Source organism: Cyanistes caeruleus, chromosome 2 (genome assembly GCF_971803275.1).
Source record: "Cyanistes caeruleus chromosome 2, bCyaCae1.hap1.1, whole genome shotgun sequence".
Lineage (NCBI taxonomy): Eukaryota > Metazoa > Chordata > Aves > Passeriformes > Paridae > Cyanistes > Cyanistes caeruleus.
In genome coordinates, this window is record NC_141702.1 from 56,195,291 (window position 1) to 56,339,469 (window position 144,179).

General features: G+C 40.6%; 1 long non-coding RNA gene across 2 annotated transcripts; it reads right to left on the bottom strand.

The window, feature by feature from the left end:
• Positions 1-6,175: 6,175 nt before the first annotated feature.
• LOC111925681 (uncharacterized) lies at positions 6,176-105,510 on the bottom strand. 2 transcript variants are annotated; one of them, XR_015283222.1, is made up of 5 exons: positions 105,446-105,510; positions 82,265-82,430; positions 29,981-30,068; positions 7,352-7,412; positions 6,176-6,524 (listed from the first exon to the last, which is right to left on the bottom strand). It is a non-coding gene; the product is annotated as an uncharacterized LOC111925681 (long non-coding RNA). The 2 variants fall into 2 exon arrangements; XR_015283221.1 differs by lacking the exons at positions 82,265-82,430; positions 105,446-105,510 and adding an exon at positions 30,242-30,465.
• Positions 105,511-144,179: the final 38,669 nt, after the last annotated feature.

Here is a 144,179-nt window from a genome sequence, read left to right on the forward strand (position 1 = left end):
GGAGCCGTGCACAGATGTTTCCCCCACTGACAGAGAGGATGAGACCTCACCTTGCCACAGGAAGCTGCACAGGACAGGTCTGTGCCAACACACAGGTCCCATGGAATAGCTGGAGCCAGGTAGTCACACATAAAACCCTTATACACATGTTAGTATTTAGCATGTGGAGGTACCGAGCAATAGCTGGACTTGATACTGTTAGCTAAAGGCTGCTATTTTTGAGTTTGTAGCAGCTGGGTACTATTTAAAAGAGGAGAATAGAGCCAAGCTTGCTGGGGACAGGATTTTAGGCAGCAATTTCTGTGTGCCTGCTCTAATTTTTTGGCATTCAAAAATAGTTATAGTATAAAGGAGTATTCTGGATGCTTCTCTTTCCCTTCTGCTTTCCAGGAACCTCAATGTATGGATGAGTTCCTGTCGAGATTTTATACAAATCATGTTTATTTCTCCCTTGGCCTGTGACTCTTGTGCAAAAGAAAGTTCTTTTATCACTACCTAAAAATAAAGAACACTAGCAAAACGCTCTGATCAAAGTAATTCATTCATCAGCAGAATGATTTTTGCCTGCTGCTACTTTGTATGTGAGAACCATTACCCAAGGAGAGAGACTGTGAATAGAAGTAGTGTTTACATAGTACCAAAGTATAAGGTTGCTCCTTGTGGGTAAAACAGAAGTGAACCCTGATGATACACTAACATGTGCGTGGTAGCCGATGACACATCACTGCTGCCTACATTAGCACAGTAAAGATGCTTTGTTCTCTGATGTCATGAGTTTCAAATCCCAGCTGGGGATTTACTGACTAAGCCACAGTGAGCTGCTGTGACTTCCCTACCAAAAGGAGAAGAGGAATAAAATAGAACAGCTTTCTGCTTTTGATTTCACTTCAGAAATACTGCTAAGTGCTAGGAGTTATTTCCCTGTTGGTACCAAAATATTACTACAGTTCTTGCTGACAAGAGCTACATAGACCCATCAGTGGAGAAAAGGCTCATTAGCCACCTCAGGACAAGACATAATAGCAACTCCTCTGAACTCAGATATATAAAACACAGATTAAATCCTCATTCAAATAAAATTCCTACCACAAATTGGAACTGGTAATTGCTCAGCATTTCTCTTGGTGAGCACAAAAAAGTGTCTCTCAGGACACTTGTTCCCCTGCACAAATACAGACAGAGCAATTTTGATTTTACTGTCTGGTAGCCACTCCTTTAACTCTCATGTTTCTTCAAGTTCTTGTCAGTAAGTGATGGCACAACATATATTGTGCATGGGAGGTGTTAAAATGTACAAGCTTTGTATAACCACTCACAGAGAAAACTACTTTTTCTGCTTGTGAGATGAGAGTGGTGCAAGTGTGTCACCTGTGTCACCAGAGCTGAGGCTAGTGTTCCCACTACAGGAGGTTCTTTATGCTGTGAACTAAAATAGTTGAGGACAGAGGCCTGGACTCTTGCCATCACTTGAGACTTTTTTGAGTGATGATCCCAAAGCATTATGTAATGTTGGAAGCAATATCCTCACAGCATCCCTAGAAAGCAGGGATCATTACTTCATTGTTAAAGTGGAAACTGAGTCACAGAAATATTGTGACTTGCACATGGTCACAGAGGAAGTGGCCCAGAAAAGGAAAAAAAAAGGTGTAACTTCTGACATAAATTCTTCACCTATTCCACTGCATGGTCTCAGGCACATCCTACATACTAACATGACACAGAAGTGCTTATAACTTTGTTTGTGTATGGACAGCAGATGAAAATACCTGAATGGAAAGGATAACTAACTGCTCCTTATTGCTGCTGTCAAGAAGCATGGGCTGAGGTTGTGTGGCACCTGGGTCAGACAGGGTTTGTAGAAGCCTGGCTTTCCTGAGGGGTGTCAAGAGAGTGCGTGCTTTGGAGTGCAGTCTGGCTTTTCCTGCAGAAGCAGTCAGACTCATTCCACAAAAATAGTGTGGAAAAGGGAAAAGTGGGTGCTGGGGGGAGAAAACAGATTAAGCAATCCCAGAGCATGAAAGCATTCAAAAATCATGACTCCTGTGTTCTGTCACATGTCTTTCCTCAGAGTGAGGGACAAGTAGGAGACAAAAATCTCCATCCTGGTCCCCAGGAATGGACAAGTCTAAAAAACCCTCAAAACTAAGATCTGAAACAAGACTAGGCTCTGAAGTGGGAGACTGACAAACCCAGGTGAAAATAAGGACTGGAGGACAGTGTGAGAAAACTAAGGAAAAATAATGAGAAAGAATTTTAAAAGGATTATAATTGACCTAGTGAGTTACTGGTGTCCACTGGATCAACCAGAAAAAGTGAAAAGTAGAAAAGCATTTTCTCATTTTTCACTCTAGAAAAAGCAATGAGAACTTATTTTTATTTAGGGCACAGGAAGAAAGAAGTCTTATTCTGTTGCAGAGATTGTAGCACATCAGATGAGGGGGTTATGAAAGTTCAAACACACACAAAATTTGTCAGCTTCCTCACTGCCCATTTTGGAGCTAAGTGCACACCACACTAGATGTACACACAGGGGTGTTACAGGAAAAGTGCAATGGTCGTGTTTAAAATAGCACCAACCCTTCCTATCTTACCAGCATTGACTAGAGGGAGAGGCACACCCACCCAGGCCTGCTTTGTGCTTCAAATATTTTTACTGGTCTGACTATTTAGATTAGAGATGGAATTTCTTTTCAGCTGGAATTGCCGTGGGAGTGAAAGCCCTCAGGTAGAGGCCACTGTACAAGCATATAAGTATGTCCATAATAATGGCCATTCAACATTCCTTTCAGTTTCCACATGAAGTTAGGCAGAGCAGTATAAGATAACACTGTGGTTCTAACCTACACAAGTGAAGAGATAGCAGTATGGTTTTAAGTTCACCAGGCAGCAGTTAGATTTTCTGGATTTGTCACTACACATGGATGGAAATGGCTGTTTCACCTTCTCTAAAGCTAGGCTTGCTCACAGCAACTGAGGGTATAAACTGTGTCTGACCATACTGTTCCATCAATGTCCAAAGCCAGGCTTAACCCTGCAAGTTGATTCCAACCTGGATATTGAATCTGGCAGTCCTCCCTCTGGTGACTGGACTGTCTCTAGATTACTCCTTTGGCAAAGAAAAGTCAAAACTGATGATCCAATTGCAGTGAATTTAATTCAGTGACACCATTACTTCATAAAGGCTGACCAGTCATTATCAATTTTGTCACTGCTGTCTCAAAGTAGACCTTTGTAAGACCTGCTGAGTGTCACACACGCATTGTATGACCCTGGAGACATGCTCTGGGCTGGGCTGTGCCTGGTCAGACAAGCCCCTGCAGGGCCAGCATGTCACACCCGGGCACAGCCTGCTCAAGGCATCTTGGTGGCAGGAGGAGGATGATGGCAGCTGAAAGACAGAGGCTTGGGCTGTGAGGATCCTGCCTCAGGACAGGGGGAAAGAGGAGCGGTGCAGCACTACAGCTGGGGGCTGCAGGGAGGGCCCTGATGCTGCTGGTGCCAGTGCCAGCATGGGAGGCAGTGGTGGCCTCTTCTCTACATTGTCCTGGCCCTTCTGACATTCCTTTCCCTCACACCCCAAAATGTAACCTCAGCTCCTGAGCACTGTCAGCCTTGCTTTCCAGGTGCTCTTGGCTACAGGGCCATTTGCTGATCCCTGCTCTTCCCAGCTAAGGAGCAGCTCTGGTGGCTGCTGGCCACCTGAATCATAGAATCACAGAATGGTTTGGGATGGAAGGGATCTTAAAGATCATCTCATTCCAACCCTCCTGTCATGGAGTCATGGTCAGTGACACCTTCCACTAGATTGGGTTGCCTAAAGCTTCCAGGATTTAGGCATCCAGAACTTCCCTGGGCAATCTGCTTCAAAGCCTCACTACTCTCACGGTAAGGAAATTTTTCCTGATATCTAATCTAAACCTATCCTCTTTCAGTTTGAGGTCATTCTTCCTTGCTCTATCACTACATGCTTTTGTTAAGCATCCCTCTCCAGCTTTCCTGTGGCTCTCTTAAGTTAATACGTATAAAGTGAATCCCAGGAAGACATGGGAGGAGGCTGGTTTGAGAAGGAGGTTTCCCTAGAGCAAAGGGATTCAGTCCCTACCACACTGACAACTGCCTGGAGCAAGAAAGAATATGGTCCTGCTTGGGGTGCAGTGGAAGCAGGCATCAGGGGATCTCTACAGGTTTATTATTAGTTTATTATTGTATAAGCCACTGTGTGTGGCCTATGGATCTGGCCTGAGCCCAACTAACAGTATTTTGTGTGTGGGATCTGAATTGCACTGTCCAGTGTGCAATCTGCCTCTGGCATCATGCATGGTGGGAAAGGGCTGTTCTTCTCCCCTCTGTACAACACAGTTGTAAGCACATATTTGGTTGAAGGGAATATCTGAATGAGCTGGGCTACCAAACCCAGCAGTGAAACTGTGCCTGCACATTGAAATTAACTGTGTCATTCTGTTTTAAAAATAGGAGAGGGAAAATCAGTCCCTACTTGAACTGGGTCCGGAAAAAATGTATGCATGACACTCTCTGCTGCACAATCTGTCCTGCAAGCTCAGCAGAACCAATTACACACTGCATTTATGGACAGCCAACAGCAGCTTTCCTGACTCCTGCCAGCATGGGGCTTTTTTCCTCGCCACATCTTCTATCTCCAATATAGACACTGGACCAGGAGCAAGACCTCAGCCACAGCCAGCATTTGATCTTGTGTGTAATGATGTCCTGCCTTGAGCATGCATGGAGGACAAGTTTTTCCCTGAGAAGCCAAAAACCAAGGCTGTCCTTGAGGAGCCAGTGGTTGTACTCACACTGTGCAGAAATCATGGAGGCAAGGGAAGGAGAGCGACACAGCTTCTCTGTCCAGCTCTGAAGATGGATGTTAAGGGTGTCCCCATTCCATGCGTGCCTCCTACATTGTCCTGATGGGTTGCAAAGGGAAAAAACACCAATGCCTGAATGAAAAAATATGTCTACATGTCTTTAATTCATTCCCAACCAAACACCCATCTTTTGCTACGGCCAGCAGTACACCCAGTTAAAGGGTTTATTTTTGTGTTAAACTATCTCTCCGTAATTATGGAGTGACTATGAAGTGCAGCTTTTCTGTGTGTATGTTTGAAGAAGTGAGGGATCTGACATTTTCTCCATTTCCTAGTATATCACCTACATTTTCATTTTCCTTTCTGTCCACACATCATTAGCTGCCTCCCTTCTACCAGACAACCAGCTCCATTAAGATAATTTTTTGAAAGAAAAAAGCAAAGATGAAGCTGCTTGTGAAGTACCTTCACAGACACTAAGAGAGGTGTCTGACAAGGCATCATTTGTTACTCTGTCATCTTTCTCATCTGTTAGTCTAGGACACCTTGAAATAAAAATTAATTATATGGAAAATGGTTTAGAACCAGGAATGAACTTTACAAATGTTTACTATCTTGCTGTAAAACAGTTACAGAAATGTTAATTAGAATTCCTATATATCACTACAGAAAAAGAGTCAGGAGTAACTGAATTTCAGAGTGAAAGGACAACCCTGCAGGTTTTCTCCACTCTTCATTCAGTTCCTCCTTCTCTACAGGACACAGTCTTAAGCTGCACCAAGGGAAATTTAGGTTGGATGTTAGTAAAAATATTTTTATGGAAGGAGTGTTAAAGTACTGGAATGGTCTGCCTGGGGAAGTGATGGAGTCACCATCCCTGGATGTGTTGAAAAAAAGATTGGATGCGGCACTCGGTGAGGTATTAGGGCATGGGTTAGACTCAATGATCTTGAAGGTCTCTTCCAACACAATGATTCTGTAATTCTGTGATAGGATGCTGGCTGGAGGGTAAATTCATATTACCAAAACCAGAAATGGAAGCTGTGAAAAAAAACCCACCAAAACCTACAAAATTTAGAGAGGAAAGGACTATTATAAAAAAAAATATCAATAGTTAGCTTGGTACTTACACAACCCTTACACGATAATTTCATCGAAGTCTTTTGCAAAATAAATACCAGTGATGTCTACTTTACATTTATCCAATGTGCTTCATAAAGGTGTCCATTAGGTTTCCTGGGTTATTTTATCCCATGTATTTGCAAAATGTTTAAATGGAGACATTTAGGTTCAAATGCAAGAGCAGTAAAATAGAAAAATAAAGGAATAACAGGAAAAAAACCCCAGAATTTGATTTTAGATCATTTTATAGCAATAAGCTATCATCTTAAATTACAAAGAAAAGCAAAATAGAGGAAGATATGCATATGCTCTGATCTTTATAAGTATTAGTACTACTTTATTACAGTCTTTCATGTGCTTATTTTCGTTTTAGTCTGAACAATTAACTATAAAGTTAAGAAACCTGCATATCACTGATTTGTTTGCTGCTACCAGCTCTGACAGGAGTTTTTGGCACAGGGATCACCTGCAATTTTTTGTTTAAAATGCTGTTGTTTCTTTGTCATGAGTGACTTTATACATCTTGATTCCCAAGTAATTGATTTTCTTAGCAGGAACCACGCAAACTTGTCATACCTGAGGAAAAGAATTGCATTGTTTACAAAACTATTTTTAAAAGAGTAATTTAAATTTAACCTAGTAAAATATCAAGTGTTTTCTTATCTGTCAGCAACGGTATTTTTCTTATCAAGTTATGCAGCCATTCAGAAAACTGAGAAGTAGCACGCTTCTGTGTTATCTGTTATTATGATGACAATTATTTATTAGTGCTGTGGCTACAATATTGTCCCTGGAGGCTTCCTGTAACTGAAGTTATCACTTTCAACACTTTCAACAGCTTAATCACTTGTAGCTCTTTTGATACAAAATTACCTAATTATCTAATTAACTGGGAAGGGATGTAAGTATTTCATATTTCTCTTTGACAAAAACAATACAAATGTCCCTCAGATACACTTCTGTGAAGTAAAGCAGTGGTATAGGATCCCCTGTAAAATCGTACAGTTCTCCAATTACCCTCATCACAGAAAGCCTGAATGGGACAGAGAAACCCATTGCTGGCTCAAGGAGCACTGGTTTTGGGAACATGACTCTGCAGCTCCTCATGCACACACATAAGTTGGAGCAAATGTCACTGAAGTCATCTGGGACCCCAGAGAGCAGCTACAAGGCAACTATTTCCTGTGCTCGTGTCATTCCTGTTAGACAGCTGCAATTTCAGCTCAGGAGAGTTTTCCCAGGCCCTTTTTCCTTGCCAGAAAAGAAAAACAAGGCAAACTATGAAATTGCTGGCTGCCTCTCTACCCCAACTTCTTTATATAACTAATTTTCGGGCTTTTTCAGGCTTTTTGAAGGTGTCTGCCCACAGTCTTTAAGAAGGTAAAAAACCTTTTATCACTTACCAGCAAAATTACAGTTGGACTTGATGATCTTAAAGGTCTTTCCAATATAAGTTATTCTTTCCTGTGAAAATAACACTTCCAATGACACAATTTCAATACAATAGTACACTTATGCTACACACAGTGCCAACTTTACGCAGTGCTTTTGCATCATGGGTTAAAGATGTTTGGAGACTAGCTACTTAAACGTGGGTTAGAAATGTTAAACCTTTTCTGATTATCATTAAATAACATTACTGCAAAAGCTACTCTTTCAGCTAGGATAGGAAATAGCCATGTAGGCAAATATCTTTTTATCTTGTCATTTCATTCATTATTTTCTCTTATAAATATTAATTTATGTTGATTTTGTCTTGGCTCTTTGAATCGGTATTTGCCTGAATGCAAAGTGGATAGAAAATTTGCCAGCTTATAGAAAGGTATTTGCTTTTGTCACAAGATATAGGATATCAGAGAATCAAGCCCTTAAGTCCTGCTTACCAGATAAGAGGAGCCTGGTATTTTTTTCCTTGCTATAGGAAAGCCTGTTTTACCAGCTCTTCATTATCTCTATTTAGCCAAATCGGCAGTTGAAGAGAACAGAGTCAAATTTAAAAAAAGGCAGATACGGGGCAATGGAGACCCTTGAATGTTACTTGCATCTGAAATTAATTTACTCTGGCCACCTGAGAGTGTTTATCCACTTGAAGAGCAGGAAAAACACCATGTCTTACCTAGCCAAGCAAGACTGAAGAACATGGCTCACATGCAAAGGACATGCAGTGAATCTGTTCATTGCTACTTTAGCAGCAGCTGGAGGAATCAGTGGGACTGGGATCCTGATGTGCTGTACAAACACTGAGCAAAGGTACCTTCCACCTGCAAGAGCTAACAGCCTAATGAGGCAAGAGCAACAAAGAAAGGCAGGAGGCTTCACACAAAGGGGGGGTTGTAATAGGTGATTTTTAAAGGTCCCTTCCAACACAAATTATCCTATAAGTCTATGAAAACATAATGTAAGTGTGAGCCTATAGTTTTATTTCAGTCTCAGGGACCACAGACCTGAGTGTTTTTAAGTGTTGGCCTTTCTCCCATGGTCCCACAGATAAATGTAAAGCTGCAGAGAGCTCTGCTCCTGATGTATCACAGCACCACACCACAGATAGTATTATCTGTGCAGCTCTTCTTCAGGACAACAGTGTTCTCTGAAAAGTCCAGTGTCTTAAACATGCAAGCAACACACAGTCCCTTCTACTTCGACATCTTTTATCGGGGCTGCCACCAGAAAAAAGTAGTAGGGTTAGCAATGACACTTAGCCCATGTGTATCTGGGATTCCAAAGGATGAAAAGAGGTCTGAACAACCATGTGGCAGCCAGAGGGGCCTGGCACCTCAGAAAAACAGACAGTAACCATATCCATCAAAGTACAGGTCAATGACCTTTTGCTCAAAGCCCTCTTGAACTTGATACATTTTTAAAATCAGCTGGTGGTTGAACATATGTTGCAAAAACAGCACATCAAAGTGCCACCTTAGATCTTGAGTGTCCATAAACTTTCCATGACAGCAGCAGAGCACACTGGCAATGAACATTAAGTTCCTGCAGAGTTCAGGCCTGACTTTTCTAGTGCTTAGGTCGTACACTATGCTCTGTTTTAGGTAAAACCTACCCAGGTTACAGGGGAGGCACAAAAAAACATTAATGTAAGCATTCATAGTGCAGAAAAAAAAAAAATTGCTTCAGTTCAAGCAGAAGAACAAACAACAGTCACCCAAGGACAAGGGAAAGCACAGTGGGTTCATTTGGCTACCCATCAAGGCCTTAGTGTAATTACACAGTGACATCTTGCTGTGTTATTGTGTCTTCATTAAGATGAGTTTGGGTTTATGGTGTTGGATTTGATACAAATTTGTGGGCATAATAGCATAATTAAATTAAGAAATTAATTTATGTAAATATAAATAGAAGTTTGCTGTATAGTTATTGCTCCTGTTACCAAATTTGGAACTTTGCTATCTTGATCAGCTTTCCTTGCTCCACTCTTTCTCCAAATCTTCTTCTGGGTTTTTTGGTCAAAAAGATAAAACCTCATCCCTTTTGCAGAGCTCTGCATTTAATTGGTGCAAGTCCTCAAAATCTGAGTTCTGCTTTTTTAAAGCACGTGACAAATTGCTATAGACAAAGATGCCGAGATGGCACTAAGCACATGACTGAGGCTTGCTGGGTTTTGATGATGGAGTGTCACATGCTGCCAAGCTGTCTCTAAACAAAATCATTTGTACAGTAATAGCAGCTGAGATGTGAAACACAGATTAGACAATTTGATGTTTTGAGGTATTTTTTTTCTGAAGGTCTGATATGAAAAGAGAAATCTGGAGAAAAAGTAGAATAAAATGTTCATACAATGTTGTTTTTCCCTTTGAATGGGAGGGTAGAATGACTGGGAAATGTTTCAATTCTTCAATACTACAGATGAAATATATAAAAGATCAGAGCAAAAATCAGGATGAGAGTTTTCAGATCCCATTTTTTTTAGAGAAGTTACACAGAAAAACCTTTACTATGAAGGTGTTACAAAGTTTATCTTCTTGCATAAAATGTTTAATTTTATTGTGTTCATATACACAAAGCCTAATTTTGCTACAGAATCTTGCCTATGATGATAAAGTACTGTGTAGGTACTACACGACTACTAGAAGGTCTGGTATCGTACCAATATTACTCTCAAACCTTAAGACTGAGCTGACCTCACTGGAGTGCATATACAGAGATTTCCAGACAATCTTCTTCTCTTCTCTCAAGAAGGAGAATCTTCTATTTCTCCTCTGAATTCATTATAGCATTGTCTATTTGTGAACACTAGGGCTACAAGAAGAACTGGCTGAATGGCAGAGCTCAGAGGTTGTGATCAGCACAGCAGAATCCAGATGGAGGCCTGTAGTCAGCAGTGTGTCCCAGGGGTCAATAGCAGGTCCAGTCTAATCCAACTTGTTTACCAATGACCTGCACAAAGGGATGGAATTTACCCTCAGCAAGTTTGGTGATGATAGGAAACTGGGGCAGTGGCCAATAGAGACCTGAAGACTGTGCTGCTGTTCAGGCTGGAAAACTGGGTGGAGAGAAACTTAATGAGGTTCAACATGGGCAAGTGTAGGATCCTGTACCTTGGGAGGAATAACCCTAAGTACCTGCATCGGCTGGGAGCTGGCTCCTAGAGACCAGCTCTGTGGAGAAGGAGCTGGCAGTCTTGGTGGACCATCAGTTGACCATGAGCCAGCAGTGCCTTGTGGCCAGGAGGGCCAACATTATCCTGGGGTGAATTGGGAAGAGTGTGACCAGCAGGTTGAGGGAAGTGATCCTACCCCTCTACTCAGCCCTAGTGAGGGCACATCTGGAAAGCTCTGTCCAATTCTAGGCTCTTCACTACAAGAAAGAAAAGATGTGACTGTAGAGGGTCTAATGGAAGCCAGGAAGATGATGAGGAATCTGGAGCTTCTCTCTTATGAGGAGATACTGCATGTGAGATATGAGGAGATCCTGGGAGAAGAGGGAACTGAGAGGGGATATCATAAACATATACAAATATCTCAGAAGCAGGTGCCAAGAGAATGGGGCCAGACTCTTTTCAGTGGTGCCCAGCAAGAGGACAAGTTGCAATGGCCATAAACTAAAACACAAGAAGTCTCACCTCAACATGAGAAGAACTTCTGAGGGTGGCAGAGCACTGGAACAGGCTGCCTAGGGAAGTCATGGAATCTCCCTCTTTGGAGACATTCAGAATCCACCTGGACACATTCCTGTGTCACAGCTCTAGGTGACTCTGCCTTGACAGGGGGTAGGAGTAAATGATCTCCAGAGATCCTTTCCAACCCCAGTGATTCTGTGAACTTTCTTCTGAAGTTAAAAATAAATGGCATTGATACCTTCTATTTGCAACACTTGAATTTTGGTCAGAGATATGCCAGCAAGCAAATTTACCTGTAAGTACTTCACATTGCCCTATACATCTACTGGTACCTATATTTGTCCTTATGCAGAGGACAATAAATTAAACACATCTAGGTATATACCTATGTATAGGCTGTATGCCATTTCTACTTGCTAACAGGCTTGTTGTTGAATAAATAAAGCTTCATTTCTTTGACTAGATATTTCATTTTCCCCCACATTTTTACTTCTGTAGTTATTTTTACCCCTGAAAGATTTTTTGAGAAGGGGACTGTTTCCTTGAATTTGCAGTTATCTAGAATATTCCACCTCTAAATGTCTCCAGGCAGACAACCATTAAGGCAAAAGCATAATAGAGCTGCTAAATATTCACAGGACCATAAAGGAGCCCCATGAATCCCAGATGGGAAGGTGTTTGTTCTTAGCAGAAAATTTTGCATACAGGGAGCTAAAGGACAGAAAAGACATGGTACTCCAAGGAACTGTCACCTCGAATCATTGCTCTGGGCCAAGGTAACTCAATCAAGATAACTCAGCTTAAGATGCAGGACAGATCTTCTGAAATTAGCTCTTGAAAGGGAGTCTTCTTTTCTTCCCTTATTGTTACATTAGAGAAGAAGAAAACTTAATCCCTCTACGAAGCAACTTGAAGGGCAAGCTGGTGTATTGAGCTGGCCAGAACATGCTGATCTGATTTGTGGATGTCATCTCTGGGATGACATCAAGACACACTCCCTGCCTTGTGGTCTCAGTGCTAAACTTGCCACAAGCATGGTCAGATCCACCGTCATCTTACTGAGGGCACAAACGACTGTGGGTGTCATCACTGTTTAAAAAGGGTCCCAGAGTAACAGCTGAGAACTATGATTTCCCAAACTGGCAAGTCAGGATGGAGCCTGGGTATGTTATGGGACAATCCAAGGCAATGGATCATAGTCATGGCCAGTCACCAAGGCTTGGTCTGCAAGGACGAGGAAATTCTTTGGTTGAGAGGTGAGATAAAAAAACATCTGACACACTAGCAGAAATATGAAAATGAAAGACAGTCAAGAGACTTGGGTGACCAGCTCAGACAGAAGGCAGGGAGATTAATTTCCCCCCAATTCAAAAATATTTTAATATAGTGTCTTGTTCAGCACTGAGAAATCTGGCATTAGAAAATGTGATGCATAATTTAGAAAAAGAGGAGGAATATAAAAGCATGACAAAAATGCCTCTATTCCACTGAGACTTCTCTTTTCCACGCACCACATTCACAAAGAAAAATGATACAGGGTAGATGTGGCTGAGGACTGTGGTCCCCCTCATCTCTTGAGATCTGCCTACTCTGGGACATATGATACCCTCTGTGTTTAACACCCACTGTTCATAACACATGAGAGGAGGGTGACCATGTCATCATGGGTGCATCTTCTAAAATTAACTGATTTGCAGCTGGACTGTCTCTTTCACAGTTTGCACCAGCCTTTAAATGGAATATTAGCAGCTTGTTCTCCTCAGGTTACTGTCATGCCCCATTTCCTTGGGATTTTTTCAAAGCAGTGACCAGCCCTCATGCAGACATTCTCAGCAGAGTTAACCACTGGATTCTGGATAGCAGCAAACATTGTAGCCCAGCTGTAATTTTTTTTTTTTTTTTTTCAAAGCAGAGGTCTCTGAAGTGAAAAACCAAGTGAAAAGTTGAAAAAAAGTTGAAAAAAATACTAAGTTGAATGGAGAAACTATGAAGAATACATCACAGGAAAAGGAAAAAATAAGCAATTTGAGATTCATCAGGGGAGAGTGACAAGCAAAAACAGAGAAAAGGGGGAAACCTAAAATTATGGGAGTGATATAATGGGAGAAGGGACCATCAGTATATGCAGCCACAAGAATATAGTAAGGCCAATACTATTCACACTCACAGGAGCATGAAATTATAATCACCACAATTCAAGTAGGATCTTTATAAGCCCTGGACCAAAGACATTTCCTGTGGAACCATGCAGACCACTGCTGACCTGTAGGAGAGATATGCTCCTGTCTTTCCCCTCAAACGCTGTTGCCTGGGGAACCATAGCAGGGTAATACTGTGATGGGGGAGTCTGCACTTAGAGATGATCCTACTGATTATAAACTCCATGAGGGAATGTGGCAGGCCAAGCAAACCCTGAAGGTCTGGTCTAGGACTGCAAGTGCAACTGCAGGTTCATGCAGGGTGAGCAGAGGGCTGGGGAACAAGATGAAGAGATTGTATCTACAAAATTATTTATTATGCTCTGAAGCTATAAACAAACATGTGAGAGGTGTACATTCCAAGCTGAAGTGCATTCAACATTATTGTTAGCAATAATGATTAAAATAATTCTTTGTACTTCCAATATAAGTGCAAATCTCAGGGAGAAAAATCCTGAAAACGTGAGAATATTATAATGAATTTAGCTTAAAACAAACCCTGTGAAGTAGGCACCCTTATCTGCACATTACAGAGGAGGAAATGTTGGCATGGGCAGATTGCAGTTTGCCCAGGGCCAAGCAGGAAACACAGGGAACAGATGAATAAAGTCCCAAGCTCTTTAATGCCAGCCCTCTGCCTCAGTCACAAAATCATTTTTCCTTTCCCTCATTTGATAAATTGCAGAAGAACTAAGTCAGGCAAATCCATGATTAGGGGTTTGAAAATAACCTTCATGGCATCTCCCAGCCCAGGGTATTCAGAACCACATGGGAACAGAGGTCTGGTAAAAGAACTTTTCTCTGCTTTCCATGCAGGCCAGGAGTGCAGATCAGCTAGTAGACTTAAGCATCAAATTGTGTGGTCTTTATTGCCACATCTAGTATCAAGACTTTGAAAGAGATACTGGAGCAGACCCAGAACTTCTTTAGATTTACTTTATATTACTTATAATATATTATTTAGTTCTCTCTCAGGACCAACACACATTTAATTATACCAGGGAGATTGTGCTGCTTTGCACAAGAGACCCAGTGAGCCTTGCCACAGAACACATGGTCGAGAAGAAATTGTGGCTTGAAGAAATTGTTGGGAGGCTGGATAAGGTCCAGGATCCTTTTCACCAAGGCAGGACTCAAACATTGCTCATCCTAATAAGTGAATGCTTTCAGCATTAAGCAATTTATCAACAGGTGTAATTAGTCACCATCTTCCCTATTTAGCTTTCAGCCTAATCTGACAGTCATTTCCAGAAAATTCTTATCAGCTCAGATCTCATAGGCAAGAAGGGGCAGGAAAGATTTATCCTGCTTGTGACAGCACTTCAGCATGGCCTGAGGTGGGCACCCAGCTGTAAGCCCTGCAGAAACCAGACCTTCATCAGCTCTGTTCAGCCCCCCAGCAGACACTCAGGGCAGCCTGTCACGGTTCTTGGAGCAGAGCACAGCTAAGCGAGCCTGGGAGTCATCGCGGTGCAGATGTTTGCCCTGACTACTCTGTCTGCTGGCAGCATTAGCCCAGCAAGCCTTCACAGCTTCAGGTTTCTGCACTGGTATTTCTGCACAGCACTGTGGTGTGACAGCTACAGGTGCAAACCCATCTGAAGGAGGGTTGGAGACGTTTTACCCAGCACAGTGTTACATGTAGAGTACTCATGGAGACACAAGCAGTATCAGTGATGGAAGCATAAATGTTTAGAGCTTTCATGCATTTATTTCCAACACCAAGAGAAGCCAACAGACAGATTCTGCAGATGTTATTTCAGATTTAACAGTCAACAGTGCCTGTCTGATATCTAAGTCTTGTGGATCTAACCTGCAGCTTTTCAGACTACTGCCTGAGCCATATCAGAGATGGGCGACCCTGTATTGTACCTGTTTATGTCTCTTGTCCACTTCTTACCTAAACAAATAATTTCATATATGTTCTTCATTTAAAACTGTGATCCAGTAATGTCTTATTTGTATGCCTCTCCACCTATTGTGTCTTGCAGCATCTTCAAGTTTGGTGCACTCAGTAGTGTTAAGTTTATGACTGGACTCAAAGATTTTGAAGATCTTTTCCAACCTAAATGATTCTATGACTCTATGGTATAATTTTTACAACTTGCTAATAACTAGGCAGAATAATCTTGGTCATTGTAGCATGTGTTAATCCCAGGGTAGCCATACTTGGTGTAAATCCTATTCTGATTTAGCACCATTGCTGACTGCTTGCTGTATCACTCCCATCAGCCAGTTTTGTCATCCACTTTTTGATGCTATTGACAAGCAGTGTTCTTTCAGCATCTTGCTGAGCTATTGATATGCTTCTGTATCCATCATCCATTTTACCTAAAATAAAGATAAATTGCTTATGCTGGATTTCCCATGTCCTCAATGCTTTTCACTGAAAAAGACTGCTAACCTTGTTTGGCAAAGACTCAAATCCAGGACCCAGACCCCTTGATCTCTAAGGACAGCAGGCCACATTTGATTCTTATGAAATACCACTGAGGCTGGTGACATCCCTCTGAGGAGGAACTTGTCACAATAATTTTGCTTTTTCACACCTGTTGTAATTAGAATTTTCCTTGCCAGGAGAGAACATTTTCCCCACATCCAACCTAGATAGAAAGCAGAGAATTTAGAGGCAAAACAAAGAGGTTTCTGTGAAGAGTCACTCTGCCACACCATAGCAGCACCAGAGATATCTCCCTGCCTGCCCCAGGCAGTGCTACAGAATGGCCCATGTGTCACACCAGCCCTGGGGAGCAGTCAACAGAGACATATGACACGCCAAAGGTACAGCTCTCAGCACACAGAGGCATGTGCTGGTATCACAAAGCCAGGACACAGGGTCTCACATGAACTACTGTGGCCTCACATCAGCTGATGGCATCTCTGATCAACAGAGCTGCTATCTTTAATCCTTCCTCCTTTGGGATCATCTTTTAACCATGTGACTGCCATCCTCAGCATCCCGAGCAGAAAGGCACGTCTGCAGCTGTCACTTGCCTAACTACTTCTTCTTTCTCCAGCAGCTTCTCAGGTATCTTCCCACGACATCAGGAAAATAATTTCATTTATGCCATTACTAGTTATCCCATCTGAAGTGAGAATATTCATCATTCCTGATCTTACTTAAATTATTGCCAGTTTCTAATCTAATCATTGTCACTGAATATCTTACAGATGGCAGAAAAGAGAGCAGAGAAGTTATCAAATCCATGAGGAATGTTAAGATGGAAGACTTTGACCTGAGAGGAAAAGGACTTGCCCAGAACGGTCCATGTTAGGAACAACCAAAGTCTGAAAGTCTTTTGAGGAATAATGCTTTACTCTTTAAACTGTACATGGTAGCTCCTTGGATTACTTGCTGAATTAAATACCAGCCATTGTAGACATATTGGGCTGGGTCATAAGATAACAAGCCCAGGCCCATTTGACCCACTTTGTGAAAGGACTGTGCTGGGTGTCTCTTGTAGCACAGACAAGGGTGATGAATTGGCACCCTGACTGCTGTGACAGTGGCTCCAGGGAACACCATTCCTCATCTCCATGGCCCAGCCACGGATCTGCACAGGGAAGCCAGGCAGGAGCTGTCTCCCACTGGTTGTGATGGATGTAAGGGCTGTGCACTGACTGCTGTGGCAAACAAAGCAGAATAAGAAAAATTATCTCAAGGATTAAGCCAGTAGACTTGCACAGGTGTTGGCCCCTCTGAGCTGAAACAAGAGCAGGAAGGACACCTTGTGTGGCCAGATCTGAGAGGATTTGTTGCCATACTGTATGTCCTTGGGGCCTCCTTCCCTTCACCAGGTCTGTGCCATCAGACTGCCACACTGCAGCACCCAGGTAAAGGCTGGCTTCCTGCAGTTCCCCATCACTGAGCTGCAGAGAGGACTTTTGCCAGTACTGAGGACAGTGTCTGCCTGCCAGCAGGTTCTCCTGTACCAGTGAGTCATTCCTGAGTCACTTGTCCTCTTGCCAGGAAGAGCCAGTCTTCTCCCAGGGAATACAGAAACTTTTCTGGCTGGTAGAAAGAGACCAGCTGAAAAGGTGAGACATCACTGTGCATTGGTCCCAGCACGGTTTCCCAGGTATTAAACAGTCAGCACATAGCAACAGTATGGAGACAGGTTTAAATTAGCTGCTCAAATTTCCCCTGTTGATTTTATTTCCTTTTTGGATTCTGAGAAGGAAGTTCTCCATGACTAACTTGAGGAGAAGTGCTGGGGGAAGATGAGAGGCAGCTGTTGCCAGCTCCAAGGACTTCTGGTGCCAGATCCAAGTGTTTGTGCCACACAGCATTAATAATGCCCTCTAAGAAGTCTCAGAGGAACGAACCTCCAGAATAATGAAGAGTTTAACCCAAGTTTTTGTTAGCCTCCTTCAACTGGATTTGTAAAACTTTAGATCACTCTCTGTGAACTTTCCGGCTAAAATTCACATTTGCAAAGGCCATTGACTTTATAGAATAAAACCTTTCCTCTTTCTCTGTTAGATGATGAATTTTCCAGGATAGGCCAAAAGTGTCCCTCATTATGCTTGAAGGATCCATTCCGGAGTGACTGGCCCAGGAAGGCATTGCTTAGAGGTCACTAGTCCAGGTGACAACACAAAGCCTCTTGTCTTGCTTTCATCAAAACACCCAAAAATGACCCTTTTAAAGGTGAACCTACTCTAAATTGACTGCAGTGGGATGGGTACATTTAGGAGCATTTACTTGCCCTTTATTCAGAGAATAACAGTGAGATCTTCAGAACATACCTGTTTGCCTTTTGTGTTGACTCCTTTCTGACAGAGACATTTAAATGTGCCCTTAATTACCCTTCTGTAGGCCTTTTTGATTCAAAATCTTTCCAAGATGGAATACATATGAGGAGTGCATCCTGCTTTCTGCTCTACTAGGTGATCAAAATATAAGGTAATGCCAAAGAATACAAAATCTAGCAATTGCTCCAGAGGAGCTGAGAAGTTGTTCTTGAGCAAGCAAAGATGATGTAAAACCCACTAATTTGAGAATCTTAAAAAAAAAATAAAGGTGTCATGAGAAGCAGAACCCCACTAATGTACTTCTTCTCCAAGGAAGCTATGAGGAGGTTAACAAACCTGTGTAGGATTTTCACCTGGTCAGTGGTTATTCATTTGCCTGGAAGATGCCCTCCTATCTGCAGAAGAAATTCCTTTGAACTTCTCATTTCCAGCACAAGAAATGATGGCATGAAGAGAAGGCCAGGCCCAGATATCAGCTGCCATTCAGGTGGTTAAGGAGCTGAGCAGGGGTTTCAGCTCAGAGCCCCATCCTGAGAGCTGTGTAACTCTCTACTTTCAGAGAGCCTCAGAGGTCAGGAGCTGTTTAATACAGAATGTAAAGATACAATATCTAATGTAAAGACGTACACCTTTACTAATAACTTAAGTCACGCGGTTCTAGGCAACTCCACTGTTACCCAAGTTGTGCTTTTTCTGAAATGTCACACAGTAACACTCTTCAGATTTCCAAGTCCCCACTTCTCTCATTACACTGGCTCCAAGATAATGATAAATATATCAGCTGATCATCCTGCACTGGCTTCTTTGCTTCAGATTGGAGAACTGTCACCAAGTCATGGAATTGCCATGAAAGCAACAGCTGAATACACACAAGCAGTGAACTTATAGCAGTTACAAACTCTAAACCCTAACAATAATAGGAAGTCAGGAACCTTACTTGGTGAAGAAAATTGCATTCTAAAGCCTATCAACTCAATATTTTATCAAGTTAGAAATAGGTTCATACTAATTAATTCTCCCATTTGAAATTGTTACTCTCAAAAGCAACACCATCTGATTTTCAAATGACACATGGAAAATTTGATGACAATCATAAGGTGTCTGATGAAAAAGTACAGGCACTGGTGAGGTAAATAAAGTTTTGAAGTTATAGTGACAAGGTAAAGAGATATAAAGAAATAAAAGATTTTATTTCTTGAGCAGCAGCTCACACCTGTCAGCTGGGAGGAAAAAGGAAAAGAAGAATATCTGTACAGTTAAGTCCTACATAAATGTGATAAGGATCACACATAAGCTCTCAGACTCAATTTTTTTCAGTAGTCACCTACAACAACAGGTGCTGTGACTACTCATGAGTCTGCACAACTCAATGAGTGCTAATTCCAGGTTCTGCCTATCCATGAGGCTGACACAAATCAAGATCCAATCCATTCCAGCCCTGTCCACTGCAGGGGGACTTTACTGAATGCTTTGCACTAGGAAATGTAGGCTTTGTCTTAGAATCCTGTTCTACCTCCCAGCCTCAAGGAATTCACCTCAGTTTGAGCACCATGCAAGGGGAGCACTGGCTTTGTCTCTCAGGCTCTTGAATCTACTTGCTTATTGCTTCACATGCAGTGGGAGAATACTCTTTCATATGTTGTCTTGGGATGGGGATTAGTAAAAGCCTCAAGAGGCAGAGCAGCATTTCAGAGGGGTTATCCAGGCAGAGACAATGCCCTGAAACAGCTCAGAAAGTGCACTGTTACCTTGGTTTGGGGGTGACAGCAGGGATGGCCTGGAACATTTGTCATGTCATCCCCATAGGTGTCCTTCCCACCCACTATTAAATTCCAGTGTTGCTCTTGATGTTTGTCCAGCTAAACAAGCCCTACCTCATCTGGAAGTAAACCACTCCCAATAGATTTCTCCAGGAAGGCTTTTCCTTAAGTTCTTGAGTATTTTAAAAGCCTATAAATAGGTCAAAACAATGAGACAGAGAAGCAATGACCTCTTTTCAGTATCCCACTAACTTTATTCTCATCCATTGCCTATTTGGCCTGGTAATGAGGTCGGGTGTACAGTTATTTTAAATTTGTTACATGATGTATTCCACCTTTCTGGGATACCACAGCAGGTGTCAATAAGATAAGAATCGTCCTTTTATATTTCCATTACACAGGACAGGACATTGTCTCCCGGCGGCATCACTAGCAATGCAGTAAAGTGCTCATCAGAGCATTTTGGAAAGCAAAATAAAGCTGTGGCCCATCAGTGCTGTCCTTTGAAGTGTGGGACTGCAGCCTTTTGGCTGACATCCCTTTCCTGGCCGACTCACTTTGTGCATGACTGCAGTAGAACGCTGCAGTCCCACGGGACTTGTTTATCACTCCTGAGTAAACTTTCACCCTTCAACATGGGAAAATGGATTCACCATGATAGAAGGCTGGGACATTCTGCATGCTTAAAATCATAAGGCTTTTTAAATAATTTTTTAATCTTTTTTCTTTCAGTCAAATGACAAAGAAAAAAATCATGTTAAGCTATGATTATAAAACATGCCTTTGATGACTTGTGCGTTTGCCTTGTAGTACCTCCAAGTCAAATATTGTTTAAATCCCCATTAGCTCACCAAGATATATGGAAGAGACAGGGTTCAGGAGGCTGGCAGGGAATTAACTGCATTAGCTGCAAAATAACTGCCATAATAACCACAGCACCAGCAATGATGCACATGGATGAAGGCACCTGCCAGGAGATGCAGCTTCTGTGTGCCATGGGTTTCTTTAAGGCCAGCACAGCCTGGCCAGCTCAGACCCTTTGGTCTCCAACTGCAGGGACACCTGCAGCCTCCTGCCCCTGTGCCAGGTGACCTCTCAGGCCTTGCAGCAGAAGGGAAGGAGCGACAGACCTCAAGGCATTTCAGGGAGGCCACATGAGGGAGCGGGAGAGAGGAGTTTAATTACTTAGTCTTGCTGCCAGATGGATTTCAAATGTAGCTGCATCATATTATGACTTCAGAGGACAAACTGATCCAACATTTGGAATGACTTATGAAGTAATGTCTTCTGAATGTATTTGCTGTGCTAGGTCTGAAAAACAGCTTGTCCTGGAATTCCTTACCTCCTCCAGTGCAGGCAGGTGGCCTGAGAGAGATGATAGTACATTTTTTTTCTAGCTCTTGCACTTGTTTTTCCAATGAAAGCTGTGACTATCCATATACAAGTCAAATGACACTGGCATTGTACTGAAGTGGCACCAGTGGTGAATCAGAGACCTTTTCAAACCACTTCAGTTTTAAGGGGAAAAGAAAGAGTGGCTCTAACTGAAGGTACAAAATTAATAATAGATGAAAAATGAAAACTGAAGAATCTAACACGAAAAAAACTCCTGTGTGTGTATATATATATATGTAATGATTTATGCCCATTTTGATGCAGACCTCTGCCTACAGAAAACAACAAAAGGTTAAAGTTATAAAAGGTGTAATGTAAAGTAAAAGTCAAATATAATTTAAAGTCCCAGTCCTCCTGCAGTGCCACCCACAAGGTGGTATACCTTGAGTTATAGATTACAGTGAGAAACATGAAGCAAAACTTTGGGTGATTCTTTAAATAAGCAATTATAATAATGTGAGATAGGATTTCATGAGGAATCTTTATTCAAACAGACACAAAAAATAATCTGTCATTATTCCAAATGACATAGTTTTAAAATAATTATGACTAAGAGAAGAAAAAGCTAAAACACTTTGGTATTTGATGTGTAAGTTGAGAAGAATCCTGTAAAATGGTGTGTGTGTGTATGTGCATGTAATCCCAGATAGATGCATGGACTTTGTATCACCCAGGCATTCCAAGCACCATGTACTGCTCTGGAATCAGGAATGTACACTACATTCAGAGGTGCTATAAAAAGAAAGTAGCACAAGGTAAATAAATACTGAATTTTTTATGAGTGAACTCTTGTGAACCAGTATAATATGGGAGCATGAGAGTAACTCATAAAAGGAGGGCAAAAGCCAAAGAACAGATGAGGATGAGAAAACGATATGATGAGTGCAGCAGAGAAAAAAAAAGTAAAAACAAGCACATCTTTTGTTTGAGATACATTCAGGAGAACATTCACTGAAGCCATGAATCTATCTTAGGATTCAGGAAACTAAATTCTTGGATTACAGTTATTCCCATTACCTGTCTCTGGAGTTACAGCCTCACTAAATTTACTGAAATTATATTATTATTGTGTTCCAGATATGCTTTGGAAACACTTGGCTACAGTGCAGAGCAGCAGAAACTGATTTATTTGTATCCAATACTGTAACTACATTACAGCCAGTACTCTGTGCTTGCATTCAGCCTCTGTAGGTAAAGATTTTACAGCAGAGTAAGAGGATGATTGCAAAAATCATGGTCTGCAGGCGTGGCCTTGGAAAGTTCTCCACAGGCACAGCTTCAGATGAGAGAAACTAGGGGTGCAAATGAAGTGAATATTACAGTCAGTTTCTAATTAAAACAGGCTCATATTAAAGACAAAAAGCCATGTTCTACAGCAGGAATTCTGACAGGCCATATCTACTGGTCAAGCAGGTGTTCAAGTACAATCAAAACTGTTATAATATCATGGAACATAAAGAGGGGAAGGACTCCAAAAAGTCACTTTTATCCAGAGATCAACCTGCACCATCCTGAGGTGTCCCAGTTGTTCATGGAGCATCCAGAGACAAAGTCAGCAGTCTTTCATGGTTGTGAGCTAAGCTGGAGCTGCACTATCCCAGGACTTAGCCATGTACCACAACTGTGTACAGGTGAACAAGGAAGGCTGTGCAATGACACACGACAGGTGTGGCAGCTGAGCTGTCACCTGCAGAGAGAAGTTTGCTGGTGTTGAGCTGAGCATGGGGAAGCTGTAAAAAACTGTTCTATCCACTTGGGAAAAGTGGAAATCCCCTGGTGTCGGCAACCTTAAATAATACATGCTCTTTTTACTGTGTTTAAAGAGCATATGAACAATTATTATTATCGATGGTGACATTATATTCCTGAGTAATTTTTTTATGCCTAGTATGAATCATACCTGCATCTGAACTGATGAGCCTGTAGGAAGTTTTATAAAGCTGTTGTATCATCAAGATAATTAAAACAATGTGTGTTCCTCTCCAATATAGAATTTCAGGTCATTGTTAAACAGTGTGGCATAATCATAAACTGAACATCTGTGTAAAGCGTTGCTGTTCTATCAGAATGTCTGTTATAGCCTGTTTATTAAAGCAATAAAAGTGTAATTTACACTACCTTTAACCAACCAGCTCAAAAAATAAAATATTTCTGGGAAATGATTTTCAATATTTAGAGAATCTGGCAAGTTTCTGATATTTACAGAATCTAACACAACCATGCCCAATCCTTTGAAAATTAATCATGTCAGCAAAAGCAGTGAGATGGATGATGGAGATTGCTGATGCTTTTAAGCACCGAAGTGGACGCATCCCATTTTTGCACCCTCTCCAATAACAGCAGCCACGATGGGCCTGCTGACTGTTTTTGCAGCTTGTGAGCAGAGCACCCCCAGCCCCAGCACAAACACACTCCAGCAGCCTCCTGCCCCCTGCCACTTCCACCCACTGTGCTTCCCAGCTGCTCTCAGCCACAGAGAGCACGGACCCAGCTCCAGTTTCCCCCCAGTGACACCGGAATGCCTGGGTGTAGCTTACGGAGAAGTGCGCCAAAGACGGTTCCTGTGCTACCAGACGGTTCCCATTTCAGAGGGCTCCTCCGCTCAGCTCTCTGCTGCAAAAGCTGCAGCCAAACTTCCCTCTATGCCCCTGGGTACCAGCAGCAGGAAAATCTTCAGCCCTGGCTTCCCTGAGTTTCTTTCAGCATTTTTGTTAGTGGACCTCATTTTGTGCACAACATTTTTGTGAGTATCCTCCAGTACACAGTAGGATGGATAGAATCTGCCCTATGGCTTTATTTCTTCTGGAGTGATCTGATGGCAATGCTGAGACCCCAGAGACCAGCTGGCAGGCTCCAAGTTAAGGGTCTTCTCAAATCTCACCTGCCAGGGGCCTGGCAATAGACTGGTGCAGACCCAGGTAATGCCACTCCAAGTTGTGGCTCTGTCACTTGCCGTGACAGCATTTTCTGCACATGTATACACAGACTTCTAAAAAGTAAATAAACAGGAGATACAGGAATCTGAGAAGTGAGTGGCTATAAACTGATTGGCAACTCTCATCTCCATTTGGTGTAGAGAAAGGGAGGAAAAGAGCGAACAGAGAATAAGACGTCGTATTTCAGTACAAAAAACAATAAGGATAGCATTTCCAATCCAAATAAACAGTTGAGAGGAAGCATTTCAGAGCAGCAAAGCAAAGGCAAAGTCCTCCACAAGGAAAGTGGGGTTGCATAAACAGAGAGGGCCAGGCTACGCCACCCTGAGCTGCTGAAACTGTCACTTCTTGTATCAGACAGGAGTAAATATCAACACAGCATGGGAACAATATCACAGTGCTGCTAACCCTCTTAAAACCAAAGCTCATGGGCAATCTCTAGCCAGCCACTGGTTCTTGTCTTGCTCAGTAATACTCAAGGCAGCAGCTCTCTATTTTTATTTTCCCCAACAAAAGCTGAATTGAGGGCCTTGCAAAGCACAAGCATAATGACCTGCTCAGTGTTCCTGCCACAATTACTGCCTGACTGGTTAAATCTTGGGTAGGTTACCACAATACTGTAAACATGACACTGCAGCAACCCCCAGCCCTTCAACCCCCTGCACACTGTGGCCTTAGGAGGTCACCCAGGCCATCACATCCAGAGCCAGTGAAGCTGATTCTCCACTGGGACAGCTCTGCTCGGGTGCCAAGCTGCCCGGAGACTGTCCTGGCTGACCCTGGAGGGATTGCTGGCAGCGCCACACACAAGTGGGCAGTCTGCCTGTACCCTCGGGGACATCTCTGGGAGCCTGGCACCACGCCCTGCAGATAGCTGGTGCTGGCTGCTCCGGGTGTTGGCACAAGGCAAACCCCAAAATGCAAAGTGGAAAAGGTCACTCGGAGAGAGCTTTCTGCTCCACAGCTTTTGCAAGGGTTTAGTAGCATTTGGTGAGTATCAGTCGGGTTTTTTTAAATATTATTTGTTGCAAATGTTAAAAGGAGGCTGTTTACAGCATCTGGTATGTCTTTCATTACTCTGCATGATTTTGGCTCAGTTAGTACTGTAAGCCTGGATTTTTACAGTTCCGCAAATTATTTTCAGCCCTGCGCTTTCTCTCCTGGTCTTACTCATCCCAGTGACAGCAATCCACATCACTGCTGTGGGCTGCTTTTTAGGAAGTGGGCACATGATGACACACTAGGAAAATAAAGAGCCAAACCTCATTTGGGAGACACTCCACTTACTCCCCATTTAGCATCACGTCATGCCATCATGATCAATCTTTGCACAAAGGGGATGGATGACAAGCAGAAGATGAAGGTGGGGACCGAAAAGGAGACGCCAGTTTCTGCAAGGAAGACGGGAAAATCGACGTTTTCTGCTTTTATTCTGACAATACGCTTCCCTGAAGGTCAGAGAAACGAGCCCGTTTGGGAAAAACTGGGTGACCTTGTAGCAATCGCACCTCCTGGTGCTCCGTCAGGCTGCTCTGAGCGCTGTCTCGTCCCCGGACAGCTGGCTGGGGCCGGCTTTGCTGCCGGCATCCCTGGGGAGCGGCGGTGGCCGGGCCGCTGCTGCTGCCGGCGGCTCCCGGGGGCTGCGGGCGCTTTGCTCCTGCCCCCTGGCGGCGGCTGCCGGGACTGCGCCCCCGCCCCGGGGCTGCGCATCCTCAGCGGAGCCTCCTCCCCTCCTCCTGCGGACGGCCGCCGGCCGCAAGCATTCTTGTGATAGTGTTATTTATTCCAGATACCATAGGATGGATGATAGGATCGCAGAGGGGCGTGGGTTGGAAGGGACAGGAAAGGTCACCAAGTTCACTAGACCACGTTTCTCAGAGATCCATCAAACCCACCCTTAGGCGCTTCCAGGGTTCCATATTCACAAATTCTCTGGACAATCTGTTTCAGTAGTTCACCACCCTCATAGAATTTTTTTTTTCCCCCTAATATCTGATCTAAACCTTCTCTTTCAGTCTGAAACCATTCCCTTTTGTCCTGTCACTACATACCCTTGTAAAGAGCCCTTGTCCATCTTTCTTTTAGGCTTCATTCAGGTACTGGAAGGCCACAATTAACTCATCCCAAAGATTTCTCTTTTCCAGGCTGAACAAACCCAGTTCTCTCAGCCTTTCCTCATAGGAGAGCTGCTCCATCCCTCTAATCAAATTAGTGGCTTTTCTCTGGACCCAATCCAACATGTCAGGGTCCTTCCAATATTGGAGATCCCAGAGATGCAAGACTCCTCTACCCCGAATAAAAATGCAAGGAAAGGAAGGAAAGAAGAAGATAGAAATTATTTGACACATCCAGAATGAAAACCAAAGATTTCCTGTGAAGTTAAAAATACAATTCAGTGAAAAGATGGGGCAATTTGCCTTGTTGGGGCCCTAAAGAAAGGGAAGTGGAGGTCAGGTGGATATGGGACATGAAGCAAGAAAAATCCAAATCCAGCACTGTTGCAGAACAGGCACTGGCACCAGAGAGGTTCCTCAATGCCTTTTGCCACAATTCCTATTCCAGTAACACAGTGATATCAGCAGTTCTCAGTGGTCAGGACCAGGAAACCCCCTGGCACAGTAAGGCACTGTATTATTTTTCAAAATGCCCTAAAGCAACCCCAGCAAGAAGTTCAGTCTTTAGGCTGGGTGTTCCATAACCTCATTCTCCAGTGCTCTCCTTCTGAAATACCAAAATGCAAACACTAAACAGGAATACAGTCATTAAGAGCAGACTGTTGCAATTCTGCATTCCCCTCTTTTGAGGTGCTTAAAGGGATTATCATCAAATGTTCATGTCAAATATTAATTATTTCAATCAACAATGAGCATATTCAGACTGTAATAGCAAATGGTCAAATGGAATTTTAGAAAAAGAGATAGGGTAGGAAAAATGTCTTGATAAAGCATTCTTTCATTCTGTTTTCTGTCCAAAAGACAGGTCTCTCCTCAAAGTCACCATAAATGGTAATAAATACCAGAGGTGATACCTTAATCTCTCCTTGCTAAAACTCACAATTAAAACATTAAGGAAAAATAGCATCTAAGTGAGGGCTTTTTTTGGAAGCTTCCAAGCAATTGGAAAGTTAGTATTCAAGTTATGTGAGTTAATTTGGAAATAAATTCTCAAACAAATGCTGGTATGCTTACGCTGCTGCTTAGAGTAGAGAGGATACGTGCCCTGTGTGGAATGTCTCTGTCCCACCATGCTCACCCTGGGTGGTGTTGGGAAGACTGGCTAGGGCTTCCCATTCATCAAGTCAATATGCTAAAGAGGCTTGGTCTCAATATATGCATTGAAGAACTGTTGCCTTCATGACCTAATGGCTAAATATTGGTGAGATGCACTTGGACTCCAAATAAGCAGCTGCATGAGGGTAAACACAATTTGCAGGTGATTCAAATCTGTTATAGCCAGGCTGTGTGGTCTTAAGTCATGGAGATTTGGAAGCTCTTTCCATGGTGGGGTTATTGAAAATTACTGTATACCTCTGATTTAAAAGCCTTAGGGTATATTCAGTCAGTGATTAACTGAAGCAATTCGATGTTGCTGTAATTAAACAATATACTTCATCTTCACGCTGTATTTTTTTTTTTCTGGGGGGCTAAATCAGCAATAGATCTGTAATCTGCTGACTAATTCCATTTACCCATGCCCTACAACTTCTGGCAAAGAATAAAACCTTGAGGCAACTGAAAAAGAAAATACAGTAAAATATGGAAATAACTGTAGCCATTAAAAGGTATTTTTGTGTCTTAGTCTTTTGGGAAACAAGCTATCATAGCTAATATCTTCCACTCAAAATAATGGCAATTCTGTTTTTATTAAGGAGAATAAACTTGCTGATATTCCAGTTCCTTTCCATTTCTAGAAAACAGAACAGATTTCTGCTCCTAATTATTTTTCAAGTCTAAAAGGGGAAGCCAGTGTTTTGAAATAAGCTGAGCAGTCAATCTGGTTACATATTTTGCAACAGCTGACCTGCAGCCTACTCCTCATCTATTTCCACTTACATCTTGTACCATTTTGGAGTTTCATAGCCTGTGACATCCTCCCTGTCCTAGTTCATCACTGCATCTCAGGTCTAGACTCTGTCCAAAGCCCCAGGGCCATGCCTGTCTGCCTCAATTCAAATGGATGCTGGCGTAATCCAAGAGCTGAAGCATGCTGAGATTTGAAGCTCTCTTGTAAATTCATCCGGAGGGGCACAATGAGGCAGACCAGTGTAAGAACAAGGTTACACTCCTAGCCACAAGGAGGACAAAACAAAAAATGGAAAATATCCAAACAAAGACAGGGGAAAGCAGAACATGCCAGTACTGGTAGGCACATTTCTACCATCAGGGATCATATATGTTTGTTTCCTGAGGCATGCATATTAGAAGGAGATTTTGTGGTAATATTTTTATGAGTGGATTAAAGGTGGAAAATACCTTTTTTTTTTCCATTGAAACAACATCACTCTGAAGTGATACAGTGCTACAGCACATGGTTCAACTCATAGAGGAGTATTAATAAAAGCAGGCATTATTTATGTGTAGAAATAAAAGCTGTGGGTTTCTCCCTTTCACCCTTCCCCACACTGACACTGCCAAGTCTTTGCACTGTTCGGTCTCATCTTTTAGCCTTGTAAGTAAGCTCGGGGATGAAAAGTGTGCCTTTGTTCCCTGAAGTATCAAAAGAGCTGTGATGTTCCTTTCTCATGCCAATCATTACAGCAGTCATTAAGTCAGCACAATGGGTGCCTGGCTTTCATGTCCTTAGGGCTGATGGCACACATACAAAAAATGACTGTTATTGTTATTTTTACTATTTTTAGGCATGCTTTGTTAAGACTACAACAAGCTTATGAAAAGAGCAGAAATTCAGTTGGTGGCCTTTCAGAGGAATCTCCCTCAAAGCCCCATGTGAGGCAAATTGGGTGAGGAAAAAGCACCAGGTGAGGGTCATCAGCAGGGAAGGAAGAAGCCAGACCAGAACTGGGCCTCAGTTTCCCTGGGATTTGTCCTACACTGGGACCCTGATGGCTTTAGAGGGACTAGAATGAAGCACCCAGGCATCAGCTAGTTGATCTGAGAGCCAGCTATGCGGCACACTTGTTACTAAATTCTGCCAAGGAAAAGAAGACCTAGCAGATGCAGCTTTCTTTTAAATATATTTAGTTGGTGTTGCAAATAAAAAGAAAATATCTTGGTAATACAAGATTATCAAAACAATGTGACTCATTCTCAGGTGTGTTGTGAAAGCCAGGGCAGAATTCTACTGGGCTTTTCCATAGTGGCAAGCCAAAATTTTATCTCAACTGGATTTTTATTTAATCTGTTTTAATTGTTAGCTGTGGGGGCTTTTTTGTTTGTTTTGTTTCGGTTTTTTGTTTGTTTGTTTTTTGGGGCTTGCTGTGTGTATGAAGTAAAGTGTGAATCCAGAACTTTCAAGGTGTTCTGCAGTGTGTTAAGTTTGAAACCAAATGCTTGTGATTATTCATATCAGTAACATAGAAAGCCTCAGATCTAACCAATATAGTAGCAGTAATAACAATTAGGGTGTCAACTTTCTGTCACGTCGTTTCATCTTTATCTTATTTTATCACTGGAGAAATTGTGATCCGGAGTAGCTAAAAGATGCCAACAGGTACAAAAGAAATCAATAGGGAGCAGAAAAGAGTTGTTTCAAGTGTCAGTCTGAAAGAGAAGATTTTTATGTGTCCCTCCTAACTCAGAATATTTTGTGATTTATGAAGCACTGAGAATGCTTCCCCATAAACAACAATTACAAAAAATCAGCTTGTGAAAACCAAGACGTTGGAAAATTCAAATGACTTAGACCCAAGTACCAATACCCTCTAGTACCCACATGTACATGATTGCACTTGATACAATACCTTGAATGATCGCATAATTTAGTTTCCAAAAGCCTGACATTGCAAATCCTCTGTTGTGATATCACAGGACATCCAATCTCTGTAATCCCTATGGGAAAACAAACAATGAAAATCAGATATTCAAATACACCTTCAGAAAATCAAGCCTCTAAGTGAAGGCCAACAGAAGTATGAGAAAAAGCAAGACAGAGCAGGAGTTTGCCTAGACATACATTACTGGAAAAGCTAAAGTATCTAAAAAGCCTTTTTCATGGTCCTTACCGAAGGTTTGGCACAGGCCTGGTGAATTCTGGTTTTTTAATAAACCTCAAAGCTTGCTGTTATAGGAGCCCGTGTGTGTGTGGTCATTTCCACAGAAGTTTAGAAATCCAAGCAGATTGGATGAATTGAGGAAAGTTATTTGTTCTTTGTGTTAATCATTAAGTGCTACCATATCAAACTGAGGTACCCAGACATCTGTGATCAAAAAAGTAATTTGACCAACAATTTTTTCACCTTCCCTCATCTGCCAGACAGTTCTAGACAGAACTTTCTACTTCAAAACAGTATTTCTGTATTATACTCTACTTTGTACAGGTTTGTACCAAAGTATTCATTGGCTGAACATAATAGAACCCTGATGCCTGCCAAGCATAACCTCATTGATTGGAAATGAAAGCAGCACTCAGCTCTCACTGACTGTTAACTCATAAATCCGTTGACACGAGGCAGGAACACTGATCAACAATTAAATGTCTTGAATTTGCAAATGCTTATCTTTACATCGTATAAATTATCTGGAAATGGTAAAGTAACATTGATTTAGTACAAGAAAGCTGATTTACTGATGATTTCTTTGAAAAAATTACCTATGCTGTACATTGTAAAGCACAACACTGTAACATGTGATTGGCAGCTCTTTCAGAAGGGATTGCAGAAAGAAAACAAAAACCAGCATAGGCCATATTTCTGTAAGCACTGGTGTCATTTCACAGAAACATTGCCAGAACAGGTAAATTTCACAGACTCAGTGCTAGGTTCTCATCATTATATTTCCTCATGCAATTACGTTAATTTCCCCCACTATCCAGTAAAAAATAAAGCAGAAAAACAAACAAAAAAAATAAAGAAACTAAAAACCCCAACAAAACAAAAGCAAAACAATGACAACAACAACACTTGGAAAAAACCCATCCAAACAAATACAACCCCCCTCCCACATACACAAAAAAACCCCAAACCACTTTGACAGCGTATTCCTTATTCTTTTGACCTGCCACACCTGGCCATGGCCTAAGGAAGATGCCACCAAGATAGACAGCACCCTTGCTGGACCTTGCTGTGTCTTCCTAAGAGAAATTGCATCTTAGTGTTACCCAATCCTCTCATAACCTTATGTAAGTCCTTTTCTGTCCAGCCACTTGACACAGTGCAGACACACAGCAACACAAAAGAAAATGCTTTGAGTCTTAAATGTCTCAGAGAGGAGATAAAGAAATAGTTAATAATTTTTTGGCCATGGGTGGCTGCTGTGCAGTCAGCAGCAGCCAATTCTAGGACAACAGACTTCTGGTGAATAGTAGCTGGTGACTTCTTTGGGTTTTTTTAACATACCAGATCACACAAAATAGATAAGTCTTGCATAAGAGATGAATTAAGAATTAGTTGCCCCAGCATTTATTCAGAGTTTTCATGTTTGGCTATTTCCATGACAATGCAAAGTTTTAGGGCTTTGCTGTCTGCAAAGCAACCAGTAATCACTTCAGGCAGGTGCACAGAGGGCATTTGCTCCTGAGCAAGGACTTTCAGACCCAGGGGTGCTCACAGAGACTGCTCTAGAGCTGGCTTTGGTAGAGGTTTCAGGAAAAAGTCAATCACAGAGCAACAGAATCACACAGGATCAGTTAGGTTGGAAAAGATCTTTGAGATCACTGAGTCCAACCTATGAATTAATACCACCATGTCAAACAGACCATGGCACTGAGTGCCACATCCAGTCTTTTCTTAGACACCTCCAGGGACAGTGGCTCCACCCCTCCCCTGAGCAGCCCATTCCAGTGCAATCACTTCTTCTGTGAAGAACTTCTTCCTAATGCCCAGACTAAACCTCCCCTGGCACAGCTTAGGACCTGTGCCCTTGTATAATCAAATCTTCTGCCTGTGAGGACATTCCTCATAAACTACTCCACTCCACACCAGCAGGATCTATTCTGGCTCAGGGTCTCATTCTTCTCCCTGATTGTCTCAAACCATATGAAACAGACAAGAAAAGTCAGGATTTGTGTTCCATGTAGCCCAATTTCACCCACTGATTGATGGAGCAGATAGACTCTGTAACCTCAGTATGTGAACACAGACCCCCCAAACACGTGTTCTTAGAGAGCTGGTGCAGTGAAATCGTGCTGTGGTCCCTGCTTTGCAGGCTGCACAGAGAAACTGAAGGCCAGGTCTCCAAGGGTATGGAGTCACCTAACCTTCATTGATTTCCTTTGAGTCACAGAGGAAGCTGTTGCTAAAAGAGAGGCTCCAGAACCCAGGTTAGGATCTTAATCACTGTCATTTTGCAGTTAATCCAATTATCCTTCCAATTTATACAGTACTTCTCAGTCAATTGCATACAGTGGAACATTAGAATGCAATACCGGGAGCACAGCAGCCAATTACCAGGACATATCCACATTCATGGAGACCAATCAAGCTATTAAAATGCTTTTTTTGAAACAGGAGAATGCCCTAGAAAAGTCTGTGCTGTAATTTCCATGCACTGTCAGAACAAATCAATCAAGAGTAGCAGCTCAGGATCCTGGTCTACCACAAGGAATGAGGGAATAAACAGTAGTCCCTCTTCACTAATCAGCCACCCCTCCACAGGAAGCTGGCAATGCAAGCAGGACACCTAAGGGCAGTCTGTAAAAAGATTATTTACTGTTAATGAAATTTTGTAATCTCTAAGGTAAGAAAGTGTTCTTCAGACAAAGTTTCTGGAGCTAAATCCCTTGCTTCCATTTGGAACCCATTAAGCAAAGGACTAATCCAGTGGGAATAGCTGCTTATATAAAATCAAAACAGACTCGTCTCCCTGGGACAGATTTTGTAAGCCAGACATGTATTTTCCATGGGTTTATGTGATTTAATGAGGCATGCTGGCACTAACCAAGGGGTTTTGATGCAGGGTGTATCTGGTCCAAATTCTTCTCACAGAAGTGGTTCTTGATCTGTCATGTCTATTCTTAAATTCAGAGGTCCCTGGGAGAATGGCTTTGTTCAACACGGATATAAATAGCATGGAAATTAAACCCTTCCTCTTATAAAATATTTTACAGGTTGAGGGACTCACATTGATTTTTGGATCTGTGGTGTCAGACCTGCTTTGAGATGCTGCTTAAGCATCACTCTTTACCAATTAGCAGTATGTTCAATAAAAGGTACAATTTATAAGCTGACAGGCAGCATTGATTTGGTGATACCATGAAAATAATTATAGAATTCAATTAGTCTCAACATTGGTTAAAAAAAGAGAGTACAGACAAATAGACCAGGGTCAATACAACATGCATGTAGGAGAGGTTTCCCTTGAGTTTTCTCAAGAAAAAACCCCACATTACTACAGAAAGTAATCCCTGTTGTCTTTGAGCTAAACTAAATGCAAATTTAATTATGGGCATGAAGGCTGTAATGCAGAATTTTGATATTTTTACTGGGAGCAATGTTTAATGTCCCAGTAAAACTACAATAACATGCAGAGCCATTCATCTCCAGGCCTCTGAGACAAAAATATTCCAGACACAGCCAAAGTTGTTACCTGGTGAACAACCAGGAAGACAAAAGCTGGATGTGTTCCAGTCACTTCCAAATGTGTGTTGTGTGTAAAGCTGGTAGTCATAACACTATTTTCAGTTTCCATCCAGAAAGGTAATAAGGTGACAGAGAAATCCAAAGATGTCATCCGTGGTCTTGTCAGACCCAGCAAGGGCTGCAGAGAGGACTGACCAAGGGGGTAGTGAATTTGAATTGTGAGGATAAGAGAGGATGTATTTGCCTCAGGTCCCCCCCACACAGCAGCACTCAAACTTCATGGTGCACAGCAAAACTGGCACTTGAACCAGAGGTCCAGGCTCTCTTTGTGCAATTTATATGCAGGGTGACATGCAGCCCCAGGACAAGCACAGCTGCTCTTTGGCAAGACCATGTGACAAGATGTACAAGCAACTACAAAAATTTTAAGCGGCTATAGAGAAGAAAATATCTTTTTACAAGACACTTAACTGCAATTTTCATAAAAACTTAGAAGCTTGCAACAGTTGCACTTTGACTTTAAAACCTGTTAGCTCTGTCCCAGGCTCTTTCTAGAAGGGATATTGTAGTTACAGCTCAGACAAGTCTTTTTGCCCAGAGGAAACACCATCAGCAAAATGTTTCCCCAACAACTGCACCAAATCATCCTGCAAGAACTAGACTGTGCATCCTTTCCCTTGCCACTGGCACACAAATTAACAGAGCAACCCAGGGAACAGGAGGGATTTATTTTGTAGCTGTTAGAACTTGCCTCTCACATGAACAAGATAATCTCACAAGATTTACTCCTACGATGGAATATTCCAGTCATTCCATGGATTTCAGGATTAGTCATATTTTAGATACAATTTTTGTAGCTGTTTTGAAATGTCAGGAAGGTGAGCTTTCAAAATTAACTGCTTATTGGGATGTCTCTGAAAGATTTTAACTCAGATAATACTTTCCCATGCTTTTGCACAAAAAAACCCACCAAAACTCACCAACAAAAAAAAAAGTGCAACTGAATGGCCTGTTTTCTGAGAAGTGTCCTTAGAAAAGTGCTGGGATGGGGCAAATCCACTTTGAATTTTACAATTCATTTTAACATTTTACTAAACATCCCCATGGAAAAATCTAGTGTGTGCTTAACAAATAGTGTATGTTACAGATAATATTTTCTATTTCTTTGTTCCTTCCAATCATAAGGGCCCCTTTGCAGGAGAGTGTTGCGTACTTTGATTTCCTGTCAGTCCATGGAGGAATGGCTTTTCCTTTCACCTCCAAGAACTTTGTGTTCATATCCTGAGTATTGTCTGAAGCAACATAAGGCCTGAGTGATTTTCTATTGATGTACATGTTCCTTGTATCAAGTGAACAAAACCCACCATAATGACTGAAACAACAGGCCTCATAATTTTTCTTAAACAGCAGGAAGCAACCAAACCAGGTGATCCATCTAAAAATTTGACTGAAGCTGCCACAGCCTTCTAGTTATCTGGCATTTCCATCAAACATGAGAAACCAAGCTGCTTGATTCTCACCTTAACAGGTCTTAAAGCAAAAGAGTTTCATTGTCCTCCTTGGGTATGAAGCAAATGTCACACAGTACATGTCCCAAGTGAAGTTAAAGGGGGAAAGGAAGCAGAAAAAAAGCAGAGAAAGAATTTAAAACCCTCAAAAAACTGCTTTAAACTAACGTATTTATTTTGTTGTTTTTTTTGTTTTGTTTTGGTTTGGTTTTTTTTAATGAATAAGTAGGTTTTTAAATGACAGCTGCTGAAAATATCTAGAGAGACTTAGTTCTCTGTATTAACAAAAGAACCTGTCATTAGATGGAGAGACTTGACCAGGAGGGTTTCCTCCTGCAACTGTTTGTGTAAGGACCCATGTTGAGGAGTCATGCCCCTGTGTTCAGGGAGAGGTTTTGATTTTATTCAAGTGATTCATGACATTACAGTACTATGTTCTCTTTGGATGTTTGATGTTTACGGTGATGTCATTTTTCATGTTTTGAAGCGTTGTGACTTTTTCTCTTCCTTCTACCTGCCTGTTTTTGAGGTAGTCATCAGACAAGGCAAACATTCTTCTAAAGGAGTACTCTGAGTTCTCATAAAAAATATACTCTAATTGTCCAGGCACTTGCACAGCCCAGCCCTGTTTATAATAACCTCAGGAGCAACCTCTGTGCCAGAAATAGTTTACTAGGGAAACTGGAAGTGTTTAAGTCACTCTGTAACTTGCCCAAGGTCAATGTAAATGTTTCACCTGGGCAAACAACGAGGGAGGACATGCCGTTACAAACCTTGAACAAGAGATGCCAGAGCAAAAGCTGAACCAACACAGAACAGCCTGTCAGACTCCAAAGATTTCGAAAACTGAGTATTTAGGAACAAACCCTAGATTCAAGAGAGTCAGATCCCACTGACTGAACACATCTCCTTCTTTACATCCCATTTTGAAGCTCCAGCTTTGCATTGCTCTTACCACACAGCACCACTGTCTCCTGCAGCAGCACCTGTGGTGCCAGGCTTTGGGAGCACTGTGAGCCAGGGCTGTGACAGAGAAGTCCAGGTGCACAGGACAAGCTGCAGTGCAAGCTGCAATGAAACTGGGAAAACAGGTCACCCTGGAGGATGCATTCTCTGTTCTCACAGCTTTTCCCCATCTTGGCACATTCTACTTTGGCCTCACCAGCATGTCTGATGCTCTCAGAGATATCAGAATTTCAGCATTTTAGAGGACTGGTCCAGTTCAAATATCCATACTATTGAAACCAGCACATTAATCCAAAACAATCCTCCAGTTCCATGAAAGCACAGATTGAAAACAATCCTCTTCATCCATTTTCACAATCACATTTGCTTCAGAAAGCCTGTTCTCAGTTTGAAATTTGAAACATGGGTAAGCTTGTTACAAACGTTGGCTCTGATTAAAAGAAAAGCTTTATTTTGGGTCTCTTTAGATTAGGAGAAGCAAATTTTCCTTCTCTTACTTTACATCTCTAACTCATTGCATCTTTCTCTAACTTTGACAATGCCAATATTGATTTGTGATGCTGTTTTGGCAGTGGTGAAATGGCTTATGCTAACAAAAATACTCATTCATATTTTATTCCTAAGAATTCCAACCAACCTTTTGTCTTCAGCCAAGGCAAGCAAATGGACAAACATATTCAGGCTTCAGTTTTCAAGCACTTTATTCACTTCACTTAAAATTAGCTGTGCTTCACTTTTCTGAAAACATTTGTACCCTTTGTTTCTGGCAGAAGCTTCCTTTTGGATCATTGTAGTAGAACATTAGATATAATTCAAGAATATCCTTGCAAAACTCAATGACATTTCCTCCCTCTATGACCTCTTCTAGATCATCTCCACCTTTGCTGATTTTTTTTCCAGTGTATACTGAGGAAAAAGAAAAGTAATTCTTGTAGAAATGGCCACATCTACTCAGCATTGTGGGTTAGCCACTCTCACAGGCATAGATTTAGTACTCAGGGTCTGTAAAAAGTTCTAAAACCAGAGCCAAAGACATTGTCAAAGAAGTTATTTACACATCAGCCCAACTTTTCTGCACAATTAGCTTTAGCCAGCTGCGTGTGCCTCTTTTTACAAGCATGCCACATGCTTCCTACAGTGAAAGTAAGAGAGTGATGTTGGACCCCTAGGCTTCAAATGTTATGTGTGCTTTGTGTCCAAGTATTGTCTGTCTAACAATGGAGCTATTGCACGGAAGCAGCGGAGCAGCTGCTTCTTTCCCCCCAGTCTTTGTAGAACAAAGCACCAGGCTCCTCAGGAGTCAACTTTGTTGTTCTGCTCTTGTATAACTGAGCTGTCATCCGGCCACAGGCGCCAGTGGCCACAGCCCCCCTTACGGGAGCAAGCAGTTCAAAAGCAGGGCTGGGTTTATGCAGTTTAATTTGATGTGTCAAGCATCTTTATTACAAGCATTCCTGCAATGTTTGCTGTTAACACTCAGAAAGAACATCTATCAAATCTAGCCAGGACACGGGGAGGGGCAGAGGACAACTTGGGCAGCAATTCTAACTTGCTCTGACAGAAACTGCAATTTTCAGGGCCAGCATGCAAATTTAGCAAGAAAATGATTTTGCATGATGTAATATTCATCTCTCCTGACCTTCAGATGGGATTTAAAAACAATAGTGTTTGCCAATGGCAATCCAGTCTTCGCCACTTCTCTATATCCTTGAATGTCACTTCCAAGGAGAGAAAAAAAATCGTTTTGTAGACAAGAAATTTATGGCCAAACTAGTCAGGTCAGATGTGAGTTATGGTATGACACACCATCTCACTCAGTAAATGCTCAGTAGAAATCCTTCTGACTGAGATATAGCATATATCACATGCCACAAAGCTGTAAATATTGCTGTACTCACTGATCTCAGCATAGGAAGAGACACCCCTCATCGACAGGTTCTTCAAGGATTCACAACAAAATGAAAAATCTGGAACCACAACCATAACCAGTTGCTGACAGTTAGACCAAACCCTTCTGGGAACTTGCCAGTGTTTTCTTCTGCCATGTCTGCTACACACACACCATGGCAATAAAGGATTCAGAAATACTCCTGATTAAATCCGAGGAAGATTAACTACATCATAATAACAATATGTGGATGGACAGAATGATTTAAAAAGCAGTCTGTTCATTCCTGTTTCTCACAATACCTGCATGCATTTTGATTCACAGTTTAAACTTCCCATCTCCAGCTAATCCTTTCAGAAATAAAACTGACATACTGGGCAATAATAGCCCTCATATAAATGGAAAAGCTTTTCTTTGCCGTGAACCCAATGACTACTTCATCTTTCAAGTCTCCACTCCAAACACGTTTCTTACAGCAAATCCTCTGCCACTAACATTTGTGCATGAGCTGTCCATCATAACCACTGACAAGAAAGAAATGAAAACAAGCTGTTTGCTTGCACAGGAGCAAGAATGGTCTTGTGGTTACGATACTTTTCCTGTGACTGAAGACATACAGATTCTCATCTTTATGCAGAGAGCCATGATTTCTGTGTGAGCCTGTACTATTTACTTCATCTTTTGCCTTGATTCTCCTTCTCCTAATGAAAATATTATGACACCAGGGCTTTCGAACCACCCCAGGAAACTGTCAGTATTTACTTCATTTTGATAGTGAAAAGGACATTGATCAGGTTTAGTTGCAGATATGAGTAATCTGCAGCAACTTTCTTAACCAAATTTTCCCTAAACTCTGTATCTGTGCTAAGGGTGTTGGGCAAGCAAACACCAGCTGAGCAAGAAGACCAAGCCTTGTTATGGTAAGTAGATAGGCACCACCCAAGGAAAGTAGCCCAAGGCCATGGGCAACTGGATAGAAAACAAAGAGAATTCCTTTTTCATAAATGAGCTCCTCCCCGGCAGCACACAAACACGCCTAAACTAGCTCTCTGCACTTCAAAAAAACCCCGCCCAGACCTTCCAGTCTTTTCTACCTAGCAACAGGGTCCTTTACAGGCATTGCATGCTCTTATCCAAGCATATATGCTGCTGTGCTGTGTGATAATTCTCTCACTTTCCTTCAAAAGTGTAAGGCAAAAATCCCTAGTGAGCATCTTAAAGGATAAACCTTGTACATTGTTATTCCTCCCTCTAATGGCACACTTTTCCCAGAGAACTGACTAATCAGTTGCTTAATAAAAGGTGTCCTTCCCAGTACCAAGTGGAAAACAAGGTGCTCTCCAATTAGCAAGTTCTTGGAATCCTTTCCAGCAAATATGCTTTGCCCAGCCTGATGGTGCTCCACAAAACGGTGCAACTTCGAGAAAGTGTGCTTGCCAATGTTAAAAGAAAAGGAAAGCTGGTTCAGGCTCTTTACCCCCAGTTCTTACACACTTTATTTCAAACAGTGCTGTTTCCCTTTCTGCTCCATGCGCTCCCCTGGCCATTACCCCTGTGCACGACTGGAAGCACTTAACCTGACCCCACATTATTCACTAAAAGGTAAGCAAAACACTCTTCAGAGAGCTGCTCTGTCTGCTTATCGTAGCACCAATCTCACCCACCATATTTTTAATCACTCTGATGTCTGCACCCGTGTGCTGCATGCCCTTGGGCTCATGAACCTTATCATAATGTCGATCTGTATAGAGCCATGCACACTCTCTGTCTATAAATAACAGAAGTAATTATTACTAGTAAATAATATATACTAGCTCATCTAAAATGAATCATGTTCTCCCATCACCCTGGAGAATGAATAAAATAGGCAAAGTTACAAGGCATCACTTTAAAATACTTCTTATATAATTATTATGAAATTGCATTAGACTATGACTCATTCCTGCAAATGCAAGGTTCATTGAGGGTAATTAAAATAAGTCACTATCTCTTCAATGCAGTGACTCAGAGGCTGCTGCTCCATAGAGGAGTGCAGTGAAGTCAGAGAGAAGCTCCTCTACTCCCACCAAAAAAGCAATTGCAGCTTATTAATCCGGTGAGTAGGTTCAGTCTGCTCTTCCCTTTAGTCCATTTAGCCACCAGGTTTGGATTTTTTACATATCCAAGAAGTTAAACTGACTACATATTAACTAAGTGTCTTTCTGGAGCTGTAGGGAAAAAGGGGCCTAAACACAACTGTGATATAACCAAATGCCCCTTCCCTAAATAGCTGTAGGATTTTAAAGAAATGGTGTTGCCTGTGTGTAATGTGTAACAACATAGCAGTCATCTGATCAAACTAACAGCTTGCCAAGAGAAATCTGCCATCCTTAGTGAGCATGTATGGACCACTTCTTGACAGAAGTCAAGCTGCAGCTGAGATCATCCTCTGTGGGGGGAATTACAGCAAGACAAGAGATGTCGGACACCGCACCCATGTATATCTGCACCACGGCTGACAAGAGTTTATATTGTCAAATCTTCTTTAAAAATGCATGCCTTAGCTGAGTCACATCAGAATAAGTAATACAGGTTGGGAATTTTGTCACCAAAATATAAAGCTACTGAATAGAAATGAGTGTAAAAAACCAGGAGAATTTAGCTGCACTTCTCTCCCACACTCCAGCACTAGTGACAGCTCATAAGTAGCTCTTTGTTTATCTCTGTGATGGTTTTCCACACTCTACAGTTGGTGTTCTGTATTTTCTAGTATGATTTGCTTTGCTAAATGCATTTTATTTTTCATAAGTATATCCTTTTCATGAGCTTTTTAGTTCTTTTGATGTGGGAAAAGCCAGACATCAAATACATTTCTCATTTATATTCTTAACAGTATGTCCTATCAGCAGATGTCTGTCCACATGATCAGAATTAACTTAGGGAAAAGAGTATGCTTTCAATATTTAAATTAAATCAATATAAGAATCAAAAATCTACCAGTGCTGAGAAATGTATTTCTTGGGAGTACATGATTAAACCAATAGCAGGTTAAAGAGTGTTTTCTCATTATAAAACCCTTCGCAATAACATTGATCATAACTGTAGTAATCCATGACAGTTCAATATTAATTACCAGCTTATTTTGCTTAAAACTTACCAGCCCTTCTAAAGCTTGAAAAAGTGTTGTGCAATATCACTAATGGAACACATGCAGAGTTGAACCAGTTTATGAGCCTAAGTAGAATGAATTTGTTAAGAAAGCTGTCAGATACACTGAAGGAAGTGGAGAGTTCAAGCTGTCCAAGTCGGGTTAAGTATAAACAGTGCTTTAAAAACTTTCCTTCTCTTTTGGGCCTTGCAGGCACATTCCAAATATTGAGCAGTTTCTTCATCACTTTCTCTGTACCAAGGGGGATGCTAACAAACCATCTTGACAAGACCCATTTAAGTATAACACCTTATATTGTCCATTTTCAAAGAAATTTAACGGCTATTTATATATATATATATATATATATATACACACATATATATATATATACATATTCCCATATAACTATTATATATCTATTATCTATATAACATATATATTTATATATGTCATATATGTATTTATATATATTTATATATATATATAAATATATATTTATATATATATTTTCTCATTAAACTGCCTCTACGCCAACCCATGAGCTTGCCCATCTTACTTTCTCTCCCTCACTTCTTAAGAAGAACAAGTGAGAAAAGAATTGTGCAGGGAGAGGTGTCTGGCATCCAGACAAGGTCAAGTCACCACACCACAATAATATTCACTAAATTTAATCTGCTGCACCTTGATATGACTGATCTTTCAGTTCAGATAGGAAGAACTGGAAGGTGTATTGTAGCTCATCATTGAATCTGCCTGTTCTTCAGGCCTCATCTGCACATCTTCTTGTCCTTATGATTCAGGACTTCATGTGATAAAAGCTATAGGCTCACCCCATTAATTAGGTGTTGCACCAATCTGTCACACAGAAACGTCACATTATTTTTTTGCCTGATCACTTTGCACAGTGGCTGTCTTGTATAAAATAAATTTATCTTGTATAAAATGAATTTTCATTCCAAAGCAGTGAGTCATGGATGTGCAGCAGCACTCTAAAATAATCAGCATGACAAATAATCAGCCCCAGTGAATAAAATCCTTAGGCAGAAAGGTGGTAATTTTGTGACACAGAAGTACAGCAGGTCACCCTAAAATCCTTAATTGACATGTTCTGTCAATTGCAATAATACTAATCAGTGTTCTGGCAACTGTATCAAATGTTTCCTTCATATAAAACGTCCCTCTCTTTGTTTCTCAGAAATCTTTGAAGAGCTTAACTAGACAGAGCAAGGAAGCTTACTAAAATATTGTTCTGTCCCCCCTTTTCACAGGCACGTTCTCAAGCACTGTGGAAAAAAATCAGTATTTTTCACTCAAATTATTTCTTAATAAAAAATAAATGAAAATTATATCAGTCACTCATATGCAGGAAACCCTTGAACTCTGCTCTGTATTTCTAAAAGAAATAGCTCAAATTCCAAATTCTTTGGCTTCCTGAAATATGCTGGACTTCACTCCCCTTATTAGTGTCCATCCTATAATGCCTCCTTTGTTTCATCAGCAGAATTTCATTAGTGTGAAAAAAGAAGCACCAAAGTCATTATTGCAGGACCTGGAAAAAATGCATATGAATAATGTATGCTTGTGCATTAAAGAACTGTAGGAGATTGTTTTTATTATAACCATTATCTTGTCCTTCACACTCCTTCTTTCCTATTTATGTTTTTGATTTGTCTTAATATAAACTCCTAAAGTTAGACACCGTGTCCCTATAATATCTAGGGCCCTAAAGGGTGGCACTAGGACATCAATAACTAAAATGTTATGGCTTACAATGCTCATCCAAAAGACTTGGAAGCAAACCAGCGTAGGTACAAAATTAGTTAGGGTAGACATACATAAAAAGCAATTTCCTTTTATCAATACATCACTTTTATTGAACAAAACTGGGCATTCAGCTGTCTGAATTGCGTCTAATGATGGCGTTTAGTGCCGTTCTTCATGTTAACCAGTGCTACAGTGAACATCAGAGCACGTTGATCCTTTTCCATATATCAGCTTCCAAGACAAAGCTTTTTGCTTCCACTGGCAAAAGCATGCTCACAGCCAGATCCTGATCATATCACTACAGATGCAGTTTATGGAAGAGCATATCCTTTGAATCTCTTGTTGTAGTACTCCAGGATAAACTGAAACCAAATATTCAAGTTATTCTTGCTTACATATGCTTTATTTTATCCAGTGTATTTAATACAATGAGTTAAAGGAGGAAATAACCCATCCCCCATGTGAGTTTGTATCCATTGAGATAGTTTTTGATAGAATCCCACCCATGTTCATATAGCTTGGCCAATGTTTTAACTGTGTAATTTTGAAAAGTTGGTTTGATTTACAGTGTAAAATCCCAGACACTGCCATGCCTCAGAAGCTTTGGAAGGCATTCACAAACTCAGTGGCCCATTTATTTAAAAGTTGTTCTTTACATTGTTTCTGTGCCACATAAAACATTTGCAGCTGTATTTTCAAATAGTGCAAGGAATGTCTGAAAAACAGACATATTGCACTAAGACATGTAATTAATTCTGTCACCGAGGAACACATGCCCAGGCCTGTGTAAGGATGAGATTGATTACCATTTCCCTCTTTTTCTTGGTCACTTTTTGTGTCACTTTTATTCTTAATAATCAAAAAATTTAAAAGTGGACAACAAGTACTTTCTAAGATAGGTAATTGTTTTGGCACAAGGATGTTTGGGTAGGTTGGGACCCTTCAGCTTGAGGAAGAGACAACTCATGACAACAAACGACAATGACAACATGACATTGTTACACGTGCCTTGGAGAGAGCGAAGGGACATCAGGATTTCAGGCACTCAGTAAAAATCAAGGGCCCATAAAATGAAGATGGTGGGGGCAAGGTAAAGCAAGGTAAAATGAGAGCTGGTTCTTTGTGCAGCAGGTGCTAGAACTATGAAAGTCACTGCCCAAAGACATCAGAGTACAGATCATCCAAGTTCTCCAGGAAACTGGGTGTGTACATAGAAAAAAAATTATTCTGGAAGCTGTATCAAAGAAATTTATATTGTTATTGCTGTTCCCGAAGTACTTACTTATGTCCAGGGTTGCAGAAAAGATGAAGGACTAGATGGATTTCTTCGTAACAGTTTTATTGTTTTTATGTCAGATATATTCTTGGGACTGGACTTTCTAGGAATTGAGAAAAATATTCCAGTGCCATTAGCAGACTGTGAGAGTCCTTAGAAATGCTTCTGAAGCTGCTCACCAGCTTTAGTCAAAGCTGACAGCTACAGCAACATTTCTGAGATAGTAATGGGGTAGAAGTCTTTTGGAAATCATTGTCAAGAACAATAAACACATCCAGATTATTCCTGGAATTACAGAATGCCTGGGGTTGGAAGGGAATTCTGGAGATCATCTTGTCCAACCATCACACAGGGAGGGCCACTCAGAGCCAGTTTCCCAGACCCCAGGAAAAGACTTAAACATTCATCCAAAACAGCAAAGAAAGTGTACAGAAGAAATACAGGAGGAAAGATTTGCTAAATTTTATAAGTCATGGATCTCAGTTCTCACTGCAGAAATTTTACTCTGAAATATTTTGGAAGATAGAGGTGATAGGAATTGTACTTTCAAAATCTGAATTTGACTTTATTGAGCTGGTTAGTACTTAATCTTCCTATTTACCTCATTTCCTTGGCATAATTGCACTATGCCCTATGACTAAGATGTTATAAATAAACTTCATCTAAAAATGACTCATAGCTCTCAAATATATAATATCAAATTATGAAACTAATACATACACAATGCATTAATATTTCATCAGAATCCAAACAATTGTTGTGTATTGAATGGTATATCTCTAAAAATACACAGATCTGACCATAACTTTGACTCCTATTGTAATAGTGCAAAATAGCATGTTGAACTTCAAAGAAATTGTACTGTCAGGTCCATGAGGAGCTTTCAGACACAACAGATTTGCCTTGGCCCACAAACTCTCCTTTTGTTAAGAAAGCAGAAGCCTTTCTCTCTGCTGTTTTGTCCAGGATGTTGCTGGTTACCTAATACCCACTCAGCCTTCCTTCATATAATTTAGAGTTTTAGTTCAAAAATATGCCTTGGGATATTTTAAATATGAAGGGAACAATTTGAATCCCATTTTTATTTTCTGTCATGCCAAGGGGCAAATGTAATAGCCTTACACAATGTTGCACCATGTTACATAGGCTGATGTGATATTACATAACATTGTCTAGGTACTGAAAGAAACAAATAATTCTAATATTCATACAAAAAGCCCCAAAAGCACAGGTCCTTTCAGTGCTGTGAATGAGCACAACAATACAGACACCATGACGAACAAATCTGGCTTTCAGCCGAAGTCATTCAGATAAGATGTAAGACCAATGCTCCTGCTGTGCTCACTTTGGCCAGGAATGAACCAGGAAATGTTCTGTTTAATCTCCCAGCAAAAGGAATTGGGTCCTGCACTGTAAAACCGTGTTCCCCTTTCCATTCACATTTACAGTGTTGGTACTATGATGATTATTTGTGTCTTCTATTTCGATTTCAGTCACAAAACCAAGGCCAAAATTGAAATTTACTGCTTGTCTACATTCCTGTGGAAACAGGAGGGATACTCAAGAAGCCAGCCATACTCCCTGAGAAACAAGGGTCACTACTGGACCAGTACCAAGCATCTACACACTGTTCCCTGTGTGATATTTGGGGCTGTCCTGTGCAGGGTCAGGAGCTGGACCCAATGATCCCTGTGAGTCCCTTCTGACTCAGGATATTCTATTGCTCTAGGGCTCTATGAAGGTTCAGAGAACAATTTAATAATCTGTTGCCAAATTTGACTTTTTTCCTTACTCTCTTGCACACATTCAGCATAGCATCCCTGCTACTCCAGACAGTAAAAGCAGCCTCTCCTCAAGGAACTTACTGCTGCTCTAGCAGGGAGCCCTGAACCGAGATCATCCTTTTGAATAAAGTCCTGTGCGTGAGCAACAAGATTATGACTTCAGAGTAAGATCATTTCTAACAATCAGGCTTCAGGCACTGCTGAAAGAAAAAACCAAAAAAGATTAGACACCAAAAATTTTAAGCCAAAGGTAAGACTGTACTTTGAAGCATAGGTCCTCCACAAAGTACTTGCAACTAGGCCATTCATTCATTCAGTCATGTTATGAAAAGATGGTAACATATCTGGCTGAGTTCTCATGAGAGGTTTGTATACTCAGATACTGTAATTGCCAGCTCCCTCTGGGATAACCAAGAAAAATACTCATATTTCAAGCCATCATTTTGCTATTAAAATCAGAACTCTGTTCTTTAAAAAAAAAAAATGTGTATCATAAACCCTGAGAATTTTCTGGATTTTAACACCTTAATGAAGAATGCCATGAATCAATTATAAACCAATCATTTTTCAACGTACTGGGTTTTATTCAGGTGATGACAATAAAAATAAAGTGAAAGAAAGTACAAACAAATGCTGGTGACAGACAGATTATGGAATGTGAAAATATGAAGCAAAGCTGTGCTTCCTCCTGCTTGGAAAACTGATATAATACAGTAAACAGAGCAAACTAATGCATTACATCTTTAGCAAATAGAGTATTGCATATTTATGAGTAAAGCTGAAGAAAACATATGAATATTCATCTAATTAGCTATTCAAATACATGTCCATTTTATAAGTTAACATGTTCAGTTTTCTTTCTCAAGGTCTTGAAGAAGCTTTTCCCATTATAATTTCAAGTGTGATATTTACAACAATAACAAGGAGCCACTCTTCTGCAATATTGAATCATGAAGGATCACTGGAGAATGAATGCAAAAGGCAGGCTGTTAAAGAAGTTATGAGATCTTCCCTAGAGATACTTCTTCTCTCACACTCTGAAACAAACTGTTATTTATGCAGTGCAGGATTTTAAAAATCTTTCCCTAACCATAAAGAAAGATGTTCTGATGATGACAGCCAAAAACCTCCTGAAACTGATATGGCACTTCAATCCTAAGTGATGTTATAAATAAGTACATTACAAATAAGTGGCTGTCTCAGTTTAGGAATGGTACTGCTCAGTTTAGTGCCCCCACTGAGACTCTAAACCATTTGCCACTCTCCTGCTCCCCTGCTTTCCCCTCCCACTCTCCTCTGAAGACGGAGATGAGGATTGGATGTACAAAAGGCAAAAATCATAGGGTGAGACAGCAACAATTGATACACATGGAACATTCCCCCCCTGCAACAATAGACAAAACCAGATGACTTCCTCTGCCATGTTTGACTGGACCAGAACTCCTTCTCCTCAGAAGACTGTCCCTTTTCCCTATCCCAGGCAATGATGTGAGGTGGTATAGAATGATCTCTGGGTCCTGGCCACTGCAAAAAATTAACTCTGTCCAGACCAGAATCAGGACAGTGGTTAAATAAAAACTCAGTTCAAGTTTATCAGAGTTCATGCACTTCAGTGAAGTGAGATAACAGTGTCCAGTGTCTGCCACAAATTTTAGCTTAGTTAATGGTTGTGCTTATAAACCATTAAAAATCTGCTTTTACACTGTTTTAGATTTAAACTAAGCCAAGCCAGCAGTGCCAGAACAAAGTGCACCTGAGAGTGATGAGCTCAGTTTGATGGATGTTTCAAAGCCACCACAATCTGCATGTAAGGTACAACTGCAAGGTTCAGCTGCTGATCAATGACAGCTGTCTCTTTCACATCCCAATCTGGGAATTAACCTTCAATTCTAAGTCCCAGAACAGAGGAGAGAAAGATACAGATTTAGCTAACAGAGAAAAGTTTGGAAGGAAGCTGAACTCATCACTGATTGTTCCTGCTTCCTAGGGCAGGGCAGGCATCTGGTACATGAAGTGCTTCCTCAGAGCCTTTCCCTAAGGTATTCCCAGGGACCTCCTGGCACTTGCAGCCATTCTCCAATCAGTCTATTCCAGCACTTTGCTATCATTTTGAAGAAAAAGAAAAAAAAGGAAAAAATGTAGAATGTCCAAGTCCCTGTAAAGAACAGTTGTTAGTTTTATGCAGTTTCACATATTCTCACTGTCTGAGGATAAATCACACTAAACAGTCTAAATTGTCACACTATCATGGTCTAAAAACATAATATTTTCTTTCCAAAGAGAAGAAAAATGCTAGATCCTGAGGTGTTTCTGGCATATAGGCAAAAGTTCTCTCGTGGGTCAACACGAGTCTGTTGTAAAAAAGAAAAGCAATTTCTGTAATAGTTATAGCTCTCTTGTCCAGAGCCAAAGGCCATGATAAAGTGGTTTTGAGTCAGAGAAATGCTTATGCCTACAAAGGAAGCACCACACAGTCTTTTTGTTCATAACAAGATGAAAGAAGCTAGGGCTGATCTGAGCAGTGGCCCTACTCTGAAGAAAAGGAGATTATCTTTAATAAATAGGAAAATACTGGAACAGCAAGACGGAAGAATTATTGCAAAGTGGTAAAAAAAAGGGTAACACAGGACAGGAGAGAACCACCTGGGATATGGAAGATCTAATTTCACACTAACAGGGCCAACAACTCTGTATAAATGAGAGTATGAATATGCTGTGTTCTGTCTTTTCCTCCCTGATTATCTTTAGCTATGAGCAGCATGAATTATGCAGGCCCCCAGCTATGCTCTGCATTTACAGTTGCAAAATAAAGGCCAAGTCAAAAAGCTTGCTACCCTTTTTTGCTTGTTATTTTCATCTCACTCTCCACTTATTATAATGAAGGTGATGATATCTGAATCCTATACCAAATAGGGCTGAAAAATCCCTGAACACCAAGACATGCCCTGGTGCAACAAGGCAGTTACTTATGGACCTGACACTCAGTGCACAGATAAGTGTCACTGAACCTGGAGAGATTGCTTGAATGATGCTCTGCCTTGTCTTAGGGTCTTCATGGGATGTGAGATGTGTCTTTGCAGCTACTAGGGGACACACAGTAAATCGTACACAATGCTGTCCATATTCAGGATGTATTATTTCAGTGTACTGCAAGTAGTCCGAGCACACACCCTGCTTTCTTACAAAGTGACTGCTTGTCACTGTACTGAAGGTATCATGGGCCCACTAAAGTAAAATTACTCCCATACAAGGCAGTGATGAACAGCTTTCATTTCAGTCACATCCCATTTTGTATCTACCATAGCAAGAGCTATTCCACTGCTCCAAATGATAAAGCGACTACAGACACCACGGCAATTAAAGATTTATAGTAGAGTAAATAATTAACACTCCCCCTTTCCACTGAACATGAAAGTCATGTTTAGATGAATACAAAAACGGCAGTAAACGCATACCAGGCAGTTGAAACCAGTTTATCTATGATACATCTCAGAAGTCTCACATCATCTCTCAAAAGAGCATTTTCTGTTAGTCAGGCTATATTGGATATAAAATTATATATTGCATATTTACTTGATTTTGCAAAACAATGAAGACATCCCCTCTGTCAGAATTGCTTTATAAAACCAGTCTGTTTTGTGTTTGGACTCAGCATAGTTGTGTGCTGAGCTCTTCACTTACTGAGACTGTACCATCCTTCCATCCAGACACCAGCAATCTTGTCGTCGTCTGGAAACTTCATGATAAGAGAATTTTTTCCCCTTTGCAGTTTACATGCTACTCTATTAGGTACCACTTTCTTTTTTCCAATTATTTTTCCACCCTGAAAATCACAACCATGAGTTTTGAACACAAACTCTTGAGCAGTATTTAACACAAGTGCAGGCCTTACTTTAGAGGCACACGTTGTTATACCCCTACTTTTGTCTCCCATTTTCTTTGTATCATGGGATGGCTTTAAATTCCTTTAGATCATAAAATGTGCTTTCAAAGACCTGTTAAAAAAACAAAAAGTATGCCCAAATTAAAATGTTAAAGTTGCAAAGACCAGAAATCAGAAGGGATAAAGCAATGCAGAAAAAATGACAACATAGTAAGTTTAATATAGATCCATTTCTTGCATGCATCATGGTAATGGTATTAGCTTCTTGGTCACCTGCTCTTTACTTACAGGTGTTTTCTTTCAGTCTCTGCATATAACAAAGTTCTGGTATGAATGGAATGTGCAATGGCAAAGGCTATTCTCTACAATTTCCCTGCCTCAGTTCCTGCAGAAGCTGAAGCGGGAACAGCAAAGTTGAATAATTTCAAAATTTCTGTCTTCTAGGGAATTCCAATGATCTCTTTCAGGTGCTTCAAGTCACAAATAAAAAGAACAGCAATATTTCCTGCAAGATGGAAATTATGATGAGGTTTGCTTCTATAAAACTAAAAAGCCAGTTAATTTGTCTCAGAAATGTGTTCAGAGCTGCAAGTTTCTGGTTTCTTATGGGGCAAACTGTTACCAGATTGTCTAGCAGTCAAGAGGAAAGGTGACTTCATGTATCTGCATTTCAGTGTGGCCAGAGAAAAGGCCCTGTCCCCAGGGTCAAGGGGAGACTTTTTGCCCAGGAAAACATGAAGACATTGCTGAGAAGTGGTTATGTGGAGGCAGTGCCTGCCCCAGGCTGGCACTTCCTTCACAGAAGGGTTTGGGTATTCTTGTACCTAGGCCAGGATTTTTGTGCCAAAACCCATCTAATGAATAAGCCTCTGGGCCTTCCTTCTAAACCAGTTTCATTCCACAGTCATTTTTTACAGCCAGGGAAACATTATTTTTGTGGTGGTCTATTTGTAATATGTCTTTTTTTCCTTTGTCTCCTTCACTTGCCTTGTTTCAGAGGGGTGTAATGTGACCCTTGGCTGCTGGCACCCACATGCCCTGGCAGCGCCCACAGGAGCCTTTCATGTACAGAACGGTTCTCCAAGTACACAGGGGTCATATTCATTTCTCTTGAGAGTTTCTTAAAGACATTTGATTCCTGTGACATGAAACTGGTTGCTAATTAACAGAGATTCAAAGATTAGTGTTACCGATTCTCCCTCTCCCGCGGCCAGCCAGCGAGGGAGAGGAGGAAGGCCATTATGTGAGCTACAGGGGACACTGAGCCTGCTACTTCCAATGAAAAGACTCATTATTCATCAGGATTTCAAGCTGAAAAGTTAAACTCAGCAGTTTTTTTGTGGCCAGTATTGGTTCTCTACATTGCATCACCACCACCACCTGCACAAGATGCAACATTGCCTTTCTATCACAGTTTCACTCAGGCTTGCCAGTGGTGAAAAAAAAGCTTAGATATTAATTTGCTGTAACATGAAGTTGCAGTGCTTTGCTGGTGGAAGAGATGGAAATTAAATGACAGCTGAGGAGAGGCTTTCCCTGTTTCACAGAAAAGTAGAATTGTTAAGGTTGGAAAGGACCTCAAATATCATCAAGTCTGACCTTCAAACCACTTCCATCATGCCCATTAAACCACAGGCCCATGAATATGTTTCCCTGAGACAAAAAAAGATGTACCTAGAGGAGAGACTGAGACACAGCAAAGATTAGGTTCTGTGTATTCATGCTGCATAGTTTCTTGTACTGGGAATAGTGGAAATATTTGCAATCAAAACCCAACCCTAGCAGAGCAGACTGGATATGGTCAGTTTGGCGTTTTTGGAGCATTCTGCTTTGAATACAGACTCACAAACAGCCTGTTGGTCAGTGGGCACAAGGAGTTCCCGTTCCTAAATGCATGCAAGGCAAAACATGAAATGCCTGAAAATAGAGAAGGCTTTTTCATTTGAATAAAAGCAATTTTAAAAACCCCAGCAAACACCAATGAAGAAAGCAGGTGTATCTTTTTGTCTCATTGAGACTATAATGGTCTGCTTTAACTCTATTCAAGAAAATTCCGAAGCAATTTATAGATTTCTTAAAGCTTTTCATTGCATTAAAATGTACTCAGATTAAGGCATATTCTCAACAATATCCTTCTGCAAAGAATTCAAATATTCATATAATGAGGAAAAATGGCTGTAAGTATATTTTAATTATCTGCAGTAGTCGTTCAGGTGTTTAAAAGTCTTGTTTTTCACACAATCATTCACTGAATCTCTGCCTTTAAGCACAGAATATTGTCCCAGTATTTCTTGAAAGCATTGCAAATGCTTTCTAGAGGTTTCCCCTAGAGCCAGAGCATGAACCTTAGAGCCAATCAGAAGCACAAAGTACCTAAAAGTTTTGCACTTTAGGCTTGTAGAGAACATATGAAAAAGCTGCTGTGCCAAATAGTCTGTGAAACTCACTCTAAAGGTTTTGCAGAGACTCCCTGGATTCAGCTGGTGCTTTCTACCAGCCTGCAGTACTCCCTGAACCAGCTCTGACCACACAGAGCTCCAGCAAAGAGCAGGAGTGAGTGCACAGCTCATTGATTTTCACCTGCCAACTTACATCCATGTCTCAGAAAGTTGATCTCCCTCTGTGTGCTGCTGCCTGTTAATCCTGTTCTTGGGGCAGCAAGGAAGCAGCTTTGAAAGAGCTGAAAACAGAAGCTAGACTGTGACTAGGACCTTGTTGTTCTTGTACACATGCTGCATCTCAGCTGCCACATTCATTCCAAAACATAGGAAAGCTTCTTAGAGAAAGGTATGGGATGCATAAGGGTATGATTTTCCCCAGAGTTTAACAATTCATTTGGTATCTACTTGAAGAAGCCAGGAAGGAGGAGGAACAAATTCTAATTTTAATTTTAATACATGTAGTGAATAAAAAAAAGATGTTGAAAGCCCAGAACACTTTAAAAATCTCATCTCTATCTGTCCATACCCAAAAGAATATTTTTACTTATTCAGTATTTTCCAAGCAATTCCTAAATAGAATTAGGAGTAAAGAAATCTTTTGATAATTCTGAAGATAATCATGCATGCTGAAGATGTCTGAATAACTTGAATAACTCAGTTTTTACATGGTAGCTGAGTATTTTACTAACTCTAAGCCAAGCCCTGGATTTATTCTCATACTTGACACAGCTAACAATACCTCTAAGGTGGTCAAATTCACTTTCAGAGAAATCTAATTAGCTAAAAAAAAATAATGCAATACTCTGTAGAGGTACTGCAACTTCTCTTTATCTGAGAGCTGGATAAAAAATATATAAATTGAAGCAATAAAGAAATTTAAATGAGATGGTAAGGACCTGAAATCCCTCCATATGAATTATGACTATCTGTAGTGCCAAGAATTCCCTCAAAAGAGCCAAACAGGTCGGCATTTGAAGAGCTGCACAGAAGAATCCCAGCCACTCTGGCCAGAGAGTCAGCTGCATTGGCAGTCAAATTTAAATGCCTCTATGCAAAGGCAGGCAGCATGGAGAATAAACAGGAGGAATTAGAGACATGTGCATGGCTGCAGGGCTAAGACTTACTGGCATCATGGAGATGTAGTGGGACAGCTCCTCTGACAGGACTGCTGGAATGAAGGGATACAGGCTCTTTAGGAGCCATAGGGAAGATGAGGAGGCAGGGTTGCCCACTATGTCAGTGACCATCTGGAGAGAATGGAGCTCCACCTGGGGAGGGATGAGGATCTGGCTGAGAGTTTATGGGTCAGGATTAAAGGGAGAACAGGGACAGGTGACATGTAGGGGTCTGCTGTAGGTCACCTTACCAGGACGACCAAGTGAGTGCAGCCCTCTAAATTAACAGCCCCACATTCACAAGCCCTGGTGCTCATGGGGGAATTCAGCCACCCCAAAATCTGTCAGAGGGACAACACAACAGGGCACAAGCTGTCCAGGACCTCCTGCATTGATGATAACTTCCTTCTCCAAGTGGCTGATGAAGCAGTGAGGAGAGGTGCTATGCTGGATCTTGTACTCACCAACAGGAAGAGGCAGGTGGCCAATGTGAACTTCAAGAGCAGCTGAGGCTGCAGTGACGATGAATTGGTGAGGTTCAAAATCCTTAGGATGGCAAGGAGATTGCACAGCAAGCTCCCTAACCTGACCTTCAGGAGATCAGACTTTTTCTTGGTGAAGCACTGGAACAGGTTGAATAAAGAAGTTGTGGATTCCCCATTCCTAGAAGTGTCCATGGCCAGGCTGGATAGCACTCTGAACAACCCAGTCTAGTGGAAGGTGTCCCTGCCCATGGCAAGGAATTTGGAACTAGACGACCCTTAAGGAAGACCCCTTTCAAGCCAAAACATTCTTTGATTCTATGATTTTATAGTAAGTGCTGATAACAAGGAGATATCATGCTGGTTGGAGTAGGTTTTAAATTGTCTCCCATGAGTAGTTAAAGTCTCCACCATGAGCTTTCTCTGGCTCAGTAACCAGAAAAACAGAACTGGCCAGCTCTTCCCCTAATGAATGATAAGTATTTCATCCTGTAGGCAGCAGCCATCCTCTTCTTTCACAATTTTTCATTGTGCATGTTCATTGACATACTAGCAGAAGAGTTATAGTCAAGCAGACCTCCTGAATCCCCACTGTGCTAATTTGCCCTTACTACTGCATGATACTTCAGAATTATTTCAAAGAACAGAAAAAAGTTGTTCAAAGAGTTTATCACAGAGGCATACATGACTGACAGCCCCTTCCTGTAACTTCACACATTTTTGGCTTGAGGACACTTTGATCCCATGATACCTTTTGGCTCTCAGCTAAGGACAAGACATTGGTACATCTCTCCTGAGACTTATTTGCCCATCTCTTGTGCCTTCTTCATTTTCTTGGCAGTTTGAGAGGTTCTTAAGACATGAGGCAAGGAAAGGCCCCTTCCTTTCCTAGTGATCAAATTATTATTCCTGTTCCACCTTCAGACTTGCTGTCTCTTTCATATTTCATATCACATCAGGTAGTCAGAATTCAGCTTTCTACTAAAAGCTGTCATTGTGTCCACAAAAGAACACTTCTCCATGTACCTCAGCATCCCTTTCTTTCTTGTCCTTCATTTCCAACCCTGTGTGTGAACTACCCCAAGCATATTTCCTATACTAAAATTAATTACCATCACAATGTCTTTACCTTCTAGTACGTATGAGGCATTGTTCAGGGTGAATTTCACCCAATTTCAATATTTTGCTTTGCACGTAGCAACAATTATAGAAGAAATGTAAGAACTGTCTTGTCTTTACTACTTAGACCAAAGCAGAGATTTGCTATATTTGAGATGCAAGACAAGCCTTTTATGTTCAAGCTGCTGCTGTTGATACTTGGAGCTCTACCAGTTGTACTGTTTCTAATTTGGATAATAACAAGTATAGGGGATTATTGGCTGCAGCCACATGGTGTACATTTTCTCTCTGACACCCTTTCCTGTGTGACCCTAGCCCCCTCCCAGACCCAGACTAAGATGCTTCCATTTGACAACAGAGAAAAAATCTTCCAATTTTAGTAGCCTTCATATTTCTCTTACGTGAAATCAAGACCATACTTTGAATTTTATATGAGAGAAGTTAGATCATTAAATAACCTGGCAACATACCCCAAGGTTGCAGAGGCACCTATATGGGGAAATTTTTATGTAAACGTTTCATTCCTATAGTGAAGAGCTAAAATTAGTCCTTTAATATGTACTTTGCATAATCATCAGATAATGCCCAGCCTTCCCTCCTATTTGCTCTTTTTCCAAACATTCCTTGTCACCTATATGTGTGCATTGCCATGTAACATTATGTTGTATAACCACTAGACAGATTATCCGATTCTGCAAACTGAGCTTCATTGCAAACTAACATGAATCTGATAAATTAAGTTTGTAATAAAGCCATGTCCACTGCAGATCACCTTGGCTTTTAAATGTTGATGAATGGGAACTTACTTCACAAATGCTTTGATTTTTTATTCATTTTTTTCCAGTGCCAGAACACTCAGAATAGCAGCTTTCATGCATCAAATGTATTATAGCATTGGGACAATCTAGCCTCCACTTTATTATCTTAATAATTTTTCTGCTTTGAATTTTTGGCTGTGTTTTATTCTCTGTAGTATGAGATTCTAGTAGGTTCTTATGATGAGAGGTCAAACTAAAAAAAAAAACGGCCCTGCTAGTTCTGTCAACTAAATTCAAACATTACTGCGAAGCTTTATAACAATAATACCTTTCGTGCTACTATATTCTGTAAGCAATTCAAGTGGAATCCCTCTTCTGTGTGGTTTATTATAACTCAGCCATAAAAATGTGCTTTGGGCTGAAAGTGGATTTATAAGATTCCTGCCCAGGAGCATATGCTTTGTAAAATTTAATTTAAATCAGCTTAGCTATTTTTTTTTTTCTTTAAAGACTGAAGAATAAAAACAAAAATAGATTGGCATTTTTTTCTTAGCAGGAAAAATCCCTCACTTTTCTTTCTGTAACAACTAGTCATTTTTCTTGCCCTTCATGAATATACGTAATTCCATCATCTTTGGGGACGATATGTGGAGGACCATGAAAGAAAAAGTAATTTTCCTTTTTTAAAATTAAATATAAAGGCTGTCTGTGCCTCTATATTTCCTGTGAACTAGGATTTTCTGTGGGCACAGGGAACAATATATAAAGTGATATTTTTATTGGAAAAAAAAAAAGAGGCTACTGCACTTAACTACTTTCTGCAATAGTAAAAACAAAGTTTTATTAAATGACAATAGGAAAAAAAAATCTCATTCAATGCAGTATAAGTCAGTTTACATACCTAGTATACTAGAGTTTTGTGGACCCAACATTTTTTCTACTGTGACAGGCATATGCTGAATTTGAGGTAATTTGAGGTATGTTTATTTGTTTGTTTGCTTGCTTTCACAGTTCCTCTGATGATATTTAAACTTAATCTGCAGCCCTGGGTAACCAGATTCTGGTTACATGAAGACCACCTTGATAACCTACCAGAGGAGATCAGATTGAGCAGATCAGACTGAACAGAGCAGCTCATCAGACAGGGCAGTGCCATTTCATCTGAATCAGCAGACAAACTGTTCAGTAGCTACCAAAAAGTTTGAAAATGCAATAGTTATTCTGCTCATGGAAACTAGGAAAAAAGCCTGTCTGATCCACATGGATGGTCTGATTCAGAAGCCTTTTCAGAATCCCTTCCCTTCCCTTCCCTTCCCTTCCCTTCCCTTCCCTTCCCTTCCCTTCCCTTCCCTTCCCTTCCCTTCCCTTCCCTTCCCTTCCCTTCCCTTCCCTTCCCTTCCCTTCCCTTCCCTTCCCTTCCCTTCCCTTCCCTTCCCTTCCCTTCCCTTCCCTTCCCATGAAAAAGTTAACACAAACATAGAAAGTTGTCTATGATGAAAAGATCTCTTAAAGCAAATGAATTAAATCCTGTGTTGGGGAGACATTCTTACCTTCACTTTTTTCGTGCTTTAGCCTTTGGTCAGAAACCTCCAGGGAAAAGAAGATGAGTTATAATAAATCAGCTAAATAGCAGTATAGAGAAAACAGGTTGCATTTAAAAGTGACTTGGGAGTGAGGATAATAAAGAAATCATGTCAAAAGAGCCTAATGAATTTCATGAACACCAAGATAAGAATATCTAAAAAATCTATTTCAATATGTAAAAGTTATTTTAATATGTAATACATTGTTATACTCATCAACACGTATGCATATATTTACAAATAGTCAGACATGCACATACATGTACATATATATGAGTAGTCTTCATGCTAATCTAATCTTTAATTAATCTCAGATTTTAATACTCCTAGATGTTCAAGATGGTTAAGCACACTGTGTGAAGCTGACACAAATCCCAGGATAGGAAAGAAGCAACCTGAAGACACCTGGCTTCCTGCAGTATGCTCACAGGCTGTGTTTGATACAGGAGGCAGTGCAACAATTCACTGGTGAGCTGGAAAGAGCAAGCCAAAGTGACTTGGACAGTGAGCAATCAGTGAATAGATGATAATGCTACATGTCAGAGATCCTGCAGCTCCACCATGTCAGATCATGTAGCTGGATTCAAACAGCTGTCTTCAATTTATATAGTAGATTTCATAGAAGAATAGGCAAGTTCATTCACAACTTAATTTATATCAGATGGATCAAAAGATAACGTGCCTTTCTGCTATGTGGTCCAGACTGCTTCCTAAGGGTAGTCTTTCAGTCTATTCACATAGACTATTCACATAGAATGTTCTATTCACATAGCTAACATCTTTCTCTGAGTTCTCACATCTCAGTAGCTCTGACATCCCACATTAGAATCCTGCCATGGACAGGTATTTCTTGTTCCACTCATTTCTATTCATACAGCTTGCTCTCCTATGGCTTATGTTCTTCTCACCATTCTTCTTTTCCTCTAACATAGAGATAGGTTCTTTGATCTTTGTAGCATTTCACAGACCATCACACCTCCTCTCAGGAACTTCTCAGCACAATCAAGTTATAAGGAAAGAGCCAATGGTTACAAAATTAAATACAAGAAAAATTGTTCAAAAATTAGAAAAAACTTTCTTATTTTGAGTCTGGAACAAGTTGCCTAGAGAGGTTGTAGAGGCTGCATTCCTGGAGATGTTCAAAACCCACCTGGACATCATCCCGAGCAAACCACTCTCACTGACTCTGCTTGAGCAGGGGTTTTAGACAAGATGACCTCAAGAGAACACTTCCCACCCCAGTGATTCTGTGATACAGTGATCCTGAAGACCAACTCTCATTAATTACTGACTTGAGGACTCTGCCTTTCAAAAGCTATATCGAGCAGGTTATGACACATAGGAGTTACATTTACAAACTTGTTCCCACATCTTGGAAATCACCCTATGAACTTGTGCAACTCTTCCCTCTTCAGGATTCTCCTGTGTCGTGGTTTTAAAGCAGTAACTAAAAAAATTACTAGAAAACTAACTTAGTTCTTGCTGTGAAATATGGATTAGAACATGAGCAAAACAGTCTTAAAACTTAAAAGGAATAAAGAAAGTTTATTAACAAAACTACAGGAATAAGAACACCAGAATAAACATCCAGAAAACCCTTTTATCTCCCACTACCCAACCATTCCCTTGTACATGTGACAATATAGAGACAAAAAACTTTGGAACTTTGGTGTTTAAAACAGTCCCGATTCCTGCTAGAGTCTTTTCATCAGCCTTTGTAGAGAAACAGAAGTCTTCTTCTGCTAATCTATGGAGTTTCTCACGAGAAAACTATTTCTGTTATAGTTTTCTATTTCTCTGATGCTAGCTGCCCGGAAATCTGTCATCAGTGCACTCCTCCCATTTCACATCACTCTGAGGTGTGTATGGGCCATGAGTCTAGGGATGTAATTTTTTAAGGATGAGTTATTCAAAGGCAAAAGTTCTCTTCATCTCTCTCTGTGAGCTTTTCTGGAAAACAGTTTTCTCATTGGCCTCAAGGCCTCAAATCTTCGCTTCACTCTGTTCCAGCACTTCACTGTATCACAATTACTTTACTTTTTGCTCAAAATCCATACTTTGAACACTCCATTTCTCCCAATATACTCTGTCATGAATTACAGGAGTTTTTTTCAGAACATTATTGTCCATCTCCATAGCTTTAACAGAAAAATATTTCAGCTTATAAAGCATGTCCTTATTCTCTCTTCCCCATCTAAAACTTAACTCTTTTCTTCACTGTCTTCTTCATGTTGATTATCTCTTTCTCTCTCTCTCTGTCTCTCTGGGTAAAAGGACTAATCTGTACATTTTATCTAGGTAGTAAAAGAATTAAAGTCTTGGAAAAGGTGCAGATGTTCATGGTGTCAGGTTTCAGTCCAGCAGCACAAACTACAAACTAAGCCAGGCTGGCCGGCTCCGTTTCTCTTCCCCCCCTGTCCTCTGCGGCCTTGTCCAGCCTGGAGCGCGGCGGGGGTGGGGAAGCCGAGACAGAGCTCTGTTACCTTTACAGAAGCCAGAAACCAAAAAAAGAGCAAGAGAACTCTGGCTTTACATCTTAAGGTGGTGTTCATAAGTTGATCTCACTTTTCAATGGTCAAAACTGCTGTCAATTCTTAGAAATGACCGATAATTGGTCAGGAGAAAAGACACCCATCAGCCACCAGCAGCTTCAACTTCCTTAGCTCCCGAAGCTATCTTAAAGGTAAAGTCACACCATGACATCCTGAAAACCCTTTGTTGCAATCTATATAGCCTATAAAAGGAATTTATCAAGAGGCAGAGAGTTGCTGTGTCTACTTGTTTCTCCAACTGTACTTCTATGCCTGCTCCTCTTGGTAATTCAGGCTGTAAAAGGCCTGTGACAGAAACTATGCCTGGGTTTTTAATGCACATAACACCACTATTTATTGTACATAAATACGATTGCTGGACACTCAGTAAAAACAAAAAATAAGTGGGTAACCCCAGAATAATCACAGTATGTTCCAGATTGGGCCAAAATTAAAACAGAGGCCTTAACTACTATTTTCAGTGTCTAGGGATTCTTTTACTTTTACAAACATACAGAAACTGTAAAGCATCTGGAATCCAAAGGATTTCTTTGTTTTCCTTGTTTCTTTGTTTCATTTATGTTTTACCAGTTCCATGGAACTCAGTCTGAACTTTATTGGTTACTATGGTGATTAACTGTAATAAATGAAGTGACAAAGATGCCTCAGACTTTATTTAGTGGGGAATAAGGAGCAGCTAGAAGCAGAAACCTCAGGTCATTCAGTCAGCCACTTGCACAGCTGTTAATACACAGAATGGGTTTGAATCCTTTGCCTCCTGTATGAACAGGACTGCTTCTCCCCTTATTTGATAGTGCTGTGCTGAGTGCAATGAGGCAGGCAGTCTCAATGCAGATGAAGTTCTGAAGCTGTTCCCATCAAGTGGGGTGTCTAGGTCCTAGACAGATACATTCCCTCCAACTCACCCCATGCACTCCAGCCTGAGCCTAATGCCTGAGCAGAAGTTGTTTTTCCATGTGTTTCCAGCTTTCACTGGCAGCAGAGATGATATAGAAATATATATCCTGCTGTCCTGTTTCTTTAATTCAGCACAGGTAGGAAGGAAGACCTTAAGCAGGACTGCATTTGTGGGTGGCCAATTATCTAGCAGGGTGTCTGGGAAAGACCTTTTTGCTGTTTGTACTTCCTTACCACCTGTGCAGAAAGCAATTAGTACTTTGTCCCTCTTCTTTCATTTTTGATACCTGTATAAACAGCAAAAAGAATGCTGCAAGCAGCAGAAGAAATCCAGACTGACCTTTGTGATGACAGTGGTCAACTCAGTCCTGAGGCAACAAAACCAGAGATGCTTGTCATTGTCTCATACTGATTCCATTGAAACAAGGTAGCAGCTGGAACCTTTATCTTAAATACAATACTGCAGCAGCTTTTGAAGGACAAAATTAGTAGCTAGATTAGAACAATAAAATGTTCTCTTAAGATTTCAGGAGATGTGCAGAAGATTTTGCTTGTTTTTGGCTAAATATTGGAGTGACATAATACCTATGGTATCACGTAATATGAGGTTTTGTTATGTTTCATGGGATCAGCTTAATTGCAAATACACATATGTGTAAAATTCAATCTGTGTGTCTAAGTTTGATCCATATGTCACCAGAATTAACTTCCCTGCCTATGTTTTTCTCCCTTCAGTATTCTACACCCAAAGTCTACACTACATTGTGTAACACTACACTGCTTAAGGAGCACAGCATTGACTCAATCCTGCTGCATGGACAGAAATAAAAGCAAACCATCCACTTTCCTACTGCATTATACCTGTGTTCCTCCTTGGCCAAAAGATAGAAATGCTCATTTCCTCCTGATTTTTTCGGGGAGTGGAGAGTTGCAACCTGAACAGATCAAAGTAGGAGAAGTATGGCATAGGCACAGGTAGAGTAAGTTCTGAGATTTGCATACAGAGCATAAGTCATATGAGTTTGAAATATGGCTTGCAAAATATGTAATTAGTACTCAGAGGTGTGGTTTGAAAAATAAAACAGCTCAAGCTCCCTTTCAGCTTGGGTGACATAACCCGAGGCAGAGTTACAGGCAATAAAAAGCTCACCTGAATATAGCTTGTGGCAGCGCCTTCCTCTAAGAAACAAAATCATGTGGCACTGGCTTTATCTGCCTTTTATGAAGGGCCCAGATTTTGTCCTGGTAAGCCTTTGACTCTGCTATTTATCATCCTGTTAAACTGGTTTCTGACATTCCAGCTGGGAAGATGGAAAAGACCTGTGTATCCAGCTCTTTCCTGTGGTACACATTAATAGTAAAACGCTTAGCAGGCACTGCAGCTCCCCTTCAGCATTCGCTGCCCTACTTCAGCACTGCCTGTAGCCAGCATTGTTTCCTCTCTCCCATGCCTCCCAGCACTGGATGCCTGACCAGGTTCATTAATAATGGAGGTTCCTAGCTATGAATTATGGCACCCAGAGCAGAAACCTCCATTTAAAGGACCTGTGACTTCTGCTGTAAAAATGCTTTTTCTTGAGGAAAAAGTGAAATTGAGGTTCTGACACCTTTATAATTACATAAATATACATACAAATGTTTACCTTTAGGTCTCTATAGTCATACTTGAGGTTAGTGGGAAACACATCACATTGTTACAATTCCCTTAAAGTCAGTTCTCAGAACCAATGTTCCCACTCTCAAAGCCCAGTGGGCTGCACAGAAGAATAAACTCTCTCACACCATTTGCCAGCATGCATGCAAACAGTCCAGGTTGCTCTGCTGTCTTTTGTCAGCCCATTAAAACCCAGGAAAAGATTCTTCTTTGCTTTTCCTAAAGAAATACCAGTTCTGCTGTGACTGCCAGAGCTCCTCAGCCTCTGAAGGCTAAAGAGAAAGAAAACAATGTGGGCTGTATCTGACCTTTCATTGAAAAAAAAATAGCATCATCAAGTGGGAAAATTCTTTGCTTTCTTTGTGTTTTAGCAATATGCAAGAATTGGACAAGCTGATCTGCAGCAGTATTTCCAGCTAGGACTTCATTCACATTTGAAGCCATCAGATAAGCTTACATATTAACTCTGCTGATTTACGTTAAAACTTAGCCATGGTGACAAGTACTCCTTGCACTCGCTGCCCACTGACACTTTGTCTTTCTGCTTGCAAGGAATTCAAGTAGACATTAGTGACGTTAATGAGAAAGAATAACAGTGTGTGTGTAAGCAAAGCTTGAGATAATTGCAGGTACCAAGTCTGCAAATGCAGCAAGCAGAAAATACTGATTAACACAACATGGCTTGCATTTTCATCAAAAGATTTGTACTGGTTTTGCATTTATTCTTTAAAATATTGATAAGGTTGTTTGGTTTGGGTGTTTTTTTTGTTTTGTTTCATTTTTCGTGGAAGGAATCATAGTTGTTATTAATCTTGCTACAAATATTGGATTTTTTAAACCTGTTTTGTTTCAGAGTCTGTAAAATTCAAGATCAGAAGTCACTGTTAAATAGTAGAAGTCTCATAATTCAGATATAAATGCTCTCTTTGGAGATCCACAGAAAATGTTTTCTCTGAAGCAGAAAAGACATAATTGTCATTTCTGCCCAGAAGCAGAGAAAATCAGTTTACTCTGTCTTTAATTTACATTGCACAGGATTTTGTTATTGAAAACAGAAACACCTACCTGTTTAGCCATGTCAATCAAATCACCAGCTGCAATTCCTTTGCCTGTTTGCTACTCCAAAACACCAGCATGTGCACAAGTTCTTCCTCAACCACAGGTGTGCACAACATGTCTCCTAAGTGACAGCAGAATCAACTATTTCATATCTATGACATTTGTTTGCACCAGGACAATTAGTGCCAGGTAGCCACACTGAGCCATAAGCTCACACCCAAATAAAGACCTACTTTGGCTGCAGCAGTGATCAACATAAAAAACAGAGAGCAAATGTCATGTTCTGTTCTTCAAGAGGTCAGGACTGGGCTGTGGCAGAATTATAAGTTCAGGGACAGAGTAGCTCTGAGTTGTCTGGCAATACAAGGCACAGAGGGAGGAAGGCAACAGGACAGAGACAAAAACCTGCAGGAGATTCCAAGGCTGGTGGTCCTGAAGGGCATGTGGAGAAAAGGGCAGAAACTTTGAGCCTTGCATTTAAAAAACAAAGTGGAAACCCCTGTTGTTGCACTGTTACACTGACCTCACTTAACCAAATAACTGTATCTTCAGATGAAAGGTCAAAATTTAGGTGAAGAGATGACACTTATCAGACTGTCTTGTCATGGGTCACTTAGGAGGCAGCCACTGATCCATTTTCCTGAACCAGGGGATCTGATCCATGATTCCTGAAGTATTTCTGGTTAACATACTCTGCAGAACCAGTCTTGGCTGTGTAGCAGGCAGTTCGTAGTTTACTCTAACGAGCACACTGCTGCTAGAGCTAACATTTACATAGCTGCAGGTGGATGTCGGTGACGTTAATAGAGACGGATGGGAAGGGAGATGGAAGCCAAACCTAAGATAGCAGCAAAGATTAGACAGGCATACAAAGGTAGCAAACAGAAAATATTGATTGCTGCTTAGTATAGGACTGTACTCCCAAGAAGATCACTCAGCTGACTCAGGAGGCTGTATTTTTCCTCTCACAATTTCACTAAGTCATTTCAGCAATTTTACCCTGTTACCTTCTTTCTCTCTGGCAAGTAAGAATAATGGCCTTCTTCATAGTACACCTTTCCCAAGCACCATAAGTAATCATGACCCTTCGATCTTTTGTTGTTTGTTTCTCCCAATTTTGTCTCCTTTTTGTTTTATATATCAATGTTTTTTCTGAAGTCCTCTGAACTCCCTGACAGTTGTTCAGTTTAGAAGAGATGTCCATGTAGTAATCTCATACAGATCTTCTTCATACAATATAGGACAGGTCAACTGCAGCTCCTGCTGGGATAACATATACCCAGATGTATGTGTGCTAACAGCACATTGGTAACTCAAAAATACACATGCCCTAAATTCCCTGAGAGCTGCTCTCCCCCAGCAGCAATGCCCCTATTTCCCAAGCCTATGGAGCACTGTCCCTTTGGAGTCAATGAGGGAGAAGGGACAAAGACTTTACAGGATTTCTGACCAACCAACGAAGCACACCTGGCAAGGGGATATGATTCAGGGAGCAAATGATACAACAAGAAGGTAGGTGGAAATCTAGTGACCAGTCCACAACACATACTGACTGTCCAAGAAACTAGCGACATAGCAAAAAGGATGCTTTGTGCTCAACCTCCTTTGCCTCAGCACAGTGTTGGCATTAAAGCAGAACTTTAGAACATCAGAGCAGAAAGAGAGGAAAGTTGTTTCTACTCTATCAGATTGGAAGCATGATGATTTCTGCAGCTGATCTGAGAGTTTATGGCTTAGAACCCCTTTTTGGGGTCTGCTCTTCCAAATATCAGAATAAATGTAGAAGCCTTATTGTATTCTTCATATATAATATATTGGGCTCATAGCTACAGCAGGTGGCAAAAAAGGTTGCTGTTTACCTTTTGACTCCCTGGAGTCATTTGCTGCATATATATTTTTAGCTCTTTTTTCAAGAACCCTCATCCTAGAAGAATATACACTCAGATCCTCTAATGTATAAGGATTTCATTTGCATTACAAAGACAACATTTTTTCACTAAAAGACTATCACAGACAAGCTGAGAACATCTGCTGTTAGCAGTCCAGATCATGGTGCCCTCAGACAGCTGCAAAGGCAGGAGTAGAAATAGTCTTGGACTTGTGGAGAAAAGCCAGAAGGCTGCAGTCCAGCAGTTAGCGCGAATCACTGCGTGTGCGTGCTGTGTGTGCGTCTGTGTGCTCCTCACACAACCACAGGGACTCTCAGGCTGTGACTGCACTAGACCCTGCTGAAATACAACCTAATCCTTTCCTGACAAAAGTAAGTTGGAGTAACAAAGGTGTGCAAGAGCTAATATTTAAACAACAAAACTGTCTAAGTTGATGCTGCAGACAACATTATAAAGGCTTCAGGAAAGCTAAGATTAAGGCAGGTCTCCACCAGGGCCAGAAAACAGCACATATTTCCCACAGTGTGCATCAATCTTAAATTAACTTCAAATTTCCTGGCCTCTGCTTAAGCCTCTCATTTATTAAAATATCAGATAAGGACTGTTAAGGTTAATTTCCTCGTATTTTTTTGAAGAAAATTTAAAAAATCTTTCATGTAAGTTTTCATCCAGAAAAGAATCATATATTTCCATCATCTGAGCTGGAAAGTGAAGGGAGATGGAGTATGGAAAAAGAAAACAAAAGAAAAAGAGGCTGGAATTCTCAATAAGAGGATGAAGGAAAATAATAATGAGAAAACAGTATTGGGCCCAGGCCTGTTTAATAACTTAATTAATGATTTAGACAAGGGGATCAAGGGCACCTTCAGTAAGTTAAAAGACAACATTAAGTTTTTCAGGAGTGTTTATCTGCTGGAGCACAGGAATGCTGTGCAGAGGGACCTGGACAGGCTGGATCCATGAGCCAAGGCCAAGTGCCAGGTCCTGCACTTGGATCACAACAACCCAGTGCAGCACTGTGGGCTGTGGAAAGAGTGGCTGGAAAGCTGCCCCTTGGAAAAGGATCTGGGAGTGCTGGTCAACAGCAGCTGAACATGAGCCAGCTGTGCCTAGGTGGCCAATGGCATCTTGGCCTGTATCAGCAGTGGTGTGGCCAGTGGGAGCAGTGCAGGGATTGTCCCTCTGTACTGGGCACTGGTGAGGCCACACCTCACATCCTGCGTCCAGCTGGGCCCCTCATTGCAAGAAAGGCAAGAAAGGATGCTGGGGTGAGCCCAGAGAAGGGCAACGGAGCTGGTGAAGGGTCAAGAGAATACATCATATGAGGAGCAGCTGAGGGAGCTGGGGGTGTTTAGCCTGGGAAAAAAAGGAAGCTCAGAGGGATCTGAATAATCTCTACCACTGCCTGGAAGGAGATAGTGGGTGGGCCTCTTCTGCCAGGCAACCAGTGACAAGATGAGGAAATTGCTTTAAGCTCTTCAGGAGAGTTCCAGACTGGACATCAGGAAGAACTTTTTCACTGAAAGGGTGGTTAAGCATTGGAACAAGTTGTCCAGAGAGGTGGTTGAGTCACTGCTCTGGAGGTGTTCAAGAAATGAGTGGATGTGACACTTATTGCTGTGCTTTATTTGGCATGGTGGTGTTTAGTCAAAGTCTGGACCCAGTGACCTTGAAGGTCTTTTCCAGCTTTAACAATTCTATGATTCTATGCAAACAAACAAAAAACAAAAGTGAATGGTTGGAAGAAAGAAGAAACCTAGAGAAAGAATGTCCTGTGCTGCAACTGAAGGCAAACAGTACCTTGCTTTCCTACACTAAAACCAAGTTAACGTGAATGCCAGTGTCATAAAGTCACCATCTATGTCCTCACACCAAAATATGGAAAACATGAGGTTAAGAGCAAGCAGCAGGCATGCATGACTGCATAGAGAAGAAGGATCTGGACTGAAGAGCAATTCATAAGAGAAACGAGAAGCCCTTTTGAACAGTTTTCTCTCAGCCTTTGAAATCAAGGGCCCTTTTCCCGCAGTCAGCTGCAGCAATTGGGTACCTGTGGCCAGCCATGCATGAAACTTTCTAACATGGGGGGACTAAAGTATATTAACAAAATGTATGAATGGAACAATATTTCAAAGTAAATTATTTTTGTTTTTACAATTCCCCTCCTATGTCCATGCTACCATTAGCATTCAGGACTGAGCATTTTTTCTGTTTCTTGCCATTTGTAAGTGTGTAGTAGAAATATCTCAGAGACTTGAGCAATACTATCTCATAGATTGTTCAGACCTAGAGTATGACCTCACTATTGTGTCTTAAGGAGAGGGATAAAAGGTTTTTTACTCCTTTTTAATACCTGAGCCTGAGCACACACTCCCATATCAAAATAAGTTAATCATATAGCTGCAAAATCTTCCCATTTATGTCAGGACTTTATTATTCCACCTCCCCCCCCACCACCTCCCACCTCCCCCTTCCCCCCCTACTACCAGCAGAAATAAAACTTAAAGCCTATAATATACTTAGTAGGAGGTGGAAAGTGTCTTTATCCTTACAGAGGTACATAGAACCTGGACCTGGACCAGGAGATTCTCTGAACATTAGAGGAGGAAAACTAACCTTGGGAGATGCTTTGAAAAAGACAATGTGAAGCTGATAGGCCCTGGTTTCCAATACCAAAAGAAACAAACAGAGTGAAACTTCACTACAAAAATAAATACTTTGGTCTCCATTGTACCTCTGAATGCTACATTAAGCATCAGTTCTTTTCAGTTGAGCGACAGCATTTTTTTTTTTTAGATTTCTCAAAGGATTTGGATGCTCCATTGTGGCCAGTCTGTGATCTGGCTTCACTTCCCACAAATCAGTATCAAATGCAGAGAAGCAACCTGCTACACAGGCATTTTGCAGACAAAAATAGTGCAGAGCCTAATCAGGAATCTCACGGCAGGAAACAGTCCTTCCTACAACAGGAAGTGTAGGAAAGACTACTGGAGACAGCCGTCCAAAAGCAGCTGCCTTGCCAAAAAAGACAAAATGGCTGTATAGTGGCAGCTCTTGCAGCAGGAAATCACTGAATTTAGTACTCAATCTACTGAGCAATTTAGTATGTCATCTGCTTCCTGGCAACAGATATTTGGAATCATTTTTACATTGCATTTCAGCTGTATCTCATAAGTGGGTTGAGTACAGTGTCCTTTCCAGCAAGCAAAGAGGTCAAGGTCAGGGGTTTCTCTGACTCCTTCCCAAAATAAATATTTTTTAACCCTTTTCCCTTCTTCATTTTCATCATTTTATCATTTCTAATTTAGGGGCCTGACATTCCTGTTTCTAGTCTGATACGGGGCCAGGGCAGACTGAGTCACTGATACAAGTCTGCCAAAGTTAACTGTGGTCTCCATGGGACAGTACAACAGTCTGATAGGAGATAAATATCAGGTCACAGTGAAACAGGGAAAAGAAGACCAGTGATTCTCCCTGTGATTTTTTAGATAGAGTGTCAGGAAACTTTTCAGGAAGTTTCTTCTCAACGTATGTAAAAAGATAGAGGGAGAGTGAGACAGAGAGGAAGACAGAAAGGGAGTGAGATGGAAGAGGAAATGAGAGAAAGGAAAGGAAAGGAAAGGAAAGGAAAGGAAAGGAAAGGAAAGGAAAGGAAAGGAAAGGAAAGGAAAGGAAAGGAAAGGAAAGGAAAGGAAAGGAAAGGAAAGGAAAGGAAAGGAAAGGAAAGGAAAGGAAAGGAAAGGAAAGGAAAGGAAAGGAAAGGAAAGGAAAGGAAAGGAAAGGAAAGGAAAGGAAAGGAAAGGAAAGGAAAGGAAAGGAAAGGAAAGGAAAGGAAAGGAAAGGAAAGGAAAGGAAAGGAAAGGAAAGGAAAGGAAAGGAAAGGAAAGGAAAGGAAAGGAAAGGAAAAAAGAGAGAGAGAAAGAGAGAAGAAAATATTTCTTTAAACTCAGTATGCATGTATTGATGCAGACAGTTGACAAATTTGGTTATTTATTCAATCCTTACCTGATATATGCTTGCACATCTCACTGAAGACACAAATTGCAGTTTCTGTTCCTTCACTGTTCCTTAACACAGAACAGCTGAGGTTGGAAAGGGCCTCTGGAGGTCATCAGGTCCAAACCCAGTCAGTTACAACATGTCCAAAAGCCCTTGAATATCTTAATGGATGGAGGCTTTACAATCTCTCTGGCTAATACATGCCAGAGCTCAGTCATCTTCAGAGTAGAAAAATGTTTCCTGATGTTCAGATGTCATCTCCAGTATTTCATTTTCTACCCATTAATTCTTGTCTTAGTCACCACCAAAAAGAGCCTGGCTCCATCCTCTTTACATCCTCCTTCAGGGATTCATATATATTGAGTATATTAATACTAATACAATAATATTGTAATTGTAATTAATATTGTAATATTAATACGTATATCCTTGAGTATATATTAAGGACCTATTGAACATGGTTTTCTCTAGGATGAACAGTCCCAACTCTCTTAGCCTTTCCTCATAGGAGAGCTGCCTTCATTCCTCAATTATCTTTGTAGCCCTTCACTAGACTCAGGTGTGTCAATGTCTTCTCTACTGGGGACCTCAGGACTGGATCCAGCACTCCAAGAAGGGACCCACTGGTGGTGGGTACAGTGGCAGAATCACCTCCCTCTCCACACTGGCAACACTCCTAATGCAGCTCAGGGTACCACTGGCCTTCTTTGCAGCAAGACATGTCTAACACAGTCATTGTGGTTTTATCTTTGGCTTTTGAAAGTAGACAATAGACTGTGGATAAAAGAAGAAAGAAGAGAGAAAGAAGCCAGACAACAGATAATCACAATGACAGAGTACAATTTTCTGCTGTTGCATAGCAAAACGTGCATGCCATATTTGAAAAGAAATCATGTCATTGTGGCCAAAGGAGAGAGAATGTTGCAGCCAATTAGTTGTGAATTTTTTAGCACAGTTATATAAAGTAACTGAGTTTTCATAAAGTGACTGATGTCAGTTAGATTTGCTGCTGTCAGTGATGTCCATCTACTACTTTGGTCACTATAGAAAATCTCCCAGTTCAGGAGATTTGGAAGTTGTGAAGTGCCATGTTCTAGAGATTTTTAGATGTCTTTCATATTTGTTGAGTCAGGAGGCACAAAGTCTATGACAAAATGAGTCTAACAGCAATAATAATCACCTCAATTGAGTTTCAACAGTTCTGAGAAAAAAATATCTCTGGTTTCTTACTCTATCCTAATAGTTTCAACATACATTAAGAGCAGTTTTTTGTGTCTGAAGAGACTTACTCTTACAAAAGGATGTGTGCCAAGTTTATAATATAAATGAGCCAGGAGGATCACAAACATTTCATGTTTTGCTAGAAAGAAATGACAAGCAAATTTTGAACTAAAATTCATTAATGTGGACACTAAAGTTTTAACCAAAACTTCAAAGAACAGTCTGACAATTCCTAAATTGTGTGCTTGCTTCTTTCATTTTGTGTTCTTGGGTTTGGGTTTTTTTCTGTCACATTCTTTGGTTTATTATTTGTCATGTTTTTAAATGCCTCCTGTGACAGAAACAACTTCCTATGGCTATAAGCATTAAACACTTGGCCAAGTTTCAGTGTCAGAATAAGAAACTGCACTTAATATTTTTGCAGTAAAGAGTTGTTTGACAATTAAACATTACTGGGCAATTCTGCAGAAAGGGCTGATGTGTGACAGGATTTGATGAATTTCTATGTGTGCAGGTTGCTGTTCTGTTTTACTCCATACAGCAGGGCTCTGCCAGGTAAAAAAATAGGAGATGATCAGGATGAAAGCTGAAGTATTTAAGGATGAAATAAACACTTCTGAAGTCTTGGCCTTGTGTTAGAATAAAATTTATTAATTTGTTGCAGTTTCCATTGTTTCTGTTGTCTCATATTCTTCTGCTTTGCCTCAGAAATAGGAGGATGTGCACTTCAGTGAGATGATTTTCCTATGTTAATGTGAAGGGATGAAGCATGCGACTTTTCTTTCACCCTTCACTGAAAATACAAAAGAGCCTGTCTATTGTTTTGTCTCCTTAAAACCCCATCCCTGGGCTTGGAGGCATTTGAGTCCTCAGTGCTTCTTCCAGCTACTTGCAACACATCTAGAAGTTACATTCTCCAAATATATATAAATCAAAGCAAGGCCAAGACAACCTGTGTCTAAAGAATCCTTTGGCTCCCTGAGTTGTAGTAATAGGGCAAAAACCAAATAGGTAAGTGTTTTCAAAGTGAACCCACAAGGATCTTGTCCTTGTCCTGAATTCCCTGCCAGTAGCTAAGGTCCCTGATCCATCTGAGCAGCATTTCAATTTAGGGCTTTTGCTCAGCCTGAATATACCTAAGACAGCATGTGTTCAGTGAAGTCTCTAAACAGATACAGAAGGGCAACTCTGCCTGAAGGAATTCCACTTTGCATAGACCAGTTGAATAATTATTGGACCAGAAGGAGAGAGAAAACAATCCTACAGCTCAGGATCTGGGACAGCCTCTGACAGTGCAAGCAAGGTAAAATGTTCACAGCAGACAGAGGAAAGAAACGGAGGCCAGTGCCTGCTGCCCCATGTGCAGCCAGGCTTGCTCTGACCACTAATATAAATCTACCAATGCTGTCACTTCTGCCTAGCTCCTCTCCCACACATTTAACTGAGGCCCTGACACCAAAAAACATTCAGTCAGTAATTGAAGACTCCTGTATAGCCCAGAATGAAACTTCAGCAGGGAGACTTGGCCAGCTCTGCACCAGGAATCCCACCTGGCTGCTGTGCCCTGATCTGCTACTGAACACATCCTCTTGAACATCTTCTCTCGGCAGTTGATTGTAAAAACAGTCCATGCTGCAAGTACCATAAAAGTTCACAATGCAACCTGGTGCTTATTTCCTGCCAGATGCCCAGTTGATAGTAGTTCAGTTTTGGCCTCTCCTGGCATGAGGGAGATTTCTGACAGACCAAAGGAGTGAAGGAAAAGTAGAGAAACTAAAAGGAGAGGACAAAACAAAGAAAAAGGGAAGCTTGGACTGAGAACAGAAAGTGAAAGGCCTTTGGAAGAGGGTAATGTAGACAAGGTATGTAAAGTCTGGTGTTCCACTGTGTTGCTCTAGTTCTGCCAAGACACAGGTAGGAGATGAGAACATAAAAATATGGCAAGTGCTCCTGGAAGGACTGACCTCTAACTGGCACCACACGTCTCTAATGCTTCGTCAGTGTTAATGACTGTGCAGAGCTTGCAGGGAACACAGAACACAATTGCCCAAGGTCCTACTCCATTCAAATCATTATCAGTTCCCTTTCTGGCCCTTTCCTTCCTGCTAGACACAGAATTATAGCAAAATCCCAGTATCTAATGTCCCTGAACCACAACGAAATTTTGATGATCAACCTCTAACTCCTATGTGCTATGATCCTTGAATTACACACGCATGGATGGAGTCCAGATGTTGACCCAGACCAGGATTTTGCAAGCTGGAAATGCTTGAAATTCAAAAGAAAGTTGCAAATTACAAAAACAGCTCAAGTCTCCCTGTGTATTGTGGGACAGACATCCATTAGCACAATTTCACATGGAACTAGGTGGGTGGGTAAAACGATTGAGTTGAAATGCAAGGGTGGATGATGAGAGGTGAATAGGGAGCTGAGGGTGGAATGTTAGCAGCACCACCCTTGATTTCCTTTCAACCTACTATAGCCAGGCATGTATCCACCAAGCAGTGCAGCACGTAACCACCAACTCCTCCATCTGAGAAAAACAGAAGAGAAAATTTAAATTAATTTTCACAACATTCTCTTTGTGCTTTCTCTTTTCCCATATTTTTAACTTTCTAAGACAGCTTAAGGCAATAAACACAATGACAAAGAGGGAAATTAAATAAGTTCTAAGTATGATGCAAATGCCACACGGGCAGCTTATATGTGCATTGCAAAGGCATCGTTTCTTTAGGTAGCAGAGCAGCAGAAATTATTTTAATGGCAGTGGTCAGCCTAGTCCTCCAAACATGGCTTTTTTCAAGTAGGCAACTTAGAAACGTGGCAGAGCCATTCAGAGGTGCTCAGCACCAGGTGAGCTCCTCAGAAAAGGACTTGGTCAATACTGAGTTGGGTCAAGAAATCCCAAAAGTCTGCACCACCCTGAGAAGCTTCAGCACTTCATAGTCACCTGCCAATTTGTGTCTTTGATAAACTTTGGTTAGTAGGGAATGCTGCTGCTTGTGGCAGTGGTCTCCCACTTCCCAGGCTAAGGCTTGATCCCTAGAATGTCATAAGGAATACAGCACAGCAAACAGCAGGCTTACACAACAGTGACTGCATTGCGGAGCATGGAACTGTGAATAGGAGAGGGCAAAAAACTCCCCTTTGGTCCCCTTTACCACAAGACAGTGGTAAAGAATAAACATTAAATTAACATTAATTTTTTGGGTATAAACACCTCCTGTAGAGATCTAACAACGAAAGCTCTACTTCTTCCTAGCCCAACCCTGAAACCATGAGAGAAAGAATTGACAGGCTGAGGACATTTGTAGGATGGACAAGCACATTGCTCCAGAGGTTTTGACATTTTCTCTCTGAACCTTAGTAAAGAAACTCAGTTGTGGAAGTCACACAGTGCAGAAAGCACAGCATGCCCTGCTGTGAAAGAAATGAGTCTGACAGTCAAGCTGGAAATTGCAATGCCACTCTGAATGAAACTGAAGTTGTTATGCAATATCTATTAGGGCTGGTGGCTTGGGGGCATGGAAAGGTTTACCTCTCCTTGACTTTTAGAGACAAACTTCACTTGTTCTTTGAGTATTTGTATCTGCACACAATACCAGAAACTATTAAACACAAGTTTTTATGTTGTATGTATAAAAAGTAATACTTGTTAGTTTTTTTAGAAAGGCCAGAAAAGCCATTGTGAAAGCAGTTTGAGTGTTACAAATGAAAACAGCAAGTTAAAATCTACAAGCATAATAGCCCATAGCAGGACCTCTAGACAAATTCCTAAAAGGTCACAGAGCCATTATCTGGTAAAAAAGTGCCAGCAGGCATATTATTCCAAGTAACTTTGTTTTTGAAATACAATTCTTCTTTTCTAGCACAAATAGCTGCGCTGAGAAACAAATGACCACTTGCACAAGTATTTTAATGCACCTACTTTGTTAGCATTATATCACAATTCCAGCAGAAAAACTTTTCATAATAAAATTATCTCTACCTATTATTGTTCAAAACCTTCTTAACTACCATAACTGGCACAAAACCCCACTGAACTGAATCTGCTAGTCCAGCAAAAGCTGCAGCTGAAGCTCCCTGCCTAAGTAGTAGGTAGAAAGACAATACTCATCTGCATCTTGAAGTGGTTGCATACAGATTGCTTCCCATCCACATTTCCTCTAGCAGAATAATGTATGGGGCATGCCACTCTCACTTGCCTTCTGATTAATATCCCCAAACCCTCAGAACACAATTTAAAGCTCTACAAAATACTGCTGTGTCGTCCTTACCCTTTGGCATCCAAAGTATGATTACTGATCTAATAAAACTCTATTTCATACCAAAACACAAAACTACTGCTGACTGGGTCTCTTAGACAATTGACTGAAAAGTCTGGCAGCATCCCAACTATTTTTAGCCGCTTCATTTATACAAAAGAACACAATGTTATTATTTGATTTGTGTGAATTTTCTCCTCCCTGTTTAAAAAGCCCAGTTAAGCATGGTCAGTAATATTAAATATGTGAGTAAAAAAAAAAAAGTACACAACTTAAATAAAAAGTAGTGAGTGTACATAGTCCATTCTGCATGGAGGCTTTATGTCACAACTAAATCTTTTAAGTCCTGCTTTGTAGCTATTTATAGCCATGTACGTCCATCATTTGCATCCTATGGTTTGGGGTTTCTTTTCCAGATATAAGCAGAGCTTCCTCCCTGCCTTTGTTTATGTGTCTGTCTGCCTGTCAGCGCAGCGCCAGCCACTGTCTCTGCGCTGGGCTGCTGCTGCTCCCTCATCCTGTTTATAGGTCAGCGACGGCTTCCATCGCCTCCCCGCTGCTGAGCAGAACTTCCCATAGCACTTCAGGATGTTTTAGTCACTTCAACCTGTGCCGCCTGTCTGGAGCCAAATGTCTCCTCTTTGAGCTAGTGATGATGCAGGCAGCATCTGCCTCAGCCAAACTCAGCTTTTGTGTCCTGGCAGGCCCAAACCTTTTCAGCTGTTCCTCATGTGGAAATGCCACTGGGTCCTATTCGTTGTCCCATCCCTTGCAAAGACCACAGGCAGACACACAGCTGAAGGGTGAAAAATTTCTTGTATCCTTTCAGTTCCAAGCACATAAAGCCCCACAGTAGACAGCAACCTTGCCAGCCACTGAACATGGAGAAAAAAAATTAGCTGGATATTAGTTTTTATTTTTCTGATCTAACAATGTCAAAGGTCCTTAATACAACAATTCTTTAGGCATTTACATCAACAGGAGACACAGTGAGAAAAACAAGCCAGCAACATCATGAGATGAACATGCACAAGACACCGGAGGAAGAAGAAAATCAGCTGTTGAGCACAGAGCCAGTTGCTGAAATGGAGCCAGAGAGAAAAGTGTCTATATCCTCACAGCACTGGGAGAGGATTTTCCCTCCAAGAAAGCCAGAAGATGAATAAATCCAGGACCTCTGAGGAACATTAGGACTTTGTGTTTTATGAAATCCATAGGAATAGGAGTGCAGCACTTGTACAGATCACCTTTTCCAGTTACAAATACATAGTAGCAGAAAACTATTTGTAAATTCAGAATATTTTTGTAGGAGGTTGTTGAAAGACAATAATGTCTGTCTCCACAGCCCACAACCTCCTCCATATTACTGCATTATAATTCAGGGTCCATCTGCATCTGTCAGGCAGGAGTATGCAGACATCTCTTTTGACAGCAAGTTCACACAATCAATTTAACAACACACCCAGCTAACAATTGTTGCGGGGGTTGTGATGTGTTTCACAATTGTTCATGTGCTACCTTGCTGCATTTTGCTATTTATAAAGACACCCAAAGAACATACACTGTTTAAACTCCTCTTTAGGCTGGAAGATGGGGTGCAACAAAACAAAATAACAATGAATGAGGGTCCTCATGACCTGATATCTGCCAGAAACTACTGCACACTTTACAATCTCTGCAGAATTCAGAAAAAACCTAAATGACAATTATAGACCTTATTTTCACAAGTTTAACATTGATAGTGAGGTTCTTAGCTATCACTTGTGCCTTTCAAAATTTTTCTTCCCAGTCTTTACAATAATGTCAAAAAATATGATGCACAAGAAAAATCAACATCTCAAGTTAAAAAAATATTTTATCAACACTTGAGCAAAATTAATATATTATCAAAGTATTGTTGGAATGTAGATTAAGTTAAGCACATGGTACAAATGATTATTCTTAGGAAAAAAAAAGGCTGAACTAATCATGTTTCTTTAGATTCCACTGTAAACTTTTACAAACCTTTTACTATAATGAAAATTTGATGATTCAAACATCCATGCAGCTTCCTTTGCATTCAACAGCCACTGATCTGTGTTGAGTGACAAGATCACAATGTCGCATGACCCAGTGTGAACAAGCTTTGCAAATGCTGTTATGAATCTCATGATTTACTTTCTCTGTGATAAAACCAGCTCCTGGAGTCATATGAATAAGTATGAAACTGTTTGGGTTCCCTGCTTCATAAGAAAGCGTATCTTCATCCCACATTTCGGGAAAATGAAGTTGAAAGATCTGAAAAGATTAGAAAACATGCAAGATCCTAATATTTAAACCTTTTTTTTTTCACCCTGAGGTATGCTTAGATTTCACTTCCTGTTGTACTCCATAGCTGTTACAGTGCAAGAGATTATAGTGATGTTTATCATTTCCTCACTCTGTGACACTGAAACGATTTCACTGTACAAAAAAACGACTCACTTCAGTAGTGCTGAAGGAGAGAGGTCCATTTTGGTTTGGTTCAATATCTTATCAGAAGACTAGTCTAACAGCTAATTGTGATACTTTTCATTAGCATAAACACTGTCTTTCTGTGATAGATTCTTTTGTTTTTTTGTTTTTTTTTTTTGTATTGTTCCCCTCTTCATTTCTGTAGATCTGTATTCATTTCACAAACAGCTTCTCTCTGAATCTATTATTCAACTGCTCATTGTCCTATCCTCCACTTTCTTTTCAAAGATTCCAAATACATGTAAAAAGATTTGATGGTCCAAAGAGATGTATATACTTGATATGTTCCAAGATGATCATCTGTGCATTACATTCTTGTTTTCCTAAACAAAAAGGACAACAAACCAGAAAGGATCAGTGTACCTGAGCATGCCCCTGTTATTATCAAGCACCCGCTGAGTAATGTTAAACTTACCTAATGTCTCTGATGAAAAAACATAATGACAAGCTACCTAAAGGCAGGATGACACTTAACTCATTTCCATTACTTCCCAGCCAGCTTCTGGTGGTGTGCAGTGATATAGCTCACTCACAGAAGGAATGACTCTTCTGTTTGTAGCTGCTCTCAGTGCCAAGGCCTACAGATGTTCAGAATTTTCTCCATGTGGATGGGATATGAGGGACAATCTTACCTTCACATCTAGTCCTGAGAGAAACCAGAGGTGAGGTCTACAAAGCAGAAAGGGACCCTCGTTTCTGAGGAACTGGTAATGAGAGTTTAATGGGGGAAGGACCAGGAGGAAATAAGACTTGGGCTTAGAGATCCCTCAGAAATTATGGCCCAGGAATAAAATAATTTCTCACTGATCTTTTTATGCAATTTCTTCGCATAGAAGGATGCTCAGCTTTCTCTTCTGAAGACTCACAGTGATTTGGAAGGAAAAATCTAGAAAACTAACAAATTTCAAAATATGTCTAGATAAGTCAAGGCATGCAAGGACAAGGAGCATTTCCATGAGAGAAGGAAAACTGGAGTCAAATAAATGCTACACACCCAGGAGTTAAAATTTATTGAAATTAGAATAGTAAAAGAAAGTGAGCAAGGTCTGCATAAAAGGAAAGCATGGGAAAGAGAGAGACATTGGAGAGAAGAGAAGAGAAGAGAAGAGAAGAGAAGAGAAGAGAAGAGAAGAGAAGAGAAGAGAAGAGAAGAGAAGAGAAGAGAAGAGAAGAGAAGAGAAGAGAAGAGAAGAGAAGAGAAGAGAAGAGAAGAGAAGAGAAGAGAAGAGAAGAGAAGAGAAGAGAAGAGAAGAGAAGAGAAGAGAAGAGAAGAGAAGAGAAGAGAAGAGAAGAGAAGAGAAGAGAAGAGAAGAGAAGAGAAGAGAAGAGAAGAGAAGAGAAGAGAAGAGAAGAGAAGAGAAGAGAAGAGAAGAGAAGAGAGGTGTTTTATTCAACCCCTAAGTACATCTTCCATTGGTGTGAACTGGCTCATGGATATGTTGTGCTCTCCAGACATATTCAGCGTGAGCCCCAGGAGGCCAGGAGGCAGAGTGGGAGATGCCTTATCCTGCTTTTCCAACCCATTTAAGTTAAAACTAAATCAGTATTTGTCAAAAGTCAAAACTGGTTCTAATTCACTTTTAATTTTTTTCCTGCTTTCATCATGAGTGTAAGGGTTATTTTTCAGTGTATACAGATATACATATATATGCATAGGTACACGTGTATCTGCACACATGCATGTACATGCATATCTACATATTACATTGCATTATTATATGCCTACAAAACAATTTCAGACAATTCAAACCAGTGCAAGGGAGCCAATTTGAACAGCTGAAAAACTATCAATAAACATAGATTGGTAGGATTTCATACATGGATAAGGCATCATGGGTCAGAGCTACTCACAGCTTTTTACAGTGGTACTTCTCAAAGGACTTTTTCTTTCCCTAAATGCAAATAACTTTATTTACCTTTACAGAAAAGTATTTACCTTTGCAGAAATACAGATTAATGTGTTTGCTTATTTGTTATCAGCTGTGCGTTGTGTCCTGGGACAGGACCATTGGCTGCTCTACTCGGCCAAAACCAACAGCTCAAACAGCGTCTTGCTCTAGGAACAGCTTTCCCCAGGTGCAGACAGCAGTGTAAGAGCGCCTTCTATGCTTAGGCAAAAGAAATGCAAGGCAAAAAAGCCATGGGAAACTTGAGACTACAGAACTAAAGCCCATGTCTCTTGGGTGAAAGCTGTTCTATTCTTAAGTCGGAGAAAAGAAGGGTAAAAGAGCTCTCTCTTTGTTAAAGAAATGGGTCAGGTTCATCCTCAAGGTAGAAGGATATAGCTGTCATCTTTGGAGTATGATTGCAAATACTTCATACTGCAGAGTAGGTGTAGTTCTCTGAGGAGTCACAGTTCTATTCCCAATTAAATTTTAAAATAAATTTTTAATACATTTATAGTTTTCTCTGTGGTTTTTAAGGACCTATATGGGCATTAATGTGGTGGGTTCACAGGGCAAAATGCCAAAGAGAGGTGTGAAGAAGCTCTCATTACAGAGCACTACTTTTTCTCCTGGATCACTTCAGTGATTCAGTTTCCCAGGCAGCTCCACAAGCAGCTGTAGTTGCACAACTAAAGTAGCAGCAAGCTGTGGTGGAAAAACACAGAAACCAAGCACACAAATAGCTGGAAGGAGAGGATGGGAGCTACCTGAGCTAATGCTCATTAATTAATTAAATTAATGCTGATGCCTTAATTTTTAGCTTTCATATTTTCCGGATTATGTTCTGCCTCAGTGTGTAACTCTGAATTTCATATAAAGTGTTAGCAAGTTCTCTTCACAGTGTAGGTAGACAAAACAATCCTTTCCCAGCCTGAGAACCAAGGACACCATTGCAGCTTCCGGCCCAAAATGTATAAACAGCAAATTGAGAAGAACAATCTGGGAGGATGGCATTTCATAACTTTGAAACTGTAATTGCACAATTAACCTGAGTGTGTAAATGGACTGAAACTTATAAAAGTGTGAAAACAAGTGGTTATCCATTTTGTGACCATTTTGGGTCCATCTTGGGTGAAGCCCTGGCCAGACTTTTATATTTCCCAAGGTGTATCCTTTGAAGGCCTTTTAATAAACACTGACTTTATTCCTTTAACTCCATCCAGCCTCTGTTCCAGGTCACCTCTTAAGGCATCAATGCCATTGCATATAAAACTAAGCAGAATTTGGACACCCAATAGCCACCTTCTACATGAGAATTTAATTCCTAAGATGGAAAACCATATTTTTATTGGTAGACAGATCACCTAGTAATGTTGTGGCTTGGCAAAGCCTTAGGAATATGTTCAGTTTAAGTGGCACAAATATGCCATGTCAGTGGGACAGCCTGCATCCTTAATGCTGAGTCTCTTGGCAGCTGGACTTACTGTAACCCATATACAAAGGACACAGAGCTAATTCCATTGAAATCAACTGCACAGTAGTCTTGCATTTCCATGCAGCAGTTCTACCTTGATTTCAAACTCCCTATTTTTCTTCATTTTACTTTTTCTGTACACCTTGGTTTTGATATAGACTCCTAATCATACATGATCTCCATATGAACAGAAATAACTATAGCCAGAGTGAGTTACTTTCCTACTTCTCTCTGTCCTTCCATCATTCTAGTACATCCAGTACATCCAGTTCTTACCCAGTAGTGTATCACTTTTGTGATACAGCTCTCATGGAGCTGAAGGCAGCACTACAGCACTGTAGCAGTACCATTTTGCAACCCTAACTGCTGTCTGTATACTTCTAGCCAAGACAAGAATACAGAGCCCACACTACTGTCCTTACATACCCTAGAGGAGATTTACCAGCTAAACTATCCTGGAAAACTCTCTTAGTAGAAATGAGACATATACCAGCAAAGTATTTCCCTCCCTAGAGCTTACACAAAAGCTTTCCACAAAGCTTTCCACATCAGTTCCAGGTCTTAGCCAGGCAGCTCCTTTATTTGGTTGTCTGCCTTGCAACTCAGGTGTGGTCTACTTTTGTCAGAATATTATTCTTGTTTGGGAGCAGAATAGGTGAGATATTAGACCAGAAAAAAACCCCTATGAATATCACTGGATATCATCTGAAATGCCCTCTCACTGACTGCAAAATTAAAGATTTAGTGTAATCCTTAAAGGACGTTTTCTTGGCAGCTAATAAAGTAATCTTACACACACACACACACAAGCACACATGTGAAAGGATAGGATATAAAACCCAGCGTTAAGGCAAGGCATAGATTTTTTTTAACTTAATACAGCCATTTCAAAATATATCTGTCTCAAAGGAGAAGAAAGATGTGACTGGCTGAACAGTAAAAAAATCTTAATCATATAATGCTTCATGTATTTTGGCCACTTCAGTCTTCATCTGTGACACTGGCTTTTCTATAGACATTTTCATCTTCTTGAAAATTAACAATAGAGGTTGTTATAAAAAATACTTTCATTGTAGGCTGCAGGCAAGGGATAGTATGAGATCTGTTGTCAACCACAATGAAACAGGAGGCAAGAAAACAGTTTCTATGCAGTCTTGGGCTTTCCTCCACCCCCTACATTTATGTGTTTCAAGCTTACCACCCTTTAGACAACAGTGCAGTTATTCATCCAGGGATGTGCTGGAAACAAATTGGTTCATGTTTTAAAAGAGTGATGAGAGGTGGCTGTTATGTAAAGTTCATAATATTCAGCATCCTACCTCTGCTACTTATTTGATCATCACAAAGCAATCCAGTTAGATTTTAAATACTGCATATTAATCATACAAATCTGAAACATTTTTTTTCTCTTTTCTGTCACTCACCTCTTGACTTCATATGTGGGCAAGCAGTGCTGCTTCTCTCTTCCTCTTTCATTTATCTTGTTGATTGATGCTGAAAGTTCTTTGGAGCCATTTCTGGACTACATTTCATGTATGTGTCCCATCAGCTGAAAGATGTCCTGGGCTTCCCTGAAAATTCTCTGCATCACTGTAAAATATTAATAATTAAATGTGCTTGAAGAAATTTGGTCTGACAAAGACAAAGGTGGTAACCAGTGATTTAGCAAGCAGCTAGTTGGCTTAAAATTACTCTCAGATCTCTCGCAGAGTAAGTTAAATATACAACTCAAAGAGTTTTGTTATTCTTGGAGTATATTACCAGAAAAAAATCAAATTTTAAAGCTCTTGTGGAAGACAGGTAGAATTGAGAAGCTGCCACATGATCAAAACAAACAAAAACTCCCAAAACCAGCATTTTTTCAACATTTTTTTTGAGGTAAGCATGAAGATGGATGGTTTAAATAATTGTATCAGAGGGATCTCAATCTTTAATCTTAAGAGATGAGGGAATTGCCCTAAATGCTATGTACTACAAAGTTTCAGTGACCTAATTACACAGCTAGTGTATTCAGGAATGCACAGGTGAAATTTTCAGCTTGCAACACTTTTTAATAAATCTTAGGAAACTATATAAAAAAGAGTAGAGCCAAAGGTTGATATTTCAAAGACTAATGAAGTTTTTGATACTGAGGAGCTTTACTTTGGCCCATGAATACTTACATTAAAAAACTGTCTCAGATTGAAAGAAAATAGCCTAGTTTTCACAGCGCTCACTTGAAACTTTGAAGATCCACAGTGAATTCATTATTCTGCCACTAGGTACCATTTTACCCACTTACTGAGAAAATTTATGCAGGGTAAATCAAGAAAGTCTGCAGTTTTCAGAGACAGAGTTATCTATTTCTAACTATCTCAAGTTATCTCTAGAGACATGAGTCTGCTCAGTTCTGCATTCTGTGGCTCACTTTTGCAGGGTTAGTTAATTTTTTTGTGCATAACAGATTGCAAACCCACATCTCCTGGCACTGAGACGAAAACCTTTCCAACTCTGTACAGAAGCCCTGCAACAATGTGACAAGAGTCAAGATTCATTGAGGCAGAAATGACAGAGGAAAAATTTGGAAAAATTATTCTCCCAGGTTCATCTGGGAAGAAGGAAATCCTTGTACCTATGAAATCTTTTTACATTTTCTATTGGAAAGTTATTGGATAAACAAGCAGAAATCTGACCACCCGCTGATTTAAACCTCCCCACTCCTTTGAAATCTCAGCCATAGAATTGTAAGTAAATTAAAAAAATTAAATAGAGGAATTATTCAGTTAAGCATTGCAACACTAAAGAGACCAGTGCCTGAGTCTCTGTGCAAACAATGGCCTATTGCATATGGGCCATGGTCTAAAACACACCCAGGTGCCTCAAACTGCCAGAAGACAGTGTATGATGTGTGTATAACATTTTGGGGATCTATGGTCCCCCAATATCAGCACTCTATCAACACAATGCTGTAGGTAGCACCCAACAGAGAGACTGTAGCATGCTTAGTTGAAAACAATCTCAAACATAAATACAGATTCCGCTTTCCTCTTACTGCTTGGAAAGATCATACAGGTTATTCTTCACAGCCTCAAACTAATACTGCTGCAAACACCAACATTTTTATGAAACCCATTAAAAGTCACAGACTTGGATTGCACTGGCATAAATGCAGCAAAACTTGCTTCAGATCCTCTATGTATTCCACAGCAGCATATGCAAGCACGGTCACAGAGGTGTTAATAACCAAATTTACTTAGACAAAAGCTGTCTTTGTGTCTGTTTGGTGTGCTGTAGAGTGCTTGCAGACATACCTTGCATTCCTATCCTACCTAAGCCCCTGACTTAGGTGTACTTTCTGTGCATGGGAAACACATGTGGCTTCACTGAGCAGGAATCATCCCTTTTTGTCAGTCCTTGAGAATGATAAGAAAAATTTACCACTAGGTTTGGGTATAAGTAATGTTATCTTGCAAATTTTCTGCAAAAGGAAAAACTGCCAAGGACAGTAAAGATAAACCAGGACCTGACATTTCTACCAAATGGGAAAAAGTTCACATAGAAGGTGTAGTTCTGCCATGCAATATCATAGTGAAGTGCCCACATACGGTGTATAAAACAACACCAAAGGAAGATGCAACAGACACACATATGTACATTTATTTTACTGTTTTGACAATTACCTTCAAAAAACCCCTTATGAATTCCACTTTATTAACGTGGAAGCATCTCAGAAACCCTTTAACTTTACCTAGGTGAGTAATTGCATGATGGGGGTTCTGGTTTGTTTGTGTTTCTTTGAATCAGTAGCACAGAATGTACCAGAATATCAGACCACAAAACATTCCTGACATTTTTGAAAAACATGTTTTTATACTTCTGCTGTCAATCTTTCAGGTGACCATTTCATGTGTTTTCACAAACACTCCCCAAATAATACAGGGAAACCCCAGCTTAGTGGCTTTATAGGCTTTATGTGTGTCCACAACAGCACTGCAGCTAAGTTCCACATACATGTAGAAATGACCCACTGCCATGCTGAAAACTAATTTTATCCTGTACATTTTGATAGGTACTTGATTCTTATTACTTTTTCCTTGTTAGCTGGAGCACATTTATCTTTATTTGCAGGTATGTGTGTATGTACTGCACACATACAAACATGTATGAAAACAAGTCATGCATGCAAGTCTTGAATAGATAAAATATTATGGCAGTGCACTTAAATGGAATCAGATGCAGAAATTTTCAGGCTCAGGTCAATGTTTAACATCATTAATGTGATTCTTCAGCTGTCCTTATAAGTATATGCACCAAGAACCTCTTCTAAACTATGTAATCTTTGTTGCATTTTTCAAAAAAAATTGTAGGACAGTAGGGTACCTTTACCATGCAAAAACCTCAGAGCTAGGTTCAGGACTGATGTGCTTAAGAAGGGGCATTGCATAACAGACCTCAGTGCTCACTTCTTTCAGAAATACCATTTCTTTTCAGTTTCTTTCCTTTTTTCTTACATTGTCATTATGATTAACTGCCTCCAATTCCATAAATTGTTGCAGTTCTCAATATATGCATAAAAAGTAACTCACCAAATAGCAAGTTCCAACAATATTTTTCTGTCACAGTTGACACAGTCTGTCTTAGAACTGGTTCTGCTGACTGCTTTCCTAGTTGAGGCCAGAAATTATAAGCTGTAATATTAGTTGATTGCTGGTTTACAAAATATTTTTTTTTGACTGTAGCGAACACACACACAGAGAATAAATAATAGCAGCTTCCTAAAACTTGAAATATCCTCATGAATTGTGAATTCTTAAAAAAATATGGGTAGAGAGAGCTGGCTATACCAGTCCATTAGTGTAATCAATGTAAAATAAGATGGTAAAAACTCACACTTGGAACCAGGAGCAGCATAGGTACCCAGGACTCCATATGCCATCACTATTCAGATTAGTATCTTGAGTGATAGGATATAATGAGTTAAGACTGCTCAAAATATATTATTAGATATGATTATTCCTCTTCCACTGCTGCCAGCTAGTGAGAAAAATCCACATAGTCTGTTCACATAATTTAAGGCCTAAAGGGACTACTAGGTTATTTGTTGCTCCCTCTAGTACATCACATGTGAATAAATTTCATCCAATTGTCCCTATGCTAAACTCATGAACCTGCCCAAAGAAAGGGATTTTTATTTGAAGAATTTAAAGTGCAGCAAATTCACTTCCTAGCTTGTCCTGAAGACTTATGTACTCCACTAATGAGTTGTTCCTCCTTGAAATTTGTACAGGATCAGCTGCTAGCATTCACTCTGCTGGCCTCCTCCTCTGTGCCTTTTTATAGCTGACATGTGCTTCCTAGGAGGACAGATTTCAACCAGACCACCTCCCCGACACTTCTAGATCCACCTGCAGGGTGTGTTTTCAGCCTTCAGATCCCTTGCATGCATCTATTCTGCTGTCTTCAGTTTCTCATCCTTCTGTTTCCCAAACAGCCTCTGTGCTGGCTGCCAAAGCTGAGCAGCTCTGTCACAGAGGGACAAGCTGTCTCCCTGGTCCTGTTGTTTTGAGCAGCCCAGTACAACCTTGGTTGCTGCTCTCTGCAGAGGGTTGTTGCTGAAATCTCTGTACAGGCAGGTCCAAAGCCCATGTTTGTCACTAGAGGACACGAAATGATTCACACCAGCACCTCTCAGTGTCAGAACAAAAAACCATCCTTTTATTCTCTGACTCCAGTATTTCTGGATTCTCGACAATGACCATTGATTGGATAATTAAGTTACCACCTTCCCAAGCACACTGGTCATGAGAAACATCCATCAAAAGATGTTTCTTAGAAGGAATGTGATAAACAGCTTTATGTTACTTTCATAGGAAAGTAACTAAAACTATGAAAACACTATCAGCAAGCTTCAATTTCCAGGGCAACACATGTTCTGCAGTCATGTCCAGCTTTCTTCAATTCTGGGTTATATACTGTCATTGGAAAAGGGCTGGACAGCCTTACTTATCACATTGTTTCTATCCCTCAATTTAACAGTCTGCTGATTTCTATATTATTTCCACTCTTCTCAGTAATGAACTTGGACTCTTGCTAAAAATAAGAAGTAGTTTCAGTTTTGTGACTGTCTTGGCAATATCTCACTTAATCTATGAGGGCTCCTCATTTGCAAAGAGTTGTAGGATTTTTCATTTACTTTGATTTGACCTATAGCACTACTTCCATACAAAACAGTACTAATATATAAATCAGAATGCAGCAGTGCTGACAAAGCATCTTGTCAGTCACTGATCACACTGATGTACATCAGCCATCTCTTTAGCCAATTTTTCTATGCTTTATATTAGTACAAGTTTATATTACAAGTATATTATCTTTATATTAGTACAAGTTAACTATGCCTACTGGCTTTAAAAGATTCACCATGGATATTTGCCATCATCCTTCTCAGACAGCAAAGGTCTGTAAGAGTCTCCACCAGGTGAAAATTAATTCTTCTTTTTTTACAGGCACAAAGAGTTATATTCAATGGGGTATTTTTTTTTTTCCCCTTTCCAAAAACCCACCTAGTAACGTCACCTAATTTTCAAAATGACTGTTTGAATTTACAGTTTCCTAGTTCAGAATATGACATACAGAGTTCCCTGGGACTGCAATTTGCTGGCCCACCCTGAACTACAAAAGACAGCAAGAGAGGAGGCTAAAGGCATTCCCTTTTTCTTCTTGCCTTTCTAAATGCCTTCTCCTTGCAGCCAGACACCTCCAAAGACCTTCTTACAAAGCAATGCTGGTCAAGGCTGAACAAAGTGTTTTAACACAGGAAGAGACCTCAAAAGGGAAAAAAGCCACCACAACGCTTTTAAGATCTATAAATTGTGAAACTGAGGTGAAAAATATCATGAACAGCTCAGAAGTCATTTCATGGGCAGCAGAATAAAGCTTTTGCTTATGTGCCAGCAGAATAAAGCCTTTGCTTATGTGACAAAGGAAATCCAAAATCCAAGCTGAAGTAACCCATTCCTTGGCCAGTATTAAGTTTATAGACACAAGTCACTTTCTTCCCTGTGCAGATAATGTGTCTCCAATAAAACAAGTTTTTAAGTATAGCAGTCTGTCAGGGGAGAGTGAACCCATCCAGTGAAGAAGCACAGAGTATTTCACAAATTTCAACTTAGGAAAAGATAAAGGCATGGGGAGAAAATTTCAAAGGATATATTGTAAACAATGGAAACTATTATTAGGTCAGTTATCAGCTTATAAGTGTCTGATACTCATTTATCTGTACTAAACAGAAGCTACTAATACAAGTCATTAATATCTCACCTACTCTTCAGCTTCCTCTTCCAAGCCTCTCCATTCACTTCAAATGTTTGTGAACTTCTGACTCAGAAACAAATCCAGTTTTAACAATGATTTTTAAGCTTTCGAAAGAAAAGCACTATATTAATCATGAAAGAAATATTTTTATTCCATTTTGTGTTTGGCCCTGCCTTCGTTATCAGGAAATGGAGTATTTTAAAAGGATGATGAATTTCTTCCCAGCTGTCGCTCTTATTCTCCCACCAGGATGAAAAGTTCCATATCCCAAACATAAAGATCTGACATTTAGGAGAACAAGAGATAACTTAATAGCAAGACCAGGTGCAACAGTAGCCCCTTGTCTACTTTTCATTGTTTATAAATAATTAGTACAGCTGTCCAAGGAGGAGCCCTTCCAGCAAAACTATCACAAGACCCATCTGAAAACAGACTATTTGCTCTTTTTTTAATCCTGTCCTAAAGAACTTGTGTATTTTTATACTTCCATTTTTGCAGGCTTTGAGCAAAGACAATTCAGGGAAGTCTGAATGCAAAATGTCTTCAGTGTTAAAAGGCGAGAAAGTAATGAGATTTCACACCCCAAAATGGCTGCATGGATGTGACTTTGCTGTTTATGGCTCAGCTCTAACTGGAATTATGTTGTTACAGTTCTGCCCAGAAGCTCTTCCCCAAAGCAGGTGCTTTGTGGATCCACAAGACAAATCCCTGACCTATCTTTCAATGCCTGAGCAACAGTCAAAATCACTCCTGTACAGCAAATGAAGGTGTGTTAGAACTATAGGTAGACATCATTCCAGTAGCTCCAACCCTTCATTCACAGTGAACAGCAGCTGTTAAGATATGACAACAGGAATTTTGGAGTTGTACAGTATGCCAGAGATCCAGGAGATTAAATCACTTTTTATCCATCCAGTAATTTTCAACACTACTCACAGTTGCTAAATTAAAGCTGAGGGGGTCAGCTAGCCTCATTACAATCTGTAATTTTTTTCAGCTTTCTAAAAATGCGTAGTCTGACCAGAGCCTTGTGTAAACTCACTACCTAAAAAGCTAAGTCTTGTTTAAAAAGAAGGACTGCCTGTTCCCCCTGCAACCCTGTGTTTTATTTAACATGCATTATGAATCATGCAATGCTCCTGTGTCACCATTTCGCATCAGTCATTCTCAAGGATTTACAGGGAGTGGGCACAGATGATGTGACTGGATGAAGTAACATGGATTTGCAATTATCCCCTGGTATACACTTTCAGTCACTGGCATTAGGAAATAGGAGAGTTCATTGCACAGAGCTAAGCTGCTTTGGGAAAATACGCAGGAAACATGTGGAAGAGATAATGACAAAAGCATTTCAGCTACCCCTCATTGGTGCCAGATGCTGAGTAGCCAGCAGAAGGAAATTATTTTTAGGCTGCTGCTCATCATCTGTCCTCAGGTCAAGAGTTTATGCCCTTCAGAGAGGGGAGGCATGGAATGCTGGCAGGCAGCAGGGTGATGCTTCTGTAGATTGAGCTTCCTTTGCTTTCCTTTTGAGTATATGGTAGTCTTTAATGAGAGTACTCTAGAAGGGGGAAGAGTTAGGGGATAGAAGCAAAGAAGAAGTCAGAGACTTGTGAACAGACAATTCACTCATTTCTTATGCTGATTTCTATTCTGTGTAATTTTTCTGATATGTTCCTACACCATGTACTACATTAGATTTCAGGGCCCAGTTAAACAAAAAACATCCTCTACATGAATAGTCCAGTCACAACTCTGTTTAATTTGCCTCTAGATCCTGCTCTAATGCTAATAAAAACCAAGACATTTTTCCAAGATCAAGTGAATCCCCCTCAAATATTGTAAAATCCCTGAAGAAAAACTTTTCTGGGGAGACATGAGACCGTATAAGAAGCTCCAGTTAAAGGAACTACTTGAGCTCTTATACTGAAATAATATTGATATAACACTTTAATTGTATGCTATCAAATGTGTTTAATATGTTAAAAACACACATTTACACTTTCAGCAGGCCCGTTTTCACCAATATTTGGTGTTCAAATGTTATTATTATTTGTAAAAGTGCTTACTCCTGTGCATAGTTTCACATTACGCAAAGAGGAATGCAAGGGTCCTAGGGTGAGAAGGAGAACCAGAACATTTCGTTCTCAGTCACTGACTCAGCTTAAGGTCAATAGCAATCAAAGTTGTTTCCAGATGAGTGGAGTTCAATGGTTCACATGAAATAAATCATCACTCCCGGCAATGAGATCCACAAAGCTAATCACTCATGTTCCCAAAAAACAACACAAAGAGAATACAGAAGCTTGTTTCTGAGCACACATGTCTTGCAAAAATACCTTGCTGCTAGCCCCTGTCCTGAGTAGCACTGGCATGATGGGGAGGAGGAGACAAGTATCCACCAAATTTCTAGAGCCTATTACATGAATAAAGAGATTTCCTTTTCCCAGTATGTGAGATAGTTCTTGTCAAGGGAAGAAAATCTTCAAATAAACGAAGGCTTTATTTTGAAGGAATAGGAACTTGTTTTTGCACACCTCAGGAAGTAATTTGCATGAGCACAAAATGCATGAAAAATGCCACCAGAGTTGGTAGTGCCACAACTTTGAAAGAATGCAGGAGGTGAGGAATGCCCCACCACCGTCAGCCAGTCCCTGTATGCTGATCACTTTTGTCTTGGCCAGCTTTGGGGGAAACTCTTCCTCAATCTGCTAGTAGCTTCCAGGATTTAATTTCTCTGCCACTGACCCACAGCTCAGATTTACTTGTGACAGCAACCCAGTGTCACAGACCAGCATTTGGTATGAATCATCTGTCACTAAGAAGTCAGTGGCCAATGAATGCCTTTCTCCAATGGAGCAGATTTCAAAATCCAGGTGCTTCTACTCAAGGATCATCTCGGCCCAGTTCTGAGCTCAACCTCGGCCTAAGAAGACCCAAAACAATGAAGGAAAAGAACCAGAGAAAATGGAATGTAGAGAATGAGGAGAGAGAAATCTTTGATTTCTATGGCCCCCTGAATCTCATAACAACATCACTGTGCAATGCATTGCAACACTGATGTGGACACATTTTTAGAGGTACCTATCAAGAACTTGAACAGACGTGATTTCGGACTCCTTTGTCACACACTCAGTCTGGGTCACTCAAAGGTATTGTTGCACATGGAAACTTTCCTGAGAAATCTTTTATTTTATACAAGTCCTTAGTGTTAGCAAAGTAAACTGAGGCCAGTTTTTAAGGCATATGAACTTTCTGACAACCATCAGAAGGCAAACTAGCTTAGTATCCCAGCCAGTGGTCTTTTCCTCCATAAGGGAAAAGGCTGGCTCACACTCCATGAGAATCTGAGAAAATTATAGCAATAGGAGGAAGAAAATGAGCATCTTTTGCAAACAATTTGTACATATTTCCTGGTAGCTTCACATACTCAGTTGGAAAAGATATAGATGAAAACTTTCTAATGACCTTTCTGCCGTAAAACTTATCTAGGTGAGGTCATAATTCATATAGTTGCGCTTCAAAGCAATAATGCTGTCTGATCTTACTGTCCCAGGTTCCTCCAAATTACCGTTTTATTGTTTTGTTCAGACACTCTAATTCATAAAGGAAGGAAGAAAATTTACTGACAAACTGTTCAAGGTGTTGTATAGACAGTGCAATGAGATCCTGGTTACGCTGTACCTCTCCCTGGAGAACAAATCAGCACAGAGTGTCTTCTTGTAGCAGAGACTTGCAGTGGAGGTTTTATCACAGGCTATCAAAAAGCACTGGGGATGATTTCTTCTGGTTTTGTTTTATATTACAGCTTTGCTTTTTTTTTTATAAAAAAAAAAAGATACAGTGTGGCAGTGAGAGCCACCAGAGGAGCAATTCAGAGAGGAGAGCACCAATTACTGGGTGCTTTTAGTTCATGCTAGGTTTAACAGACATAAGGCCAAAATCGAGAGAAAATATACCAAATAGTGAGCATCAGATACCTCATAACCAGTCCACTTTTGTGTTAAGCCTGTCTGTGTTGTTTGATTGACTTATGTAGGTCAGACTCAGTCAGTGCTGAGCAGTGGAAAGGGAATCCAGCAGCATTCACACGGTTCCCTCACAGATAGGCTGGCAAGGTAAGGTTGACAGTTTTGTACAACCAAGTATAAGTGACTCAAAGCAAAACTTTCAACTTGAAACTTATAATTGCTTTGGCAATCCATTTTTATGGCAGCAGCTACTTTCCTGCACCTACTTCAGTGACTAGTAATATCAACTATTATTACCAAAAGACGCCTCTCCTCGTGACTCAACTACCAGAAATATTACATGTGTTAAGTGTTTAGAAATATTACCTACACTCCTGAATAGAGTCCCTATTGACATATGAATAAATTCAGTATTTCTAGGCTTTCAAACTTTTGTAATGGGTATTTGAAGGTCAAAGAAAGAACTACTATCTGAGATTTACTCAAATAAGCCTAGCTCAGCAATTTGTATTGCACAGGAAGAATAACCATAGTAATGAAAGGAAGAAAAGGAGGCTCAAGGGGACACCTTATCACACTCTACAGCTACTTGAAAGGAGATAGGTGGTGAGGGTTGGTCTCTTCCCAAGTAACACAAGAGTAAACAGCTTCACAAGAGTAAACAGCTGCTCCAGGAGAGGTTATATTGGATATCAGGAAAAAGATTCTTCACCAAAAGAGTTGTCAAGCATTGGAACAGGCTGCCCAGACAAGGATTCACTATCTCTGAAGGTATTTCAGGAGTGCACGTGTGGTTCTTGAAGCATGGTTTACAGGCGGGTTTGGCAGTGCTGGGTTAACAATGACCCTAAAACCTTTTCCAGCCTAAACAGTTCTGTGAATCTGTGCTGGCTCACAGAAAGTCATCTAGTGACTGCAGAGTGAGCAAGAATTACACAGCAGGGACACCACAGAAGAATTGGTCTTGAACACTGAGCATTCCTACCTGAGTGAAGCGCTGGGGACATGAAGAAGGCAAACAGAACCATACTAGTGTCACCCTCCTTGAGACAGGACCTGGGTTCACATCACATCTGCCAATTTACCTGCAGTTTCTGAATGGTGCAGCATGGATGCCTTGAGAGCTTCTGCCAAAAGGTGCAGACAGAGTAAAGGGGGGAAGGGTCTTCAGAGTCCTCTCTCTTTTCAGGCAGATAATGCAACCAATGAAAAATACATCACTCAGCCAGTTATCCCTCACAGCACTCTTCTGATTTATTTCCCAGGAAAAAATGCTGTTTCATTTCTGGTACTGAAAGGTTCAGAACCTTGTTGGGACAAGCTCTGATTACTAACATCAGTCTGCTGTTTTATTCACAGCCCACATCAGGTTTCTGGGTTTGGGAATGGGAACAGTTCAATAAATTTTGTCTTTAGAAAGGCATTTACAGGAAATGTTCTGCAAGATTGATGCTCAAAAATACAAGCAGATTTTTTTTTTAATGAGAACAACTTTAAAAATACTAAAAATTCTGCAATATGTATTCCAGTTCCCTTCAAATAAAAGAAAAAAGAAATACATTCAGTTTTAAAATGAAACATTCTGTGTTGAATCAAACCACAAAAAGTTGATATTTTTTTTTTCTATTTTGCTTTGGTTTTAATCACAGATGTTTCCTTTTTATTTTTTCCTTTTTTTTTTTTTTTTTACCCCTTTTCTTTTTTAATCAGCACAATTTTATCCCAGGGAATTTAGACTAAATAACATTAAATCAATTTTAATTAAAAGCTTTAGCTATTTCCCTGAAGGTTTGTTGCAAAATCAGAAAGAGGCATGGAAGTTACTGGCACTATTCAGCAAATAAATTTTTACTAAAAGCGTAGAAAAATTTGGGTTGAAGGGAACCTCTAGGGGTCATCTGGTCCAATCTCACTCAGAGCAAGAGCAAGTCTACTCAAGGCCTCCTCAGGCTATGTTCTCAAGATCTCCAGGGATGAGGAGTGTCTAACCTTTCCAGCATTAAGTTGCCTGTGTCAGATAACGTTTGCTCCATGAAGTAGCTTTTGTGGTGGTCCCCCACCATGAGATGTGACCTGCAGTTATCAGAGGTGGAGTTATAATGGCTGCAAGTAGAACAAACTTCACCTGTTTATTCCTCTAGATTAGAAGTAAGTGTGGGCAGCTTTCAAGGAAGCTTAAACCTTCAGTGAGTTTTCCTGAGCTGCAAACTTTCACAAACTCTTCCTCAGGAAAGCTGAAATTAATGTCCTCATAAACAGCAACAGTTCATTATCTTACCAAATCCGCATCCAACTTACTCTTAGCATTACAATTAAAGAATACTAATAGCGTTTATCTAGCACATCCTTGACGTAAGATATGAATCAGACTCCGGAGGTATTGATCTCCCTTTGCTGGGGAAGGAGCTGCCAGTCAATGAGGAAACAACCTTGATTATTTGCCCAGATATGGTTAGGAGGAATCAAGGTCTACGTGTATGTCTTTTAGGAAACATATGCCCTGTACTTGCATCCAGCAGTTAAAAAGAAACTGACAGTTTGCCATTGCTTTCCTTCTTTTCAGCTGAAAGAACCAAGCAGCTGTAACTACAACATCATAACAGGAAAATACAAGACCATTTAAATTTTTGCTTTTGCTGCACATTTCCTGTTCATTTTTGGTGTGCTCATTTCCACACAATTACCAAATATTTTTTAAAACTTCCAACAATACTGTCATAAGAATTTAAAAAGCAAATTATGTCCAGGTTTCTCAGATGCCAAAAAAGACTCAACTGTTTTTCATAAATCTCTAAGTATAAAGCCCATGACTCCCCACATACTCATAGTTCACAGTGGTCCCATGATAAGCAGCAACATATCAAAATCCTGATTATTTTCTTCTGTAGTCTGTTTGCTAATTCCTATATATCTAGGATCTTCAGATTCAAACCTTCAACATGTTGTACGTACTGATAGTAATATCCTGTAGATGTAGGAGTCCTTGACAATTTTCTTCCCTAGATGACTCTAGAGCCTTCATCTGGCTTCCTTCATTACATATTTCTTTCTGCTCACCTACGTGGTCCTCCCCACATCCCCTGCTTTCATTTGTAATGCCCCCTTTTTCCCAGCCATATATTCCAGCAAACTACTTTCCTGTGCTTTTCCCAGTACTTTTGTCCTGTGTTTTTTAATTCTCTGTCCATAACCGCTGCTAACATTCTTTCCTGGTGGGCATGCTGTCATTCTTGAGCATGCACTTGCACTGAAGATGTCTATAAACCTTAGCTCTTCCACTAAGAAAACTGCTGACTGACCAAACGAGGTAGAGAGAGCAGATGTTCTTGGGGTGAGACTGGAGTCAGCAGAGCACAGAGCAGAAGCAGCAGGTGTTTGATACCCTCCTTTCTTTGACTGTGGCGCGTGTCCCAGCAGGTTTCTAAGATAATAATTTCATAACTACCTGGAAAATGCCTCATTAATAATAGTCATAATAACCATAGTCATCAGTTCTGTCCAGTTAATCACAGTTATTAGTCTTAAAATTTTCAGAGAGGCTTTGTCAGACTGAAAACTGGCACTTTGGCACTTGTGCACCAAAGCACAAGTGCACCAGGCAAGAAAATCTCAATGCTTTACCACTCCTTGCTTCCTGTTTCTGGAACAGTCATCCTGTGGAGCATCTCATCTTAACAGCCTCATTCAAGAAAGGTCAGTGTCTTTTGTACAGTTTTAATTGGCTGGAAAGTATTTTCTGATTCTCAAGTCTTTGAATTCCAGCTTTGGCAAACAAAGTAGTCCCAGCAGGGTCCCATCGGTTACTTCTGCATTGCTTTATTTGAAAGGCTCATTCACTTGAGAATGAATTATAACATGTGATAGTAATTAGCTGCGGAAGTCTCATCAAATTCTAAATAAATTCCTTGTGATCAAAATCCGATTAGGCAAATAAACACAGAAAAAATTGATAAACAAAGGCTTCTGCAGGAGTTCATTGTATGAAGAACAGTTAATGAAAGTATTGTGTCCTCAAGAGCTTCCCCAAAGAATGGAAAAGCAGCAGGGACAGAAAGGCATCAATAACAGCAGAATTAACATTCTCTTAAAAGGAATCAGAAATTAAAATAAGAGAGGATTGAGGAGCTGGCCAGAGGATGTGGATGGCAAAGGCTGAGTCATTCAAAGATTCCTGGGCCTGGAGGTTACATGATCACTCCTCAGCCTTCTTTAAGTGCACTGAGATGAAGTAGGCTGGCTTATTTAGTACAAAAAAATACAGCTCTGCTGAGCTTAGTCTACCTCACTAGGGCAGCACTGTTATACACCAGAGGAGAACCTGTCCTAATCATTAGACTCATTCTTGATACCAGCGGGTTGTTTGCTGGCTTTACACCAGACGGTAGAAAACATCACTTGCCCATTTAATCCAGATTTTGAAATAAAATAATCCAAATCCATTTGGATTTTTTTTTAATTTTTAATTTTCTTTACTCTCCATGCAGGAAGCTGGGGGGTGGGGAAAAGGGGAAGGGCAGGGGCAGGCCTTTTGCAAAAAGATGAAAACCATTTGGATTTTCTATATTTTGTTAAAAAGGAAATGAAGTATGAAATTTAGAGGAGCAAATTTTCTCTGCGAAAATCAAAATCCACTGGACCATGATACAGTTTCAAGTTATCCCTTTGGGGATTCATAAATCTCTGGTTAATTTGGGGAAAGATACCCTCTAGGGGGATAATACTTTTAATGGAATTGACAAAACAAGTAGAAAATGTCTTTCCAGTCAGATTCACACTATTCCTTACTCAGGAGGAATGAAGACACAACTGAGAGCTCAAGGCAAGGAGTTCTCTTGAGGTTTCTTAAGAACTGGAAGTTGGAATAATCATCTTAGTCATCAAAAGATGAGTATTTAATGTCCTGGATTTTAAAATCAGAGCGTGCAATGCTAACTATAAGCCATAATTGCCAAAGATAGCTTTGTCATTTGGAAGAATATAAATAGAAATGTCCTGAAGCAGAAGAATTTTCTGTCCAAAGATTTCTTTTCTAATTTGAATGTGGAAAAAACAAATATGTATAAATGCAAACAACTGAGGAGCAGCAGGTAAATGAAAGTGAAATATTTCAGTGAAATATTTCTCCTCTTATCGCACAATGGTTTCATGTTGTTCATACAACAATGAAGGACCACACTTTTAATCTAAGGATATTTTCTCTGGAGAGAGTTCTGTTCGGAAGACTTTAGCTCCATCTCTGAAGCAAGGTGCCTAGATCTGTGTCAAATAAAATAGTGCCAAATTCATTGCTGTGATGATGGGACAGTCCTACAACAAAGACCAGACACAAGACAAAGCAGCTTGATATCCTGAATGGTACTTTCCCAAATCATCTATCTCTAGGTATCAGGGAGGAGAAACATTTAAACTTTTAGCAGGGAAAAAGAACATTTCTCGAAAATGCAGAGGTGAAGAACTTGGTCCATGTCAAGATTAGATAAATTCAGCAGCTGAAATGGACTGTGCACTTTGCTGCATCTGGGATCTTCATCAGGTGAATCAATATGAAAACGTGGCCAAAATCTTGATATTTGGCAGTCAGCTGACTGGATTTGCTAATAAATCAGTCAGTGCATTTATAAAGATCTCTGTGATGAACTTCAGGATTCAAGAATAAAATTCAAACTTCCTTGAATTATGTCTTCAAACCAAACAGACAAAATACATTTTTGACGGCCTTCTTTCAAAGCACAGCCATGGGTTTTCAGCATGATAGAAACCTTTCCTCTTATTGGAGTATGATATTCAAAGCTATGAAGCACTTTCAAACAATATTGTGTTTAAACCCCAAATCTCAGAGCAGCAAGGACATACTCAGAGTTAATATAGCCAAAGCATTCTTGACACCACTTCATTTTTCCCAGTTGGTGTGCACACTGTCTGCATGCCAATAGCCCCTAAACAGCAAAGTGTGCCTAGAATAAGTCTCTAGGACAGCTCTCAGAGCTGCTGGAATGATCAGGCAGGAAGGTTTTGCTGCTTGCTCACTAATTAAACTCTAGCCTCAAGATAATAATGACTAATCTTTTTTAGCTAGTGTTTTAATATCATGTGCAAAGTAGGGCAGTGGTTTGAGCCCTGTTTCCGGCAGCCAGAGGTGACAACACAGAATGCATTTGCACACCAGGAAATTTGTTAGTTTGTTTGTTTATTTCTTTGTTGCATTGAAAGCCTCCAAAGACTGAAGGATATAAAGGACATGGAAAAGAAAAAGACATAACTGTGACATTTGTTAATGATACAAAACATCAGAATAGTGGCATGGATGAGCTTCATGACTATCCATAGGCCTATTAGTTGTCCCAGTCACTGTTATGTCAGGGCAAGAAACTGTATCCTAGTTTTCTTTTACCAGGGCCCAAGAAAATCAGGCTTTTCTTCTACTGACATGTAAAGAGGGTCAGGACCTATATTCCCTCTCTCCCATTCCATTGTCCTGTAGCCACACATGCTATGTCCTGTTCTTTAGGGATGTCCTCTCTCATCTCCCTCCTGAAATCCACCTTCTACACCTCCATCTCAGTCCCATTCCTTCTTCTTTAGGAAAGCAAAGGCTTTGCTTGGTTTGGAGAAGTCCTGAGCTGGAGGTAGACCTGACCTGCTCCTGCCCCAGTCAAATGGAGATCTTACCCACCTCCTGCTCTGAATATGTCACCTCACCCCACCCACTCACCCACCCACCCCCAGTTGTCTGTCATGCACCACCACCTGATGTCTGGCTGTGGGACCTCCTCCATCAGCCCCTTTGCAAAGTTTTCACTGTAAGAATTCACAAAGTAATTATTCCAGGATAAGAGCTTTGCACTGACAAGTGTAACATTAAATCCCACAGCTACATACAATGGAAACTTCTGATCATTACAGTAAACACATCTCTAAATTCAGTTTTAAATCCCTTTGGCATTTCTTCTGCTATGCTGGTTGTTTTTGTTTTTGTTTTTAATAAAGATTAAATTGCTAGAAAATTTGCTTCTGAAGACTTGACCTTGGAAAGAAATTCAAACCCTCACATGTCTAGACTGTGCAGTGGAACCACTTACTTCCCCTTGCTAACTCCAGCATTTCTCAGAGGACTGCAGTAGAAGATAAAGGCAGCTGGTGACAAGGAGTAGTCAGACAAATGTGTACACTTAGGATACTTTCTCGCTAGAGGATTTCAGCTTTTTTCCTACATTCCTTTGATGAAAATATGGAAATATCAAACTTCCAGAGCAGTCTGGACTTTCCTCTGGACCTCTTAAGAGACAAAGGCACTAAAGACCAGGTTAGGAAATGACTTTTGAAAACCCACAAGCTGTTTTCTGCAAAAACTTACCTGCTCCAAAACCCCTGCTGATGAGAGAAAAGAAGAGAAAAAGCGTGAGCTGTTTTTCAATATCAACCCTGTTAAATGACATCTTACAAGCACTTCATAAAAGAAATCCACTCGACTATACAACAGCTGTAGAAATTTACTTTTCAGGCATGCATTAAAGCACACTGAAAGCTGTGCTCAACATTCCTCCCCAGTCACATGGAAGCTGGCTGCTCCTGTGGTCACACACGTGAGGCAGGAGCACTTGGCTGCAGCCTGTGGAACGCTCATCCGTGACACGTGAGGGTGGTTCTCCCCCAACACCAGACTTCCCCCTGGCTTTTCCTTCCTCCTGCAAATGTCAATTCTACAGTTATCCACTTCTTAAAATATTTTCATTTATTTATCACTGCTATTTTGAAGTATATAACAAATTCTAAACCCATCTCAGCTTTTACATGAAGGGTTTTTTTTTTTGAACGAAAATCTTGGAGGAGCCAGGGAGTCTGGAACAGCCATCTTAGTGCTGAGGGAGACTTGCAGCACAAATCCTCACAGGATGCTTCATTAATTAATAATCTGTAAGCATTTAATTGGTACCACTGGATATGTTCAGAACATAGAAATGACAGTCTGAGAAATAAGGCAGCCAGGGTAAAGCTCTTTCAGGAATGATTTTCCTGTGAGTATTCCTATAACTTGTAGCCTGACACTTTAACAACACGGCACTGCCTTCCACATAACATCCGGGGTGTTTCTGTGGGAAATACACATCTCATACTTCAAAAGCTGCTGTCAGGACTCCTGGGGCTGTGGAGCAAGAAGAAAGGCCCACCCTTGGGCCTTGACCAGAGGTCCCAGAGAAACAGAAAAGAGAAATGGAAAAGTTCCTGCTGACTTTGAACATCGCTTTTGCTTAGCATACACTCAAGATGGGTGATGGGCTTTCTGTGTAAGGGCTTGAGGGTCTGCTCCAGCAAAGGGTTTTGGTGTCAGTAAAATCTTACCCAGCTGAAGGCCATGACAGTGCCCTTAAAAGGTCTTTTATTACCTAAGGGTAAGCATTAGATTTGTTGCGGACTGTTTCTAAAACATCAAGGGAGAAGGCTGAGTCCCATTAGACACAAGGACATCACTTCCCACCCTTCCCCTTGCTAAATATGTGCATGACCTAAAAGGAAGCACATACCTTCTTTTCTAAAAAATAGAATCAACCAATACAAATTAGGGCAGCTGTGAGAGAGATTGGAAAGAATCTTGGTAAACTAATATCTTCAAATAAGTGTATAAAATGTTCATTGATTCAAAAATCCTACATTAAAGTACTTCTTTGCTTCCTCTACAAATGGGACCATGTCCCTGCATGTCCCAAAGTGTAGGAGTGTAGGAGTGTGAGCATGGCAGCACCTTCCCCAGCTGTCACCAGGCCAACATGGAAGTTGGATGGTGCCCACTGCAAGACCAGAAAGACCTGTGACACTGGACACAAAAGTGTGAGAGGTGGAAGGGAAGATGTCTGCTGCCTGACACCTCTTCTTGGCTCCTTGCCTCAGAACAAGTCCCACTGCACACAGCAGGAACAGGACTCCTTCTGCCTGCCACATCTCCAGGAAGATCTGAGAGGACTCAGAGCTTTGCCCTGTGGAAATTTGTTGAATACAGAACCTTTTAAACAACACGCTGTAGTTTCAGAGAAAATATATATTTTGGTTAAAGTGCTTTGCCATAAAGTTTCCAACTAACTCTAATTAAAAGAACTTTCAAAGCTCAACAGACCCCAGTTTCTTGACTTGTTTTGCTAATCTTTTTCATGGCCTCTCAAACTTCAGCTGGACCATAGCATCACTAACACTCTTCCTCTGCTGAACCCTCTAATTTGAAATCTTCTCTGCAGTTTCCTACTTTCCCTGTAACTGCTATGAAAGCAAATTTAAGCTCTGTGCCCACCTTATTCAGGTTGTTGCTGACTAAAAGTCTCCCTGTGCTGTCTGACCTACTGACTTTGGCTTTCAACTACCCACTCACCATCTCACCCAGGGCTTTACATTCACAGCTCAGAGAGTGACTCAGCTTCTGTGTGATGTGAAATGGTTTCTATTTTACTTTGCACCACCTGCAGCCTGAGAGGGGAGCTTGAGCTCTCTGTTCTATGAGCAGAGCACCAGGCATGGAGCAGGCTCTGCACAGGAAGGGTGTGGGGGTCTCCAGGCAGGAGGGGCTGCTGATCCTGTCTGTCAGTGTGCTCAAGGCACACACGGTGGGCATGCACTTCCAGGTGAGCTCTCCTGCATAACTTAGGTTGCCATACCCGAACCTCCTTCTCTGTTCATGGCCTTGTTTTTCTGCTGGGCCTTTTGGAATGTTGGCATTTCCCTGCCTCAAGTGAGTCATGGCAATATTGAGGTGAGCACAAAATTCCTGGCTCCCCAGATCAGGGCACTGACCCCACATGCCTGGGCTCAGACACTCACTCAGGGAGGGAGCTGTGCTCTTCTAAAGAAAGATGATCAAACTCAAGGTTGAGTTGAAGGGCAGAATTGCTTAAGTTGTCTTTTCAGATAAGTTCCAGCTAATTCCCACCTTAAGTACATAAGGCAACAGTCTTACATATCAGTCTCTATGCTAATTTAGATTTTGTAAATATAGTTTGCATGATTCATCATGCCAAAAAGTATCTGGCAAATATAAGGTTAATGTAAAGACATAAAAACATTCCTTTGAATGCTTTCCAGAAGCAGTTAAGGAATTTACACAATTTTTTTCAGAGGCATTCATTACCTTATACCTGCTGAGTTATGACAGACAGGTATAATAGCAAGGACATTCTAACAAACAATAACTCTTGCTGAGGAAAATAATATTTGCTCCTAAGATAAACCAGGTAGGGCATGTTCTGATCGTCTGGTGACAAAACCTTGTAAGTGTGTATAATAACTGCCAAAGGCATAACTTCCAGAAGGTGGTGATGTGTTCTCAATGGGTAACATATTTCTAATCTTTTGTGATTTTGACATGTTTTTCCTTTTATACCTGCTATTATATTGAATTTAGTGATAAATACAATTTGTGGGCAGCAACACAAGTCAATCATAGCAATCAGTGGTCACAGCACATTAGCACCATTACAGACCATAGGGAAGTACAGCAGAAATTATTACTTATTTTATATTAGACACTCATTAGATTACTCATCAGATTACACCCCCCTCACATTTCCTTTCTCCCCCGCCGCCCCAATAAAAGAAGAGAGAACTAAATGCCTAGAGTGACAAAACTAACCACTAAAGTGTTAATTCAAACATTAAACTACTATTATGAAAGATGTGCAACCAATTTCTCTCAGGAGACAATTATAGGCCACAGGACCACCAGTTATATGTATTAAATGGCACTATGAATATCTTTGAAAGCAAGAGAACATCTGATAAGTAAGCAGTAGAGAACTAACTGTGTTTTAGAGCAATTTACTAAGGTTTTATCTCTGTTCACCTTTGTGTTGCAAATTTTGCATGCCATCACCTCTCAACAAACACCTGGTTAACAGTATGGTGACAGACTGCAGGTGTCTGTCAGACTCTTGCTGAAATTATAAATGCAAGGGAGGGGTGAATTTAGAAACTGCAAATGGACGCATCACAAAATACAGCCAACAAAAATATCTGTGCAAAATGTTGTTGAAAATATTTTTTTCAGAAACCTCTCTTCCTCGCTTTGCTCATGGCATTTATACACTGATAGCTCATTTCCAATAATAGCAGCTGCAGAGTTTGGGTCACACATGCAGAGCTTGCCCAGCCTGTCTAATTCCCTGCACTTATCCCTTCTCCTAGCCTAGATAAGTTTTTTTCATTGACCCAAATTTTTCTTTTTTCTTTTTTTTTTTTTTATTCAGAAAGGTCTGCATGCTTTCATTCATCTGAGGACTTACATCAATCTTTTATCTGTGCTAAGGCTCAACCCAGCTCTGGGAATACAGCACTGTGTATCCAGCTCTGCTCCTGGCTACGCAGAATAGCCCAGTCCATAAAAGCTTCATTCAACTGAAAGTCCTTTAAAATAATCAGCTTCCTAATACCAAGGCTGGCTTCTTTTTCATAGAGATGCAAAGCTGAGAAGTTGCCAAAAACTTTGATTTCCAGAGATTTAGTTACCAATTTTAATTTCAGATGTATCTGAATTCTGATGTCTTCAGTGGAAAGGTTTCTGACATAACTGTACCTACACTTTGAAGTTGACAGCATTACTTGTCTCACCTAAAGGATCAGCTCTTTAAGTGCATCTTCTTGTCTTGGTGGCCAATGCCACTGACTTTGAGGATGTACTTCTTGGACACAGGAGGCTGTAGACACCCCTTCTGAAGCTGGGCCCAAACTTCTTCAGCTGCTGGTCCTATGCAGTGGCATAGGATTCTTTTAGAACAGAATTTCTGGGTTGTCTGCTCTCTTAATTCTCTTCTGACAGTACAAAGTTGATAGTTATAGCTCAGAGAAGTAGCTAGAGGGTAATTTTAAGGGGCAAATATATGGTAGTGTTTACTGATCAATAACCAGTGCTTGACTGCATTAAAGAAGTAAATTCACAGTAACTGTAGGTTCTATTCAGTCAGGTCTATCAATAGAATCCTTTAGTTTCGTACTGCTGAACTTCCTGAGCTACATACTTCATGAAGAAAGGAATGAACCTGACCTCTGGGTATTATTTGTAATGCTCCAGTACTTGTAATTGAGCCAAAGTCTTGGACAATGTTATCTGTTTAACATAGTCTTGTATTTCCTAAAAGTTTTGCTATGGGGCCCACCATTTGTTAGAGAGATTTTCAAGAGGCCTGTGGAGCAGAGTTCATCTGTCAATAGCTATTGAAATTCTTTGAGCCTCTGTTGTGAAGAATTGTGCGATTGTCTTTTGAGCATCTCTTAACACCAGGTTTTTAATTGTTCAGCTAACATCATTAATTACTTTCCTACAATCTGAGTCACCAGTGTTGTACATCTGGTGCTGTCATTCACCTTCCAAAATAGTGATAGATTATGAAATTTCACTGTTCTGATTGATAACAAGCCAAGAGATTCATTATATTATTCATCCTGTTAAGATGCAACCCTTTCTCTAAAAAAAAAAAAATAAAAAAAGCAAGATTACTTCTGCTGGCATAACATTCACTTGCTCTAAAATTCCTCTGATGTCTTCTGCTGGGCTGTAAATTACAGACTGAAAATACCACTTTGGCAATTTGGTGCAGGGAAGTTTAAACTTTCAACTAAGGAGGCCAGATTTTCACTGAAGTATAGTAAATGGAAATGATTTTCTATACCTGCTGATGGCAGGTTTTCCAGAGCATTTGTGAACATCTCCTACCTTTTCCAATTAAACAATGCTGTGCCTACACTGCAGCCACTAATCTCACTTCTTGAACAGAAGATTAGAGAGCTCCACGCTGCCTCACCTGCCCATTCCCCCACAGCCCTTCAAGCCACCTCACAGGGCTGACAGACAGCACAACCCTGGCTGACAAATTCCTCTAATGAACCAAGCAGCATTATTGGAGACCAACCAGAGTAGTGGCACAAAAGCTTCATTTTTCCACAGAGCTCCTTTACCTTTTACTTCAGTGCCGGCTTTAATGGTTCATTTAAATTGTGCTGAGTAATTGTGGTGTTCCATTAAGCCAGGTCCAGATGTTTCCTTGCCTGAGTCCTGTGACCCCCCCTCACACATCACAGCCTCTTCATTCTGAGCCAGCTTTACGTCTTACCCTCACGCTCAGCAGTTGCTGCCAGCACTGTCATTCCCTGATGCCAGTTTTGAGCCTGCTTAGTGGGTCTAGGTGACATTGTAGCAGATGTCACCCCTTAATAAAGGAGAGAGATTATGTATATTCTCCTATCCTAAAAGAAAGGAGGGGAAAATGTATATGCAAATAGCATAGAAGTGCATTTCATCCTTTCATAAATAACAAATGATTGCAGTGCCTTGAGAAACTGAATTCAATTAAGAAAAATTTACATTACTGTTTCTTGCTCCAGTCCTCCTGTGTTACAGTTCTCCTTGGAAGTCTGCCTTCCTAGCAGAGAGCTGCACTGGTATAAGCACTTTATAAAAGCACTTTGCAGAGGCATCCACTTCTAACTTGATATCTGGGCTATTATAAAGTAGTTTTCATGAAAGCGTGTTAATTCAAAGGAAAAATCAGAACTGCTTCTGCTCTCTTCTTTTAAAAACAAAGAGTTTTTAGTGGTGGAAAGCAGACATGTATGCCTAAGGGAAACCATAAATTCCACTGTGTGCAGCCTGTGGAATACATGAAACCAAGAGCAGCTATGAAAAACATGGGTAAGAGGGCCACTGTTGCCTAGGTTTGCATGAAACATAACAGCTGGTTTTACATAAAGGATTCTTTTTGTGTTTGTTCACTGCTACCTGATTTCTCAGTGGTCTGTTTCCTGTTAGGCAACAACTGAATAATCCACTGTTTCTCTAGTGTCCTATGCAGTCATCTCTGGAATTTAAGATTACTATGTTGCTTACCATAATTGCCCATCCCTTGGTTAATGACTACAGTTCTAGATGGACAAAAAGCCTCTCATGTACTTACACAATCTGCTAGACACAGGACAGTGTGAAGCAGGGCACAAAGTCCAATTGATTCTAATTCCACACAGCAGTAATTTTCACAGCAGCTGTCCTCTGAGGATCTTGCTAAGCCCCCCTATTTTCATGGGAGTATGAGAGTGACATGACTGCCCCAAATACAATAGCAGAAAGTGTCTTACCACCCATACAGCACTCCTTGCCTAAGAAGGGCACATTCTCTGAAGAACATCATAACTATCCTGACTTTTGCTTTTCCCACCACACTGGCAGTTCTCAGAGCTACCAGGGAATTATGAAAGAGTTAGTTTTGATGAGAGAGTATTCCCAATAACAAGAAAAAAATATTTGATCCACATAATTTCAAGAGAAAAGAGACATATCCAAAAATAGATGGTTAACCAAAATATAAATCAGATGTTGAAAACTTTGAGAACTTCCCAGACTCTGGGGGCAGAATTGAATTTTAGTTCCCAACTGCCAGCACTGCTCATAGGACTGCAGATAACCTTCCTGAAACCACATCTACAACACAATCTTCTGCCACAGCATTAAACTGTACACAGATGAGTCTTGGCTGCTGCTTTGTCTGAGTTACAGTGGAAGCTCTTCCATTTTGCTTACACCCAGGCCTGACAGCCAGACCAATGAATGAATGGCAGAGTGTTTGCACACATTCTAATGTAACCTATATCAGAATGTATTCTAGGTATGATTTTTCATTAGTATGGAAGTAAATAACATCGCTCAGACAAAAGTTTTAAAGGCCAATCTATATAAGAGGTGGGATGAATGAGCATTTCCCAGGACGGGACCATGTGCTCTCCCCAGTTGTGTCCTGGCTCAATGCTAAAAGGAGACATGGTTGTGACCCCTCTCCCTTACACCTCAGAGTCCCTCTGCATGGCAGAAGGGAGTCAGAGCATAGCCAGGGCTTCTTCGGTTGTCAAAATATACCTGTAATATAATTGTGAAATGCCTGAGTCTTCTCCTAAGTGCTGCCATCTCACTACAACTTCTCATAAAGTCATCTGGCATAAGAAAAACTCTGCAGCTCTCAGTGTTCAGCCTCTGCACTAGGGGTGATCAATCTTTAGCCTCTGGCATGATGGGGGCATGAGCCACCAGCACTATGGCAGAGACCCTTAGAAAATGAGCATATGCCTCATGAGAGGAGAAGAGAGTAAGTCCAGATGCTGATTTTCTTATGGCTCTACTACAACATTGTATGGTGAATGCCAAATTATGGGCTTTTCATATACCTACTGATAAAAGCAGCAGATCTGTGATAATGCAGACAACAGAAAGTCTTTAAAACTATGTCACTGAAGAGCTTTCTTAGTGAGCTTGTGAGACAAAAGTGCACAATAAAGTGCAAAGCTGGAGAATTTCCCTACCACTGCCACTTCCTGAGTGCACGCTGTCAGGAGAAATCCACTCACTGGACTGCTTCTGATTCTCATTTTGAAGTTATTATTGCAAGTGCAATCCCCAGCAATGAGGTAACAGAGATATTTTAGTTTCTCAGTGGGAGGCCTCTATACATCAGGCTTGTGATTGCAGGGATCTTCCAGAGCATTACACCTTCCTTGCCTGACAAGTGTATCACATCAGAGGCGTGCTGGAGGGGTGGAGAAAGCAAAATGATGCTCACACAGCAATGTCACCCACAGCATCACTCTGCTCTGGTGACATGGATTGGAACGCCTGCAACCAAACTGAGAGGAGCTGAATTTCTATCAAAAGGCACAGCCTCAGAGAAGGAGCCTTACAAAAGCAATCCTATGAGATGTATGCATATATTTATATATATACTTGTATGCATAAGTGCTTGCGGATGTGAATTTCTGTAGGTGATGCTGTATGGGATGCTGTGCCTCTGCCTGGCAGCTGGCAGGCAGTGCTTGTTAGAGCCTGGTTCCCCTTCCCAGGAGTGAAAAAGCTGCCAGCTTCCAGTGCAGGGCTGACTTTCACACAAGACTGTCCTTGAAAGAGATAAGGAAGCATAAGGATAATTAACCTGATCATAAGTGGGTCACTGAACTGTGTTACGATTGAGCAGGTATTATAGACATGTTTTTCCTTTAGTTAAAATTTCCAGTCCCACAGGAACAATTGATATTTCACAGATTCAATTTTTTATGTGTAATATTTGGCTATAAGAGGACTGAAAAGATCACTTCTGCTTCAAACCCATAAGCTTTGTATGGTTTACTATGATAAAATATTGTTGCTGAGGCACATTGTTTCAAGGAAACTTGTCTTCCTGGAAACGTCTGGAAGTTTAGAAATAATCAAGAATAAGACCAAAAATCAAAATGACCATTAGGTTCACCAATCAAGCTAAGTAAGAAAAGAAGCTTTTGAAATCCTTCAAGCCACAGTTACAGGAAAAAAGGCAGTCCTCAGAGACATGACTGACAGTTCTGTCTTTTAATCCCAAAAACTGAGTTTGCAAGTTTTAAATTTTTATGCAATTAACTATGGTCACAGAAAGTTATCTGGGGGGTAACCTGGTTAAACCATCAGTAAGACATATATGCCTCTAACATGCAGTATAGGGTAATTAAACTAAAAAATGTGCTTATTAATTGGGTTACAAAGGTGAGTGTCTGTTTTGACTATTTACAGTATTTAGCTTTATGTCATTAATTTTTCCTTGAGAAATAAGCAAAGCCATTTGCAGATATGAGTGAATGAAAGCTTGCCATGCCTTTGTAGTCATTAGTCTCCCTTCCCTGCTGAAGACACTATATCATGCTCTGTACATCATCACAGAGGGCTAACAGGACCTTGCAACAGCAGCAGAGAGGCTCACTGTCAGGCAAAAAACAAGACCAGGGTAAGCAGAGTCCTTGGCATGCGTGTTACAGGCATCAATCTGAGTCTTCCCATCTAATATGAGCAAAAAATAAAATGAAAAATGTCACAAGGCTTCAGACTACACCTTATACTAATATATTTGTCTCTCAAACAGCAATACCCTCCTTCCTCTGGGTCACCCAAAGTGGTCTGGCTTCTCCTTCCCTCACCAGCTGGAAAAAAACAGCAAAGCTCAGCTGTGGCTGTGTGGCGGCAGCAAGAGCACACCAGGCACAGAGTCAGTCCATCACTGAGCACAGCCTTGTGAGGAGGATGTGCAGGATCATCACAGCAATTCAAGCAACCTGGCCTGCAACTAGCATATTCTTTTCACCAGCAGGAGCACAGAGCTGGTTTCCACAGTCACCCAGTTCAGCCCCTGGCATAACAGTTATTATGAAATGCAACCTGAAATCAATAATAGTTAATAGAGGAAAGTGGGAAAGTATGTAAAAGGGAAAAGGCAGTGAAATTCTGAGGTTAAGTTCTAACTTTTCTAGCCCCAGGTACAAGCACAGGGACTTGAGACAGACATTTAACATTATTTCATCTACCATCTCTAGATTTCTAAGCATAATTCTGCATTTCTCAATGCCTTTCCAAAAGGAAGAATGAAGATCAGCTTTATGGGACTAAAAAATTTTATCTGGAAAAGAAGGGCCATTTTATACTGTGAGAGAACAGAGACGTGTAACTGCACATATTCATTTAGAGCAGGGAATATGGTGAAGCAAAACAAGGAAAACTAAAGCACAGACATGGTTATCAGTATGAAATCTTCTCATTTACTTCCCACTGTGTAATTTATTCATGTCATAGCATAAGGGAACATCAAGAGAAAAAAGGAAAAAAGCTGTTTGTCAGAGATCAATCAGTGTTGTTGAAAAAGAAAAAGCCACCTTTATCCTCTAGGCAGCCCTTAATTGTGAACACACTCCAACATTCTTACAACTATGATCGTTGCAGCTTCTCAAAAATAATTAGTGTGGATGATGTTCACAATTATCAGTTTCAAAAAGGCCAGAGGAACTGAGACATCAGTGTGAATCCCAGCTTCCTGCCACACAGCACTGGAACAGCAGCAGCCCAAACCAGCCTGTTCACCTCATTATGCTGCTGATGGGGAGTCGTGTCCTCCACATCCCCCTCCCACACTCTCAATGAGGGGGAAACAGGTATGCAATAAGGACTTTGTTGAATATTTTATGGGACTGGAGGGATCCAGTCACTCTATTTTCTTCCTCTGCCTCCAGTGCAATGAAGAGGAACTTCAGGGCAGCAAAGAGTAATGCCTGAAGAATTTGATTCCTCAATTTTTTATGCCTTTTAAAAGTTTTTAAAACCCTGCTGTATAAGGATAATGGCATTTTCTACCAAAAGTGCATTGCTGCTGACAATGGCAAAGCATTGAGTATTCAAGCCCCGCTTTTATCCGATTCCCTTCTGTAATCTCCCAGATAAGAGCAAGCAAAGCGTTTTACTTGTAGACCTTTCATATCCCTCCTGGGAAATTAAAAGTTGCAAAAATCCACCGTGGGATACTGGGAAGCTTAAGGGAGAAATAATGAACGCTTGTTAGTGAGAAAGGAAGAAAAGTCTGAGGAACCTGAGGACAGAACTGTAAGGAAAATCAGCAGTGACTGAATGGCTCTGGAGAGGAGGATTTTAGCCAGCAACAGTGAATGGATCATTATGTATAAGGCCTTAAGGGACTCCACCCAGAGAAGATAGCAGGGAAAGTTTCTGCAAGACAGGAGGGAGACATAAAGTTTTTCATCCCTTTCTTTCAGACTCATGAGAAAAAAAGGAGCATCACACCTTAAGGATGGCTCCATGCTGAGGGACAGCAGTAACCCATCTGGCCTGCAAAACTGTTGGGAGGAGGGTCAGGCTTTTCAACTGAACTTCATTTCAAGTAAAGTATTTACACTGAAGAGCCACACAAATCTGGCATCCCTTCATTTTTATTGTTGCAAGTTATTTGCAGCGGAAATAAAGAACAATGACAGAGAGGATATACTCAGTTTTTGAAGGAATTTTTTATTATTATTTATAGCTGAGGAATGAACACCAACATGTTTTACATTTCCCAGTTGCAGATGTCACTTGATTCCTGGTGTTAAGTGTCCAGGTTTCTCACTGCAGCCTACCTGTCACTCTGGGCTGCTGGGCAGCATTTCCTAAGAGTTAAGGCACTCACAAGGACTGGGGCAGCAACTGCTCCCAGCAGAGGTGAGCTCCATGACCCCACTCTGCAATGCCCAGCACTGTACGAGACTGATGGAGTAGAAAAAAGCAGAGGGAATGTGTATAAGGGAGGCTCAGAGTCTGAGAAAAAGACACTGGGAGATGAGGGGCAAAATCAAGAGCTGAATATCATCTGAGAAACATCACCTGATATAGTACCATATTCCTTACTTTTACCAATACTGGTTGTTCTCAGCACTCTAAAACACACACAGATCCAGCTCAGGCAAGTCTCAAACCATGAGTGTTTAACAACACCCTGAGGTACAGGGCTCGGGCAGGGTCCTGTGTGCCAAGACAAGCCAAAACAAGAAGCCAGTCCTAATGTGTCAGCCTGTGGTAAAATGAATCTCAAAATTCAGAGTGTGTGAATAGCATGCAGCCATTAGTGAAATAAATGTAAGTCTACTTTTCCAAAACCTTAGATGACAACTTTCTAGCCTGAACACAGATGGCTATTGACCTTATTATAGCAATGTGGGTATAATGAGTACCAAATCCAGAGAGTAACCATTTCCTGGGTACAACATACAGATGAACAGGTAATCTCCCCCTCTACAATTTACCCTTGCTTCACAACCAGGAATCATGACCATATCAAAGGAAATCAGAGAAAGTCCCAGTCGGTGGTGTTCACACTTCTGTTTTCAAATACATAATTTGAGGAAAATCAAGAACAACCTGACAGATGATGATGAAATACTTCCAGTTAATTTGCAACCAAGTAGGAAGCATATCATAGAATTTTAATTGGAGAGAAATGGATGAGTAGATCAAGACAATTCATACCAAAGAGTGCCAAAAGTGATGGATGACGTGTTAGCTGTTGAGAAATTTTCATGCTTCTAAAAATTTCTGACGCATGTCAGTGTTTTATTTTTCACTAAAGCAAAAATTGAGGTAATTCATTTAACTATAGTTGACATCAGTTTCAGGCAGAATTATGGCAAACTAGGCCAGGAGTTTATGACTAAAAAGATTGGAGTGCAATGGAAAAACAAACCTGATCCCACATTCTAGTGAGATTTCACTTCTGTTCGATAAAGTTACCTGCAGTGGTGTAGAAAATTCTGGCAAAATCAAGGGAAGTAGCAGCACAAACCTGTGATGAAGGAAATGCACCTGTAGCCCTCCAATCTTACAGGCAACAGCAATCTCCTGTTGGAGAGAGAATGACACAGATGTAGTTTTACATGTCCTCTGGACCTGGGCTGCAAATTCAGTTTGGAGACTAAAGACAGAAATAGGAGCCTGACACTCTATGGTATGGATGTGATGTTTCATATGGTTATAAAACCATGGACTATGGCTTATATATATTTTTATATATTGTAATTATATATATATATATATAATATATGTAAGATGTTATTTTATTATATTTATATAATATTTGTATTATCAATAATATTGTGTTTATATTATTTTTTATTTATATGTTTTATATAAAATCACGGAGTATGGAAACGGCCTTTGATGCCAAAGTTCAGGATGACACAAGAAGATCTGGCAACAGCATAAGAAAGGAAAAAGGAGGAGGGAAATATGCCAAAAATTGCAAATTAACAGTTATTTATAGGAATTGTTTGGTTGAAAAGAAATGAACTGTGTGAAAGATACACACATTATCAGAGTCTATCAGGTTCATAAATTCTCCCCTTTTTACTAACAACCTTAGCTAATTCTCAAGTCCTAGAGATGTGTGCACAGTTGGAAAATGAGCTTTTCAATGCACAAGTGGTCCAAACTGCAGAGGGAAACAGCCCTATATGGGACTAGGACATGGATTCAGGGGGACACATGGGACCTTATGGTGCTCCCTGGAGATGGGAATCTGAGGAGTCCAAGCCAGAAGAGATCTGCAGCTGCCAGGTGAATATGAAAGAGACTTTCCACAGATAAGACTTGAAGTACTCCCACTTCAAAAGGGCAGAGATGGCTGACCTGACTGCATGCTCAGAGGGAACTTATAACAATTGTGAAGCTGAGTTCATCTCTAGATTCAGGCATGCTGGTCATGAAGCAATAACAGAGACTTTCTGTATTTCTCAGTGAAGAATTTACCCTGATGTTGAAATATATTATTTAAAAATAATATATATAAGGTGAAATGTTATTTCACCTTTATAGACAACTGTACCAGGACGTGATTTTGCCACACACTGAATTGTGAAATATGTAAGATATATGTTAAATATATATAGCCAGTGATTATGGACCAAAAAAGTAACCTTCAGATTCTGTTTGCAGTACAAATCTGCCACAGCAATCAATAAAGGCTTGTTAAACACTAGTGAAGAGAGAACAAATGGGGAAGTAGCATACCAAAAAGATACCACTTAGATTTCAACTAGCTGTCAAAACCATTCTTTTTAATCTCCAGCAATTCAGCATTGTTTGGCATTGTCATTTGTGTCCTTTACTTACACACTCACTCTTTGAATGCTTGCAGCAGTCTGATGGGAAACATTAGTGGAAAAAGATATTTCTGAAAATACTTTGTTGTATTTGGAAGAACCCAATTCAATAGAGCTAAGAAGAAAATGTGATTCAAGAGGGCCACAAAATGCTTACATTTTATTTTTTGGTTAAAAACAGTGTATCTGACCAGTATTGTCTTCTCGTTACCTCAGGTTCCCTCTTCTGAGTATTCCTCTAGCTTTAGCACATGCCCAGACTACAGAGCACAGCGTAGAAGTGAATGCCTCCAGCTTTGAACAAGCTTCCTCGGGCAGCCCAGCAAGCAGACTGTGCTCCCACTCTGGAGAGGTCAGGCTCAGCAGCAGTGGGTCACAATACCAGCAGCAAGACGGTCGCTCACAGACTGAAGCTGCCCAGAGTGATGCCACAGGTCTGGCAGTCCCCAGGACATGGGAACTGTCCCGACACAACACCAACAAAGTAGACGTGCTGTGTTATACTCCTCCCAAAATTAAAGATCTTTTGAAGAATCTGACCAGCCTTACAAGACAGATCCTCTCCTACAGAGGAGAGAGCAATTTTTCAAGGGGGAATATTCTCTATTCAGTGTGTGTCTGTGATACAACTAAGCATTAATGTGATGAAGCCCCTGAGGATGGCGCAGCCACATACCATTGCTCATTAACTACCAGCAGCAACAAAAGCCAAAGCCTTACTGGCAGGGTTTTTTTAATCTTGATAATTTGACATTGAACAGCTATGAAATGCACCCTCAGGAAGAAGATTGACAAGTCAGGGTGGTCACCAGGGAGCAGGATACTACAAAATAAAAACAAGTCATGATTCATAAACTGCTGTAGTGCCACCGAATGTAGCAGAGCTCCCCTGGTGCATGTAAGCTCAGGCTCTGTCTGACAGGACCAGATCCTGTCAGGTCTCTAAAACAAAAAAGTGGGCCACACTGCCCACATGCTCATTCCTTATGCTGTCCCACAGATTTTCCCAGTCTATCCACCCCTGCACAGTTCTTTGACAGAGTGGTTTTGCAGCACAAATATTCATATGAAATACTGCTCACTGCTGATAAAGGATCACACTGTCATTTTCACCCAAGACAGGTGCCAGGGAACTGCTGCTCAGTCTATGTGGGGAAGTAAGATATGCTTCAAGGAAAGAAATCATGAGCAGTAAATTAAACACCCCGAAAGTCTCCTTGAAGAGTGATCTGCAAGCCCTTGTGCTTATCCCTTGATGCTGACTACACAATGAAAAGCTCATTTGATTAGGAAAAAAGGCTGACAAATCCATGTGACTAAGAAAAACACGTCCTGAGGAGGCTGTCCCTGGTAGAGTACAAGAAAGCACATTGTGAAACCACCGTGATGTGGGTGGGAGAAGCAAATTCCAGAACTGCAGATGGTATGTGGCAGCATATTGATCACTCCCTGACAGGACTGCCCCAGCTCCTCACAGACAGTTTGCTTGAAAGAGACAGAAAAAAGAGAAGCAAATACTCCTGCAACACAGGAACTATTCTAAACAGTCAGCTCATCATCTCCATTAAGTTGTCCACCATGGTTAGAGTTGTTCAGTTTCTTAAAAAAATTTTCATATTCCTGGACTTTGGGCTTTGAGACAAGAGAAGCTGTGAAAAGTCAGCTGTTAGACTGCAACATATTTACTTTAGCCCAATGTATAATAATACAGGTTTTGTTTTTATAATAATGTAGATTCCTTTGTTTTTCTAAGGCCTTATGCAAACTTTTAGCTATGTAGCACTGAACTTTTGAAGACCTGACCTTGTTCTTCATAACAAAAATGTGTGGTAGGGAATCTCTAAGATGAAAGGCCCACATTTCAACCTGTGCATCGTATTCAGCTGTAAAAACAGTCTTCACACTCCTCTTGAGAGCTATTGAGCAGGTTTAGCAGTAGAGTGCCTCAAAAGGAATTGCATTCATGGCCCTGAGTGCCAACAGCCCTGTTTTAGCTCATACTGAGGGAGAAATCATAAGGGAATGTAGATGAAAGGCCATCACATGCTGATAAGAGGAAATGGGAACAGATTCAAGTACAGACATGAAGTTTTTGCTCCTCATGACTGAGGAGCATGTGGACTTCTTGCTTTGGACATTTCAGGCTTTGCTTGACCCAAAACTTTCCAAGTCATGCACCTACAACTCACAGCCTGAGTAGAAACACTTAAAAGATAGCAGCATCCCCTGAGTCCAAGAAAGCAAATTACATCTGGAAATGATTACCATGCCTTCTGGGAGACCTGTAGTGGATCCTGGACCTGCCTCTGGTCCATCCAGGCTGCCTAAACAAGCAGACTTGGGTCTGCAACATACCTTCAGTTTATTTGATGCCCTGGATCTCCAGAGGCTGGGATGGATTTCAAGTTGTACATAGGTGGTGAACAGATCCAGTCCTTGGTCACACACACAGAAGTTATCAAAAACTTGTTCTGCTTCTCCTGCCATGTCTTGTTATACTTTCCTGCTTGGTGGTCTTCAGAGTTCCCTGAGGTAAAATAACAGCATTTCCTATCACTCTTCACACACCTTTGAAGACAATCACAATGAAATTTTCTTGTAAATGAACATTAGAAGTAGGAGTGAAACACATGCCATGAACAGTGACAGAGAGCTCCAGGATGAAAAAGTATCTCTAGCTCAAACCAGATCTTGTCAATGCAGACACAGATTCAGGCTCTGTCAACATTTCCCCCAAGTTCTATTCAAAGCAGGAAGAAATACTATTCTGCTTCAAGCTGGATCAAGCAAACCACCAGACAACAAACAAACACACAAAGCTCAGCTATTTAATTTCATAATAGACAATTTTGCCAAACAACTATTCCACAGCAATAGGGATGATGTTTTACACCAATACATCAGCTATGTACCAGCACCTTGACACACCTTTGTAAGGATGAAAGATGAAGCTTTGTGGTAGTCTATTTCTTTTTGGGCAATTGGACCAATTGTCAGAATGCCATTTAACTTGGCACTTAAATGTCAGATTTAAGTTGGGTGCCATTTAACTTGGGTGCCTCATTATCTGGGTGCCAAATTTAGGATATATTGACACAGATTTTCAGGTTTCAGGCACCAGGTGGTGGCAAGTTGGTTTCAGACATGTGGAAAATACAAGCTCTCCACACCTCAGAAGGAATACTGTCCTCTTTATGTTTTAAACCAGGTGATACAGCTAGGGACAAAAGATCAGACAGTCTTTCAGGTACACAAGCTTTTGAATGGAATGAAAGGAAACTCACTCTGTTTTACTGATGCTGTGCACCTGCAGACTGAGTCACATCCCAGTGCAGATGTACTCTTTTACATCGTGGCACAAGGAACTGAAGAGGTTGTTTGCTTGTTTTATGTGACAGCTACTGATGTCCTATTGAGAAGCAGAACCACTCTCTTTTAAGCTTCTTTCTTTGCTTTAGTCACTGGATCATGCTTTCTGTATTGGAACAGCTCAGTGAAGAGTGGGAGGGCTGAAGCACAAACACCAAATGGTAGGACTTTTCCTCCAATGGCACTTTAAAAAAGTAGAAGGCCATAGTGAGCTGAGCCAGATGATAAAATAGAAATACAAATGTTCTACATTGCTAGAACAATGGGGAAATAAATGAAGGCAATCAAGATTTATGCCTGCTCAAAATGTAGTCATGTACAGGTAAAAATGCACTCATATAGGGCAAGGTATAATTTTGCTTTTATCACAAGTGTACAAACTCATGACTATAGGACCTCACAGACAAGTATTAGCCCTTACTGAAATCATTTTAAGTACTTCTAATGATGTGTACTGAAAATTTCTATGGTCCAACTTAATGAATAGGTGCTAGATAACTTAATTTTTTTTATTCTACGTAAAGAAACAAATCCTCCCAATTAATTCTAGTGCCCTCTAAATTGTTCCAGTACTAATTTAACATATTCCCAACTAGGCTGAGCCATTCAGTATAGCTTGCTGCAATACAGATAATCATATTATCCTGTGCACACTGTTTGTTACCTCAAAAGCTTTTAATTCAGGCTGTAAAAACCAGTTATAGATGGAACAACAGGGTCTTATGGGCTTGGAGAGGCTAGAAAACTGGCAGACATCTGTCTCTTCCCCAGCACGTCTGCCCCCTGACTTCTCAGGGCAGGGAGAAATCCTGATCACATGTGGAAGTACAGGGAAGTGAAAGCATCTCTTTGCTGTCAAAGATCATACTTATGACTTTCACTTAAGAACTGTGAGCTGTAAATTGTGCATTTTAGCTATTCTCCCTTCATTTTGAATAAATAAAAATGCTTTCTTGCAAAAGTCAGTGACTCAGGGAAAGGTTTGTTTGCTCTCCAAGTGATTTGGGAAGGCAGAGGAGAATGCAGTTGGGGAGTTCTTGGCGCAAATTTATGGTGTGGAAACAAGAGCCTGCAATGGAAGGTGGGAAATATTTAGAAAATTTGAAAACAGATTGTGTTTTATTGTTCTTGTTTCAACTGATGTGTGGACGGTGTTCACCTCCCAGCGGGAGGGATGGGGGTGAATGGCCGAGGAGGGAGCCAGTGGAATTCGCACACTCCGGTCCCACTGGCCTGTGCTTTGTTTTGGTACAGGGGAGGATGGAGGCTGAGGAAAGGACACTGCTTGTATATCAGAAAAATAAATAAGATTTTTAACTGTTAGGAATAAATTGCCTTATATGAATAGTTTATGGGCAAGAGGAGGCAGGGAGAAAAAAGGTGGAGGTAATTTTTACCCCCAAACTAGGTAGAGCAGGAAAGCACACATTTAGACAGTCAGAAATGTTTACCATATTAAATTTTGCTAAAATTTTGCCCATTTTGTGAAACACGTTGTCATTGTTTTGACAGGAAGGAAGGAAGAGGGTGGGATAGTGGAAAAAAGTAAAGAAGAGAGGAAGACAAAGCACATGAGAACGTACACATGAAGCACTTCCCAAACAGTTCAGAAAAATATGCATAGCTTAAGAATGATTACAGCACTTCAGAAAGCTGGGGGTTTGATTAGGATCACCTGGCAGTTTAACCAAAGCAGCCAGTACATAATGACCCCTAATAAACCATCCCAGATTTTCACAGCATTACAAAGGGCATTTTCAACATGATTATTTGCCTTCCAATTACAATCAGTGATGCTTTGCTTATGTAAGGTCACCCCTATTACATCAGGTGTAAAGCAGATCAAGTTCTTAGAAAAACCAAAGCTCAGTTGGCTCTGCTTCTAAGCAGAAATCTTATATTTCAAGATCCTTGCAGTTCAGGCTTCCAGGACTGCTCAGCTCAGAACGCAATGGTTGACAGTGGCTGTAGAAAATAGCCATGTTTTCACCTTCCCTGCCTGCCACTGGCTGCAGCAGTCCCAGACACATGGCAGGAAGGCAACTGGAAGTGCCACATGTGGTTACAGAGCAAATTGTCTTTGCATGGTTCCTAGCATCACTACAGGCCATTGCTTAGGGGGAAAGACTGTTTGGCAATACCTAGGAATCTAAGATTTAAAGTCAAGAGGGGTTCAGGTGTGTGCTCCTCAATGCCACGTGCTGCACAGCACTTCTACATAAGCCTTCCTCTTTCCTTGACTGAGAAGGAGCAGGCACTTGGCTGCCTAGTGCACATGCAAGCACTCATCACATCCTGCTCAACCAGAGGGACTAGTGCCAGATTTCAATATTCCCTACCTCCATCAGTCCATTTCACTCCACTTACATCATCTATGGGAATCATTAGGGGAGTATTTGCACAAGCTAGTCTGAAAAAGAAGGTCAGCCAATGCTAATCTGCTGAGAAACTGGCAGCCCCTATGAGCTCGAAGCACCAGAACCCATTTGCTTTCAAAGGCAGCAATGTCAGATGCAAACAAGGTCAGGTCAATAACCTCCAGTTTGCTGCCAGTCTACATCATAGGCAGACTAGAATGGATAGTCTTGCTAAATGTGATAAAGTGCTTTATCATATCTACCCTGGCATCTAATTTCCATGTTAACCCCTTGCTGAATTCTGTATCTTCCATCCCTTATCTATCATAATAATGTGTTATTTCATGTGGAAAGAGTCAGAATTAACACAGCTGGGGAGATGGGAATGTTTCCATGGTAGAGCTACCAGCTCCAGGCATTTGTTTATTGCACACTAATTGAAACCTACAGTCACATGAGGTATTGCTGCTATTATGGCCAGCAAGAGCCATGCAAATGTTAGGGTGAGAAATCTGAGCTCCCCTTTATAAAGGCAAGATAAATTGTCCTCTGCTGTGTTCACATCTTCTTGTGTATTCTTAATGGAAGCAGTCAACCACCTATTAAATTAGGTTACAACATCTGGAGAGATGGAACTTATGCTTGCACATGCAAGGGTTTTACATTTTTACACATGAAGTCGTCATGCCAGAGACCTGGTTGCAATAATACTTTCATACTTGAGTGCAAAGCAACGGTGTCTCTTATCCAATCCAAACTTTCAGTCCTGAGCTACAGAGCTTGCATTTTGCATTCTCAGCTCTGAAAACATAGGGTCAACAAAAGCCAAGAACAAGTTTGTGAAATAATTTTGATTGATGATGGTAAGTTTGTTCACAGTCCATTGCCTCACTGAGCAGTAGGAGGCCCTTCTACAGTGTTGAGTCAGTGTCTGCAGCTAGAACTAGAAGTCTAAGAGCAGGTTAATACAAAATCTAACACAAAGGGATCACCGAGGTCTAAAAATCATGCTAACACAAACAACAAAAAGTTGCTGCAGGAAAAGGGCACAAATATCCTTAAGTGTGCTCTCGTCACATATCCCACAAAAACATTTCTCCAGACTAGCACTGGATGGCTTTCTCAGGGACCTGTTGTCAGTCAGGACTCCCAGATGTTTATCTGGGGCTGTGATTACAGGGCTCAGCTCCAGTAATCTCTGAAGTGCTCTCTGGATGGGAGCACACAAAGAATGTCAGTTGCCTTGAACTCTTCCCATGCAAACCGGCACATGGACATGGTGGTACTCTCTGAGACTCATCTGAAAGCAAAAAGTGATGCAAGCCTGCATCATAATGACATATTAGATGGTTAGAGGTACATCAGGTTCTGCTGGTGGGTTACTAAACCCTTAAAGAACAAACAGTACGTTTGTGCTGTACTTCCTGAAAAGATCATGGAAGCAAAATGATCCAACTTATTTCCTGTGCTCCCTTACAGGTCTTGCTTTCTAAAGACCCACATTTTTTGGCACAGTTGTCTTGGCAAAATCAGTGTTTTTAAAGACTTAGTACAGATGCACAGTCACAGCATTTTTCATCGTACACACATTTGGATACAGATGTTTCTATTCTCTGTTAAGAATGGATGGTAGGTGTTATTTTTGTCTATGGATTAAAATTTTAAAGCCAGTCAGGTGAAACATTTGCCAAGACGGGCTCTGCATCTGAATTAACACTCAGTTTTGAATGAAGCATTAAGTATTATCACATGTTTTACTTGTATATGCCTGCTCAGTTCTTCCATGCTCACCATGGAATATATCCATATTCCATGTGATTTGACATGTGAATATCCATTGACTTAATTTTATTGAGTCAAACTAAGAAAAAAATTTAGCAGGTAGAAACCTGCCTACTTTACAGTGAAGGCTGAGAGATACTTGTTAGTTGGATGATTTCAAGTATCCAGTTTGAGAATGTTTTCCTCTGTCCAGGTTTTGAGCTGAGATAATCATATTTTATTAGATCTGCACCAGAGCAGTTCTCCCAATTGAAATATTATAGCTAGAACACTCATCTGCTGAAAAACAGTCCATCTGGAATGATGAATCATCAGGTCTTGTCTGCCAGCACCCACCCATACAAAACGTGTGTGTCAACCATCTTTTGGATTTACCAAAAGTGGATTTACCACACTTGTTTCTAAGGAATCCACTAAATTAAAAGCCCATTCATTAAAGCACAGCTTTAATTCATTTCAGGCTCTTTCATGCCCCGTCATGTTATGGATATTCCTATTTCACAATCCAAGCAAGCATAAAAGAACAATCCATCCTTTGATTTGCCAAAACATTCACATGAGTTGATGACAAATATCCATCATGGAAGAAATAAGAGCTTTCACATGATGCCTAAAAAAGAAATGTTCAAATGGAGTAACTTCAGTAAACAATTCAAGTTATTTTGAACAAATATTTGTGCGCATCAGGAAACAAAACACTCATTCTGTTTTTCAGCTACTCGTCATAAACAACAAGAAATGAATAACTTCTGCGAATTCAAAAACACCACCAACTCCCTTCTTTCCCCTGATGTTTGTAAATTGTCTGCAGCAATGTCCTACATACACTGAGAGAAACTGCTGATTGCTGTCAAAAACGAGACAAATGGCACTACAGAGAAAATCTCAGACTGATGAGGAGGTGATTGACCCTTCCATCATGCCCTGTCTGGAGGGGGGCTGCTGCTGAGTTGTGAAGAGACAAAACAAAAGAGGAGGTTTTCCCCATTCTTGGGCCAAAGGGCTTGCAGCACAGTTTGTATCTCTATCCTTCACTCGATAAAAGGCCAGAGTGTGCTGAGCTTGTTACTCCTGGCTGCTCCTGGAGCCGTGCAGCAGATTCACATTACCCTCAGTTATGTGACTCAAAAAAGCAATATAATAGTTACAGAATACTGGTAATAACTGAGGGAATTTTAGAGCCTTTTAAGTGTCTCCTCTCCTCATATATAGTTTGTTTTTTCCCTTTCTTAATTTCCAGATTTAAAGTTCTCTCATGCTAATGGCTTTTGGTCTTGACTTTTTAAACCCTGTACAGGATGTTTAAAGCTCTCCTATCTAAGTGCACTAGATCCCTTAAGGGGTTCAGCCCTGAGGACATTGACTGTCTATAAACAGCAGGCAAATGATCCATCTGTTATGAGGGAATTGTATTGCAAAACCATACACAGCAAAACTTTGATTTTGTATACACTCCACGGCTGAGCATTTTTTCTTTCCTTTATTTTGATCCACAGTTTGCTCCTTTGCATTCAAAGGCTGTTGGTAGAAAAGGAAACAGGAGAAGAACTACAAGAAACAAATATAAGAACAGCAGAAGTGTCTTTGTACATTATTTTGTCCTAATCTTTAAGAACTTTTGCCTTTAGAAGGCCATCAAGAAGGTACCTACTGATCATACTGGACACCATTACTTAGGCAAAACAACTAAGTTTAAATTAATTTTTACTTTGACTCATAATAACTAATATGGAAACCTTGAAATAGACTCCTCTTGCCTTGACTCACTCTTTAAATTGGCTGAAAACTCAAGGCAAGGGTCTGCCCTCCAACAAAGGGATACAAAAGTCAGATAAGCCAGTCCAGAGGCAACAAAACTGCCCCCCTAATTTTTCCCTTGGAGGACATGCCCACAATATTCCCCACTACATTTTTTTCTGTTGAACTGCTTGCAGAGGATGATGCAGAGGATGCCTGACACCCTCTGGCAAACATCTGTCTCACAACTTGACAGGTGACTCACCAATACAGTGAAGGTTTCATTGTGGGAAAAGTGGTCCCACAGTATGGAAAAAGAGAATTTGTGGCATAAGTGGGAGGGAAAGAGCTCTCTAGCAAACTCAAGCCTGCTAGAACAGGTCATCTTGGTTTTTCAACTCGGCTCACCAGGGATAAAAAGGGAAATTACTTCAGCTACTTAGTTCATTAAGATTGTATTTAACAACCTCAGGCAGGAACCATCAGGCCCTAGGGCATCTAGACCAGTTAAAGGATGTGGGAAGTATGTATGATATACACAGATGGAATAAAGGATTTGATTTAGATGGATAGACAGAAAGAAGGACTTAGTGCAACAGCATCACTTTTTCCTCTCTCAGTCTCTCTGCTCTGCCTCCACTCTTTTCTCACCAAGAAATGGACACAAAGCAAAGGTCACAGTTCTCCAGAAACCCAGGCAGCTGCTGCCAGCAAAGAGGTAAGAAAAATGCAGTTATGTAACTTTATGTACATTTTGCTTACACAGGAAATTTAATCAGCAAAGACATCGTGTACTTTAAGGCTTCCTAAATAGCAGTATTATCTATAAAAGGAATGAATGCTATTACATTAATTCCCCTTCCGGAGGCAGAAGTACATTTCATCCCCTTTGCCTTCTTGGCGTCCCTGTAAACTCCAAAGTATTTACATGTAGTGTGCTCCAGGGCTGCTGAGCAGTGTTTGATTTGGGCAGCTCTTAACCTCTCAAGCTCTTCTGAGTACCATATGCTGTGTGATCCAAGATGTCACTTTTAAAAACTCTAGGTTCTTTCATACCAGTGACTTCCAAAACACTCATTCTTCTACAGAAGTGGTAACACTGCTCCTGCCTTGTGATCTGTCTCTTCAAAATACCTTAAAACCTCTCCTCTTTCAGAGTTACACAACTGAAAATCACATTGTATGTCTGAAATAACAGAGACTTGTGCTCTAAACTGCAGCATCCCCAAACATTTCCCAAATTCCATTTGGTGAAAAGGAAAGAGGGAGCAAAGCTGTGTACATGTGCTCCTTGGAAAGATACAGATCTAGTTAGGGTTTAAGCTCATGCTTCCTTGTCAATCTCTTATGGTCCCAGAAGAGACACCAGGAGGCAAAAAAAGAAAAAAAAACTGCAATAAGCTGACTTATCCTGTGTTGTATTCATCTCTTTTTGAGCTGAGCAAAGCTAACTTGCTGGAGAGCTCCTTAGGCAAATCCATGTCTCTGCCATGCAGGAGCTAAGGGTTTCTTAGCATGTCTTACAGGACTCTGCAAGTCCCAGGTGCTTCACTACAAAAATTAAGATATTATTATGAGAAAAACTGCTAATATTATCTTTATAATATTCCTTAAAACAACACTTCTTTTTTCCTGTTTATCGGAGAAGGAAGAAACTGGAAAGAATTAATCTACATATTAAATCCTTTGAATCTCCCTCTTTTTAACAGTTAGACTATACCAACAGTGCCTGTAATGTTTGAACAGGAACCTCTCCAACCTACATATCCATATTATATAATATAATACCTATATGTAGGAGCATGCAAGTCAAGCTCATTTCATGCACATAAATTCTTTTTAACTTTGTTAGAAAAAAACATATCCTCTTCTTTTTTTCCTGATCCTGAGGACCCACCATTAGCTTTACACCTCTTCTGCCCTGATTTTCAGGGCATTTACTTCAGGGTTAGTCCTGCCTGCCTGTTGTCTGACTTCTCTCCACCTGGCTGACCATATTGTGAATGGTGTTTATGCACAGACAGATGAGGCTTGTTTAGCCCCTCACATGTTCAGCCCCATCCTGTCACATTATTAACTGGCAGCATTTCTAACAATGACTACAGCTTCTGCTGTGACTGGTACCCCAGCTGGGACTTTTTTCCTTGGGCTCCAGAGCTAGTCAGGAGAGAAAATGTCACTTCAGTTAGAAAGCAGACTCTGCAAGGGGACTGTAGTGTTCTTCCACCTGTGTGATCCAGAGAGGACAAATAAAAGATCCTCTAATCCCAGTCTGTAACAACAGAAGTGAGGAGTACAATGCTGTCACAGGAGATGAGTTCAGACTATGACCGAACAGAGAAGCAAAATAATTCATGGGCAAAACCTATTCTGTCTTCAGGCAAAATCCGTGTAAATAAAAACAAAAATGCAGCAGGAATGACTGTGAAGATATTTAGGCAAAATTGTTCAACAGGACTGCTTTTGATGGAATTAGCAAATCTTTAATAACAACATTGACACTCTTCAGGCCATATGTCCAGTGAATGGCAAAGTTCAATGTAGCCTTTTCTAGATGTTCTCTGTCCTTTTATCCACTTAAGCAATGAGCTATTACTCATTCATATGCCAGCACGTCCGTAATTCAGTGTGGGTATTATTATACTTGCTGGGGAATTTCCCAACAAAATAGATTTTTATTTTGAGAGTATTTACCAATCAAAATCAAGAAATTTTAGGCAAATTGTAGTGAAAGACAGGAGCCTGTCCAGAAATCGTCCTGCCACTTTTCATTTGGGGCATCTAATGGTATCAAAGGTTCCAGCATCTCAGCTTCTTGAGGATTTTTGCCATAACCAGCACTAGCTCACCCACCAGGTCTCAGACATTCAGTCTCCTTGACTTGATTTTGGATCATAAGGAAGAGAGAGCCTCAACTACCAGATCTCTATCAATTTTTCTTGCTCTGTCAGTTTCCCATTCATAGTCCTGTAAAAAGCTATCCCAGATGATCAGCTTCACTTATTTCACATTGCATTTCACTTTTTCAGGTCTGCATTTTAGTTTTAGGAACAAGCTATGCTGCTATAATAACAGAGACACTACAGTTTGTATAAAGCAAGGAACTTTCCACTTGAAAGCAAGTTAAGTCCCAAGACATTGAAGGACAAAAATTGACAACGCTTCTCATTTCACCTTATGCCAGCGTAATCCTTGTTGCAAATATCTGAAGAGACAATTTCTTCTTCTCAAGATGAACATTAAAACCTGATGGGCAATATGCTGGCCAAAATAAAGCCACACAGCCACATCAAGCACTGTTAAGGCAAATGAGCTCTGCTTGTTAGGCATGCTGTTGAAGGAACCAGAATGAGCATTAGAAGTGTTTGAAGACATCCCCTCAGGGCTAAAAAGAACAAGCTGAATTGAATTTGATCTGTACCATGAAAGGTACACTACCTAGAGGCCTAGCAGCAGAAAGTCAGTAAATGAAAGCCACACTATTATTGGGCACTGCAAGAGAAACAGAACAAAGGTAGAGCACATTAATTATGTCTGTGTAATTGATCATTAATCTGAAAAGAGAGAAGTGATGTTCATCATTCATCTACTTCAACATATGACATTAGAATAAATCAACACTTTCATAAGCTTGACAAATTTGGGGAAGAAAACATTGTGTTGTCAAACAGAGAAAGCCTGAAGATTCTAATCTAACCTATACCAATGAATGACAGAGGACAAACACAGGTGTTTGATGACCTGAGAATTAAAATAAATCAAGGGCACAGGGGGAAAAACAAGGAGGGCTTCAGCATTCTTCATTGGTTTTAGATTACAACAGGGAAAAAAAGAAGTCCAGGTTTTGATCTTAAGGAAAAGTTGAAAACTTTACCCAACTATGTACTTTGTACTATTGTTACTATTTTATTATTAGTTTAATATGTGTTCTCAGGTGCTGATATAAAACTGAAAGAATAAGAAATCAAAGTTATTATCCTGGAGTCAAGAAAGGATTTTAACTGTTGCCCCATTTTACTACACATACAACTATGACACAGTAAAAATCAATTGCTGGTTGATAGCATCACTGTATAAAACAGAGTGACTATATGCCACTTGGTAAATCTTCTGAGGATTGTAGTTCTCCTCACATAAGTTGTTAAGATGTGAACCTGAAAGACACAAGCCAAAGCTCTTAAGCAGGCTTCTACTAATTTGGCAGATGGCATCAAATAAACAACCAACACTTCAAATGAATTCCCCATGTTCTAAGGGAAAATCAGTGTGGAAAAACTCAACACTAGAATTTTTTTTTTTCAAATACTGATCAATTCAGACCTGTCTTTGTGTATATGTGTGTGCATCCCCAAAAAGAGGGAAATTAAAGTTTAATAAACCCAGCCTTTGAACATCAGTTTGCCACTAAAAAAAAAGGAAAAAAAGGAAAAGAAGAGAGCAGTTTCAGCTAGACAGAAATGCTTCTTTTCCAAAAATTAAAGTTATTTTGTTATTTCTTTTAGGAAGAGGTAGATACTCTTTTCAAGACAGCGTCAATATGGCAGGTTTTAAACAGGGGGAGACCTTTTATTGTTCTGCTGCCAGTTTACTGATCCTAACTTCTTCCACAGCCCCCATCACACACCTCAGAGCACTACAAAATCTTTTAATCTATTTGTCCTTGTGGCACCCCTAGGAGACAGCAAAGCACTGTTATCCCCATCTGCTGGGTGAACTGATGAAAGGAAGCCAGTCCCTTATGAACACATCATGAGCAGACCAAAGTCCAAGGGCAGAGCAATATCCTTCCAGCAAAGTGGCAGGAGACTTTATCCATGGCTAAGATACCCCACCAGATGAGGAAGACTTTGAGTCTTTGCTCACAGTTGCACAAAAAACCAAAATCTTCTCTTTGTCATCTTGGAAATTTTCAATGTAGTCCAGCAGCTTCTTGCATGTTGTTTGGTACCACATTTGAGCAATGAGACCACTTCAGGAAAAAGTGCAAACAGATTGCAATTCTGTAAAGTGATTATCTACTTCTGATGACACCCTCTCTGCTGGTGCCAGAAAACCTTGCAGTGTATCTTGCTCACTGTTGCCTCTACACAGGAGGCAGCTTCTACTGGCACACAGCATAGGAAACCTGCACTTTCAACTCAGTGCTTGGAGAGGCCCTGAAGGAGTCAGGTCTTGCAGCAGCGAGGAGAAAACCTGAGTACAGCACCTCTGAGTGGTCTGCCAACAGTAATAGGAAAAAGGTGGTTTAAAATGAAGCAGAGATATAAATTCAGGCATCCCTGACTTTGCTTGCAAATTCTGGCATTCCAGCACCTGGACTATTTTCACTTTTGGACCTTGTAGATTTTTGAAAGGAGATGAGAAGCATTCCTGCCCTGCCCAACCAGGACTGTTTTTATCCAGAATATATTAAAAATCTCTTCTCTTTACCATCTGTTAACAAGACAAGCACACATGGAGTGGGAATGTTGATCCATGACATTTTCTTCCTTCACCTCCTCCACTGATACCTAGAGTATACAGCTATGTGAGTCTGATTTATGCAGAAAGAATAAAATCATTAAGTGTGGTTAACTTGGCTAAAAATCTTATAAGATGGAGGTAGCTGTAAGAATTTGGAAGGCATAAAAAATAAGTAAGGAAATTAACTGGCAAAGTTAACCCAAAGGAGTGGAAATTGTTCTATATGGTGATGGTTAAGTACTGTCAGTTTTTATACTAGACTATACTAATACAGAGACTAAAAATATCAAAAAGCCCTGTTTTCACTTACAGCTCCCATTAAGACATGTATTGCTAGAGTAAAATAATGTTGTCTGGGTTTCAGTATCAGGCACAAAAAGGGCATAAATAAAGGACAAGTGTATGGCAGAGACGAAAGGATTCAGATTCTGGATCAATATACACAAGGCCAAATATATTAAAGGCCTAAATTACTGCCTACATCTTTTCCAACTAAAGGCAAAATGGGCTGCCATCATCCCTATTTGCTACTTTGCCACATCTCACAGCTCAGTCATCATAAATCCCAAAGGTTTTTGCATTTACATTGAAGCCAACACTTAATGAGACAGCAGTAAATGCTTCTGTCTATCCCACCACAATATTACAGGTTTGCATTCCCCCTTCTGAATTTTATTCTCTAATCTCTGCTGTATTTTACAGAGTCACAGGCTGGTCAAGGTTGAATGGGAGCTCTGGAAGTGATTTGTCCAAACTCCCTGTTCAAACTCCCTGTTCAAAAAATCCCAAAGGTTTTTGCATTTACATTGAAGCCAACACTTAATGAGACAGCAGTAAATGCTTCTGTCTATCCCACCACAATATTACAGGTTTGCATTCCCCCTTCTGAATTTTATTCTCTAATCTCTGCTGTATTTTACAGAGTCACAGGCTGGTCAAGGTTGAATGGGAGCTCTGGAAGTGATTTGTCCAAACTCCCTGTTCAAACAGGGTCATCTAGAATTGGTTGCCTAAGTCTGTGCCCAGATGTCTTGTGAATAAATATATTTATATTGTCTGAGACCTTTAATCAACAGTAAAGTCTAAAACAAATTAGAGCTAGCATATATTCTAGGAAGTAAATACTTTATGCTTCTAGGCATGGTGATCATTCAAGTTACAGATGTCCTTAGAGAGCCCACATATGGCAATGACTGTCCACCTACAGCAAACTTGAATATTGACTGTTACTGTCAGCTAAGTTAGACTCCCACCATGTTCAGTCTAAAAGGATACGGTGGTTGAATAGAAGATCTGCCCCTCTGAAAGTCATTTGAGATTTTAGGTAATACTGATGGATTGGACCTGAGTCTCTGTCCCAAGATGTTACAGTGTAAACAAAGCTAATGAACATGAAAAGGAGGGCCAAGAGCAGGATGAGATGTCTCTCCCATCTTTCAAGGGAACAATGGCAAAGGGAAGAGATAGGCTTCAACTAACATGCACCTAGTTCAATGCCTATGTACCTTCATCCAAGGTGCATGGATCATCCAGTTTGAACAGACAGCCTTTCCCAAACCATCTTTCTTTCAAAACTGTTAAAAATAATAGCACTTACCTATGAAATATGGCTGTAAATAAACATTCAAGTCCCAGACACATTTTAGGAATAGTTCTGTGAGCACATATTGATAGAGCTTTTACAAAGATTGATATGAAAAAATCATGTTTCCCTGCTATTTACTACTTTAACTTTACTACTTTAGCTTTACTACTGCACCTGGAAGCTTTTGCATTAAGCTTTTGCATTGAACGCAGCTCATCACAGCACAGCAGGTCCCAGGTTTCAATCAGATTTCTACATAACACACACTGCTTTCTTTATAAAAGCTTGACTGATAAGACAAATGTGCCTCCTGAGCCAGAGGAGCACATTAGCAGTAAACTTTCCATGCAGGCATAGGCAGTGGCTAATAAAGTGCAGACTAATGGAACAGAGTCAACAGGGATCTCACAATCCATGAACCGATTATGTAAATGTCCTCTGATTGTTTACTTGAGCCATTCTAAGCACAGCCTAAACACAAAGCACATGGAGTTTTTCAAATGTGAATGAAACTCTACTAAACATCTAGACACTTTCTTCTTGGTTTTTCTCCAGTGCATTTGACTTTCTCAAACCAGTCTAAGTTAAAGGTGCAATTGCCACTGGAATGAGGAGCCAGCTAGTTGGTGTCCTTTAGAAATACTGTTCTTCTTCAAATATGTCAGAAAGGAAAAAAACAAGTGCATTATGAAGCTTGGAGGGTAGCTATTGTAAATCTTGATGCTGAAAGTGATCATTTTAAGCTACAGATTCATGCACAGGTTACAATGGTTGGGTTCTTATGGTTTTGGTTTTTGGGGGAGTATTGTTTGTTTGTCTGGGGGGGTGTGATCTCAGACAGTTTTAAATGGAGCATTGTGCTTCATAGATAAAGTTAATATAATGCCAGAAATTGTGAGATACAACTACAATACTATGGATGCCCAGTTCACGTTCCTGCAGCTTGTGTACAAACCATCCTTCTCCTCCCTCTAACCAAGCATATATTATTTTTCCACATATGCAGACACTCCACAGCATGTACCTGTCCCACTTAAAGCCCCAGCCCTTCAGTATTCCTGGCACTCCCACATAACCGATGTCATTATCTGAGGTTTGCCATCCATGGTCTGCATGCAACAACTGGTGTTGAAAACTCTTCCATGGTGAATATAGGGCAGGTGGCAGTAACAGTTCTTGATACTGACAGCATGGATGTTTCCCCAGGAGCTGCTGGATAAATCCCCCATGCTTCTCACAGAGCAACTGGGAGTTGAAACAATTAGCAACCAACACAACCATGCTTTTAATGACAATGCAAATTCTAAGAACTTGGCAGGATGAGGTTGGGATCATTGGATTAGGATGGAAGGAAGGCTAGGTCATATTTACCCCTGAGGTGAAAGAAGAAGAGCAATTAAGAAAGAAGAAGGATAGGACTGGGTTCCTTGTTTTGGCAGACAGGAAAAAAAGGGAAGGAAAAGCCAGAGAGTGAACTGCTGCTTAGAGGTGTGTTAAAGGAAGCAAGGAGCTTAAAACTGGGAAGGGAAGACGGGTGGGAGTGAAGTCCTACTTTGGAAAGCAAGCAGGGACATGCAACTTGACCCAAAAGCTAGCAACTGTTGCTGCCCCGAGTAGTGCTTCCCAAACAGAGTAGAAAGTGAATTTCAGAACAAAAGGTTTATGGGGAACCCCCTGCCCATTCTCCCATCCCTTTTATTTCACAGAAAGAGAAATCAAGAGAAGTGCTGAGCTCTGGAAACATGGCTCCATTCCCAGCCAGCTGGTGTCAGAACCAAGCAGAAGTGAACCCACAGGACTACAGCCAGGAGCCAGAACAGCTCTGAGGACAGGGTATCTATCCCATATTCCTTCTCAGGGATGTTGTCTACTGACATGATGCTTTTCCATTGAAACTGGACTACTGAGAGAGTACTGTGGACCAGCTTCCAGGTCTATGAAAGCAGAGACACCATTTGCAGTAAAAAAAACCCCAACCAAACAGAAAAAAACAAACTGACAACATATGTACACTGGAAATAATGCCAGGGAATGGCAGTGGTCAATTTTTTTATTCCTTTTTCATTGACCACTAATGCACACTACAAAAACTTTATATCACTGAAGAAAAGCTTCCCACAAATGCTTAGATGTAATTTGGCCTAGTTAAAGAGGGGGTTCTTAGGGCTGAGTTCGACAGAAATCAGTGAATAAAGTTAAACTCATCCATTAGCACCTGCAGGATCAGAGACTGTCCCCCCATAGTCAGCTTTTTCCAGTACAGTTAACAGCACTGCCAGAGAATCATATCTAAGACTGTATTTTGGTATATCCAATCTGTTTAGCTGATGAGTTGCAAATCTCAGAATAGATAATTTCTACAAAATATTGTTGAAAATTTGCTTTTCTGACTCCCAGTTGTCCTGATAATCTGCTTTCTTTTTTTGTCAAGATGTGATTCATTAAACTGATTTAAATGTACTTTGATTTTTTTTTAATGTTCACATCAATCATGTTTGCTGAATTCCATATTTGTATTATTTGTGAGATGCATAATGTTTAGAAACACATAAACAATACACTCACTGAGGATAAAAATTGCCAGCTCCAAAGGCAAGAAAATTATGTTCATTCCATTATCTAGATGCACCAACAGAAAACTCATAGATGAACTCTATTCTAATACACAGCCAGATAAACAATCTTCTTATCTCGTAACGATTTCTTGTCATCTAAATCTCCATTACTTCTGCCATCTCATTTTTATGTAATTTCCTTCTTACAGATGCTTTTATGTTAAATTTCCCCAAGCAGACAATAGATATTACATTTTCTTGATAAGTACTTCAAAGCCTTTTATGTGGAATGAATATAAGTGTAGAGAAGCCACAGGAAGGTTTTGTGTTCTCATGCATTCCAAAATATACATATTCTATACTACAAATTCCTTCTAGATGGAAACTACACTCATTCTTCTTAGAAACAGTCTCATTTCTCAAGGTAAGGATTAGGAAGGCTCCTAATCCAGGCTTCAAAAACTTTTGATATAATATCATTGTTCATAATACTGGGCAAAAAAAAATAAATTCAGAAAGTCCCTACAGCTTATCAGCTGAACCATATTCCACAGATCTGATGCAACAATATCATCCTTTAATTGGTTCTTGTCCACCAGTACAAATTTCTTCCTCTAACAATCCTATGAACCTCAACACATTTGTCTTACCAAGATATAGGTTCTGAAATCTGTCACTAAAAGACGGAGGAGTGAAACCAAACCTGAATGAAGTGCAACTTGCCTTTGGCAACTACACATCAGCTAGACTAAGCTGATAATTTTTCTCTGTGAACTTACTGAGGCTGCATTCAATCCCCTCATCCAGATCATCAATAAAGGGACACCACTGGTGCCTGGCCCACAGCTGGATGCAGCACTGTTCACCACCACTCTCTGAGCCCAGCCATCCAGCCAGTTCCTAACCCAGCACAGAGTGCTCCTGTCCAAGCCTGGGCTGCAGCTTTTTCAGGGAATGCTGCGGGAGACAGTAGTGAATTCCAGGCAGACAACAGCCACAGCATTTACTCTGTCCACCAGGTGGGTCACCTGGTCTTAAAAGAAGATCAGGTTGGTCAAAAAGGACCTGCTTTCCTAAATTCATTCTGGCTGGGTCTGACCCCCTGGCTGTCCTGTATGTGCTACATGAAAGCACTCAATCTGTTCTATAACCTTCCCCAGCACAAGGTCAGGCTGACAGCCCTGTAAGTTCCCTGGATCCTCCTTCTGGCCTTTCTTGGTGGCAGAGTGGCCAGGTTCCATTCATCTGGGACCTCCCTGGTTAGCCAGAACCGATGATAAATGATGGACAGTGACCTGGCAAGCTCTTCCACCACTTCCCTCAATACCCTCAGGTGGATCCCATCCAGCCCCATAGACTTTTGAGTGTCTAAGTGGCCCAGCAGGTCACTGCCTCCTCTCAGATCTCAGGATGTCCATTCTGTTCTCCATCTCTGCCTACCTGCTCAGGGGCCAGTTGCCCTGAAGATAACTGGTCTTTCTGTTAAAGACTGAGGCAAAGAAGGCATTAAGTACTTCAGCCTTTTCTTCATCCGTGGAAACAATGTGCCACCCCCTGCATTCAATAAAGGATGGCAATTTTCCTTGGCCCTTCTTTTGTTGTTAATGTATTTATAAATAATATTTTTATTGTCTTTCATAGAGTGGTGAGATTGTGTTCTAGCTGAGCTTTTGCCTTTCTCATTTTCTCTCTCTGCAACCCAACACCTTTGTACTCTTCCTGAGTTACCTGCCCTTTCTTTTAAAGGTCAAAAACTCTTTTTTCCCTGGGTCCCAGTGGAAACTCTCTGTTCAACCAGGCCAACCCTCTCTGATGTTTTATCTTTCAGTGCACAGGGATGGGCTGCTTCTGCATCTCTAAGACTTCCTTCTTAAATATGTCTGACCTTCCTGGACCCTTTCACAATTTAGAACTGTTTCCTAAGGGACTCTCTGAACCACTGTCCTGAACAGGCCAAAGTGCACCTTCCGTAAGATCAAGGTAGTGGTTTTGTTGATCACTTCCTTAATCCATCAAGAAACAAAAAGTGCTAAAGCTTTGTGGGCACTCTGCCCAAAGCAGCCTGTGACCACCACATCTCCCACCACCCCTTCTCTGTTCATAAAGAGCAGATCTGCAGGACACTGCCCCTGTAGGCTCCCTCACCAGCTGTGTCAGGAAGTTATCTTCCAGGAACCTCCTAGACTGACTCCTTTCCACTGTGCTGGGTTTCTAGCAGAAACTGGAAGGTTAAAGTCTCCCACAAGAACAAGGTCTGGTGATTGTGAAACATCAGGCAGGACATTCCATCTGCCTCTTCAGCTTAGTTGGATGGTCTGTGATAGACTCTCACCAGGATATCTGACTTACCAGCCTTTGCCCTGATTCTCACCCCTAGGCACTCAACTTCATCATCACTATCCTCAAGCTCTGTGTAGTGAAAAGACTCCCTGAGGTACAGAGACACCCCACTACCTCTCCTTCTTTGCCAGTCCCCTCTGAAGAGCCTGTAGCCACCCACTGCTGCTCTCTAGTCGTGACAGTCACCCCCCACCTTTCCCTGATGGCAGCTACATCACGTCTTTTCTGCTGCACGATGGCCTCCAGTTCCCCCTGGAACTGTTTCTTATCCATACTGCGGGCACTGGTGGAGATGCAATTGTGACTGCTCCACTCTCCTCCAAAATCAGCCTCTATGTGTCTCAGGTTCTGCACCTGAAAGGAATTGTAAGCATTTGAAATAATGATCCTTAAATCAATGAATAATTCTAACCACTGGATGTTGTTGAAAAACAAGACTACGTATGACTCAGATAAGTTCATGTACGTATTTTGAGACTCAGAAGAGCAGGGGTTTTGAATTAACAGGTTAGAAAAACAGTATGAAGAACATCCTGAGGGCAAATGAGCTAACAATTGTGTCATGACATGAATTTTAGTAAGAAAAAATATTAACTGCCATGGTGAGCTAAGTGATCATTTAGAATTTTGTAGACAAAGGAACCACTGCCCTGCTGAGTTTTTAATGACTTGAGAACAAAAGCATCTCCATTTAGACACCAGAAGCATTTGACCCTTACAACCCACTGTTGCTGTGTTCACTAGGTTGTGCCCATATTGCCCTTCTGATTCAGTGTTGAAGTGAAACCTCAACTGTCCTAATTCACCATCTGTCAGTTGGATTCACAGTGTGGTGTTAGCATATTCAAACTAAATTATCTGAGCAAGAAACTCATCCAAAAGCTCTTCTCCATCCTCCCATGCACCATATTTACCCCAGTCTGTAATGGAGAGAGTAAGTGGCTAAATCAATGACTTGTCCATCAGACAGCCTCAAACTACTGAATGACTAAGACTGCTGTGAGAATTAAAGGATATGGTATCAAACATTGCAGGGACTAGAGACCAGGTCTGAGTTACCCACCCCAGTTTGCACAGGTAGATGTTCAGAAATGTAGGTTGCATTTCTGTAGGTTGCATTAGGTAGGCCTTGGCAATAGTTCTCAGCTTTCCTATTACAAAACTCTCGTGGATGTCTCCATTTCATCTGTCTAGCACTACTACAGTTTTATAGCTAAACATGTCTGGGTTTTCTCCCTCAACAGTCAGTCTGGAATTACTCTCACAATATTGCAAAATTGGGTCATTTCTGATTCTTGTTTCATCCTGTCCATTTAAGCTGCAGCACTGAATCATGCCACCTTCAGACTGTGTAACTGGTTATCCACATGGAAGGTAAGTAGCCTCACAAACTGCATTATGCAAAATCCAAACAGGGTTGCCTAATGCCAAGGTACCCCAGCACTAAAGGGCTAGGACACCCCTCCTTGCTGCTGTTTCTCTGTGTGTCTCTATCCTGAGTTTTCCCTGCATCCCAATGTGCTAAATATGACTGTACTTTGCAACTGAGCAAAGCCTGAATTCCTTGCGCCTGTAGCTCTGCTTCCTTTCTTGTGCTCAACATGACAGTCTCACCATCATCCATTTTTCCCCCAAATACTTCCCCCAGACTGCCTTAGCCTAGGCTCTCTTGGTCATGGGTCTGGGACAGTTTGAGACAGGCTCTGCACCAGAGCTGGAAAGCACCATGATGTGTGATTGCACCTGCAGCAATGACACAGAAGCACAGGTCACTGCAGCACCAGGTGTCCAAGCACGTGGTCTCTAACACAACCTGCAGCAGATCCAGGGGACGTTCAAGGTTTAGTGACCACTGGAAAAGCCCTCTTCCATGACAATTCTTGGCTGCAGCCCTAGGAAGTACCATCCATGGGAGCTCCAGGTGAGGATAATGCAGGGCATTGTGAGGGCAGACTACTGCAGCTGCCTTCCCACAGCTGCTGTGTGCCAGGCTGCACCCGTGCTTGACCCATTTACAGTTGCCATGGAGAGAATGAAGCATAAAGAATTATCACTCCTCCAACTGCAATGAGATCTCATGGAAATAAATATCTATTTGTGAATTTAAAGGGGAAATACAATAAAATAATTATGAAAATCTATGATGTCCAGTGACTGCTGACAAACGTGCATTATTTGACAATGCTAATCTATCATCCTTTGTTATCAGCAGGCTGCAGCTCTAGCCTAGCCAACCCTCTTAACAAGAATAGAGAGGAAATTGGGCACAGTTGTGGCACCATTCCTTTCAAGACTTTCACATTCAAAATTCAAATACTTTTCATCTTAATGGTCTTGTAACACAAAAATGGATTAAAGCAGCATTAAGCAAGGAATCACATTTTTATGTGCAGTGCAATTTCTTGCAAATTCCGTGAATACGTTGGTCTCCCTCCCAACAATTAGATTTCTTCCCTCTGTAATTTTGTTGCAGCTACCAAAGAGAACAGCACAGTGAATCTGATTCTCTGAGATTGCAAAGAGCTCCTTCCCAGTGCTACTACTCAGCAAGGTTTCATAAAGAGAGAAACACTACTATATAAAGGTCCATTGAACTGATAGGAAATGACCAAAAATGTTTCGCTTAGGCTTCAGTAAACATTTTATACGTCTTAGTGATTTTTTCATTAGTTTATTCTCTTTTTCTGCTAAACTGTGAATTTATGAATTTCAAGGATGTATAAAAATGTTAAGCTATTGCAAGCAACTCTGCAATCATGAGGCAGCTCAATTTTGCAAGCTTGGTGGCTGAAGGTAATTTTGGTCAAGCCTCTAGATACTAATATTTGTAGCACATAATAGCAATAATTTATTGAAACTACAGCTCAGTGAACAATGCTATCTACACTCACTTGTCAGTGGATGGCCCTTGATTAGCCATTTATGTCCAGGTAGCTAAGCACATTCATTATTTTTTATTTTCATTTGTTTAAAGAACTTAAAAGCCTATCTGGGGATCAGCATTCCCAAACATCACCTGCATTTGGAGGAGCTTAATCTTATACTAGAGATCTGATCCCACTTTTTTTTCACTGAGCCTTCTGATTATTTTACATTTGTGATAGCAGGGAGAGAAAAACAAGCTAAAAGAACAAAGTACAAAAATCAAGGAAGGCATATCATGTGTATTATTCTAACCAGAATGTCCCACAGGGAAATGATTCAGGGCTAGCAACCCTGAAGACAGAGGAGGGGAAATGGTGCTAAAGCACATTTGAGTGACACAGACCCAGGCTGTGGGTTTGTGGGGGTTTGAGTTTGGTATTTTTTTCATTTTGTTTCCCGGTAAAGATTAAAGCAGACAGCTGAAAACTCAGAGGTAGGCAATGTCTTTCATCCATCTTAGAGACAGAGGGAGGTAACTTGTCCCATGGTAACACAGTGCCATCTATTGATTCCTTTCTTTAAGGAAAAAAAAGAATAAAAGAAAATCACACTAAATTATATCTTCATGTTAAAAGGGAAAAAAAACCAAAAAAAAAACCAAGCAAAAAACCCCACAAACACAAACAAACAAACAAAAACCACAAAAATAAACAAAACCAACAAAACCAACCTAAATTACCCCTCATGATAGGGCAGGTGTAATCAGTGGCTGCAGTGCCAAATGTCAGCTGTCCTGATCCTTACTGTGAGCTTTGCAGTATTGCAGCTTACCTGTCTTGACTACCCATAGTTAACTACACTTAAACCCAAAATATTTATTTCACAGGTGCCTAAAAGCACAAAAATGGGAAGGAAACTTTTTTTTAAAAAAGAAAACAAGCCCAGAATTTCTCATCACAGAAGACTTCATGACATACAGGGATTTTTGGATGCTGGCAGTTACTCTGAATCTGATTTATCCCCATCCTGTCAGTTGAGGTTCTTGCCTTCCAGAAGCCACACATTCCCATGAGTTAAGTGCAGGGTTGCATGCCAGGAAATTCCACATATTTTATTTCTGCTCCCATCTGACCTGAAGAAACCCATCCTTCTGTATGGCTGTGTAGCTGCCCTTGGCCAGGAGACAGCCTCAGGCTGCACAAAAAGGTGGGGACTGGGATGCAGCTGCATGGTCGTGACTTTGGCACATGACCACCACGTGGGCCCACTGCTTCAGCAGGTGCTAAATGGGACTGCTACCTTTCCCTCACCACCAAATCTACCTTTTATCTTCTTTATTCCTAACTGAGAGGACGATCAGACAACAAGCCCGGGATTTAGAAGTGCCAAATACAGCTCATAGCCTCCCACAGATGGGTATTTTTCCATAGTCCTTCAGTGATAAAGAGTAATTCCTAATGCAAAACCAAAGAGAATCTTTTGCACGTTTTTGATTGAACAAATTTTTATGCACTGGTGCATCATTTGCCTTTTCCCAAAGATACCTTTTTTTTTCCCCTGTCAACTCAAAATAGTTTCCTGAAAACTATTGTTTGCACATTGGGCCGTAAAAACACCGTGAATATACAGTCTGAGATGGTGAATTTAAAAAAATGGTGAACAGGCTTCTAGAATAGTAGAAGAGCAGATCCTGAGGGCTTTAATAGTTCAAAACTGATCTATATTCATCACTAACACGCAATTTTCAACTTACATGACACGTAGGAAGTAGTCCTTTTGCCCTGATCTGTCTTGGCACACTCAGATACCATAGTTAGGATTTCATGACACCTTTAGGATGTGTGTGAAGAGATCCAGTGGATAGCAGTGAACAACAACAGATCCAGAAAGTATGGCATACAAGGGAGACTTGCATGAGGTAATATCACCTAAAAATATATTAAAAGCTTCTGAAAAGAGAAGTAGTAAAATCTTCCTGCCTAACACAGATAGAAGGAAGATGTAATGACCTTCATTCACAGTTAGGAGAATTCAGGTTGCATGCTAGCAAAAAGCATGTCAGCAACAGAGAAAGAGTAGAGATAAGGGAACAGAGTGTCTGAGAGGCTGAGGACTCCCTTCAGCCAGAGCTCCTTACTGACAAATTTGTATAAAAATACAGATATAATTACTCTGGCCAGAAGCAAAGCCTAGACAAGTTCATGAGGTTCTTCAAATTCTCCTTGCTCCATGAACCTCTGATATTAAAATTCTAGCCCAGAAAAAAAATGAGCTTCCTTCCAACCACAGGGTCAAAATACAAGTACAGCCTGATTTCACACATGCTGGTGTAAATCAGGAAATACTAAAATAGGGGAGGTGGAATTACACTGCTGTAAAGCCCAAAAGGATGGCCTTTAAGATCTTTCAGCTAGAGGGTTTTACTGTAACAAAAGGCAATTTCTAGATACTTTTTGTACCTATTCTAGTTTCTTTGTTATGTTCTATTCTGGGTTTTATAGTAAAAGTGATATCCTCACATCATAGCCCTGGTATTTATATAGTGTAAGAGGTGGAAAAAAATATTAGCCAGGAGAAAGATAAATTGATTTGATGCCCCTGCACCATATTTTAAACCCACAATAGAAGCATGGAGATGAATACATTCTTTTTATTAAATTCTCCTTAGTAAACCAGTTTCTCTGCCTTCTGTGGCTAACAGTTTCACACAACTTTCTTTTTTAGACTGGCTAATTTTGTGCAGAAAAAGTGTTAACTAAAAATTAAATCAAAAGGCTTATTAAATCTTTGATCTTCTCTGTGCCCCTCATTTGCTCATTTGTAACATAGAGATCATAGTTTTCTCAACCCAGACATCTGCTGTATGATTCATTAAGATTTGTAGAGTGGTTTCCATATTCTCAAGTTATTAAAATAGATAACAGCAGATAATCCAAAAACTACATTCAAAATTAATTTCCCTTTACTGGACTTTTGACAGAATTCAAAAAATTACTGGAAGATCTGTGGTTTTTCTTCCAAGATACACAGTCAGCCTGTGCTACTGCCCATGCTGAGCCCAGCAAATAAATCTCTCAGCAGCCTCAGTGGGAATGGGATCAGATCATCATTTCCCCACTTCTTCTAAGGGAAGCTTGACACTTTACAAACACAATGATCACCCTCCAAGAGGTACTTCTACTCCTGCATTTGCATCCTCTCCCCATGGATCTCCCTTACTAGCACCTCCCAAAAAGCTGGCCTACCCCTTTGTACACGGATAAACAGCTTTCATTGCACACAGGAGTATTTAAATGTCCTTTCTATTTAGAATGAAAGGCAAGCAGCCAGTACAACTTTGGTTTTGAGGTAATTTACCTATTGGCAAGGATCAGCCTAATATCACCTATTGTTGGGTGGAAATAAGTTTTGCTTGGGGTAAAGGGGATGCACAGTTTGCCCGGCTGCATGAAGAGCATCATCCCTTGTAGCTGTGATAACATTTAACTCCTCATGTGTGGACATTCTTATCCTAGAAGTAACATTTTCATCCTAGAAGCACATTTTCATGTTTAATCCACTTCTGAAGATAAATGTTTGGTGTGAGTAAACTAAGCAGGAAGAAGACATTCATATGCCTGGAGCTGATAAAGCAAAATTTATCGGTCTCAGCACAAAGCAAGACACACCTGAAGCTGTGGATATCAAAAGCCCAGGTTCCAGGCATGAACAAATCACCTTAAAACTTTTGACCACGCAGGAGTTGCCTGCAAACCAGGAAGCAGGTATTTGGAAGTGTGAGGCAATGGCCACTAACTTGCCACGGGTATCTGGGACAAAATGTTCTCACTTTCAACTCTTGATGCCATTGACCCCAGACAGTTTGATCTGTCCTGGGTGAAGCTGCTCACTTCCCCATAGCTGAGAGGCCACCAAACAAGGACAGCTTCCACTGAACACTACAGCAATTCTCTTGCTTGAGCACTGCATTATCTTTCCTGTTTCTCACATTATTTGGTAACTGTGTCCTATAATTTTGGTCTAGCAAAGCCCCTCATTTTCCACTGTTTCCAAATATAATTCTGAAATAAGGAAGCCTTAACTTTGGGTTGTTAACTTTGAAAGCCAGATTATGATTTCCATTATTTATTGCCACAACAGATTATTAAAGAGGCATCTCCACCCAGCTAAATGTAAGATTTTGTCTTCAGGCATAAAAATATCTCTGTGAGCTGCTCAGCTCTAGTAAGTATTTAAATATATACTTAAATTTAAGCATGCAAGTTGTCCTCTGATGTCAGTCAGAATTCTGTTTAAAAGTAAATCTGTGGTTAACTCACTACACAGACTTTTTTTTCTTTTACTCAACACAACATAGTTGCTATGGCAATAATCAGTAGCAGAGCACTTATGGTGAAAGGCAGAACATCTTGATTGTCATGTGAAGATTCATACCTTCAGAATTAAATTCTTTTACTGGCTACTGCTGTTCCTCCCGCTGGCCCAACAGACTGCAGTGAATCTTTGTTAGCTCTGATAGGCAGCACAATGATTGTCCAGCTTGCTCTGAATGGCCACTTAGCACTTAGCAGAATTAACAAGGCCCTGTACAAACAAACACTCTAAAGATGATTCTGTAGAGCAGGTGTTTCATCTACAAGGAAACAATCTTTTCCTTCGTAAGGAAAGCTTTTAATTCACTTCCTCTATAAAGAACACCTGATGGATTCTATTACGCAAATGCTAATCATGATCAAAGCAGTTATAAGAAGGGATATCCAATCCATGATCGTAAGTCTATAGTCTTCTTGTGTGTGCACAATATGTATTCAATTTTTATCAGAGTTTTATGGAGCAACAAATACAGTGCCACCAAGAACAGAAAAATATCCCCAACTACTCAGAAGGAAAAGTTGATATGTGGGGAAGAATAAATGAAAAGGTATCAAAGTCGACAGAATAGAAAGACAGAAGTTGCTGTTTAGCCTTAAGGTCACAGGCAGGTTTGTACAAATTTATGAAACTGTTCTGTGTGTTGAAGAACCTGAGACCTCTTAAACTACCTGCTTTTAGAAGATGCTCTCAAGGCTGGTCCTGAACTTCTTCTTGGGAATTTTAGGAGGAAAAGTCAGTTCCTCAAAAGTGTCCTCATGACTCAGTTGAAGCGCGGTTGGGCTTTTGCAACTTCCAGTTATTCCCCCTGCCTTTTCAATGACCATGTCCAGTATAAAAAATTCAGATATCTTTCCCTGAGGTCACTGTAGGATAAACAAGGACCCAGTGTCTTGCTACCACCTGCCACAAAGGTTCATGGCCTTTATATGCAATCTGAATACAAGCTGCTACAAAAGATAACATCCCCACAAACAGTCAGGTCCCAAGGGAGTCCTGGGATTAAGCAGGTCCTGATGCTCTGTTTCAAAAGTAAAGTACACACAACATCCCTGAAAATCAATGCAAATACTATTTTTATAGCAAGAAACACACACTAAGCCTTTGAGATTATAGCTGGAAAAAAATTTAGGTACTTTCCTTAGCATGTTCCTAGGGAATCTGTATTTATTCTGACAATTTTCATGTAAAAGATTGGTCACATATTAATACAGGAAAGTAAATAAGTAAAAAGACTGAACAGTGTTAGTAAGAGCTACTTCTCAATAGATCTGAAAAGCCACTTTATCTCTGCTTAACAGCTGACTCTGAAATAGGAACACACCAGTGGAAATTGGTTTTGCTTCTGTTACCTATTTTTGGACTTGTCAGAAATATATCACTTAGATTTTTCCAGTTTTTAGCTGATAAAATGCTTGTTGCTTTTCCCTATATATTTTCATACTGCCATGCTTTTTCCATGCACAGTAACTGAGCTTGCCTTACCTCAGTCAAGCCCTGTCTCATAAAGCCTGATGTCTGCAGTCCATTTCATAATGTTAGAGTCTGGTCTTACACAACTGTAAATGTCCAACACCTTTCCATTTAAAAGACACTAGTTTAAAGTCTCAGCATAGGAGGTGGAAGCCGAAAAAAAAATACCCAACAGAACCTGCCACTACAAGTGGCTGGACATTTTGGCAGACACAGGTTGACATCAATTTCAGGCAAATATCCAAAGATTTGGTATTTCAAAGTATATCACACCTGGATCTGGTCTAGTCCCTGAACCTGAAGCCTTAGGCACAAGGATTTCTCACAGGAACAACTTTCCTGCTAGCTTTTTATGCTTTGTCCTTTCGCTGTTTCAAATTTCAAACTTGCAGAGGCAAAGGTAAAGCAGACAAGAAAAATGTCACTGTAAAAAGATGGGAACAAAGGGGGTTTTTAATAATCAGAAAAAAATTTAATTTTTAGAAGTTGGTGAGCTTCAGTAACTAATTTTTTAAAAAATATTACTTACGATTTAAAATATTTTTTAAGTCTTTCACTGCCTTTAACAATGGACACTGACCTCAGTGATAAAGATAAATAAGCTTTGAGATGGAAAGCAATATCTTCTTGTCCAGGGAATTCCCTGAGAACTGCTTGCTGGGAAATCATCAGTAACAGGCACATAGGAAAACCTCGTGAAAATGTTATTCACAAATGGGTCTTCTATTTAA